At 39.5% G+C, this 144,179-nt stretch overlaps 3 protein-coding genes, 1 non-coding gene and 1 pseudogene across 7 annotated transcripts; 3 read left to right on the top strand and 2 right to left on the bottom strand.

Annotated features, from left to right (window-relative positions):
- Positions 1-220: 220 nt before the first annotated feature.
- GLIPR1L2 (GLIPR1 like 2) lies at positions 221-50,282 on the top strand. 3 transcript variants are annotated; one of them, XM_066257807.1, is made up of 6 exons: positions 221-454; positions 10,652-10,897; positions 13,082-13,185; positions 38,660-38,745; positions 46,597-46,623; positions 46,706-50,282. In XM_066257807.1, exons 1-6 carry the CDS (start codon positions 221-223, stop codon positions 47,068-47,070), a joined length of 1,062 nt encoding a protein of 353 aa, XP_066113904.1. In that variant the 3' UTR covers positions 47,071-50,282. The 3 variants fall into 3 exon arrangements, with proteins under 3 accessions (XP_066113904.1, XP_066113907.1, XP_066113905.1); XM_066257810.1 differs by having other exon boundaries at positions 38,660-38,790; positions 46,706-46,817; XM_066257808.1 differs by having other exon boundaries at positions 38,660-38,786; positions 46,706-46,772.
- Positions 50,283-79,283: 29,001 nt separating this feature from the next.
- GLIPR1 (GLI pathogenesis related 1) lies at positions 79,284-111,520 on the top strand. 2 transcript variants are annotated; one of them, XM_066257813.1, is made up of 8 exons: positions 79,527-79,553; positions 79,897-80,009; positions 80,635-80,738; positions 81,355-81,600; positions 91,288-91,403; positions 96,731-96,819; positions 110,292-110,318; positions 110,422-111,520. In XM_066257813.1, the coding sequence occupies exons 3-8, from the start codon at positions 80,661-80,663 to the stop codon at positions 110,550-110,552; spliced, it is 687 nt and encodes a 228-aa protein (XP_066113910.1). In that variant the 5' UTR covers positions 79,527-79,553; positions 79,897-80,009; positions 80,635-80,660; the 3' UTR covers positions 110,553-111,520. The 2 variants fall into 2 exon arrangements, with proteins under 2 accessions (XP_066113909.1, XP_066113910.1); XM_066257812.1 differs by lacking the exons at positions 79,897-80,009; positions 80,635-80,738 and having other exon boundaries at positions 79,284-79,553.
- Positions 85,186-85,289, bottom strand: LOC136327956 (U6 spliceosomal RNA). The gene has a single exon (XR_010730008.1). It is a non-coding gene; the product is annotated as a U6 spliceosomal RNA (small nuclear RNA).
- LOC136327790 (small nucleolar RNA U3) lies at positions 93,206-93,337 on the top strand (annotated as a pseudogene).
- A 153-nt stretch (positions 111,521-111,673) lies between the features above and the next one.
- Positions 111,674-131,734, bottom strand: KRR1 (KRR1 small subunit processome component homolog). The gene is made up of 10 exons (XM_066257811.1): positions 131,580-131,734; positions 126,400-126,572; positions 122,290-122,424; positions 121,959-122,084; positions 121,778-121,861; positions 120,713-120,769; positions 117,151-117,321; positions 114,844-114,921; positions 114,645-114,738; positions 111,674-112,201 (listed from the first exon to the last, which is right to left on the bottom strand). The coding sequence occupies exons 1-10, from the start codon at positions 131,662-131,664 to the stop codon at positions 112,041-112,043; spliced, it is 1,164 nt and encodes a 387-aa protein (XP_066113908.1). The 5' UTR covers positions 131,665-131,734; the 3' UTR covers positions 111,674-112,040.
- Positions 131,735-144,179: the final 12,445 nt, after the last annotated feature.

The raw sequence follows: 144,179 nt of genomic DNA on the forward strand, positions 1-144,179 counted from the left end.
CCAGCTACATTAATTAGCTTAGTGAAGAGCCTGCACCCATTCGCCTCAAGCTTCGCTGGAACTCTGAGGTCCTTCCGCGCACGGAACCCAGATTATCATTCACGCTTTTTTCTCGGCTTCTGGCGGGGCGGGGCACGGCATGTCGGCCCCGCCCCGTAGATTGGCAGGTCACCAGGGCGGGCTGGCGCGTGCGCACTGGCCTGTCTACGGGCGGTGGACTATGGAGGCTCTAAGGCTCTACGCCCTGGGCTGGTACATCCAATCGCTCCCTCTGACGCGAGGGGGCGTTTTGAAGCTGTGGTGCTGTGAGCTCTGGCTGCTGCTTCTGACTTCTGGCTTGAGCGCCGAATTGTTCCCTCACGAAGAGGACCCAACCTTTGTCAACGAGTACGTGAAACTCCACAATGAGCTCCGAGGCAACGTCTTGCCCGAGGCGGCTAACATGCGCGTCCTGGTGAGGCCCTGGGGAGGTTGCCTGAACCTCCGACATCCCTTGTCACCACGCACCGCACCCTGTAGGTCTCCAGGAGCCCGGGCCGCTGCTCTGAGGCTTCGGGGACGCGGGGAACTGCGCTGTTAGTTGGAATTTTAAAATAAGTACTCGTAAATGTATCCACGGAAGAACTAAAAACCAGTGCCTCTCCACACATTTATTACCGAGATTTTGCGCAGGACTGGGACGAGGCGAGGGCGAGCAGAGGCACTCACCTGAGGCGCAAATTTTAAGGAGGCTTCAATTGGAGAAAAAGATAGTTGAATGCACAATATATATGATTTTCATTTAAAAATCAATGCAAAATATCATTGATGAAGACAATATCAATTTAAACAACAGGATTCTTGGGTTTAAATTAGGGAGAGGCAAGTGAGGCACTCTCAGCATGGTGAAAGTGAAAAGTCAGATCTTGTTTTTATTTTAAAATTTGATTTTTTTTTTTACCATGGATGTTTTGACATTAATTTTGCCTTTAAAAAATATTACTTACCTTGTTTATTGACTTTTTTGGTATCCACCTTAAATTTTGCTCACCTTACAGCCCAACCCTGATTTTGCATTCCCCTAAATGTTTCTTCTTGCTTCTTTCCCACCCTCCCTCCCCATTTCTATTTTAACTTCTCATCAACTAGTCCCTTGTTGCCACAGTCTTCCTGATTGATTGTCATTAAAAATGACTGCAAAAATATATTGAAATAACTATTCTCTTATCAGGCAATTAGGAGCTTCCAGTTTACATCATGAATTATATTGCCAGGACTATCTCCCTGGACCTGAGTCTCTTCTTCCTTCTGGATTGGTTCCTTAGGACAAATTACAAAAATGGCATAAATAAAGGATGTGATATTTTAAATTTCTATGACCCATACCAATTGCTCTTCTAAGGGGTTGTGCCAAATTAAGCAAATACCAGCAGTGTATAAATGTTCCCTTTTCACCACATTAGCCCTGGCGTGGATGTTTTTAATCACTTGATAAACTGGTAAATTATAAAATGGTACTTTATTTTAATGTTAATTTTTAAATGCTGTTTTGATTGGCCATCTTTTAGTTCTTCCTTGTTCATTTTCTCTACTTTTATTATTGTAGGTGTTTCCTCTTCTGTTTATGTATTGTCTTACAGAAATATACTAGCATTTAGTACTGTTGCTGAAGGTAGTTATTTCCAAGCCAATTCCTAGGTTTTGAATTTAATCATAGAATTTGGGGATATTTGAGAATCTTATCTATAAACCCCCCCCTTTATGATTAATTCTGGGATTTTTTTTCAAGATTGAAGATCAGTCTTCCTTCTGATAATTAATAAACATACAATAGACCTGGCCAATGAGTGGCACAGTAGATAGATAGAGCATCATCCCAGAGTACCAAGGTCACTGATTCCAGCCCCAGTCAGGGCATGTATTAGAAGCAATCAATGGGTGCACAACTAAGTGGAACAAGGAGTCGGTGCTTCTCTCTGTCTCTCCCTCCCTGCCTCTCAAAAAAGAAGAATATTTTTTTCTATATTATATATATGTATAATCTATGAAATTAACTGAGAAAACCCTAAGGAAATCTTAATATTAGTTTCAGAAACTTTTTTTGGATATACTACAACATATGTACTTAGCATTTTGGTTTTACAACTATTTTGTTGATTTTCCTGTGTATGTTGTTTTTGTTCTTGTTCTTAACTAAACAATGGACTTAATGAGGCTTTAAATAATGACAAAATTAGTTATTTGTGGATATTTCTACATAGCTGTCCAGGAAACAGCATCTTGTGATATTTTCTCACATTTCTGGGAATATCATAAAACTTTATATGGGCCTCTTTACACTTACCAACTACCATTACTATGTGTTAAAATTGTGTGTGTGTGTGTGTGTGTGTGTATTATATATATAATATATATATATTTAAATAATAATATAATACATATAATATATATAATATTCTGGGTTGTTATCCTAACAGTAAGCAACTAGATGACAAAATTTATGCCTAACTTTATAGTTTAGTCTTTACAACACAATATTTTGCATACAATCAGTGCTCAACAAATAGTTCTTAGATGAATATTTTATATTATTGTATTACTATAAATAAAAGGCATGAGGGAGCCTGACCTGTGGTGGTGCAGTGAATAAAGTGTCAACCTGAAATGGTGACGTTTCTGGTTCGATACCCTGGGCTTCCCTGGTCAAGGCACATATGGGAGTTGATGCTTCCTGCTCCTCCCTCTCTTCTCTCTCTCTCTCTCTCTCTCTCCCTTCTGTAAAAATGAATAAAGTTTTAGGAAAACAAAAAGAAAAGCATGAGGGATTCTAAGATGGCTGCAGGGTATGTGAAAGCTACACTCACCTGCCCCTAGTCTCAAACAGGATTTATGGCTAAATTATAGAGCGAACAACCTGAATAACCAACTGAAGTCTAGCAAACTGAAATATTATAAGGATTTACAGAAAAAGCCACATAGAGACTGGTAAAGAGGATGGAGATTTCTAAAGTGCTGGCCCCTGCAGCCATGTACAGGAGCTGAGAAGCCAGAGGGATATATCAACTGCAAAACTACCCCCCCCCCACCTCAGGAACATGGGGTCTCAACCTCTTGCAGGGATCCCAACCCAGAGCAACAGAGATAGGAAGAGGAGCCCACATAGCACCTGAGACTGAAAAATCAGTGGGATTTAGTCCTCCTGGGAGAGAAAGGAGTCTGCTAGAGACCCAAACACCACCTTCCCAGGGTCAAGCATGCGCACCAGCCTGGGGAGTGCACTGCCCTGTCCTCCAGCTGCTGGCATCACCACTCTGCTGTGCTCAGGTCCTGCAAAGGGTTGTACTGGTTCAACCCCTCAGGGAACTATGGGAGCTCTTTTTCTGGAGAAGCTCTTGGCAGGTACTCAGACAGTGATTGAAGTGTGTGTCTTTGGAAAGGATCATTATTCCCACATAACAGGCAACCTCTCCTCCTGTTGAATCAGTTGGTCTACTCTGCCATTCTGTGGCTCTATTCTGCTGAGTTCAGTCGCACAGGAAGGGTCAAAGTACCATGCAGAGCTGGGACTTTAGGAGATCGATTCTCAGGGAGCCTTTTGTTCTGGAATCAGATGGGCAGGTGCTGGGTTGTGTGGCTACATTACTGGAAGGTCATTCATATCTTCCCTGTGAATCAGCCCATGCCATCCTGGGAAGGAGCCGAAGTGCTTGCCCCTGCCTCTACAGGCTTGCTGGCATCAGCCTCAAAGGGAAGTTGTTTGGATCTTCCCTTTCTGGTCCTGGATATCCCACACTGCTGAGCTCATTTTTGTTGGGGAGGTGGGCAAGTACTATTCATAACTGGGACAATCAGAGGGCATTCCCCTCAGAGGCTATTGTCTGGGACCAAGAAAAAGTGCTTGGTCCCCTACTGTGAATTCAGCTGGCACCACTCCCAATTATCTGTCTTCCCCAGCCCTAGTGGCTCTGACCTGAGCTTGCACCTACAGAGGATACAGATGGCTGCACCCAACCTGAACCTGCAACATGCTCTTCCTGGGGGAGCTAGAGTTGGAGACTCTGGTAGAGACTGAGTGGTTTAGCTCTGGGTTAGGGGCCACTTTCCCTTTATTGAGTGACTGATTGCACAGCCCCCAAATAGGAGACCCATCAGCCCTGTCCTCCCGACCCTGGTCCCCCTGTCCTACTGAGCTCATAACATGTGGAAGGGTCTGTGGTATGGCCAACCTGGGCCCACTCTATAGTCTTTCTTCAAAAGGCTCTGGAGGAAAACCAGGTAACCTCAGGGTTAAGGAGAGTAGCTAAGAGTACATAGAGGCAGACCTCAGGGAGCCTTGGACTTTTTATAGATCTGCCTCCAGCTATAAGCTGGAGGAAGTCAACCCTTATACACAGATTGGCCCCTCCCATGCACACCAAGGTCCAGTGGACACAGCAACAAACAATGAATAGCATGATAGTTCCAGATAGGTAACCCAAGGTTGGTTTCACACAATGTCTGACATTGACCTATACTACAATCCCAACCACGTGGACACAGAACTAACGCAAACATTGATGGGCTTCAGTCTGTACCAGAACTTGACCCAACTGGCCAGACAAGGAACACACCCAAAGGGGAATTCTGGCAGGCACCAGACTACTGACAACAACTTCTCCTCAGGAGCAGCACTTGCACAATGGCTCATACATGATGATTGAGGTTTATCCTTATGTTAGGCAGCCTGAAGGGTTAACCACCTGAGAAAGCCAACAGCATTCAAGACTCAACTACCACAGGAGGGTGCACATAACCTACAAGAGACATTCCTAGAGCACTGAGCTCATGTGCTCTGGAAGATTGTGCCACTGAACCCGACAAGACACTACATCCCAAAGTCACTATAACATGTTTTGGAGTCATAGCAGATCTACCTAATACACAGAGACAAAATTGGGAGACAATTTTGCCCCAAATGAAAGAACAAGAAAAATTGCCAAAAAAAGAATTAAATGAATGGAAGCAACTAACATGCCAGATGCAGTGTACAAAACAATGGTTATAAGGATGCTCAAGGACCATAGGGGAAGAGTGGATGATCTCTTTACAAAGGAACAGTAAACATTAAAAAGGACATTGAAACCATAAAAAGGAACCAGTCAGAAATGAAAAATATAATATCTGAAATTACAAATACAATTTCAGATATAATATATAAGAAGGAATCAACAGCAGGTTAGATGAAACAGAGGATCAAATCAGAGATTTAAAGGACATAGTAAGAGTAAGTACACAAGCAAAACATCAGAAAGAAAAGAAAATTTTAAAAATGAAGGAAGTCGGCCCTGGCTGGTTGGCTCAGTGGTAGAGCGTCGGCCTGCCGTGCGGAAGTCCCGGGTTCGATTCCCAGCCAGAGCACACAGGACAGGCGCCCATCTGCTTCTCCACCCCTGCCCCTCTCCTTCTTCTCTGTCTCTCTCTTCCCCTCCCGCAGCTGAGGCTCCATTGGAGCAAAAGATGGCGCCGAGGATGGCTCCTTGGTCTGTGCCTCAGGCGCTAGAGTGGCTCTGGTCGCGACAGAGCGACGCCCCTGATGGGCAGAGCATCGCCCCCTAGTGGGCGTGCAGGTGGATCCCGGTCGGGTGCACGTGGGAGTCTGTCTGACTGCCTCTCTGTTTCCAGCTTCAGAAAAATTCAAAAATAAATAAAATAAAATAAAATAAAATAAAATAAAATAAAATAAAAATGAAGGAAGTCTAAGGCACTTCTGGGACAAAATCAAGCATAACAACATCCACATCATAGGGGTACCAGAAGTGTTTCTCTTAAGATCAGGAACAAGACTGAGATATTCACATTCACTATTCTTACTCAATACAGTACTGGAAGTACTAGTCACAGCACTGAACAAGAAGAAGAAATAAAAACATCCAAATTGGAAAGGAAGAAGTAAAACTTTCATTATTCACAGATGACATTATATTATATATAGAAAACCCTAAAGACTCCACCAAAAAAAAACCTACTAGATTGAATAAATGTATTTGACAAAGTAATAGGATACAAAATTAATATCCAGAAATCAGTTCCATTTCTATACATCAATAATAAACTATCAGAAAGAGAAATTAAGGAAAAAAATCCCATTTACGATTGCAAGAAAAAAATATAAGGTATCTAAAAATAAATTTAACTGAGGAGATAAAAGACTTGTTCTTGAAAAATTATACTGAAGAAATAAATTAAGGAAAATACAAGTGGAAGCATATACTGTGTTCATGGATAGGAAAAATTAATGTCATTCACATGTCCATACTACTCAAAGCAATCGATAGATTCAACAATTGTTGAATTTAACAATTCCTGTTAAAATACTAATGGCATATCTCACAGACCTAGAACAAATATTCTAAAAATTTATACAGAACCACAAATACCCTCAGCAATCTTCTTTTTTTCTTTTTAGCAAGAGAGTGAGGGGGAAGGAGGGAAGGAGGGACAGACAGGAACAAACAGACAGGAAGGGAGAGAAATGAGAAGTATCAATTCTTTGTTGCAGCACCTTAGTTGTTCATTGATTGCTTTCTCATATGTGCCTTGATGGGGAGTGGGGGGCTCCAGCCGAGCCAGTGATCCCTTGCTCAAGCCAGTGACCTTGGGCTCAAGCCAGTGACCTTTGAGCTAAAACCAGTGACCATGGGGTCACATCTATGATCACATGCTCAAGCCAGCGACATCAGGATTTCAAACCTGGATCCTTAGCATCCCAGGCCGACACTCTATCCACTGCACCAACACCTGGTCAGGCACCCTCAGCAATCTTGAGAAAGAAAAACAAGTTGGAGGTATTATGCTAACTGATATCTAACTATACTACAAGGTCATGGTAATCAAAGCAGCGTGGTATTGGCACAAGAACAGGCATATAGATCAATGGAACAGAATAAAGATCACAGAAATAAATCCATGCCTTTGTGTTCTATTAATATTTGAAAAAGGCAAGAACATATAATAGGGTAAATACAGTCTCTTCAATAAATGGTGGTGGGAAAATTGGACAGATACAAGCAAAAAAAAAAAAAAAAAAAAAAGGAAACTATATTACCAGCTTACACCATACACAAGAATAAACTCAAAATGGATTAATGACTTAAATGTAAGCCGTGGCCACTTAGCTCAATGGATAGAGCATCGGCCTGGCATGTGGATATCCTGGGTTTGATCCCTGGTTAGGGCACACATGAGAAGCTACCATGTGCTTCTCTCCCCTCCTTCTCCCCTTTTCTCCCTCTTTCCCTCTCACAGCCAGTGGCTCAGTTGGTTCGAACAACCCGAGGCACTAAGGATACCAGTAGTTTGGTTGACCCAAGCCTCGGCCTTAGGAGCTGAGGATAGCTCGGTTGATTCAAGTATCGGCCTTAGATGGTGATTGCTGGGTGGATCCTGGTGGAGGCACATGTGGGAGTCTGTCTCACTATCCCCTCTCCTCTCACTTAATTTAAGGGAAAAAGACTTAAATGTAAGTCAGGAAACCATAAAAATACTGGAAGAACATTTTTTGTAGCAATATTTTTGCTGATATATATCTCCTTGGGCAAGGAAAACAAAGGAAAAAATAAACAAATGAGACCACATCAAACTAAAAAGCTTTTGTACAGCAAAAGAAACCATCAACAAAATGAAAAGACAACCCACTGAAAGTGACAACATATTTGCCACTGATACATCTAATAAGGGTTTAATTTCCAAAATATACGAAGAACTTATACTACTTATCTCCAGGAAGACAGACAATCCAGAAAAATAAATAAATAAATAAACAAACAAACAAAAAACAGCAAAGAATCTAAATAGACATTTTTCCAAAGAAGACATATAGATTGCCAACAAACATGAAAAGATGCTCAACATCACTAGTCAGTAGAGAAATACAAATTAAATCCACAATGAGATATCACCTCATACCTGTCAGAATGGCGCTCATCAATAAATCACAAACAGTGCTGGCAAGAATGTGGAGAAAGAGGAACTCTTGTGCACTACTGATGGGAATGCAGATTTGTGCAGTCACTGTGAGAAACAGTATGGAGATTCCTCAAAAAAATTAGAGATGGAACTGCCTTATGACCCAGGAATACCACTTCTGAGAATATATATATAAAAAAACTCTAAACTCTGATTTGAAGGAATATATACACCCCTATGTTCATTGCAGTGTTATTTATAATAGCCAATATCTGGAAGCAGCCTAAGCATTCATCAATAGATGTGTAGATAAAAAACTGTGGTACATTTACTCAATGGTATACTACTCAGCCATAAAGAAAAAAAAAAAGCAAATCTTACGGCATGGATGGGCCTGGAAATATTATGCTAAGTGAAATTAACCAGTCAACCTGACCTGTGGTGGCACAGTGGATAAAGCATCGACCTGGAATGCTGAGGTTGCCGGTTTGAAACCCTGGGCTTGCCTGGTCAAGGCACACATGGGAATTAATGCTTCCTGCTCCTCCTCTACTTCTCTCTCTCTCTCTCTCTCTTTCTCTCTCTCTCTTGCTCTCTCTCTCTTCTTTAAAATGAACTTTTTAAAAGGAGAGATTAACCAGTCAAAGAGAAATGCCATATGTGGAATCTAATGAGAAAATAAACTGAGGAACAAAATAGAAACAGGCATAGATACAAGGAACAGACTAACTGCTGTCAAAGGGAAGGGGGATTTGAAGGCTGGGTGAAAAAAGGTGAAGGGATTAAGCAAAAAAAAAAGACACACACACACACACACACACATATATATATATATATAACACATAGACACAGACAGCAGTGTGGTGTTAGAGGGAAAGGGGGTGGGGTAAGTGGAGGTGGACAAAGGGGGGAAATGTGGATGGAAGGAGACTGCTTGAGGTGACTGGTGCATGATGCAGTGTGCAGATGATGTTCTGTCGATCTGTCCACTTGAAACCTATATGGTTGGTTTATTTTGAGATTTTATTTATTGAAATTATAGAGAAAGGAGAGAGAGGGGTGGGGGAGCAAGAAGTATCAACTCATAGCTGCTTCACTTTAGTTTTTCATTGATTGCTTAACCAGGCAAGCCCAGGGCTTTGAACCAGAGACTTCAGCATTCCTGGTTGATGCTTTATTCACTGCACCACCATAGGCCAGGCAACCTGTATGGTTTTATGAACCAATGTCACCCCAATAAATTCAATTTTAAAAAGGCATGAGATTAAAAATATATATTCTGAAGAAACATAAGAATTATACAGTTCTGAACAGACTACATGTAAGAGTATCATAATCATTTGCATCATTTCAACAATTTAACTTTTTTTTAAGAAGAGATGATAGAGAGAGAGAAGGTGTTGGGGGGGGGGGGCTTCAACTTGTAGTTATTTCTTATATGTGCTTTGACCAGGCAAGCCCAGGGTTTTGAACCAGCAATCTCAGCATTCCTGGTAGACACTTTATCTACTGTGTTACTACAGATCAGGCAACAACCTGACATTTTAATAACAAATACATACATAGTACTTTGTCTCAGGAAATAGTTGTTTCATTTATGATTACCTTAAAGTATTTTCCCCATAGAAATTCCACAAATAAGACCCATAAGCAAAAACTGAACCCTCTATGGGCCTTTCAAGTCACAAACTAATATATAAATATTTTATTAATTTATTTAATTTTTTACCACAAGGTGGCATATACATCTTGTTATATAATGTCTTTTTAGTAACCAATAACATTCTTGGTAACAGTTATCAACTCTAACCTGAAATATCAAAGTAAATACTTTTGCAAGTTGTCTGCAGATAGAGGCCATGAGAACCATATTGTGCAATTGTCATTATTTTTTCTTCTATCAGTGTTTGGTAAACAAGAAAAAGCCTACACAGTTGCTATTGGTTTGTATATAAAAAATCTCATTTGTTTGCATTTCAACAATCACTTTGTAATTACTTTCATATAATACAGCTTTGTGACTTTCAAGTCACAATGAGCTATAGTGGTAAGGTTCAGTGTATTTGTGGTAACGCTTGTGTTTTCTTCGCTTTTTAGTTTTACATATCAGAGGCCTAAAATATGAATACAAAAGCATTTAGAAATAAAAGAGCAGTAAGAATAAGAAGTATTAGCAATAATCTAAAGATTCTTTATTAGAATCTGACTCAACTTCTGTAGATAAACAATTGGAAGAGAAGAAGGAGATCAAATGCAATTCTTCCAGTGAAAGATGTGAAAAGCACATTGGCCAATTATTTTGGATAAGAGAGTATGCTGCAAAAAACCGGGGTGCAAATGGGTTTGAAATGCAACTTATATCTATGTTTAATGCCAAGAACAAACTGTTTTAAGGAATTCCATACTTAAGCTTTTATACATACAAATGCAAATATTGTAAGCCATTGTTACTTCAAAGTTACCAAAACAGAATTGTTATACTAAAATCATTGAGACTGCTGAATTCATTGTTGATTTGTATTTATAGGTTGATATTTGTTGATTTCATGTTACATAAACTTTTTCTATAGTCATGAAAAAAATTTGGCCCATGGAGGGTTAATATTGTTTTTCTTAAATCTTACTGTGAGAACTCAATGAAAATAATTTAAAACACACACACACACACACACACACAAAAAAAAACTCATCATTATTTTATTTTCTTTGCTGTTTGCATTTTTTTCAGAGTTGGGATGTAGCTTTGTCGCGGACTGCTAGAGCATGGGGGAAAAAATGTGTGTTTGAACATAATACTCATTTAGAAGAACTAAAAATGGCCCATCCTAAATTTAATGGTATTGGTGAAAATATGTGGGTTGGACCTGAACATCAGTTTACTGCAACTATTGCTATCAGAAATTGGTATGCAGAGAAGAAAAAGTACTCTTTTGAAAATGACAGTTGCTTTAGTGACTGTTCTCATTATAAACAGGTATCTAATTTTTATATTTTTAATCCAGTAGACTCCTTAATTGCTTTACTATCAAGTTTTTGTTTCAATTTTATAAATAAACTTAAATGGTAAAATTATTACTTCTAATAGAATCAAAATTATTATCAGTCCTATATCTTCAAAATGTCTGTAATTCCATCTATCATGTGAACCATCAATTAAAACATTCTTTTAAATATAGAAAATCAATCTCTATTACCAAAGATAAAAGGAGCTTTTCTAAAAATAATGCACACTGGAAAAAGCAGTAAGAAACCAGAAAATAAAAATTATTTTTAAATTAGTAACTATAATCATAACTTTTTTGCACAGATTAGTACACATACTACTACATAACTGTTTGAGTAAAACATTTTCAATGCAAATTAATAGTATTCTTTCCCAACCTCATGTCTAACAATCTACCCTTACACTTTATACTTTACCCTTTCATAACTTTATTCTTACAAAATACTGAACCTTTTGTTATCATTTATACATACATTTATTATGTCACATATCATGTTGTTTAATAATCATCTACATATGATGCAACACTGAGGGAAGGGATCTTGTCTTACCTGTTTATTCTCAACCCAACAACATGACATTATTTAGGTCTCCAATAAATATTTGTATCAGGGATCAACAATTTATTAAAAGAAGTTTCAAGCTTATTTAAAATATGATTATTTTTCTATCAATACATTCTGATATGTTTTATGTACAACTTAAAATCTTTAAACTTTTTTCATGTTGAATTTATGTCTCTTTCATCAATTGAGGCATGTTTCAAAAACGATCTATTTATTCTTCATCTAGAAAGTTATAGTGATTCTCCACTGTCTTATTCATATCTAAGCTAGTCTCTTTAATATGACTTCATACTCTCAGTAAACTAACAAAGGCTACCTCCTGACCAACTCCTCTCTATATTTTGTACTCCTGAATTCCAGTATCTTAGACATTTTTGTCTCCTGCATTTGACCTAACTCTAATTTTAACTGTTACAGACTTTCTATTCTCTATTCTTATCATGCATCACTCATTTCTTTAAGAACCACTAAGGCTTGGGATAAAAAGAAAAATAAAACAGAAATAGTTCCCCTCTCTCACAGACAGTAACAAAACAAAACAAGTATTTTTTTTTTTTTGTATTTTTCCGAAGTTGGAAACGGGGAGGCAGTTAGACAGACTCCCGCATGCGCCAGACCAGGATCCACCCGGCATGCCCACCAGGGGGCGATGCTCTGCCCATCCAAGGCGTCGCTCTGTTGCAACCAGAGCTATTCTAGTGCCTGAGGCAGAGGCCACAGAGCCATCCTCAGCGCCCGGGAAAACTTTGCTCCAATGGAGCCTTGGCTGCGGGAGGGGAAGAAAGAAACAGAGAGGAAGGAGGGGGGGGGGGGCGGTGGAGAAGCAGATGGGCGCTTCTCCTATGTGCCCTGGCCGGGAATCAAACCCAGGACTCCTGCACACCAGACCGACGCTCTACATCTGAGCCAACCCAAGTACTTTTTAGTCACTTGAAAGTAGTAGAAATGTTAAAGCCATACCGAGAATTTCTGGAATATCTTTAGTTATTCTCATAGCTTTACTGCAATTTAAGACCTGCTTTTTCTTTTTATAAAAAAAAAAAAAGCTCCTTTATTCATTTTTTAAATGAAAGGCAAAGACTGTTGTATAATGGAATTTTTTCAACAAAAGAGAAGTATTACTCTCTACTCTTGTATTGCTTTTCCTTCCCTCCTATAATCTTAGTGTTTTCTCTTTTTCTCCCTTCTATTTACAACCTCCTTTCTTCTAAAATTTTTCTCCTCTCTTTCCCTCTTTCTCTCTTCCAATGAACTAGAAATCTCAGATTCAAGGAGGGGATAAAAATTGATTCAGCAGGTGGGCCTTTTTTTGGCTGTAAAGCATTATTCTGGGTCAGTATTTCTTAAACACTTTATCCTAAGAATACTAATTGGTAGAATATATTAAAGTGTTTCTCTCAATATAGTGTTGCAACTGCTTTCCTAGAAGCATTATAATTCTCTACCTGTACCCCAATGAAGAATAGTTCGTATTACTTCAATTGTTTAGTTAAAGATTCTATGTGAATTGAATATATTATTGTTTATAATATTGCACAGTAAATGTTTAGCATTAAATTTTATGTTTTCCTTGAAAATTTTATTTTAGCTTGTTTGGGACAAATCTTACAAAATTGGTTGTGCTGTTACTTCATGTCCAAGAATTGCACATATTAAATATGCAGCACTTTTCATATGCAACTATGCACCAGGGTAAGTTACTTCAAATATTAAAAAGAGTATAAAAATAAATAAATTGGAGATTTTTCATTTAAGTTTTTCTAACTTAATAATCAGTATATTTTTATAACTGCCTTTGTGATCTATAAAAGAATTAAATCTAAGATATTAATGACTTTATATTAAAATACTTCAATTTCATAAGGAAACAGTAAGTCATAATTTTGGCATATTAATATTATGTGTAAATTAGCCAAGTACTACCTCTAAATGAATCTTATCTCTGGTGTTATTTCACAATATCTAGCCTAATTCACATGGGATTTAAATTATTTTCCAAAATAGTTTATTCCCATATTATAATAAAGGTCCAAAGAAAATAAGATTAGATGTGTTGAAATGTATGCTGTATAAATTATTTTAGGAGTACATCAACTTTGTAACATTAAGATCACTTTTAATTGACTATTCTTTTGAGGTTGCATTATTAATTGGGGCTAATCTCATATATATAAGGAATTGTAATATCTCAGAGATGGAAGAGTACTTTGAAAGTCTCCTAGTCAAGCTATCCTTATAAAATTTGAATTCTTTCTTTCTTACCATGTATTTATCCTTAACCGCAATACCTTCCTGTGAGAGGAAATAACTACCTTCCAAAATAGCCTCCATCTCTGGAGAACTCTGTTGGAAAGTTTCAAGTTTTCTTAAGGTCAATATGATACTGTAAGTGGTATTATTAAAATGACCAAGTAAGTGAAAAAAATATTCTAATCTATATGTTAACTAAACAGTAGAAATTGATAACATTCTAGGATTGTGGAGGCATTCCTACTAAATAAAATGCTTCTGGGACTAAAACAAAAAGAAACAAGAAAAACACATTTATTTCTGATTACTGTATGTATTTCCCTAGATAGGGAAAAAAACAGAACCATGATGTAAGTCTAATTAGACTCAGAAAGCTCCTTCCTGATGGAAAGCTTTGCTGACTTTGAAATAGGCATATAAAACAAGTGTGGGATATAGAGGCACTATAAAACATTTGAGGCTTCCTTTTATTCTTACAGACCAGAAGCATTGATTGGGAGGATATCTATTACACGGAAAAACTTTTTTAACATCAGAAATTCAAACAGAGAACTGGGCACTGATTGGGGACAGAAAAGAGGTTCCTCTGGAGCACTAGTCTTCATTTATTCATTCAGCAAATATGTACAAAGCTCTGACCTATCTACTAACAAGACCAAAAAAGGTTGACCATGGTTAACTTATAGTCTTGGAAAGGAAACAATAAATAAGTGAACACATAAAAGTGTTTTTTTAGTAGGAGATGCTATAAAAATAAATCAAGAAATAAATAGGAAATAACTAATATAGAGTACAGATAGAGTACAGTGTAGTTGCAAAAGGAATTATCAGGCCCTGGCCGATTGGCTCAGTGGTAGAGTGTGGATGTCCTGGATTCGATTCCTGGTCAAGGCACACAGGAGAAGCGCCCATCTGCTTCTCCACCCTTCCCCTTCTCCTTTCTATCTATCTCTCCCTTCCCCTCCCACAGCCAAGGTGCTGGGCGCTGAGGCCTGGGCGCTGAGGATGGCTCCATAGCCACTGCCTCAGGCACTAGAATGGCTCTGGTTGCAATGGAGCAATGCCCTAGATGGGCAGGGCATTGCCCCCTAGTGGGCATGCTGGGTGGGTCCTGGTCAAGTGCATGCAAAAATCTGTTTCTCTGCCTGCCAGCTTCTCACTTCAGAAGAATACAAAAAAAAAAAAAAAAGTAGGTGTCATTTGAGCAGAAGAATACAAAAAAAAAAAAGTAGGTGTCATTTGAGCTGAAAGCTGAATAATAAGATAGCTAAAGAATATTTCAGGTAGAAGGAAGAACATGTATAAAATCTCTGAAGTTGGAATGAGTTAGCATGTTTGAGAAATGAATAACTGGTTAGAGGTAGGAGCTGTGGTAGAAAGTTAGGTGACAGCTATACCAAACAGGTAGAATACCATAGGCCATGTTAAGGATTTTGGAATTTATTCTAAGTAATGGCAAAGGCACTGGAAAGACCTAAGCAAGTGTGACATGATCTAGTCTATCTTTTGAAAGAAACACTTTAAAAGATTACTCTTGCTGTTGTGTCAAGAAATGGAGTATAAGGAAACAGGGTACAAAGGAAAGCAAGCACAATTAGGAGGATATTTCTGTTAATAGGCTATAGATGGTGCTATCTTGGGATTAGGGTTTTTTAGCATGTGGATCAGTTTTCTATTATTGAATAATAAATTATTCTAAGTGTAGTAACAGGAAACAGCACTCATTTATTATCAAACAGATGTAAGTTATAAGCCCAGGCACAGTGTGGCTGGATTCTCTGCTAAAGGTCTCAAATGTCAAATTCAAAGTGTTGACTGAGTTCTTATCTGGAAGTTCTCAGGAAATATCTGCTTCCAAGCTCATTCAAGTTGTTAGCATTCAACTCAAGTTGTTAGGATTTAATTCAATGTGGTTATAAGACTTAAGTTCCCATTTTCTTGCTGGTTCTTAGGCAGGGGTTGCTCTCAGCTTTTAGAGGTTGTCCATATTCTTCGACACATGGCTCCCATCATCTTCAAGTCAGCAAAGTTCTCATTGCTTCAAGCCTCTGACTTCTCTTCTGTGACCAGTCCAAGAAAACGATAATTTAATTTAAAAAGTTTCCCTATTAGTCAACTTAGACCAAGTTTTATTTGATATGTACTCAAAATAGGCAATCATATCTACTTTTCTGAAGAGTAGTTGGTAGAAAATAAAACCATTGTGGTATTATGAAATATTGGGTAGAAATGAAAATAACAGAGCCAAATCAAAAATTAGAATATATTGTGGGCTGAATGGTGACCCCAAAAGTTATATCCAGGTCCTAAAACACAGAACCTGTGAATATTAATTTATATGGCAAGAATGAATATTGATTTATATGGCAAAAGACTTGATTAAAATGAGGATCTTAAGAGGAGGATCTTATTCTGGATTATTTGGCTGGGCTCTAAATGCAATCACATATGTAAGAGAGAGGGGGAGGCAGCTTCATTACTAGATACAGAAGAGGAGGAGGCCATGTGACCACAGAGGAAGAGTTTGGAATGATATATCCACCGACCAAGAAACTCCTGAAGCCAGCAGAAGCTGGGAGAGTCAACGAATTGTCTCTGAGCCCTGGGAGAAAGCACAATCCTGGCAGCATCTTGATTTTGGACTTCAGGCCTCTAGAACTGAGAGAATAAATTTCTGTTGTTTTAAACCACACAGTTTGTTACTATAAATTGTTAAAGTAGCTACATCAAACTAATATAGAATGGAAGAATACACATTTATCCATAGAGAAACTATGAGTCCATGACAACCCTAAAAATATTGTCTCAAAACACAAGATGGAGAACAGAAATCAAAATATATATGAAAAAAGAAAATAAATATATAGGAAATATATCTATAAATTGGTGCTCTTAAAGAATAGAGAAGAATAAATGAAACAAAAATGATAATCAGAAAAGAAAATGTTTCTAGTGATTATTTTTTAATTTCAAAGATAAAAATGGTGGCACATATAGGGCAGCTTGGTTGCTCTTTATGTGGAATCAACCTCAAAGATGAAGACTCATACATTTCTAACCAAGATAAAACTAAGTAATGCAAAACAGTATTGATTAACTTAGCTTTGAACATAGATATTAGAGAGGATACAATGAAAGATGACCCCCAAAATTTAAGCTTAAGTGATAGGTAATTTCATTAACTGAGAGCTAGGAAAGATGTAGGGTAGAGGAAAAAAAATAATTGTTTATTTTTAGATGTTTCATCTGTAAGTGACAATAGGACCTTTTATGTAATTAAACATAGGTTTGTAGTGGGTGCACTGAACAATAACCAGGCAATAGAATTCCACATTTTTTTTACCTGTGTCTATTCTGAAAACATTTGTAATCTGTTAGGAAAGAAATGTGTTTTTTTAAAGCAACATTAACTGAACATACACACATGTCTATATTTTAAATAGAAAGAAGTTGTTGTAAAAGCAGGTATGAAATCATTGAAGCAATTATCCTGGATACAGATTCAGAAGTACTCAGCTCAGATACATACAAGATGTGTATTTGAGGGGAAAAGAGGCCAATGGGGACCTGGAATTGAAGACAATGAATTGAATCTAAGGCTGAACTCTTAAAAGAAGTAATTCTTAATGTCCAAATGCATTTAGTAAAGGAAACTTTTTTCATTTAATAATTAAGGAGCCTGACCAGGTGGTGGAGCAGTGGATAGAGCGTCAGCCTGGGATGCAGAGGACTCAGGTTCAAAACCCCAAGGTTGCCAGCTTGAGCACGGGCTCGTCCAGCTTGAGCATGAGGTCACTGGCTTGAGCCCAAAGGTTACTGGCTTAAAGCCCAAGGTCACTGGCTTGAGCCCAAGGTCACTGGCTTGAGGAAGGGGTCGCTAGCTTGGGTAGAGCTCCCCACTCCCCATCAAGGCACATATGAGAAAGCAATCAATGAATAACTAAGGTGCCGCAATGAAAAATTGATGCTTCTCATTTCTTTCCCTTCCTGTCTGTCTGTCCCTACCTGTCCCTTTCTCTGTCTCTCTGTCTTTGTCACACACACACACACACACACACACACACACACACACACACAAAACACATTTAATAGTTAAGGAAATACAGTCTGGCAGATAGTGCCATTTTATTTACTTCATGGAAAGACAGAAGAATATATTTCTCAGCCTCCCTGCTGGCTGGATACAGAGGACCTATATCTAGTGGAGGATTCAGGTGTCCTAGGGTGACAGAGCCACAAGGTGAAATGAGCCCGTGTCCCAAAATGACTGTGTGGAAGAAAGCTTTCCTCTACCACTGCCAACACCCATATAAAATGACATGAATTCTTCCTTCTATAGAGTAGAAATGGAGCTAATAATACCTGCTGATAGATTTAACTTTAGGGGTGAATGGAATAGATTAGTGAATAATTATGCCTATGTCTTTAGTCTGAACAACTAGATGAATGGTGATTCCATTTACTCAAATAAGGAAGACTTACAGATGGCAGAGCTTGAGGAAAAACCAAGTGTTCTGTTTTAGACACATTAGGTGGAGAAAAAAATGTAGAAATGTAAATGAATAATGAGAAAGAGCTAATATGATGAAATTCTAGGATAGGTTTCTACACAGTAGTGGGAAATGCAGGAATAAAGGCCCTGCGACAGAAATGAGTCCTGAATGAGATTACCTTGTAAGAAAGTAAGTACTAAAAACAAACTATGTAAGAACTAAGCCTAACATAACTAAAATATTTCAACTTCAGGCAAAGTAGCTGGCAAGGGAGTATAAAGAGAGGCTAGTGGCCCTGGCCGGTTGGCTCAGCGGTAGAGCGTCGGCCTAGCGTGCGGAGGACCCCGGTTCGATTCCCAGCCAGGGCACACAGGAGAAGCGCCCATTTGCTTCTCCACCCCTCCGCCGCGCTTTCCTCTCTGTCTCTCTTTTCCCCTCCCGCAGCCAAGGCTCCATTGGAGCAAAGATGGCCCGGGCGCTGGGGATGGCTCTGTGGCCTCTGCCTCAGGCGCTAGAGTGGCTCTGGTCGCAACATGGCGACGCCCAGGATGGGCAGAGCATCGCCCCCTGGTGGGCAGAGCGTCGCCCCAGGTGGGCGTGCTGGGTGGATCCTGGTCGGGCGCATGCGGGAGTCTGTCTGACTGTCTCTCCCTGTTTCCAGCTTCAGAAAAATGGAAAAAAAAAAAAAAGAGAGGCTAGTGAGATAAGAGAGATTAGCTTTGCTGCAGTTTGTAAAATAACACTTCAACTTACTTTCTCATCAGTCTCTTTTTATTATATATTAGGTTGCTCTCTCCATGCTTTTCTGCAAACATAATAACTTATGGCTCAAAGACATATCATATTGTAATCATTTAGACATTTTGAATAGCAATTTAAATATATAAAGTGCAAACAATACATGTAGCTCATTTGAAGTGATGACAATATGAAGAGCTATGACAAGTTCACAAATGCACAATGACACTGTATCACATTTATGGCCTGGCCAACTGTGATTTTTAAAATACCACCATCAATGTTAAGATGTATCTTGATTTCAGAGATGTTAAAATGTGAAAAGGCATGCATCTTAAAATTATAAAACATAGTATATAAGTGAAAGAAAAGATTTACAAAACAACATTCTTACTATGTACAATAAAATAAAAACATGTTATATGAAACAGTATTTTATTCATGCTTAAGTGCACCATTTTAATTTACCTCGTATTTTCAAATATTGGTTGAAAAAGCACTAAATCTGATTTCATGACCTATTCCAAGCTCATGACTTGCAGTTTGAAAAATAGTACCAGTTTAGAATACTCTACAGGTGTTTGGCAATGAAAAGAAGGAATAAAGTAGGTGTGTAGAGCTGACTAAAAGTAATTTTTTTAACTTTGGTTGCTAATGTATTTTAATAAGTTAAAGAAAGCCATCCATAAATAAGGAGTGATAAAATATATTAGAACATATAAAGGATGGGGAAGAATTGAGAGAGCAAGTTCAATCTAGAAAAAGCCAGAAAGATAGAATTATAAGAAGAGAACATATAGAGAAATATTTTTTAAAGATTTTATTCATGGATTTTACAGAGAGGGCAGGGGGGGGAAATGAGAAGGATCAACTCATAGTTGTTTCACCGTCATTGATTGCTTGTCATATGTGCCCTGACTGGGCAAGCCCAGGGTTTCGAACCAGCGACCACACTGTTCTAGGTTGATGCTCTATCCACTGCACCACCACAGGCAGGCAAGAAATATTTAATAGTGAGATTTTTCTTCCTTTCTTGTTTAATGAAGTTCATGAGAGTTTAATGTATTCTATTGATCTTTCAAAAATTTGTGGATTTATTTATCCTGTCTCATTCTTTTGTTTGTTTTCTGCTTTATTATTTTGAGACATTCAGTCTTTCAAATATTTTTAGAGGGAGGTGCTGTTATATGTTGCTGTTTCCGTTAAGATATACAACATTCTTTTACCTTTAATCCTACTTAATATTGAGGATATTTAGTATATATTTTCTCAGATTACAATTTTTGCTGGACCTTAGGCTCTCATATGGTACAGCCTTTCTTGTTAATTTCTGTGGGTTATATAATTTTAGTTCATTTTAGTAAAATATGTTTAATACTTGTTACATATTCATAATAGAAAATCCAAAGGTATTAAGAAGAAAGTAATGTTTTCATTCTTGTCTTCCAGTTACCCTCCCAATATTTTATCCTAAAAGATATATTCTGTAAATATATAATAGTATATTAATTTTTGTGCATATCTCTTGTTTTTATCTTCATCATTTAAATAAGAGCACACTATACTTCTTGTGGTGTTCATTAATTATTTCTACTTAATGATATGACTGAAAGTTTCTAGATTCTTTGCTGGAAACGGGGAGGCAGTCAGACAGACTCCCGCATGCGCCTGACCGGGAACCACCTGGCATGCCCACCAGAGGGCGATGCTTTGCCCATCTGGGGCATCGCTCTGTTGCAACCAGAGCCATTCTAGTGCCTGAGGCAGAGGCCATGGAGTCATTCTCAGCGCCTGGGCCAACTTTGCTCCAATGGAACCCTGGCTGCGGGAGGGGAAGAGAGAGACAGAGAGGAAGGAGAGGGGTAGGGGTGGAGAAGCAGATGGGCACTTCTCCTGTGTGCCCTGGCCGGGAATCAAATCCGGGACTCCTGCACACCAGGCCGATGCTCTACCACTGAGCCAACTGGCCAGGGCATCACAGTGTTGGTTTTTTTAATGGATATGGAAATATTTATTTAAGTAATGCTCTCTTTTTGATATGGGCATTTAGGCTATTATTATTAATTATTATTATTATTTCAGAGAGAGGAGAGAGAAGGGGATGGATGGGGAGGGGGAAGCATCAACTCGTAGCTTCTCAAATGTGCCTAGACCAGGCAAGCCCAGGGTTTCGAACTGGGACCTCAGCATTCCAGGTCGATGCTTCTTTATCCACTGTGCCACCACAGGTCAGGCTAGGCTATTATTTTTATTACAGCCATAATTATTCAGGTAGACATGTAATTCTCACATGAGTTAATGTCTGTAAGATGATTTTATAGTCATAGAATTACTAGGTCAAAGATTATGTGTACCTTTAATTTGGATAGATATTATTAAATATCTATTCATTATGGTCAGACCATTTTTTTTTTAGAAATAAAATTTAATGGGATGACAATGATCAGTAAGAGTACATAGGTTTCAGGTGAACGTCTCTATAACATCTGAACTGCTGATTACATTGTGTGCCCATCACCAAAGTCAAATCATTTTCCATCACTGTGTATTTGTCCCTCTTTACTCCCCTCCCCCACCCGCCTCCCTCAGTAACCACTTCACTTTTATATGTCCTTGAGTCTCAGTTTTATATTCCACCTATGTGGGAAGCACCATTTTTTACTACAAAATTAGTTCTACATCAAAATAAGAGAGAAACTTTTTACCAGTTCCCTTTCTAACATTTTCAAATATTTTGCTACTTATTCTTTCGAGTTCAATATATTTTTTATTTACATCTTCTATTTTAAATTAATTTAGGCATCCTTTTGTATGTTTCAGAATACAGGCAGTCCCTGGGTTATTAACAAGATAGGTTCTGTAGGTTTGAAAATATTTAAATATTAATATGCACAGAAGGGTAAAAATAAATACTATGTTAAGACAAACATCTGTAAGTTGCATTTAATGGGTAAATATACCTGTTCCAACTTACATACAAATTCAACTTCAGAACAAACCTACAGCCTGACCTGTGGTGGTACAGTGGATAAAGCATCAACTTGGAATGCTGAGGTCACCAGTTCGAAACCCTGGGCTTGCCTGGTCAAGGCACATACGTCAAGCAATTAATGAATAACTAAAGTGAAGCAAGTATATGAGTTGATACTTCTCAGTCCACCTCTGACCTGTCCTCTTTCTGTAAAATCAGTACATAACATCTTAAAAAAAAATAAAAGAAGAATAAGCCTGCAGAACCTATCTCGTTCATAACCTGGGAAGTGCCTTGTATTTGTATTTTATTTTCTGCAACTCAACTGCTTCTATACATTTATATTTACTAATTGTTAGACTTTTTTTCTTCTAGTGTTGGAGTATTTTATATAAACAAAAAAATTAGTGTTGTCATATTGTCATTTATAATCATTCTCCCATTTTTATGTTTAACTTTTCACTTTTTATATTGGAATTTATTTTTGCCAAATAAAATTTTTTATTATAGAAAAAAATGTATCAATACATTTCTCATGGGTTTTGAGATTTGTGTCATGCTATACAAGCCTCCCCCAAATATTATCCCACATTTTCTTCTAGCAATTCTTTATTTTTTAACTTTTAAATATTTGATATACTTTGCTTCTGGATGTTATGTTAGCTGTTATATGAAGTAGTCTCTTCTGACCTGTGGTGGCACAGTGGGTAAAGTGTGGGTAAAGCATTCTGACCTGGAATGCTGAGGTCGCCAGTTGAGCTGAACTTGCCCAGTCAAGGTACATATGACAAGCAACTACCTATGAGTGGATGATTCCTGCTCCTCCCCAATGCCTTTGTCTCTCCCCTCCCCTTTCTAAAATCAATAAATAAAATCTTTAAAAAAAAGAAAGGAAAGAAAAAAATTAGTCTCTTACTTAAAAGAACCACAAGGACTAGACCAAATATACAAGGATGAGCAAAAGTAGGTTTACAGTTGTGATTATGCAAAATAAAGAGTTTACTCTTGCATTAATATTTATTTATTAATTATTGTATTATTTATTTGTATTATTGTATTATTATTGTCTATATTCATTTATGATTTATCTTTTAGGTAATAATAGCTTGTGATTTCATCTACTTTTGCCCACCCCTATATATAAAATAACTGTTTTCAAGCATTAAAAAACAACCAATGCAATCTGACCAATGGTGGTACAGTGGGTTGAGTGTAGGCCCAGGTTGCTGAGCGCCCTGGTTCAAAACTCCGAGGTTGCCAGCTACAGTTCGGGATCATCAACATGATCCCAAGGTTTTTGGCTAGAGCTCAAAGGTTGCTGGCTAGAAGTCCAAGGTCTCTGGCTTGAGCCCAAGGTCATATTACTCAAAACAATATACAGATAATAATGTCACTCTGAATTAAACCCTAATGTCATTTTTTAAACAAATAGAACAAAAAATCATCAGAGTTGTATAGAACCACAAAAGACTCCAATTAACCAAAGCAATACTTAAAAAAAGAACAAAGCTGGAGGTATCACACTACTTGAGTTCAAATTATACTACAGAGATGTGATCATCAAAACAGCTTGGTATTGGCAGAACAACAGAACAGAATTGAGAGACTAGAAATAAAACCACATATATACAGGCAGGTAATTTTGGACAAAGAAGCCAAAAACACACAATGAGCAAAGAAAGCCTCTTCAATAAATGGTGCTGGAAAAATTGGAAAGTCATGTGTGAAAGGATGAAACTAGACTACAATTTGTTCCCATGCACAAAAATTAATTCAAAATGGATCAAAGATCTAAATTTGTGATCTGAAACAATAAATTACATAGAGGTAAACATAAGTATTAAACTAATAAATCTTGGCCCTAGAGAACATTTTATAAATTTGACCCCAAAAGCAAGGGAAGTAAAGGCAAAAATAAATGAATGAGACTATATCAAACTAAAAAAAAAAAGATGCCTGAATAAAAAGCCCTGTTAAATCTATAGGAGGAGTCAGTAAAAGCACCAAGAGGTTGGCTCATAAAGAAGAAAAACAGATTCTGTGTGGTGTCATAGAAGCAAAATAAGAAAATATTTTGATTACAGAGCATGATATCTTGTGCTAAAAGTTGTTGAGCAGCAGATGGGACTTTTGGAGCTTATTGGTGACCTTCACAGAAGCATTTGCACTGTCAGAGTGAGCTGAAGTCAGATTGGTGTGGGTTAGAACAATTATTATTACTTTACTTACTTCAGGAAAGAAATCTGAGAGAAAAAAGTCAATGTATTTTAGAATAATAAATTGTCAACAGAAATAGTAGATTCTAGAGAAATGCTTTTGTAATGGGATGATAGAAATGTGAAATCTGCACCAAATAAAAGGAAAAGCAGTTGAAGGAAACCGGCAGTTTGGTGGAGAAACCCTGTTCTGGTAGGCCATCAGTCAGTGACAAGTCTGTAGAGGCTATATGGGATAGCTACCTAAGGAGCCCTAAAAATCCGTGCGTGAGCCCACATCGAACTGCACTGATAGGTATGAAACTGGGAGAGTTTTTCTTTTATTTGGTGCAAATTTCACATTTCTGTTGTCTTTTGTTGCTTTCCTGTGACCGGTCAAAAGTGCACCATGACTTTACAGACACACTGTATACTTACAGCCTGGCCTGTGGTGGTGCAGTGGATAAAGCATCAACCTGGAATGAGGTCACTGATTTGAAACCCTGGCTAAGCACATACAGGAAGCAACTACCATGAGTTGATGCTTCCTGCTTCTCCCCCTTCTCTCTCTCTCTCTCTTTCTCTCTCTGTCTCTCCTCTCTCTAAAAATCAATAAATAAAATCTAAAAAATGAAGAAGAATTGACCATGAATGCATAAATATGTGCAACTATAGATAGATGTTTGCACTAGGAGGATAGCTCAGTTGGTTAAAGCATCCTCCCAAAGTGCAGAGGTTGTTGGTTCAGTCTTTGGTCAGGGTACAGGAACAGATTGATGTTCTTATTTTTCTCTCTCTCTCCCCTCTTTCACTAAAATCACTAAATAAAAATTTAAAAATAAAATAAAATATACTTACTTTTGATCTTGTAATCTCCTTATTAAGATGTTTTAATTAATTTAATGGGGTGACATTGGTTAATAAGATCATATAAGTTTCAGTTGTATATCTCTGTGATAGATCTGCACATTACCTTGTGTGCCCATCACCCAAAGTCAAACCATTTTCTGTCATTGTATATTTGGCTCCCTCTACCCCGTTACAACCCTTCTACCGCCTCCCCTCTGGTAATGACTCTTGTCTATATTTTTGAGTCTCCATTTTATCTCCCATATGAGTGAAATCATATAGTTCTTAGTTTTTCCTGACTGACTTATTTTGCTTTGCATAATATTTTCAAGATCTATCCACGTTGTCACAAATGGCAATATTTCATCTTTTCTTATGGCTGAGTAGTATTCCATTGTATATATGTACCACATCTTCTTTATCCAATCCTCTATTGAGGGACACTTGGTTGTTTCCATGTCTTGGCCACTGTGAGTAATACTGCAATGAACACAAGGATACATGTATCTTTGAGAATAAATGTTTTTGAGTTTTTCAGGTAGATACTCAGAAGAGGGATTGATGATTATTCTTAATTTTTTTAAGAACCTCCATACTCTTTTCCACAGTGGCTGTACCAGTTTACATTCCCACCAGCAGTGAATGAGTGTTCCTTTTCTTCCACAACCTCTCCAACACTTATTACCTGTCTTGTTGATAACAGCCATTCCAACAGGTGTGAGGTGGTATCTCATTGTAGTTTTTGTAGTTTTGGTTTCCATTTCCCTAATAGCAAGTGAGTTGAGCATTTTTCATAAATCTTTTGGTCATTTGTATGTCTTCATGGAAGAGATGTTTGTTCAGGTCCTCTGCCCATTTTTTAATTGGATTGTTTGTTTGTTTGGTGTTGAGTTATAGGAGTTAATTTATATTTTTTGAATATTAACCCCTTGTCAGAGCTGTTTGCAAATATCATCTCCCATTCGATTGGTTGCCTTTTTGTTTTATTGGTGGTTTCTTTTTTGTGCAGAAGCCTTTTAGTTTGATATAGTCTCATTCATTTATTTTTGCCTTTACTTCCCTTGCTTTTGGGGTCAAATTTACAAAATGTTCTCTAGGGCCAAGATTTATTAGTTTAATACTTATGTTTACCTCTATGTAATTTATTGTTTCAGATCACAAATTTAGGTCTTTGATCCATTTTGAATTAATTTTTGTGCATGGGAACAAATTTTAGTCTAGTTTCATCCTTTCACACATGACTTTCCAATTTTTCCAGCACCATTTATTGAAGAGGCTTTCTTTGCTCATTGTGTGTTTTTGGCTTCTTTGTCCAAAATTACCTGCCTGTATATATGTGGTTTTATTTCTAGTCTCTCAATTTTGTTCCATTGTTCTGTGTGTCTGTTTTCCTGCCAATACAATGCTGGGTTTTTTTTTGTTGTTTTGTTTTGTTTTTTTGTATTTTTCCGAATCTGGAAACGGGGAGAGACAGTCAGACAGACTCCCGCATGCGCCCGACCGGAATCCACCCAGCACGCCCACCATGGGGCGACGCTCTGCCCACCAGGGGGCGATGCTCTGCCTCCCCAGGGCGTCGCTCTGCCACGACCAGAGCCACTCTAGTGCCTGGGGCAGAGGCCAAGGAGCCATCCCCAGCGCCCGGGCCATCTTTGCTCCAATGGAACCTTGACTGCGGGAGGGGAAGAGAGAGACAGAGAGGAAGGAGGGGGGGTGGAGAAGCAGATGGGCGCTTCTCCTGTGTGCCCTGGCCGGGAATCGAACCCGGGTCCCCCCCGTACGCCAGGCCGACGCTCTACCGCTGAGCCAACCGGCCAGGGCCAATGCTGTTTTGATGATCACATCTCTGTAGTATAATTTGAACTCAAGTAGTGTGATACCTCCAGCTTTGTTCTTTTTTTAAGGATTGCTTTGGTTAATTGGAGTCCTTTGTGGTTCTATACATCTCTGATGATTTTTTGTTCTATTTGTTTAAAAAATGAAATTAGGGTTTAAATCAGTGACATTGTTATCTGTATATTGTTTTGAGTAATATGACTATTTTAACTATGTTGATTCTTCCAACCCATGAACACAAAATATCTTTTCATTTCATTGTGTCTTTTTCAATTTCTTTTAATAATGCTTTGTAGTTTTCAGTAAATAAGTTCTTCACATCCTTTGTTAAGTGTATTATTAGGTATTTTATTCTTTTGTTGCAATTTTAAAAGAAATTGTATTTCTCATTTCCTTCTCTGAAGTTTTGTTGTTAGCATATAGAAAAGGAGTAGATTTCTTTATTAAGAGAGAGATAGAGGCCCTGGCCGGTTCGCTCAGTGGTAGAGCGTCGGCCTGGCGTGCAGGAGTCCCACGTTCAATTCTCAGCCAGGGCACACAGGAGAGGCGCCCATCTGCTTCTCCACCCCTCCCCCTCTCCTTCCTCTCTGTCTCTCTCTTCCCCTCCTGCAGCCAGGGTTCCACTGGAGCAAAGTTGGCCCGGGTGCTGGGGATGGCTTTATGGCCTCTGCCTCAGGCTCTAGAATGGCTCTGGTTGCAACAGAGCAATGCCCCAGATGGGCAGAGCATCGCCCCCTGGTGGGCATGCAGGGTGGATCCCGGTCAGGCACATGCGGGAGTCTGTCTGACCGCCTCCCCGTTTCCAACTACAGAAAAATACAAAAAAGAGAGAGAGAGAGAGAGACAGAGAGACAGAGACAGAGACAGAGAAAGAGAAAGGGACAGATAGGGATAGACAGAAAGAAAGGGAGAGAGATGAGAAGCATCAATTCTTTGTGGTGGCACCTTAGTTGTTTATTGATTGCTTTCTCATATGTGCCTTGACTTGGAAGCTCCAGAAGAACCAGTGACCCCTTGCTCAAGCCAGCAATCTTGGGCTCAAGCCAGTGACCTTTGGGCTCAAGCTAGTGACCATGGGGCCATGTCCATGATCCCATGCTCAAGAGCCAGCAACCCCACACTCAAGCTGGTGAGCCCATACTCAGCCAGATGAGCCCACACTCAAGTCAGAGATCATAGGGTTTTGAACCTGGGTCCTCTGCATCCCAGGCTGATGTTTTATTTAAAGTACCACCAGCTGGTCAGATGGAAAGCAGTAGATTTTTGCATATCAATTTTTTTTATTCTTTTTTTTTTTTAGAGAGGAGAGGGAGAGACAGAGAGAGAGAAGGGGGGAGGAACTGGAAGCATCAACTCCCATATGTGCCTTGACCAGGCAAGCCCAGGGTTTTGAACCGGTGACCTCAGCATTTCCAGGTCAATGCTTTATCCACTGCGCCACCACAGGTCAGGCCTGTATATCAATTTTATATCCTGCAACTTCACTGTATTATTATATCTAATAGTTTTTTGGGAGGCTTTGTGGTTTTCTAGGTACAGAATCATGTTATCTGCAAGAAGGAATAGTTTTACTTCTTTCCAATTTGCATACTCTTTGTTTTTTTCTCTTCCCTGATTGCTCTGGCTAGGACTTCCAAAACTATGGTGAATAAGAGTGGTAAGAGTCTTTTCTTGATTCATAAGAAATGTCTTTTTCTTGATTCTAAAGGAAAAACTTTCAGTTTTTCACCATTGAGTATATTGGCTGACAGTTTGCTATATATGGCCTTTATTATGTTGAGATACTTTCCTTCTACACCTATTTTATTGAATTTTTTAATCATAAATCGATGTTGTATCTTAATGAATGCCTTTACTGCATCCATTTTTTTAAGAGAGAGGGAGAAGGACCAACAGAAACAGATAGACAGGAAGAAAGAGATGAAAAGCATCACCTCAGAGTTGCAGCACCTTAGTTGTTCATTGATTCCTTTCTCATATGTGCCTGAACTGGGGGGCTCCAGCTGAGCCAGTGACCCCTTGCTCAAGCCAGTGACCTTGGGCTCAATCCGGCGACCTTGGGCTTCCAGTCAGCAATGATGCATGGAGTCATATCTATGATCCCATGCTCAATTTGGTGACCCTATGCTCAAGCTGGTAAGTGGCACTGAAGTCGGAGGGCCCGCATTCAATCCAGTGACCTTGAGGTTTCAAATCTGGGTCTTCAGGATCCCAGGACAGCACTCTATCCACTGCGTCACCACCTGGTCAGGCTTCTACATCTATTGATAGGATCATATAATTTTTGTTCTTAGTTTTGTTAATTTGTGGTATATTATATTGATTGGTTTGCATATGTTGAACCATTTTTGTACCTCTGCAATAAACCTCACTTGATCATGATGTATTACTTTTTAATGTATTGTTCTACTCATTTTGCTAGTATTTTGTTTAGGATTTTTGCATCTCTGTTCATCAGAGATATTGGTCTGTAGTTTTGTGTGTGTGTGTTTTGTCTTTGCCAGGTTTTGGTATCAGGGTTATGTTGATCTCATAAAATGTGTTAGAAAGTATTGTCTATTCTTTAATTTTTTAAAAAAGTTTGAATATTTGGTAGAATTCACTAGTGAAGCCATCTGTTCTTGGACTTTTATTTTGTGGGGAAGGTTTTTTATGTTTTTTTTTAACTACCTCACTCTTTATTGGCCTATTTAGGTATTCCAAATCTTTATGATTTAGTTTGGGAAAGTTATACACAGAAATTCTTGGAAGTTATCCATTTCTTTCTAGGTTATTGAATTTGGTGGCATATAGTCTTCCATAGTATCCTAGTATGATACTTTCTATATCTATGAAGTCTATAGTAACTTTATTTCATTTCAGATTTTATTTATATGAGTCATTTCTCTTTTTTCCTTAGTAAATCTAGCCAGGGGGTTGTCCATTTTATTAATCTTTTCAAAGAACCAGTTCTTTGTTGTATTAATTTTTTGTATAGTTCTTTTGTTCTCTATTTCATTCGATTCTGTTCTAAGTGTTATTATTTTATTTCTTCCGCTGACTTTGGATTGTCTTTGTTATTTTTGCTAGTTCTTTAAGATGTAGTGTTAGGTTGTTTACTTGGAATTTCTCTTGTTTCTTGATATAGGCCTTAATGATATAAACTTCCTTCTTTTTACTGCTTTGCTACATCCCAGAAATTTTCTTGTGTCATGTTGTCATTCTCATTTGTCTCTATATATCTTTTGATCTCTCCTTTTATTTTGTCTTTGGCCCAGTCATTTTCTAGTAGAATGTTGTTTAATTTTCACATTTTTGTAGGTTTCTTTACTTTTTTTTCACATTTAAATTCTAATTTCAGAGCATTATGGTCAGAGAATATGCTTGGTATTATTCAATCTTCTTGAATTTGTTGAGGCTAGTTTTTTATCCAACATATAATCTATCCTGGAAAATGTTCCATGTGCACTGGAGAAGAATGTATAATCCTATGTTCTGGGATGAAAGGTTCTGTAAATATCAATTATGTTCACTAGTCTAATGTGTCATTTAAGGCCAATTTTCTTTATTGGTTTTCTGTTTGATTGCTCTATCTAGAGTGGTCAATGGAGTATTAAAATCCCCAACTATGATTGTGTTTTTATCTGTTTCTTCTTTTAGTTCTGTTAGTAGTTGCTTTATATACTTTGGTGCTCCATGATTCAGTGCATATATATTAAGAAATGTTAATTCTTCTGGATGTAGTGTTCCCTTTATCATTATGAAATGTTCATCTTTGTCTCTTGTTATCTTCAATTTAGTTTTGTCAGATATAAGTGTGGCTATTCCTGCTTTTCTTCATATGTTATTTGCTTGGAGAGTCACTTTCCATGCTTTCACTTCAAGTCTAACTTTGTTCATCATAGATGTGTCTCCTGAGGCAGTATGTGTTTGGGTCTTGTTTTTTAATTCAATCTGCTACTCTGTGCAGATTTATTGGTAAATTTAGTTAATTTACATTTAGAGTAATTATTAATGCATGAGGATTTCCTATAGCCTTTTTATCTTTTGTATTATGGTACCTCTGTGCCTCCACTGGTTTTTTTCCTTTGTGTTTCTATTGTTTTTATTTGGTGGTATTTCATACATCTCTTTTCTGTTTCTTCTTTTTCTAAGCTAGGTGTTTCGATTTTGAGGATTTTTTTGTTTTTTCTTTTTTCTGTTTGTGGGTGGTTACCATTAAGTTATTTATTAAAATGTTTCATATATACAGTAGTTTTTTGTCTTACAAATGCATCTATCCTCCATCCTCCTTTGCTAATTCAACCTTTACCTCCTCTCTTGCTGTTTTTGTTGTCTCAAATTATTCCTGATTATGCTGTAATTTTTTTTTTTTTGGAGATCTTACTTGTAGTTTTGTGAAGTTTTGTTCTTTGTTTTATGTATATAGTATAATGCCTTTGAATATATCCTACAATGGTAGTGTTCTTGTTCTAGTGATAAATTCCCTCAGCTTCTGTATGTCTGGAAAAGTCATTATTTCCCCTTCATATCTAAAGGATAACTTTGCTGAATATATTATTTTTGGCTGATAATTCCTCCCTTTTAGTACTTTAAATATTTAATTTAATTGTCTTCTGGATTGTAGTTTCTGCTGAGAAGTCCATTGATAACCCAAAGGGACTTTTTTTTTTCCAAGGGAGACACAGAGAAAAACAGAGAGAGGAACAGATAGGGACAGGCAGTCGGGAAGAGAGAAAGATAAGAAGCATCAATTCCTTGTTGCGGCTCCTTAGTTGTTCATTGATTTCTTTCTCATATGTGCCTTGACCAGGTGGCTACAGCCAAGCCAGTGACCTTTTGCTCAAGCCAGAAACCTTGGGCTCAAACCAGCAACCACAGGGTCAAGTCTATGATCCCATGCTCAAGCCAGCAACCCCGTTCTCAAGCTGATGAGCCATGCTCAAGCCAGATGAGCCTGCACTCAAGCCGGAGACCTCAAGGTTTTCAATCCCAGGTCCTCAGTGTCTCACATTGACACTTTATTCACTGTGCCACCTCATGCTCAGGCTTAATATACTTTTTTTTACATGTTGTCATCTTTTTCCTGACATGAAGATTCTTTCTTTGTCATTAATTTTTGACAGTTTTAATACAATGTGTCTTAGAGAAGGCCTCTTTAAATTAAGGTAACTAGGTGTTCTATTTGCTTCTTGGATTCAAGGATCTAGCTCTTTCCATAGGTTTGATAAGTTCTCATCAACTGTTTGAATAAGATCTCCATTTTCTTCTCCTTCTCTTCTTCTGGTGTGCCTATTATTCTTACATTGCTTTCTGATAGAATCAGATAGTTCTTGTGGAACTCTATTATTTTTTAAAGTCTCTCTTTTTCCCTCTATATTATTTCTAGATTTCTATATTCTATATTATTAATTCTTTTCTCCATCTGGTCAGATCTTTTTTTTTATGTTGGCTAGTACATTCTTGATCTCATTTATTGAGTTCTTCATCTCCAAAATTTCTGTTTGATTCTTTCTTAGAATTTCAATGTCTTTGATAAAATACTCATTTTTTCATTAATTTTTTTCTGAGTGCATTAAATTGTCTCTCTGTGTTTTGTCACATCTTACTGAGTATTTTAAGAACTTTAATCTTAAATTCTCTGTCATGTTTATCCTAAATTCCCATGTGTTTAAGTTGCTTTCAGGAAATTTTTTCTTTTCTTTTTAAATTGCATTGCTCCCTAAGTTATTTATGGTATTCAATGGACTCCACCTCTGTCTAGGCATTTGTGTGAATGGCTCTCTTTTTAGTAGATTACTTCTAAGTGGTTTTTCTATTATTTTCCAATAGGTGGCAATGAATCACTAGTCTTAGTTCTGTGAAATCCTGGTACTGACTCCCATCACAATGCTTGCTGTCCTCCTGTGTAGTCTGCAATGCTGGGGGTGGGGGAGACACTGCAGGGACATGGCCACTTTCTTTGTTTTCCCTCCCAGTAAATGCTATCTAATGCCCTGACTAGGGACCAAACACAGAGCACCCTTTTTGCTCAAGGGAAATAGTAGTTCTGTAGTGTCAATTCTCCAGTTGCCACCACCAAGGGAGAAAGGAGGTGAGTTCTGGGAGGCTGGGCATCTATGAAGCTTTGTGTCCTGGTTTCTCTGCCAAAATCACAAACCACAGGCAGACTGTAGGATAATTGGCAAGTTCCCAGAGCTGCGTTCCCTTCCCAGGGCCCTGTGCTCAGCTATTGCTCTAGTTGTTTACTCTTGCAAGAGTGCCAACAAAATCTCTCAGCCCTTCCTGGCAGAAGGAAACCCAGACATGACTGGATTTCTCCCCTCTCCAAGCTGAACCCCTCCATGAGCTCTCAGCTACAGGGTTGCATCCCCAGGCCCATTTTTATTTTTTGTTTCCCTGACCACTCCTGCTTTTCCACCTTTAGTTGCTTCAATGTGTGTATCTTTCAGATATGATTTCATGCTGAGCTGAAGTTCTTTCATTGAGTTATAGCTGTTCAATTGTTGAAATTTCAATGGGAGAGACCTAGGAGTTTCCTCACATTGCCATTCTTCTGACATCACCAGGATTTTATTTTATTAAAATCCATATGAAAGTTGGACAAGATATACTCATTGTAGCATGTTTTAATAGCATGAAACTAAAATAAAAAATACTAATGATTTCCATAATAAGGGATTGAGCAATTAATTTACTGTACATTATTATGTAATCATTAAAAACACTGGTGTCTTTGTCTTCTTCTATGTACCAATATGAAAATATCTCAATTGATAGATGAAAAATCAAGATGCAAAACAATAATAAATAAGATTGGGGTTTTTGTTACAGCAGATAACTTGATCAAAAAATGTAGTGATTCAATAAGATAGAAGTAAGAAATTTCTGTTTGATGGGCGGCTCTGTTCCATTAGTCACTTGAACACCCAAGTAGCTCCCATCTTGTTGCCTCATCATTCCCAGGTCACAAATATGAGCTAGTTCAAGCTTATACTAAGGGACAAGAAACATATTGGCAGCCTGACCAGCTCTTAAAGCACCTTGTGGGTAGGAGCAACACTGCTAATTCCACTCTATTGGATATAAAATTGATCATATGGCCACATCTAAGTTGCAAGGGAAGTTGGGAAATATAGTGTGAGAAATACAGCTTTCTATTAATATGCCAAGCTAACATACTTTTATTTCAGTATTTTAAAAGGTATTTAGATAGCAGTCTTTATCACAAATATAGATGTGCTAAGAATTTTTGTGAAAAACTTTTTTTCTGGAAATAATCATAGAAGCTGTAAATAGAAGTTATCTTTGTGGAGATAGTTTTCCTCTTTATGGTTGCCTTTTTCTGCTTCCTTCTTTCTACCATATACTTATAAATGTTATACATGTATTACTTTTATTTTTTATTTGCTTTTATGACAACAAAAGATATCTGGATTGATATTGGAGAAATATTTAAGACATTTTTAAGGTATAAATAACAGGATTTATAAGTCATTATATTAAGTAATGAGAGACAAGAAATAGTCAAGGAAGATTCTCAGAAGTAAATAGTATTGCCATTAACTGCAGCGAGGAACACTAAACTTTTTGGGAGGGAGGACGGTGAGTTCCATTTTGGACATAATGAATTTGAGTTGGCTATGAAATACTTACTTTGAGATGTTTAGTAAGCAAGTGGCTGTATGGATCAGAAGCTCATGAGTGAGGCATGGCATAGAACAAACATTTGGAGTACCAATGGTAATTGAAATCATGAGAGTAGATGAGATTCTGAGAGAAAACAGAATCAGAAGAGAAAAAGACCTCTAGAGCATCGTGCCAACATTTAGAGCAGTGGTCCCCAACCTTTTTTGGGCCACGGACTGGTTTAATGTCAGAAAATATTTTCACGGACCAGCCTTTAGGGTGGGATGGGTAAATGTATCATGTGACCGAGACAAGCATCAAGAATGAGTCTTAGATGGCTGTAACAGAGGGAATCTGGTCATTTTTTAAAAATAAAACATTGTTCAGACTTAAATATAAATAAAAGGGAAATAATGTAAGTTATTTATTCTTTTTCTGCGGACTGGTACCAAATGGTCCATGGACCAGTACCGGTTCGTGGTCCGGGGGTTGGGGACCACTGATTTAGAAGAAAATGAAATGGCAAGGGCTAATTAAAAAGAGTGGCCAGACAGAAGAAGAAGAATATGATATCATAGTAAGCATGGGGAAAAAGATGTTTTCAGAAAGAAGATGTAGTTCAAAATTTCATATTCTAAGAAATCAAGCAAAGTAAAGATTTACAAATATCAGCTATAAGAAGAGACAGTTCTGCCCTGGCCAGATGGCTCAGTTGGTTAGAACTTTGTCCCGAACCACAGAGGTTGCCAATTTGAACTCTAGTCAGGGCACATTTAGGAACAGACAATGTTCCTGCCTCTCTCTCTCTCTCTCTCTCTCACCTTTCTTCTCTCTAAAATCAATAAAAAAAAAAGAGAGAGAGGCATTTCTGTGGAGTAGAAGAAAGTGATGCTAGGTTAGAATGAATCGAGCACTACTTATTGTTTTTATTTTGTTTTTTAAATGGAAATAATATAAGTATGTTAAAATATTGGCATGGTGTATCTAATACAGAATAAAAGTAATTCTTTATAAAGAAAGAAGGTAGAAAAGAGATCTACCTTAGAAAGAAGGAGAAGCAGTTTTTCAGTTTTACTAGAAAAGAAGGGGTAGGTATATTTGTCATATACAATGACAAAAATTTCTCCAGTTCCAATCTTTTTAATTAATTTATTTGTTTTTTATAAGTGAGAGGAAGAGAGATAGAAAGATAAACTCCCACATGTGACCTGAACAGGATTCACCCAGCAACCCTGTCTGGGGCTGATACTCAAATCAACCCAGCTATCCTCAGTACCCGAGGCCAATGCTCAGACCAACCAAGCCACTGGCTGTGAGAGAAGAAGGGAAAGGAAAGGGGAAGAAGAAGAGGAAGAGAAGCAGATAGTTGCTTTGCATGTGTGCCCTGACTGAGGATCAAACCAGGGATGTCCGCGCACCTGGCTAACACTCTATCCACTGAGCCAACTGGCCAGGGCTCTAATTGCCTCTAGTTTCAATCTAAAGGCCAATATGCTTCTCTGTGAAGTAAGACAGATTATGTTCAGAGAATAAAGTGAAAGACAATGAAGCTGGAATCTTAAGGATTGGAAAGGTTTGAAATAGTTATTATGTAAATTGAGAAAAAACTCTCACTAGGGAACTACTGAGAGATTCTCTACCTAGTTTAATAGTATTTCTCCAGCAGTATCCAGTTTCCCTGAAGCAGATACGGAACATTCAGGCAATAAGATGCCTTCCTTTTTTTTTTTTTCTTTTTCGGACACTGGGGTTTAATCAGGTAGATGTAAAGGAAAATTGTTCCAAGAGAATTTCAGGTTTTTAGCTACATATACAAATATGCAAAGGCCTAAGCTATATATAGAAGAAACAACCGAGTAGAAAGGGAGAAAATAGACTTGTAATACCAGTGAAATTGATGGACAAGTAAATAAGTGAGCAACCTGGAAGGATAGGAGTCATCAGTGAGTGTAATGTGTGATTTTGTGAGTAAGGTGCCAAAATGAGGAAGGAGGCATGATCACAAGGAAGATAGTGTCTTGGGAAGGATTAGAGGATGGAACAGTGAAATCATATCAGTTTAAAAAGAGCTTTATTCGTGTTTAACTGTGGTTCCTAATCCTTTAGTTCTAAAATGTAGAGGTAAAGGGGATAGGACCAACTGAGTTTTATAGCAAGTGATACAGAGTAACATAGCTTTGTACATAAAGGGATAATTTGAAGCAGAAAACAATAGGATTCATGCTTTCCCTGACCTGGAATACATTTAAGTAGTCATAGAGGTTTTTTTGTTTGTTTGTATTTTTCTGAAGTTGGAAGCGGGGATGCAGTCAGACAGTCTCCTGCATTCGCCCAACCGGGCTCCACCTGGCATGCCCACCAGGGAGCAATGTTCCGCCCATCTGGGGCGTCGCTCTGCCTCAATCAGAGCCATTCTAGCTCCTGAGGCAGAGGCCACAGAGCCATCCTCAGCACCCGGGCCAACTTTGCTCCAATGGAGCCTTGGCTGCGGGAGGGGAAGAGAGAGACAGAGAGGAAGGAGAGGGGGAGGGGTGGAGAAGCAGATGGGCGCTTCTCCTGTGTGCCCTGGTCGGGAATCGAACCCGGGACTCCTGCATGCCAGGCCGATGCTCTAAGTAGTCATAGAGTTTTGCCAAAGACAAAATATATTAGATATATCAGAAAGAGAGCTGGATGGGATCTCTAAAAGATCATCTTCCTTGCTGCTTATTGCATTGTATTTTTCTCTAGCTTACTGGAATAGATTCTTTAAACCTTCTTGGGAAACCTATAGATGTCCAGCTGTGAACCAGAATATAACACTGTGGTATTTCTCAGTGCTCTATGGCAGTAGTGAAAGTGAAAGGGGTTTTTGTGTGTGGTGTGACTATTCTGGCTATATGAGATGGAAAGGCCAATATCTATTTGATCTTCTCCTACCATTGTTCTATGGGCAATGTACAGACTGTGTGAGCCTGTACCTAGAGAACTTTGAAGAGAAGAATCTGCTTATAAATTGTAATTGTTAGATTGTCAATCTATGGAGCTGAATTACCTCCTTCGTGAACAAAGTGCTGGCAAAAAGGGTCTAGTGTAAGCAATGAAAGTCTCATCACCACCAGAATTGTGTTCTCCTTCTGGAACAGTATAATTCTATTATAAAGTTTGAATAGTGGTCTTCTAATGGACTTTGGATTGGGTGTAGTTACTCATTAGGCCAGTTAGGCAACGTGTCCTTATCTAGGGCCTGGACAGAAGTCCTATAGGTGGCAATATACTGAAAGAAAAGCTTGATATGAGTCTAAAATAGGTTACAGGGACTTATATGCCTAATATTTGTTTTTGTAGCTTCCACTACACATTGAGTAAATAAGCAACCCTGTTTAAATGACCTACCTATCTCTTCTATCCTTATTCTAGGTCTTTTATATAAGCTTCCCAATCAGTATCTACTTTTGGGTCTCTTTTCCTTGCTTAAGTTTTGGGCAATTGATATAATAATTTTTCAGTTCTTCCCTCTTCTGTATACAATGGGTTGACCAAATTTGTAAAATTCCATTTAAATTTATTTGCTTGTTTATATACATATATTTTTTATATAGACCTCAAAGTAATCCATGCAGTTAGGTCTTTGGGACAATAAAAATTTAAGGATTTTTCAAACTCTTCAGAAAATTAATATATCATTTCTAAAGAACTTTTTATACATTTGTACCAACCAGAAAGAAATTATAAAACATTTCATAACATTAATTTTTAAAGGAAAACTCTGCTACAAACTAGGACAAAATAAGCTTTAAAACTCATATTTGCCCTGGTCATATTCGCCCTGACCAGGTAGCTCAGTCAGTGAGAACATCATCCAGCTACACCAAGGTTGCAGGTTCAATCCCCAGTCAGGGCACATAAAAGAATCAACGAATGAATGCATAAATAAGTGGAACAATAAATTGATGTTTCTCTCTCTCCTTCTCTCTGTCTCTCTCTAAAATCAATAAATTTTTAAAAACTTATATAAAAAGTAAAACTCATTTAAATTACAATATTTTCTTTCAAGAACATAAGAATTCATTTCAGAAGAGACTTTTCAGGTATGGAGGGGGGAGATTGCATCTGCAATTTAAGTACTTCCTTGAATTCTTTTTCTATATTACCTTTATAATTAATGATAAATCAGTAACCACAATTACATAAATACCTCAAAATGTGAGATTTCTTCTAACTAAATGTTTTTTGCTTTTTTGCAGAGCAACTCTGATGAGAAGGCCTTATAAACAGGGAGTAGTTTGTTCTCAATGTGGCAAACATGACGGTTGCACAGATTTTCTCTGCAGTAAGACCAAGAAAATAACTTTAACATGAAAAGCATCCATAGTGCGTAAGATGACAAGAAAAATGATGTGTTGAACATTAGTTTTTCATTGTCATGTTAATATTGTTACTTTGATCAGAATGGTATAGTATTGCCTGACCAGGCGATGGCGCAGTGGATAGAGCATCGGACTGGGATGTGGAGGACCCAGGTTCAAAACCCCAAGATCCCCAGCTTGAGTGCAGGCTCATCTGGTTTGAGCAAAGCTCACCAGCTTGAGCCCAAGGTCGCTGGCTCGAGCAAGGGGTCACTCGGTCTGCTGTAGCCCCCCGGTCAAGGCACATATGAGAAAGCAATCAATGAACAAGTAAGGTGCCACAATGAAGAACTGATGCTTTTCATCTCTTTCCCTTCCTGTCTGTCTATCCTTCTCTCTCTGTCTCTGCCACACACACACACAAAAGAATGGTATAGTTTTGAGAGAAAGCTGAAACAATGTCAGCTTTATATTTTTCTAAACTGCACAGCCTTTTCTGCCCTCTCTTACCTCAGTTCCTCCTCCTAACAACCTACCAGATTGTTTGAAAGAAGAAATGAGAACTTATAGCTATACCTGAAAGAGTTTCACTGTTAATTCCTTAAAACATATCCCATTTAAAAATGTAACATGTTAGAGCCGAAGCAGGACGACAAGGAATCTATGCACAGTGCAGTGGATGTGGGGAGACAGCCTAAGCAGAATGAGGCTGGTGTCCGCATGGGGATGTGGTCTTGTATGGGAAGTTAGGGCCCTCCTGAGTGAATCGGTGACCCTGCATAAGGCCAGGTTTCGTATATCAGAGACAGATCATGATGAAATGTCCATGCAGGGTGGCTCAGTGTGTGGTATTCTGAGCCCAGCAAGGTGAGGACAGCAGCAGCATGGGGTGGGAGGGAGAAGCCTGGCGTGGAGTAGCAGAGAATGAACAGGCAAGGAAGGCATCTGTGCAGGGACGGTCTGGGACTGCTGTTGGAGCCCAAGCAGAAGGAAAAGATTTACCAGGCATGGCCTGGCAAGAGGTATTAAAACCTAATCAGGTAAAAAAAAGGGCATCCATGTTTAGGAACAACTTCACTTGGGATGTCAGGGTCCTAACTAAGTGAGGAGGGCTTTAATATGGGGCAGGTGGCCTGGTATCAGATGGGTGGGAGCCCTAGTGGGATAAAAGGAGCAAACTCACATATTGGAGAGAGGTTCAAAGTTCAGTTTTGGAGTTTGAAGTCGGTAGGAGAAGACCCAAGCATAGGATCAGATTATAGGTTGCCAGATTAAATACAGGGTGCTCAGCTAAATTTGAATTTCAGATAAATTAAAAATACTTTTAGTATAAATTTATTCCTAAAATTGTTTTTTTGAAATTCAAATTTAGTTAGGCATCTGTATTTTTATTTGTTAAATCTGACAGCTCCTCCTGCTGATGTGGAGCGTCAACACCCCAGCAGGATAAGGAGGTCACACAGGTAGGGGAGAGAGCGCTAGAGGCAGTGATGGGAGATTGGAAGCCCTCTAGAGCAGTGGTCCCCAACCCCCAGGCCATGGACCAGTACCAGTCTGTGGGCCATTTGGTACTGGTCTGCAGAGAAAGAATAAATAACTTACATTATTTCCGTTTTATTTATATTTAAGTCTGAATGATGTTTTATTTTTTAAAAATGACCAGATTCCCTCTGTTACATCCGTCTAAGACTCACTCTTGACGCTTGTCTCAGTCACGTGATACATTTATTCGTCCCACCCTAAAGGCCGCTCTGTGAAAATACTTTCTGACATTAAACCAGTCCGTGGCCCAAAAAAGGTTGGGGACCACTGCCCTAGGGGATTAAGCAAGTAAGTAAATAGATTGAGGGTTATGGGAGCTGGTTTTCTCACTGTCAGATAATGAATTACAAATATTTTTTGTTTGATTTTTTGTTTTTTGTTTTTTAATTTAATGAGAGGGAGGGAGGTAGAGACAGACTCCCGCATGCGCCCCAACCGGGATCAACCTGGCAATGCGCTGCCCATCTGGGGCCCTTGCTCTGTTGCAACGGGGGCCTTTTTTTTTTTTTTAAGCACCTAAGGCAGAGGCCATGGGGCCATCCTCAGCACCCAGGGCCAACTTGCTCCAACCGAGCCATGGCTGCAAGATTAGAGGGGAACAGAGAGAGAAGCAAGATGGAGAGGGGTGGAGAAGCAGATGGGTGCTTCTCCTGTGTGCCCTGACCGGGAATCAAACCCCAGACATCCACAGTTGACACTCTACCACAAGACAACCAGCCAGGGCCTGAATTACAAATATGTAAAGGAAATTAGCATAAATCTTGTGATGAATTGGAATTAGAGGTATTGGAACTTAAGTGTTTCAATAAATATAAATAAACTAGATGTAAATATTTATATATGTACATACCTATATTCCTTTGCTCCAAAGTGGCCTTAAAGCAGTGACTGCCTCCACTCCCAAAAGCAATGAATACAACAACTAGCACACAGATGTTAGTTTCTAAATTACTGTCTGCAATCAAAGGAACCACAGCTCATTGGAGGAAGGTTAAATTCCAGGGCTAGGGGAGGAGAAATATCAGATAAACCTAGAATGTCTTTTTATACCTGAAAGCTACAAAGTGCTTCAATAGTGGTGGAGACAAGTAACAAAAAGGACACAGAAACCATCTTAAAGGGTTCTCCCTGGTCAAATAAAGGACAATTTAAGCATAGAAATAATAATAATAACTCAATTATAATAATCAATTATAAACAGGAAAAACTATGATTTATACTGATATAAATGAATAAATTAAAGTTTGGTGAGAAACAGTGTAATTACATAGTTCCAAAGTAAGTCTCCATAAACATACTTAATTACTAAGGCCCTGCCAGATAACTCATGTGGTTAGAGCATTGTCCCAGAGCATGGAGGTTGCCAGTTTGATCCCAATCAAGGCACAGACAGGAACAGCTTGAGTTCTTGTCTCTCTCTCTCTCTCCTCTCTCCCCCTTCCTATCTCACTGAAATCAATAAGTAGAAATTTAAAAAACAAACTTAATTACTAAGGGAACAGAGTAGCTCCACAAAGGAGAAGCCTGGCGGAAACCACCCTAATAAAGTGGTCAGAGTGAACATCGACATCATCAATAGAAAGAATATTTCAAAACTAGATGCCACCTGAGAGGGTGCAATGAGAAGAGCACAGCATCACTTCTGTGGTGTTCCTGCCAAACATGCATCACCTAATCTAATCACAAGGAAGCAATAAGTCTAAACTGCAAAAATTGAGGATTTGTACCCTGACCTGTGATGGCACAGTGGCTAAAGTATTGAACTAGAATGCTGAGGTCACTGGTTTGAGGCCTCAGGCTTGCCCAGCCGAGGTACATAGGAGAAGGAGCTATAAGGTGATGCTTCCTGCTCCTTTTTCTTTCTTTCTCTCTTCTTGATAAAATCAATAAATAAAAATCTTTAACAATAAATAAATAAAAAATAAATTGAGGATTTCTCTACAGAAAACTGGCTTATTACCCATAAAACTGTTAAGATTATGAATGTCAAATAAAGGATGAAGAATTGTCCCAGACTGAAGAGAATAAAAGACATGAAAACTAAATGCATAATTCTGAACATGATGCTTTTGCTATAAGGGACACTGTTAGCATAATTAAGAAGAAAATGAATGAGATCTAAACATTAAATGTCAGTAATGTAACTGTTAATTTTCTGATTTTGATAGCTGTATTATGGTTAGGTAGAGGAGTATCTTTACTTCTTTCTTTATTTTAGCAAGAGAGAAAGAGAAAGGTAGAAGCAGACAGAAAGAGAGAGAGATGAGAAACATCAACTCATAGTTGTGGCACCTTAGTTGTTCATTTATTGCTTTCTCATATGTGCCTTAACCGGGGGGCTCCAGCTAAATCAGTGACCCCTTGCTCAAGCCAGCAACTTTTGGGCTCAAGCCACTGACCATGGGATCATGTCTATGATCCCACGCTCAAGCCAGCGACCCTGTGCTCAAGCTGGTGAGCCCACGCTCAAGCGGGCGACCTCGGGGTTTTGAACCTGGATTCTCAGTGTTCCAGACTGATGCTTTATCCACTGCATCCACTGCATCACCATCTAGTCAGGCTCAATATTTTCTTTATATATGTATTTTTTCAGCACTACTGTCTCTTCTCTTTCTGAGACTCTGATGACATGAATGCTAGTCTTTTATGCAAGATTGCCAATTGCCAACACCATTACTACCAAACTAGTAGAAAGTTGATTCTATATTATAGAGCTGAAACCAGAAACTAAGTACTGTTCTATGAATAAAAGGGGGAAATTCAAGCTGGTTTCAGACTTCTCTACAATAACTGTCAATGCTAAAAGACAGTAGAATGATGCCTTTATTGTCCTTAATACAAGAAGTGTCAACCAAGAATTTATATACACCCAAAGCTACTATTTTTTTTAATTTAGAAATTAAGTTTAGCTTGACCAAGCAGTGGCACAGTGGATAAAGATTGGCCTGGTTGTTGAGGATCCAGGTTCGAAACCCTGAGGTCACCAGCTTGAGTGTGGGCTCATCCGGCTTCTGTATGGGGTCACTGGCTTGAGCATGGGATCATAGACATGACCCTATGGCCACTGACTTGAGCCCAAAGGTCACTGGCTTGAAACCCAAGGTCACTGGCTTGAGCAAGGTGTCATTGGCTCAGCTAGAGCCCCCCGATCAAGGCACATATGAGAAGAAAGCAATCAATGAACAACTAAGGTGCTGCAACTAGAAATTGATGCTTCTCATCTCTCTCCCTTCCTGTCTTTCCCTGTCTATCCCTCTCTCTCTCCTTTCTCTCTCTCTCTCTCTCACTTAAAATAATAATAATAATAAATAAAATAAAAAATAAATTATATTTAATGGGGTGACATTGATCAATAAAAGTTCATAGTACATAGTTTCAGATAAACATTTGAACTGTTGATTGCATTATGTGCCCATTGTCCAGTCAAATCATTTTCTATCACCTTATATTTGTCCCTTTTACTTCCCTCTGCCCCATGCCCCTCTTCCTGGTAATCACTTCACTTTTATCTATGTTCTATGAGTCTCATTTCTATATTCCACCTATGTGTGAAATCATACAGTTCTTAACTTTTTTTGATTTACTTATTTCACTTAGCATAATGATCTCAAGATCCCCCCATGTTGTCATAAGTGGCAGCATGTCATCATTTCTTATTTAAGTTTAAGCAAATAGACACATATGGGGATATGCAGTAACTTGTGGTATATAGTTCTCATGAATATTTCCTCATAAAATCCTAAAGAATGACCTTCACCAAAATGATAAATGGAAAAGCAAAAAACTGCACTGAAAGAACTGTCCATAAGCATTGAATCTTTATTAATAGAAGAAGATTAAGACAAATCTGAAGCTTATAATTCCAAAACAAAATATAATAAATTTTGGCAATATACAAGTGATGTAATTAATAAAACTTGGGAGAAGAAAGAGGTAAAATATTGAATTTCCTTATCTTTTAGAGCCTGAAGCTAAAAGATATTATTTAAAGCTGATAAAGTAAACAAGAGAGAAATGTTTAAATGGGTTTAAATATTTAATCAGTCTAACCTGTGGTGGCACAGTGGATAAAGCTTTGACCTGGAATGCTGACATCGCAAGTTCGAAATCCTGGGCTTTCCCAGTCAAGGCACATATGTCCCTACCTTCTCTCTCTCTCTCTCTCCAAGGCACATATGTCCCTACCTTCTCTCTCTCTCTCTCTCTCTCTCTCTCTCTCTCCTCTCTAAAATGAATAAATAAAATCTTTTAAAATATGTTTAATCAAGTGCAAAAGTAAAAGAAAGTAATCAATAATGAGAGCCTGGGCCCTGGCCGGTTGGCTCAGTGGTAGAGCGTCGGCCTGACGTGCAGGGGTCCCGGGTTTGATTCCTGGCCAGGGCACACAGGAGAAGCGCCCATCTGCTTCTCCACTCCTCCCCTTCTCCTTCCTCTCTGTCTCTCTCTTCCCCTCCCTCAGCCAAGGCTCCATTGGAGCAAAAGTTGGCCTGGGTGCTGAGGATGGTTCTGTGGCCTCTGCCTCAGGCACTAGAATGGCTCTGATTGTGGCAGAGCTACGCCCCAGAGGGGCAGAGCATCACCCCCTGGTGGGCATGCTGGGTGGATCCCGGTCGGGTGCATGCGGGAGTCTGTCTGACTGCCTCCCCGTTTCGAACTTCAGAAAAAGAAAATAATAATAATAATAATGAGAGCCTGACCTGTGGTGGTGCAGTGCATGGAGTGTCAGCCTGGAACACTGAGGTCATCAGTTCAAAATCCCAGGCTTGCCCTGGCCGGATAGCTTGGTTGGTTGGAGCATTGTCCCAAAGCATAGAGGTTGCTGGGTCGATTCCCAGTCAGGGCACATGCAAGAACAGATATTTCTGTCTATCTCTCTCTCCCTTCCTCCCTCTAAAATGAATAAAATAAATATTTAAAAAAAAAATTTTAAACTGAGCTTGCCTGTTTAAAGCACATATGGGTGGCAACTTTTCTGGCCTCCATCTTTCCTCGGGGCCAGGTAACCTCGTCGGGCGGGAAGTGCTCTGTACTCAATAAAGCCTTTTATTATTCCACAAAAATAAATAAATAAATAAATAGATAAATAAATAAATAAAGCACATATGTTACTTGATGCTTCCTGTTCCTTCATCCTTCTCTCTCTCCTCTCTAAAATGAATAAATAAAATATTTTTAAAAAATTAATGATAAATGAAGGAAGATGCAAAAAAAGAAGTGTACTAATTACATCATTGCTTATTCTGAGTCATCAATAGATATACAAACGGAATGAAGGAGAGAAAATATAGAGACTGTATGGCAAAGATTTTTTTAAAGGAGCTCTAAAAGAAAGATCATTACATAAAACATACAGTAACAAATATGACCAAGCACAAGAGACTAAAATAACTTCAAAGATTCAACAGAATATCAGTTCATCTCTAAGGTGCCCAAAGACTGATCTCTAAATTTTCCTCAAGGGTTTTATCACTGCAAGACCAAGCCCCGGGTTCCCACTGGGCTCTTCCTGTGTGAGGATTCATTTATCCTCCCACTCTCCTTCCAGGTGGATTCAGGAGAGGTTATCTGATCTCCTCTGTCCAGGTGTGAAGAGGAAAGAAAAATTATTTTCTAAAAAGTATTTTAATAGTGTTGGGCTGGATAGCAAAAATAATGAATACCAGGCCACATAGGAAATGAAGAGCAACTGAAAGTTCCTGAAAATAAGGGTTAAATGAGGAAAGTGAGTAGATTCAGAAGACTAATTTGGAATAATCAGGGGAGAAAAAAAGAGATAATAATATGAGTTGTCAGAGGAACAAATATATGGTGACAGAAAATGATTTGACTTTGGGTGATTGAGAATACAATACAATCAACGGTTCAAATGTTTATGTGAAACCTATATGCTCTTATTAACCAATGTCACCCCATTCATTTTAATTTTCTAAATTAACAAAAAAAGAAATAAGAGATGTTATAGAATCTTAGAGTGCTGAAACTGGAACAATCTTAGAAGGCAAATGTGAAGTGATTTATATAAGGTGGCATGATGATTTAGGGACAGAATTAGTACTAGAATTCACATCTCCTCAGGCCTGCACTTTCATGCTCTGTCTACCAACCAGACTCACTTTCACTAAAAGAGAGTATAATGGACTTTGTAACTGTCTGCGGGTTGGAGGGGAAAAAACAAAGATAATAGCTTGATGCCTAAAAGCCAGGAAAACGATGTCAATTTTGTTGGAAAAATTATCTTATATTCTAGAGGAAAAAAATTTATAATTCTTTATAGACTTTCTTTTCCTTTCTAGGTAATGCAGATCGTGACCAAATCACATGTATGTATTGTTGTCCTTTCTTTCTTGAACAATTTAACTGCTTTATGTGAAATCCAGTTTTCAATTCCTTCTTTATTTACAGATTATCGATTCTGGTATCCAAAATGGGAAGTGCCCCGGCCACTTGTATGTGATACTCTTTGCATATTTGTTTTCATTTTGAGAGCATTAACTTTAATACTATGTGCCACAATTGTTTTGATAATACAGTCTCATTTTCCAAATATATTACTGGAAGAAGAGATGATATTTACTCCTGAGGCAATAGAAGTGGAGGAGGAAGAAAAAGAGAAAGAAGAGGATGAGGATGAAAATGAGGATGAAGATAAGGATAAAGATGAGGATGAAGATAAGGATCAAGATGAGGATGAAGATGAAGAAAAAGATGAGGATGAGGATGAGGATGAGGATGAGGATGAAGATGAGGATGAGGATGATAAAGACTAAGGGTAAGATATACCACCACGACAGGACAAAAGTATGATACAAAAAAAAAGCAAATTAAAAAAAAAAAACAATATTGAGCTTTAACAAGAAAGAATATGTACAAACCACTATTGCAATACATTTATTCCCTTCTCTTCCACATTTATTCAACAAATTTAAATTTGAAAAACAAATAAGCAAAAAAGATGCATTTTATAGTAAATATTATAAGGCAAGCTCTTGAACACTAAGAACAGGTAAAGATGTGATAATAGAAATACAAAAAAGACTTAACAGTCTAATTAATCTTAAGATTTTGCTATGTTACCCTGATAAAGGAGAAAATTTCCATTTTCTAAATGTTTTTTTCTCTGTGTTTTAAATACTTTAAAAGTAGGTTAATAAATTTCTCGAGCATTAAAATAACACCTCACAGTGCTTAGAACCATTCGAAGTTCAGGACAACCATTTAATAACTTGGTTTTGTTGTTTTTATCATTACTATCACAGTTGTTATTAGTAATGGTGATCGTAATAGTGGTTATATTTTCCATGTGATATCAAGGCACCAAATATCCTTATGTATTTGTGTATTGGTATATGTTTAGAATAGTTTAAGTGGTACTTGTATATGCCATTAAGAGACAAATTTGTTATTTCTACTTTATGTTCAATATTTCATCAAAGCCATGTTGTAATTTTTTACCAGGCTATATAATTTGTTGCCACCAAAGGCTAATAAATGTCAAGTGTTTACTTAGTTGTGATTGAGCAATCTGACTACTTTTGAATTTAGGTGATAAACTTTAAAAAATAATTATTTACTTGTAATTATTCAAAAAGTATAGTTAACATGCATAAATAAATAATATAAACTAACTACTTACCAGTGTAATACTAATAAACAAACAGAGTAAAATACCTAACCTAGAAAAATACATCAAATGATATAAACTCTATGTTTATTAACTTTATATATTAAAAGCCTGTGGCCCTGTCCGGTGGCTCAGTGGATAGAACCTGGGCCCAGCATATGGACATCCGGGTTTGATTCCCAGTCAGGGCACACAGGAGAAGTGTTCATCTGCTTCTCCCCCTTTCCACTTCTCTCTCACTTCCCTTACCACAGCCAGTGGCTCGAATAGTTTGAGCATAGCCCTGGGAGCTGAGGATAATTAGGTTGGTCCTATCACTTCAGTCTCTGGTGCTAAAAATAGCTTGGTAGTCAAGCATCGGCCCTAGATGGTGTTGCAAGATAGATCCTGATCAGGGTGCATGCAGGAATTTGCCTCCTCTCACCTAAAAAATAATAATAATTTTTTAAAAGCCTGTACTTAAATGGGGTAAGATAAGAATTGTGGAGGTGGGGAGAACCTTGAACTATTTATTCTTTCAGACTTGTTAGTTTCTGGGTTTTTTAAATTTTTATTTATTGATTTTAGTGAGAGAAGACAGGAAATAGAAAAACGAGGTCATCTATCTGTTCCTGTATGTGCCCTGACCCTTCTCTTCCACATTTATTCAACAAATTTAAATTTGAAAAACAAATAAGCAAAATATATATATATTTCTATGAAGTCAGCCTCTTTTTTTCCCAGACTCCTAAGAAATATAATATAGAGAAAAGGGCTGGTTATCCACAATGATATTTTATTATTTTACATTTGTATAATATTTTATAGCTTCTAAAAGGCTTTCACAAAATTATTTCATACTCAAAAACTACTTTGTGCAGTTGATATTGCACCCATTTTTAAAATGAGAAAACTGACTCTGGATTTGTGACATGGTTCAACTTAGGACAGAAAACAAATTAATTTCTAAACATTCTGATACAGTAGAAATTCTTCATGATACTATATTCAATTCCAAGTGTGACTAACTTGTTATGTATCTGTATATCTAACTTACTCTTCTACATCCACTCTTCAACATATTCTCCAGGTAACTTCATGGATTATGATTGCTATAAACCAGGCCGGTGGCTCTTAACTGTGAGCAATTTTGCTACCCAGTTCACCCTACCCTAGAACATTTGGCAATACCTGTTAACAGTTTTGATGGTCATGACCAGAAAGGTGATGCTGGTACCTAGAGGGCAGAGATCAGGAATGCTGCTAAACATTCTACAATGCACAGGATAGCCGCCACCCACACAAGAATTATCCAGAGCAAAATGTCAATAGTGCTGAAGTTGAGAAATTCTGCTGTAGGCTTATTTCCACCCTATATGATGTAAATTATGGATGCATAATATGTTATTATATTTCCTTAAACTCTCATTTATCTAAAAATTGTTCTCCCAGGCCCTGTCTGGTTGGCTTAGTGAATAGAACATTAGCCTGGTGTGTGGACATCCCAGGTTCAATCTCCGGCGAAGGCACACATGAGAAGTGACCATCTGCTTCTCCTTTCCTCTCTCTCCCCCTTCTCTGTCTCTTCCTGCCAGTGGCTCAATTGGTTCGAGTATCTGCCCCAGTGCCCCAGGCACTGAAGATAGCTCGGTTGTTTCAAGCATCAGCCTCAGGTGCTGAGGATAACTTGGTTAATTCAAGCATCGGCCTCAAACACAGTTGCCAGGTGGATCCTGGTCAGGGCACATGCAGGAGTTTGTCTCTCTGTTTTTCTTCCTCTCACTTAAAAAAAAAAAGTTCTTCCATTCTCTTTTGTATCCACCTTTGCTCACTTTTCCATATTCACAGGTTACCATGGGAGCTGTCATTTTTAAAACTTTGATTCTCTCTCCCTAGTTTGGGGATGGTTCATTCACCATAGCTGGGCCCAATCATAGTCTTAGGTTTAGAGTTACAGACAGACATTCAAGCAAAGTTTTACTTGGTAGCTAATGTTTTAATATGCAAAGCTCTGAGGTTATTTATCAGGACTACCCGGAAAAAAAGAATAAACTACAGAGAAAAGCAGTAAAAGACTGCTGTCTCTGATCCTTAGTCTTAGTTTTTTTCCTACTTTTCATTTAACTTTTTTTCCAAATTCTGTTTTATTTTCATCGAATAATTTTTTATTTTTTAGGTTATTTTGAGTTGGATTTCTTAACTGGCTCAATTGACAGGATATTCTCAATATAGACTTATCTTAATTAAAATTTTTATTATTATAAAACAGCATGAATAATAACGGCATTAAAACTCAATCTATGGATGTTCTTCATAGCATCATGTGGTCAAAAGAATATAATGTCTGCTTAATTTTATTTTCCAATAAAATTTGTTCTCGATATAATCTCCAGCTGTCCCAGAGCCACACACCCTATGTGCTTAGAAATCTTATTTTTATCTTTACTACACAAGTGGCAAGTTGACTCTTTCAACTAGCATAATGGATGATTAGCATGAATCCCAAAGTTGTCAGGGAAAATTACTCCAATTCTGTTTCCATGGCACTGACTTCAGGAATGTGCTTTGATGAGGACACTGTGGCCTCAACAGTCACAAGTGACAGATAAGCATTTGGTTCATTTCTTGAAGTGCTGTGTATTCTATTTTGCATTGTAAGACTTTGAGACTGTTGAAGATGCTCCTGGTTCTGGTAAGGCAATCTCTAGCACATATCTGTTCTACATCATGTGCAGAAATGCTTCAGCATGTGATTGGTCCAGAGAAAGAAAGATAAGTTTCTAGTTCTTCATTCATTTATACTGTAACCTCTGCAACTATACATCTGTAATGAGGTTTAGTTCTAGGAAGTTTGCACCATCTTGGTCCTGGAGAATGTTGCTGATCTCACTGCCTTCATCCTGACATTCTTTTGTGTTCTTTATGTGAATAAAACTTGTCTGATGTTTTCAAGTGTTTGTGCTTTGTCTGCCCAACAGTCCATTTACATTGCCAATATAGCAGTTGTGCAGAGCGGCAGCCAATGGAATGACACAAAGGCTCCTTATCCAACATGGATAAGTCTCTGTGGGGAAAACTCTGGGATAATAAAGGGGACAGGAATGATAATGCAATGATGTCACGTTGGTTTTCTACTTGCCCTTGATTTAGCTAAGAGTTCGAGAAAATATGAAAGAACCAGTATATTTAGTCAATAAATAATGGCAAAATTTTAGTGATCTTATACTATTTTTAGTCCTTCATTCAAATGGTCAAGGATCAAGTATGTTAGTCCCTGAAATCAGATAAATGTGATGATTACTGAGTCTGCTTTAGGTTCTTCAATTCCCCATAGCAATGAGCTGCAGTGCTGTGTGGTAATAGACACTACATTAAGGGAGGCTGGGAAAAGCAGGAATAACACATAGTAGTATGGGAGGAACTAGAGACATAAATACTTGATGACTCTAGAGGTGGTAGGAACTGTGATTATTTAACATAGCCATGAACCTCTTCCACATCATTCAACATAATGTTGCTGGGAAGCCACCTTAAGCAGCAATGGTGGGCTGAGGTGGGGTACAGAGCATGGTGACAGTACCTTTCCTGCCCTTTCCTAGCAGAAACTCAACATTCTTATTCTGAAAGCAGATATTGCCCAAATCACAGGTGCACTCAAATTCAAGGCACTATCGCAGTGTGAGAAATGTGATTATGGGCAGTATTAGACAAGATTTCTAAAAATATGATATGTATAATCTGAGAAGTATTAATGATATGCCCCTTAATAAACAGACTAAACAGACCTCATCATGAGAGAAAACCATAATCACTAACCTTCTGACTCATTCCAGTCAGGACGGTGCAGCATTGGTGACAAGTCTGTCCCACATAGCACCAACCAATGCAGAAAATAAAATCACACAGCTATAACTTTTGGTCAAAAGAACCCTTGTTACATGTCATGGTAAGAATGTGCCATGACAGGACCACAAAGTTTGCAGAGCACGAAGTTACACAATGGGTCATTGGAAATGATAGTATTTAAGCCACTCCAGCTTCTACCCCTTGGTTCCTGGTCCCATGTAACCTTCTTATTGATGACATACCTTACAACATATTGCCTCTAACTTGTCATGTTAGTTGTGCCTTTGAGGACCGTCCCAAAGCTTTATCAGGCCAGAAGTTTCTACACTGTATAATGTGTATAATACAACTGGTGGATTCCATAGTCAAGGCTCCCCTTCTGAGAATCCTTCATTATGAAGTAAGACCTCTGATGGGATGTTAGCTTGTGTGGTAATTTATCCCTGTGGACCAGGTGCTCAGGAAACCCATACATGGTGGGGTTGGCTTAGACTTTGATGGCACAAAAGTCAAATCTATACCCAGGGAAGATACTAGAATAGGTGTATATTCCAAAGAAAATGAACCACTGGCTTTCCCAGGATGGTAGGAGCCCAGTGTTGTCAACTTACCTATTTGTCTCCAAAAAATAGTGCCATATCAGGGACTCAACATTCATCTATACTGTGGTAGATTGTACATACAGAGGGGCCTAGATCAGCACTGATAAGTTCAAGTCCATGCAAATGGACCTATGTGTGACGTTCATGAATTCCGTTTACTTACCATGTTAATTCCAAGTGGACAAAGGCTGGCTAATGTCAACTGATTGAGTCATTATGTCCACCTGGTCTGGTTGTTCAGAGCCTTGGATGCACATTAACCTGTGAAAAATCTTCATACACCATTTCTATTCCCTTATTTCCATTCACCTGCCTCTGCCCCAGACCCTCCTATTTCTCGTCTTTCAATCCTTTTCTTTCTAAAGTCTTCATTTTGGCAAGATATTTGCTACTGTCCATATGTCTATATGTCCATTTTCATTCTCATCTCAGGCCACTTATGCTTCCAAATGAAGTGGAGGACCAGATGTACCACTCAAGACTCCACACTAAAGATTTTCCCTTCTTGCTGTCTTTCAAGGCCACCCCTGAATATATCTGCAATACAGCCATTCTCTTTCCAGCTTGCGCCACGTATCAAACCAACCTATTTATAAACTATGACTTGGCTCTTTTCCATTGCTTGTCTCTAGAGGTACAGGATCATTCAACATAGTCACAGGTGTGAACTGTATAGGGATGCTGGTCTAACTGTGGTGGGTGCAGTGGAGGCCTAGGTTGTCTGCTCATGTCTCTTACTCGTGCCCTCTGATCCTGCTTGGATTTAATCCTGTGATGATGTCGGCTCAGATCCTTTGTCCCAAAGTTCCCCCGTTGTATGGATAGTCCTATTTTCAAGTATATATTCACTAAAGTAAATGTCCACAGGTCCCTTCTGCAAAGTCCTAGGGAAATCTTTAAAGTACATACTTGTGGCTTTCCCCTGGGAGATCAGCCACCTCTTCAGCCAGTGCTTTCCAGGTGTGAAACCAGCTCAGCTTTCAGCAACTAAGCTAGGGACCGTGATTTCTTTCCAGCTGCTTTCGTGGACGTCTACTAAAATCAACTGTGCCAGTTCCAATCCTCCTGATGGCAATGTCAAGACAATTAGAAGTACAAAAGATTTATTAGTTGATGTTCATAATAATTGAGGTGTCAAAGAATACAGTATGGGAAGGGGGAAAGAAAGATTAGCCTTACCATGGAGAAACCTGACAAATGCTACATCAGACAAATGATCAAAGTCAATATTAATAATGGCAAGTCATGGTTAATAGCATTTATCTTTGATACAATATAATGAAGATGGCATTTTACCTCTGTGGTCTTCTTCTCCATAATATATAATTCCAGTCCAGTTTAATCATGAGGAAAACATAAGACAAATCCCAGTTAGGAGACATGTTATAAGATACTGACCAGGCCTGACCTGTAGTGGTGCAGTGGATAAAGCATCGACCTGGAATGCTAAGGTCGCTGGTTCGAAACCCTGGGCTTGCCTGGTCAAGGCACATCTGGCAGTTAATGCTTCCTGTTCCCCCAGTAGACTAACATAGCTATTTTATTTTCTTTTTAATTAAAAAAATATTTTTAGACTCAATTTATTCACTTTAGAGAGGAGAGAGAAAGAGAGAGAAGGGGGAGGAGCAATAGATTTAACAAGGTAAATAGAATGAGAAAACTCTTAAATGAGTCTACTTCAAAAACCAATGTGGGAATAAAAAAAAATCTGAATAGCCTCATGTCAAAAGTTATGAAGGGTCTCAGACTATACCCTGCTCATAAACTAATAACTTAATCACAGATGCCAAGATAATGAAAGAAAATATGAGACTTCAGTGTCAGAGACAAAGGACAGTATTATACTCACAGCAACAGTCATGAGTTAAAGCTGTTGGAAATATTTTTGTTTTGTAAATTTTATTCATATTAAATATATCAATATGCTTCATTTAAGAAATCAAATAATCATCTAAGGCCTACAGTAAATACAACGTTGCCTCTGTAACTGTTGGCAGTAGAAAAACCGGCACTAGGCATTAGAAAGTTAGCTTGGACCTCAGTTCAGCGACCCCAGTACATTGTACTTGAGTTTGGCTTGAAAGAATTCAAAGCCAAGGAACTCAAATTATAAGGGAAAATTTATTTAAAAAGACACAGAGGCAGAAGTGAAATATAGAAGAAATGGGCTCAGGAAACAAGCTACAGAGGCAAAGGAAGGACCCTTGGCGTTTAGGAGAAAGAGAGAAGCAAGGAAAACTTGCCTAGGGACCGGGAGTGAGGAAAGGTGTGGACGTGCTCCACAGACCAGAGCTGGGTCCTCCATCCTGAGGGCTTTGGTCTGAGGTCTCAGGCAAGGCACTCAATAGATCATTCATCAGCTTTCCAGATGTGTCTCTTCAGGATTGTGGTCCTTAGGTCAGCCATGGCATGGCTCCGCCTGGTTTTGCTCCTTTTCTGGGCCTGGAGCTGAAACACAGCTGAGGCCTAGATGTCATCTTCAGGAGTCAATGCTTGAAGGAGTTGTCGTGAAAGGATTTATAGTTTTACCCATTGCTAGGCACCTGGGCTCTCCACCCGATGACCCTAGCCCATTGTCCCTGCTTTGCTCATGCCTATCTAGCTGCCTACTATAGAACCACAGCTGACAGAACATGCTTTAGAAGATGCTTTATCTGACCTGTGGTGGTGCAGTGGCTAAAGCATCAACCTGGAATGCTGAGGTTGCCAGTTCAAAACCCTGGGCTTGCCAGGTCAGGGTACATCATTCCTCCCTGGCCCCTGCCTTTCTAAAGTCAATAAATAAAATCTTTTTTTAAAAAAAAAAGGAAAGAAAAAAGAAGATGCTTTAGCAAAGAAACTGCAAAAACAAATCAGAAAAATAAAAAGCTTAGAGACCTCAAATGTTCAAAGGAAATAGCAAAATTCTTGTTGAAACCACAATTTCCTTTAGTGAGCAAGTTCATAAGAATTTCCTTCTTAGAAATGAGACATGAACTATGCTTAAAATGTGTAGCTACCTGAATAGGGTAAACATTGATTGGGTAATTCTCAATGTTATAAGATTATATTGGATTGGTACATATACACTATGGAATACTCAGCCATAAGAAATGACATCGGATCATTTACAACAACATGGATGGAGCTTGATAACATTATACTGAGCGAAATAAGTAAATCTGAAAAACATAAAAACTGTCCTGACCTGTGGTGGCGCAGTGGAGAAAGCGTCGACCTGGAAATGCTGAGGTTGCCGGTTCGAAACCCTGGGCTTGCTTGGTCAAGGCACATATGGGAGTTGATGCTTCCTGCTCCTCCCCCCTTCTCTCTCTCTCTCTCTCTCTCTCTCTCTCTCTTCTCTAAAATGAATAAATAAATAAAAATAATTTTAAAAAAAAGAAAGATCACTTAAACAACCAAAAAAAAAAAAACCCTAAAAACTATATGATTCCATACATAGATAGGACATAAAAATGAGACTCAGAGACATGGACAAGAGTGTGGTGGTTATGGGGGGGGGGAGAAGAAGAAGGGAGTTGGGGGAGGGGAGGGGAGGGGCATGGAAAAAAACAGTTAGAAGGTGACGGAAGACAATTGGACTTTGGGTGATGGGAATGCAGCATAGTCGAGTGTCAGAATAACCTAGAGATGTTTTCTCTGAACATATGTACCCTGATTTATCAATGTCACCCCATTAAAATTAATTTTTTTAAAAAAGATTATATTGGGTACATTATCTCTTTGCTCATTTATATCGTGTTTCCACCTATAAACACCTGAGTTATGTTCAGATGCTGAACAAGTTTCACCCATGAATAATATTCAATATGATATAAACACTTTATACAGATAAACACTAACCTATTAATACTTATTCATTTTTAAATTTTGTTTGATTTAGATAGTACATTTGTCTTGTTTGAATTTTTTATTTTTTTTATTTTTTATTTTTTAAATAAATTTTTATTAATGGTAATGGGATGACATTAATAAATCAGGGTACATATACTCAAAGAAAACATGTCTAGGTTATTTTGTCATCAAATTATGTTGCAAACCCCTCGCCCAAAGTCAGATTGTCCTCCGTCACCCTCTATCTAGTTCTCTGTGCCCCTCCCCCTCCCCCTAACTCTCTCCCTCCCTCCCTCCCATGTCCTCCCTCCCCCCCCACCCTTGGTAACCACCACACTCTTGTCCATGTCTCTTAGTCTCATTTTTATGTTCCACCAATGTATGGAATCATGTAGTTCTTGTTTTTTTCTGATTTGCTTATTTCACTCCTTATAATGTTATCAAGATCCCACCCTTTTGCTGTAAATGATCTGATGTCATCATTTCTTATGGCTGAGTAGTATTCCATAGTGTATATGTGCCACATCTTCTTTATCCAGTCTTCTATTGAAGGGCTTTTTGGTTGTTTCCATGTCTTGGCCACTGTGAACAGTGCTGCAATGAACATGGGGCTACATGTGTCTTCACGTATCAATGTTTCTGAGGTTTTGGGGTATATACCCAGTAGAGGGATTGCTGGGTCATAAGGTAGTTCTATTTGCAGTTTTTTGAGGAACCACCATACTTTCCTCCATAATGGTTGTACTACTTTACATTCCCACCAACAGTGAATGAGGGTTCCTTTTTCTCCACAGCCTCTCCAACATTTGCTATTACCCGTCTTGTTGATAATAGCTAATCTAACAGGGGTGAGGTGGTATCTCATTGTAGTTTTGATTTGCATTTCTCTAATAACTAATGAAGCTGAGCATCTTTTCATATATCTGTTGGCCATTTGTATCTCTTCCTGGAGAAGTGTCTGTTCATGTCCTCTTCCCATTTTTTTATTGGATTGTTTGTTTGTTTGTTGTTGAGTTTTATGAGTTCTTTGTAAATTTTGGATATTAGGCCCTTATCTGAGCTGTCGTTTGAAAATATCAGTTCCCATATAGTTGGCTGTCTGTTTATTTTGATATCAGTTTCTCTTGCTGAGCAAAAACTTTTAATTCTGATGTAGTCCCATTCATTTATCTTTGCCTTCACTTCTCTTGCCATTGGAGTCAAGTTCATAAAATGTTCTTTAAAACCCAGGTCCATGATTTTAGTACCTATGTCTTCTTCTATGTACTTTATTGTTTCAGGTCTTATATTTAGGTCTTTGATCCATTTTGAATTAATTTTAGTACACGGGGACAGGCTGTAGTCGAGTTTCATTCTTTTGCATGTGGCTTTCCAGTTTTCCCAACACCATTTGTTGAAGAGGCTTTCTTTTCTCCATTGTGTGTTGGTGGCCCCTTTATCAAAGATTATTTGACCATATATATGTGGTTTTATTTCTGGGCTTTCTATTCTGTTCCATTGGTCTGAGTGTCTATTTTTCTGCCAATACCATGCTGTTTTGATTATCGTGGCCCTATAATATAGTTTAAAGTCAGGTATTGTAATGCCCCCAGCTTCATTCTTTTTCCTTAGGATTGTTTTGGCTATTCGGGGTTTTTTATAGTTCCATATAAATCTGATGATTTTTTGTTCCATTTCTTTAAAAAATCTCATAGGGATTTTGATGGGAATTGCATTAAATTTGTATATTGCTTTGGGTAATATGGCCATTTTGATTATATTTATTCTTCCTATCCAAGAACAAGGAATATTTTTCCATCTCATTGTATCTTTTTCGATTTCCCTTAACAATGCTTTGTAATTTTCATTATATAGGTCCTTTACGTTCTTTGTTATGTTTATTCCTAGGTATTTTATTTTTTTTGTTGCAATCGTGAAGGGGATTATTTTTTTGAGTTCGTTTTCTAATATTTCATTGTTGGCATAGAGAAAGGCTATGGACTTTTGTATGTTAATTTTGTATCCTGCGACCTTACTGTATTGGTTTATTGTTTCTAATAATCTTTTTGTGGAGTCCTTCGGGTTTTCGATGTATAGGATCATATCATCAGCAAAAAGTGATAGCTTTACTTCTTCTTTTCCGATATGGATGCCTTTTATTTCTTTGTCTTGTCTGATTGCTCTGGCCAGAACTTCTAGCACCACGTTGAATAAGAGTGGAGAGAGTGGACAACCCTGTCTTGTTCCTGATTTAAGGTAGAAAGTCCTCAGTTTTATGCCGTTTAATAGGATGTTGGCTGTTGGTTTATCATATATGGCCTTTATCATGTTGAGATATTTTCCTTCTATACCCATTTTGTTGAGAGTCTTAAACATAAAATTGTGTTGTATTTTATCAAAAGCCTTTTCTGCATCTATTGATAAGATCATGTGGTTTTTGTTCTTTGTTTTGTTGATATGGTGTACTACGTTAACCGTTTTGCGTATGTTGAACCATCCTTGAGATTCTGGGATGAATCCCACTTGATCATGATGTATTATTTTTTTAATATGTTGTTGTATTCGGTTTGCCAGTATTTTGTTTAGTATTTTAGCATCTGTATTCATTAGAGATATTGGTCTGTAGTTTTCTTTCTTTGTGCCATCCTTGGCAGGTTTTGGTATGAGGGTTATGTTGGCCTCATAAAATGTGTTTGGAAGTATTGCTTCTTCTTCAATTTTTTGGAAGACTTTGAGTAGAATAGGAACCAAGTCTTCTTTGAATGTTTGATAGAATTCACTAGTATAACCGTCTGGGCCTGGACTTTTATTTTTGGGGAGATTTTTAATAGTTTTTTCTATTTCCTCCCTGCTGATTGGTCTGTTTAGGCTTTCTGCTTCTTCATGACTCAGTCTAGGAAGGTTGTATTGTTCTAGGAATTTATCCATTTCTTCTAGGTTGTTGTATTTGGTGGCATATAATTTTTCATAGTATTCTACAATAATTCTTTGTATTTCTATGATGTCTGTGGTGATCTCTCCTCTTTCATTTTGGATTTTATTTATTTGAGTCCTGTGTCTTTTTTCCTTGGTAAGTCTTGCCAAGGGTTTGTCAATTTTGTTGATCTTTTCAAAGAACCAGCTCCTTGTCTTATTGATTTTTTCTATAGTTTTTCTGTTCTCTATTTCATTTATTTCTGCTCTGATTTTTATTATCTCCTTTCTTCGGCTGGTTTTGGGTTGTCTTTGTTCTTCTTTTTCTAGTTCCTTAAGGTGTGAAGTTAAGTGGTTTACTTCGGCTCTCTCTTGTTTGTTCATATAGGCCTGAAGTGATATGAACTTTCCTCTTATCACTGCTTTTGCTGCATCCCATAGATTCTGATATGTCGTATTTTCATTTTCATTTGTCTGTATATATCTTTTGATTTCTGCACTTATTTCTTCTTTGACCCATTCATTTTTTAGAAGTATGTTGTTTAGTTTCCACATTTTTGTGGGTTTTTCCCCCTCTTTTTTGCAGTTGAATTCTAGTTTCAAGGCTTTATGATCAGAAAATATGCTTGGTACAATTTCAATTTTTCTAAATTTGTTGATATTGTCTTTGTGGCCCAACATATGGTCAATTCTGGAGAATGTTCCATGTACACTAGAGAAAAATGTATACTCTGTCGCTTTGGGATGAAGTGTCCTGTAGATGTCTATCATATCCAGGTGTTCTAGTATTTCGTTTAAGGCCACTATATCTTTATTGATTCTCTGTTTGGATGACAGATCTAGAGCCGTCAGCGGTGTGTTGAGGTCTCCAAGTATGATTGTATTTTTGTTAGTTTTTGTTTTAAGGTCAATAAGTAGCTGTCTTATATATTTTGGTGCTCCTTGGTTTGGTGCATATATATTAAGGATTGTTATGTCTTCTTGATTCAACTTCCCCTTAATCATTATGAAATGACCATTTTTGTCTCTGAGTACTTTTTCTGTCTTGTAGTCAGCATTATTAGATATGAGTATTGCTACACCTGCTTTTTTTTGGGTGTTGTTTGCTTGGAGTATTGTTTTCCAGCCTTTCACTTTGAATTTGTTTTTATCCTTGTTGCTTAGATGTGTTTCTTGTAGGCAGCATATAGTTGGATTTTCTTTTTTAATCCATTCTGCTACTCTGTGTCTTTTTATTGGTAAGTTTAATCCATTTACATTTAGTGTAATTATTGACACTTGTGGGTTCCCTACTGCCATTTTATAAATTGCTTTCTGTTAGTTTTGTATCTAGTTTGATTCTTCTCTTTTATTTTTCTATCATTTGTTTTTGTTTGTTTGTGTTCCATACTTCTTTCCTCTGTTGCTACCTTTTTTAAGTCAAGTGTTTTTGTGGTGGTTTTTTTAAGGGTGGTTACCATTAAGTAATGAAAAGGGTACCTACCATATTCATTGTAGTACCCTATCTTATAAGTATTTCTGCACTTCATCATCCTTTGCTACTGTTAATCTCCATCCTCTCCCCCCTTTTTTTCCTTTGTTGTCACAGTTTAAGTTTGGTTTTATTGTGTTCTTGGTGGAGCTGTTACTTGTGGTGTTGTTTTCTTTTGTTCTTTGAATCTGGTTGGAAAACCCCCCTTAGTATTTCCTGGAGTGGGGGTTTTCTGTTGATAAATTCTCTCATCTTTTCTGTATTTGTGAATGTTTTTATATCTCCTTCATACTTGAAGGATAGCTTTGATGGGTATAGTATTCTTGGCTGAAAGTTCCTCTCTTTCAGGGCTTTAAATATTGGGGTCCACTCTCTTCTAGCTTGTAGAGTTTCTGCTGAGAAATCTGATGATAATCTAATAGGCCTTCCTTTATATGTTGTACTCTTCTTTTCCCTGGCTGCCTTGAGAATTTTTTCTTTGTCATTGGTTTGTGTCATCTTTATTATGATGTGCCTTGGAGTGGGTTTGTTGGGGTTAAGAAAACTTGGTGTTCTGTTTGCTTCTTGAATTTGAGGCTTTAGTTCCTTCCACAGGCTTGGGAAGTTCTCGTCTATTATTTGTTTGAGTATATTCTCCATTCCATTTTCTTTCTCTTCTCCCTCTGATATACCTATTATTCTTATGTTATTCTTTCTGATGGAGTCAGACAATTCCTGTAGGGCTTTCTCATTTTTTATTATTCTTGAGTCTCTTTCTTCTTCTCTCTGTTGTGCCTCAAGTTGTTTGTCTTCTATTTCACTAATCCTATCTTCAATCTGGGCTGTTCTGTTAGCTAAGCTTGTTACCTCGTTTTTCAGCTCGTGAATTGAGTTTTTCATTTCTGTTTGATTTGTTTTTATAGTTTCAATTTCCTTGGTAATATATTCTTTGTGTTCATTGAGTTGTTTTCTGATCTCCCTATATTGCCTTTCTGTGTTTTCTTGTATATCTCTGAGTATTTTTAAGATTTCTAGTTTAAATTCTCTGTCATTTAGCTCCAAGGCTTCCAATATGTTAAGTCTTTTCTCCATAGATTTTTCCACATCTATTTGTGTTACCTCTCTTTCTTTTGTATCCATAATATTCGATTTCCTCTTTCTTATCGGCATCTGAGGGTGGTCTTATTGATAGCACGCGGGCGCACTCCCTGGCGGCTTGAATGAGCGTCGCTGCGGTAGCTTCCTCCACACCCTCGTCTCTCAGATTCAAGTGATAACAGTCCTTTTGCTTTCAGTTTGTGTGGAACTCCGGAATGCTCCGAGGATAAATTTTTCTGTTTCTAGTTGATAAATTTGTTGTGATTTAGGGGAGAGCTGTCGGACGCGCTTCTCACGGCGCCATTTCCGTGACGTCACTCCCTTGTTTGAATTTTTTAAATTTAGCCATCACAATTATTTTAGGATAATTGGTATCAGAAAAGAACTGTTTAAAGCAAATATAATTTTTTAATATTTATTTTATTGATTTTAGAGCGAGGAAGGGAGAGCGAGAAAGAGACAGGAACATAGATCTGCTCCTGTATGTGCCCTGACCAGGGATTGAACACACAACCTCTGCATCTCAGGACGATACTCTAACTAACCAAGCTATCTGGCCAAAGCGTAAAGCAAATATACTTCAAATGAGGACCAAAAATACAAATTAAAATGTGAAAAAAAAATTAATAGTATTTTCTTTTGAAAAATCAAAGTAAAAATTGGGAAATTGAGTTCTTTCTCATATATAGCAAATGTTTAACTAGATGTGCAGCTATGGACTAATTCCTAGAAACAGAAAAGGATAAAATAAGTGTTGATTGAGGAGATTGGCATAATTTTTTAAAGTTATGTAGTAACACAAAACAGTGTATGTCACTATTTGACTTTCAAAATAAAGAGGAATATATATATATACACATGTGTGTGTGTGTGTGTCTGTGTGTGTGTGTGTATGTAAGAATGTGTGTCTGGCTTATGGTAATGATGGTCAGTCTCCTTCTTGGATTCATGGCAACCATTCAAGTCTGTTGGTTCCAGAAGATCCCGTCAGTGAGCTGCTATGAACACACCATGGGCACAGGACAGGGCTCCCTGCTGTTCTGTGACATCGGAGCTCAGAGGTTCCTGGACGAGAGGCTTGTTATGAGTCCAAGCACAGACCAGCAGGGGAGAATGTGGACTGAACCACTGGCAAAGACTGGCTGAACCCTGATCAAACCTGGAGGAATTACTTTTCAGACATTGGTTTCTTTACCAATACCATTTACACCCAGGGCTACAACTCATCCAGAGCAAAACTCTTTGTTGGCAAGGGCCCCTCCCCTTCAGGGCTCCATGGAAACACTGTTGGGCTCTGGGGTTAATGACGACTAACTCCCGAAATGCAGATTTATACTTTCATCCTTTGTTTCCTTGTTTCTTCTTTTGATTTTTTTTCCAATTGTGTGAGGCCTTCATATCTTAGTGGGAACACTAGTTTTCCTATGGTATAGGCTCTTGACAAAAATAAAGCTCTATATCAAAATCTTAAAAAACAGCCCTGGCCAATTGGCTCAGTGGTAGAGCATCGGCCTGGTGTGCAGGAGTCCTGGGTTCGATTCCCGGCCAGGGCACACAGGAGAAGCACCCATCTGCTTCTCCACCCCTCCCCCTCTCCTTCCTCTCTGTCTCTCCCTTCCCCTTCTGCAGCCGAGGCTCCATTGGAGCAAAGTTGGCCCGGGCGCTGAGGGTGGCTCTATGGCCTCTGCCTCAGGTGCTAGAATAGCTCTGGTTGCAACAGAGCAATGCCCCAGATGGGCAGAGCATCACCCCCTGGTGGGCGTGCCGGGTGGATCCCAGTCGGGCGCAGGCGGGAGTCTGTCTCTCTGCCTCCCCATTTCCAACTTTAGAAAAATACAAAAAAAAAATCTTAAAAAACACTATCTAATAGAAATACAGTATTATGAAAGCCATGGATGGTATTTTAAAATTTGTCATAACTACATTAAAAAAGTAAAAAGTATTGATCTTTAGAGAGCTAGAACAAGGAAGGAAAAAAGAGGGGGGGAAGGGAAGCATTTGTTGTTCTGCTCAGTCGTGCATTTTTGTTATTGTTGTTGTTCCTTCCCATGTGTAACCTGATCAGAGGTTGAACCTGCAACCTTGTTTCAGGACGACATTCTTCACTGACTGAGTTAACTGGCCAGGTCTGTAATAAATCTTATTTAATCTAACATATCCAAAATATTATCATCTCAACATGTAATCATATTAAAAATATTGAGGAGATATTTTACCTCCTTTGTTTTATATCAAGCCTAAAATCCAGGGTATATTTTACATTTAGAACACATTCAAATTTAGACTACTCACATTTCTTTTTTTTTAACCAAGAGAGACAGAGAGAGGGACAGACAGGAAGGGAGAGAGATAAGAAGCATCAATTCGTTGTGGCATTAGTTGTTCATTAATTGCTTTCTCATATGTGCCTTGGCCTGGAGGTTAGGGGGAAGCTCCAACTGAGCCAGTGACCCCTTGCTCAAGCTGGCAACCTTGGGCTTCAAGCCAGCAACCCCACGCTCAAGCTGGTAAGCCTGTGCTCAAGCCGGTAATCTTGAGGTTTTGAACCTGTGTCCTCTGAGTCCCAGGCCGACACTCTATCTACTGTGCCACTGCATGGTCAGGCACTACCCACATTTCAAGTGCTCAGTAGCCCCAGGTGACTAGTGGCTATGATACTGGACAGCACAGGTTTAAAGACTAAGTTCTTTTTTAAAAAAAGATATTTTATTTATTGATTTTACAGAGAGAAAAGGGCAAGTGGGGAGCGAGAAATATCAACTCATAGTTGTTTCACTTTAGTTGCTCATTACTTGCTTGTTGTACGTGTCTTGATCAGGCAAGCCCAGGGTTTCCAACTGGAGACCTCAGCATTCCAGGCTGACACTCTATCCACTGCACCACCACAGGTCAAAGGTTAAAGATAAAGCTTCTGCAAGTGCCTTGGCTCTACAGGACATCTTATACAAATAGGCTTATGTTTACTTAATATGATTTGAGGTGGGGATTCTGAATTAGATGGTATATAATTGAATGTTTGTGTCCTTTCTGTAACTGGAAAACAAAGCCAGAATCAGGGTTACTTGCCACCCTTAATGCAATAAAGAGAGATGAGGACTGAGTAGGTATAAGGGGTGTCATCAAATTGCAGCAACTTGAGAAGGCAGATGACTCCTGTCCAAAAGAACTGCCTTCACACTCTCCTGGTCCTGGTGGGTTTTATAGGGTTCAGGAGCAAAAGGAAAAAGTCTATACAGTTAGTCCTGTAACAATATGCAAGAGGTGGGGGATTCAGATGCAGAAACTTCTCCTCTGCAAGTTCTTCTGATGTAACACAGGCCCAATCAGCAGGGTCCTGTCTGGTGTCCTTGGTAAATCTTCAAGACAGCTGGGGTCAGGTGTCTCCCAGGAACAGCCGGGACCTGGCACCTCTGAGACCATCTGCCTCTGGGGGTTATCTGTGAAAATACTCCCTCTTTCTTAGGATGCAAAGTCAAGATTTAAGATTGGTGAACTAAGTTTCTAATTAATTTATAGGCTTTAACTTTTTACAGTAAATCCTGTGGCTAGGCTTTTATAAATAACTATTGTGATTTTCAGGTCCCTCCCGATGTAAGCTTTTCCTGACATTCCTACAAAGGTAGACTTTTGCTACATTTCAAAGTAAAGACCAGGGAGCCATTAAGAGAGAATAGCAAGCAGATTAACTATTTTTTAACCTTACATATCTCTTATTTATTACAACTAAAAAGCTACTAATAGTGAAGCCAAATTTCTAAATTTTAGCTCCCCTATCATTTCCAAATTTATATGTTGAAGCTGTATCACCCAGTGTGATGATGTTAGGAGGCAGGGTCTTTGAGAAGTAATTAGATTCACATGAGGTCATGAGTAGGTGGGGTCTCCAAGATGGGATTAGTCTCCTTATAAGAAGAGGAAGGGACCAGAGTTCTCTCTTTACCATGTGATGACAAAGAGAGAGGTGGCCCTTGCAAATGATGAAGAAAGCCTCACCAGGAATCAAATCAACCAGCACCCTGAAGAAAGGATGTCTTTCTCTCCAGAAACTGGGAAATAAAGCTGTGTTGTTATTGCACCAAATCTATGATATGTTGTTACTGAGCTGACTAAGACAGAAGAAGGACAGTAAGAGGTAATGTAATGAAAACAAGCAGAAGCCTCAGAAAATATGGCAGCACAGAGAAAAGAAGATGCTTAGGGGTGTCAGAATATGCAATCTAGAAAAGGCAACATTTCAATTGGATCTTATATGATGAGTAGGAGTTCAACAGAGAAGCGGGTCAAGGAAACAAAAATACTAAGTTGGAGAAACACCCGTCATTTGATGCCTGCTTAGAAGCTTATAGGAGACCAGATCCCAGGGTGGGTAGATACAGTGGTGAAATTCAAATAATTTAGCAACCATTTCTCCACCCTAATGACCATTTTAAGTATAAATATAAAAAAAAGATATACCGAAAGGTAGTTTATTATTTCATGCATTTAATACTTAAATACAAATAATAAAAGAGGTACACAGAACTAGATTATGTTATAAGAATTTGAAAATACTAATGAAAACATATTAAATAATGCCTGACAAAAAAACAATAAAACTGTTATTTAAGATATTTCCATATTGCTTCTTGATTGGCATCCTCACTTCCTACCGAAGTAATGAACACAGGGAATTAAAATGTAGTGTTTCATCAAAAGTATAAAGAGTTTTATTAAATAAATAAATAAATAAATAAATATTACAATAGTTTCATCAAATTTTTTCACCTATGGGTGGAATGAATAATACTACGGGCTCTTACAGTACTCTGTTGCGCAGATGAATGTTAAAAAAAGTAAGAAATGTAAATTTAATTTCCACATTGGGTGGCTGCCCAGGCGCTCACCTTAGAGAGAACTCTGATTACAAGTGCCATTTTAACAACCTGTTCACCAAACTCAACAAAAAATTAGGTATCGGTTCTGCTTAACCAGTGCGAACCGGCTGAATCCCACCCCTGGGTAGATGGGCTTGAGAATTGCAAAAAGTTTGCAGTAGAACCACAGATAAACCACTGCTCAAAATAAAGAGTGGATCTGATTTAAAATATCACTGAGGAACAGCAAACTGTGATGCCCACCAGCATAGTTTTTCTATTTTCTGTAGTTCTACTTAATAGAAACTAGAACAACAAACCTTTTTTGACTAAGGATAGGCTGAACTCACAGGATCATCTCAAGAGCAAAGGCAGATTAAGGTCGATTGAGGCCCCAGGCGCAGAAGAAAATATTGAGCCCCTTAAAAAGAGAGAGAGAATAAAAATACATGTTAGTCATACTTTTCAATAAATAAAAAATATTATGTACAACTAATGTTAAAATTGCACATATGAAACCAAACTTGGTGTCATTAGAAAAAAGTATAAAGTTGAGGTTTTGCAGGGCCCTTCAGAAGTTAGGGCCCAGGGCACACGCCCAGTGTGCTGCTGCTAAATCCACCTCTGCTCAAGAGTGAGAATATTGAAGAAATGGGTATCAATATGCTTATACTCCTTGATTCTTAAAAAGGAATGGGCCCTGGCAGGTTGGCTCAGTGGTAGAATGTTGACCCAGCATGTGGATGTCCCAGGTTCATTTCCCAGTCAGGGTACCCAGGAGAAGCGACCATCTGCTTCTCCACCCCTCCCTCTCCTGCTTCTCTCTCTCTCTCTCTCTCTCTCTCTCTCTCTTTACCCCCCCCCACACACACACACACAGCCATGGCTCAATTGATTCATGTTGGACAGATAAAATATATTATGCTCACTTTGTTAAAGATGGTGCTGCCCACATAGAAGCCCATCTCCCAGGTGATGATATTAGTTGCCCTTATGCCTAGGATAGCTGTGATTATATAAATATTAATGTGTGTTAGGGGCAGGCTGTGGACAGGCAGGATCCTTGTAGCCTGGGGCTTGGTTTTAGGACTAAGCTTTTCCTACCCTTTTTGATGTGGGGTGGACTTTGTATCAGAGATTTCACTATTTTATATATTGGATTAAAGGGGTTTTGATTTCTGCACTATAAAGTGGGGCAGACTGGGACCTTGCTCTCTCAGTTCCTGAGATTAGCATTGGAGAGGAGAGAAGAGAGAAGAAAGCAGTGAAAGGCCACATGGAGGAGGCCAGGAGAGGCAGCCAAGAGGCGGAGTGCTGAGAGAGAAGCCAGTTTGTGCAGTTTGTGTAGAGCAGGGGTCGGGAACACTTTTGGCTAAAAGAGCCATGAATGTCACATATTTTAAAATGTAATTCCCTGAGAGCCGTACAATATGTTTAACACTAAATACAAGTAAATATGTGCATTTTTGTAAGACCAACACTTTTAAAGTACAATAAGTCTCTGAACTCTTTTTAATAACATTGTTATGCTGTTGCTAACTAGTGATAACTAAAGTACTTCTTGCCCTTAATGCGACTTCTGGTGCTGCATGGTTTTGCTGATGGCTTTGTAGTCTGGTTAATACATGGTGAAGTTATGCTTCATGCAGGAGTTGAGACTTCCATCCATTAACCATGATCGTAGGTTGGTCTTAACGTTCTTTAGATGTGAGAAAGACTGCTCACATGCATTCGTAGAGCCAAACATTGTCAGTACAGCAATACTCACACGCTGCAGTGTGTGGTACATGATGGGAAGTGCGTTCCAAGTTTTGACAATCAGCTGGTCTACGGGTTGAAGTTTTTTATTTCCCCCCACTTGTGTTTGCTCACCAACTCTGCTTGCTGTTGTGCAAGTCTTTCCAAATCTTTATTTGGTGACTTGAACTTATTTACCCACATGTCTGAGACCTTCAGGTCAACAGCTTGGAGACACCGGGATGTAACTCAGGTCAGCACTGTCCACTGCATACTCATGTGGATGGGTGATGAACTTAAAAAGACAAGTGCGCTCACAAAATTCTCCAAAGCACGCTTTGAATGACTGCAGGAGATTAGATGTGAAGCCCACTGGCTGCTGGAGATCAAGATGTTGAGCAGGGTCACATGCTGTGCATGCATCTTCAAACTCTCTCACTTTTTCAAAGTGTAGTAAACGACCTGTTTCAATGTCGGTGATGAAAATTTCCAGCTTGTTTTCAAATGCAAACACTGCTTGTCGAAGGGATAATACTGTATTTCCAACGCCCTGCTTTTTCACATTGAGCTGGTTCTGATGTTCAGTCATGTCCACGAGATAGTAGAACTTCAGGAGCCACTCAGTGTTAGCTAACTCAGGATGCTCGATGTTTTTCATTTCAAGAAAAGTCTGCATTTCGCTCAGACAAGCCGCAAAACAGCTGAGCACCTTCCTTCTTGACAACCAACGCACATTGCTGTGCAGAAGCAGACCAGGATAATTATTCCCAACTTCATCCAGCAGTGTTTTAAACTGGCGATCATTTAAAGCTCGGACAACAATAAAGTTGACCACCCGAATGACCAGTGACATCACCTCACCAAGCTGCTCACCACACATCTGAGCACAAAGCACCTCCTGATGTAGGATGCAGTGAAAACTTAGGATGGGTCTCTTCTCATGTTTGCCAAGAAGCGCTACGAATCCTCTGTTTTTCCCCACCATGCATGAGTACCATCAGTACACACCAAAAAAGTTTATCCATCAGTAAATTTTTTTCTTTAGCAAACTCAGTGAAAGACTTGAATAAATCCTTTCCTCTTGTTTCCTCTTTTATAGGCAAAACAGCAAGACTTTCCTCACGTAGTGTGTCGCCAACAGCATACCTTGCAATCACGCTGAACTGGGATAAATGGCTTACATCTGTTGACTCATCCAAAGTGAGAGAAAAGAATGGTGCTGCATTGATGTCCTTCACTTGTGTTGCCTCAATTTGATTTGCCATCATGATGGTGCATCGTGAACAGTTATTGCCGACAGAGGCATGTCTTTTATTCATTTGATTATCTTGTCTTTATCTGAAAAGTCATCAAAAAGTTCATTGGCAACACAAAGCATGAATGTTTTGGCATACTCCCCATCTGTGAATGGCTTTCTGTTTCTCACAATTGCTAAAGCACCAGCAAAGCTAGCCGAATTCCAGTCACCTTGTTGGGTCCAAGCACAGAGTTGCTGCTGACTAGCTTGCACTCTGTACAGTAGCTCTTGACATGCTTTCTTCCTGCTGTCCCTCACTGGATATTTCGATGCAAATGTAGTACGGTGCTTTATATTTGACCATTTATTTCATCGATGCAATTTTATCACTGCATATTAGACACACTGCAGAACCTGCTCTCTCCACAAAGGTGAATTCCTCTGTTCATTCCTGCTGAAAAGTACGATACTCCTCATCATTTTTTCATTTAGCCATCTTCTTTGTCAAAAGGGTTTCTGCAATTAGCCAGCTGACTACTTAAAAAAAAGAGGGAAGTTTACTCTTGACCTTACAACGACCCATGTACGTTATGGATTATCCAATAAAAATTTGGTGTTGTCCTGTAGGACAGCTGTGTTTGGCTCCAGCCACCCACAACCATGAACATGAGCCGCAGGAAATTAACGGATTGTAATATATGGTCTACTGGAAAGTTCTGTCCGTTTCTATCACAAGTTTCGACACATAAGCACATGTTTATTTGGCGCATGTGTGCCTCTCTATTTTTATCACTTAATGTATACATACTAACGTAGCAAATTAAAACAAAGTTGATTCACGTTAGTCTTATGTGTGAAGCGATAGTGTACCCATGGCTACTGATAAAGTTCATTTACGCCACCGTAATTTTTACGAATTTCAACAAGGAAGAAATACTACAGAAGCATGTCTGTCACATCCTCCATATTCCCCAGACTTAGCATTCTCCGACTATCACTTGTTTCTGTCCTTACAAAATTTTTTGAAGGGTAAAAAATTCAAAAGTGAAGAAGATATCAAACAAGCACTGGTTCAATTTTTCGCATCAAAAGATAAAACATTTTTCAAAAATGGGATATACAAATTACCCTCACACTGGCAAGAAATCATTAATAATAATGGCAATTATATTATTTAATAAGGGTAAGAAAAATTTGTATTTTGTTTTATTCCAAAAATGGACAGAACTTTCCGGTAGACCTTATACAAGAGAATGTTTTATATTTTTAACATTATTATTATTTTTATTAAAGATATGTCTGTGAGCCACATACAGCCATCAAAAGAGCCACATCTGGCTCATGAGCCACAGGTTCCCGACCCTTGGTGTAGAGAGAAGGAGATGGGGAACAAAGGAGAATGAGGCTAGTTAGCTAGAAACCTTTGATTCTAGGAAACTCAGACTAAGTCAGTAGCTTTGTGAGCACTGAATGAGTGGGTTTTGGAACCCAGTTTGTGTTTTTACTTGCCTGCCGGGTGCAAGCTAGGATTAAAAATAATGACCCACCAGTTTGTGGCTCTTTTGTTTCATTAACATCTGTCCAAATCTAATGCGAACCTGCATGGGCCAGGCAGCTGTGATGGTGGCCATGGATACTGGCTTCCTGGACTATGACGGGAGTGGGCACTGGCTCCTTTGTTGGATGGACTTAGGGATTTTGGACAATGTGAAATACCCTGATAGGGGTGGGGGGTGGTTTTGCTGGAGGCCCTTCCCCTGCCCGAAGAAGCTTTTCAAACTACTAGTGTAAGGCCAGGAGCCGCCATCGTGGGCATTCACATGCAGGTTCTCACTGGATTCAGGTAGATGGTAAAGAAATTGCGGAGTCGGAGGACAGTGGGTCACCCTGTTTACTAGTGTCTCACCAAGACAGGCAAACCACAAAAGAAGACAAGGGAAAAGCAGAAAAACAGCTTTCCCCCATAAAGGTCAAGGGATCAAGGAGGGCCCTGCAATGGTGATAGCAGGAACCGGGAGAGCAAGCTCCTGGTCTGCCCCACTTTATAGTGTAGAAACCAAAACCTTTAATCCAATATACAAATAAGGAAGTCTCTGATACAAAGTCACTTATCTGAGGCAAAACTGGATTCCTCATGAGAGTGCACGACCCATATCATGCAATCAGTCAAGGGTGTAGGGAAAAGCTTAGTCTTAAAACTAAGCCTTAGGCTATAATGACCTGGCCTGTTTACAGCCTGTCTCCCACACTCAGTACAAACTATAAGCAAGCAAACATATATATCATATTTAAAAACTTATTTGACCAACAGCTAGAAAGAAGGCCGAGAACATTTTGTGATTTTGGCAAAGTGCTCAGAGAATGGTGAAATGTACCTTTGTAATTGTTGAAATTGTATGATTTGTCATCTTGTTGTAATTTGTGTAATGTGCCTAATTTCCTTGCACAGGGATGCCGGTGGTGTAGATTGTGGGTAGTAAAGTGAGCATAAGAGTGGATTGTTGGGCAGATAAAATATATTATGCTCACTTTGTTAAAGATGGCATTGCCCATGTGGAAGCCCATCTCCCAGGTGATGATATTAGTTGCCCTTATGCTTGGGATAGGTGTAATTATATAAATATTAATGTGTGTTGGGGGTGGGCTGTGGGCAGGCAGGATCCTTGTAACCTAGGACTAAGCCTTTCCCACCCTTTTTGATGTGGGGTGGACTTTGTATCAGAGACTTCCCTATTTTGTATATTGGATTAAAGGGGTTTTGATTTCTGCATTATAAAGTGGGGCAGACCGGGAGCTTGTGCTCTCAGTTCCTGAGATTATCATTAGAGAAGAGAGCAGAGAGCAGAGAAAGGCCACGTGGAGGAGGGGAGAGGCAGCCAAGATGGCAGAGTGCTGAGAGAGAAGCCAGTTTGTGCAGAGTTTGTGTAGAGAGAAGGAGATGGGGAACAGAGGAGAATGAGGCTAGTGAGCTAGAAACCTTTGATTCTAGGAAACTCGAATAAGTCAGTAGCTTTGTGTAAAGCCAGTAGCCAAGGCCACCATCACAGCCACCTGGCCCATACAGGTTCGCATTGGATTCGGACAGTCGGTAAAGAAACAACGGAGCCAAAGACTGGTGGGCTATCTTCTTTAATTCTAGCTTGCACCCAGCGGGCAAGTAAAAACACACACTGGGCTCCAAAACCCACTCACATTCAGTGCTCACAAAGCTACTGACTTATCCGAGTTTCCTAGAATCAAAGGTTTCTAGCTCACCAGACCTATTCACCTCTGTTCCCCATCTCCTTCCTTCACTCTGCACAAACTCTGCACAAACTGGCTTCTCACTCAACACTCCGCCATCTTGGCTGCTTCTCCTGGCCTCCTCCACGTGGCCTCTCTCCCCTCTTCTCTCTGCTCTCTCCTCTAATGATAATCTCAGGAACCGAGAGAGCAAGCTCCCGTTCTGCCCCTATTTTATAGTGTAGAAATCCAAACCCTTAACCCAATATACAAAATAGGGAAGTCTCTAATACAAAGTCACTTATCTGGGGCATGATGGGATTGCACCATCCCACATCAAAAAGGGTGGGAAAGGCTTAATCCCAAAACCAAGCCCAGGCTACAAGGATTCTGCCTGCCCACAGCCCGCCCCCAACACACATTAATATCACCTGGGTGACGGCCTCCACTTGGGCAGCGCCATCTTTAACAAAGTGAACATAATATATTTTATCTGCCCAACACTTTGTGAGCACTGAATGAGTGGGTTTTGGAGCCAAGTGTGTGTTTTTACTTGCCCGTCGGGTGCAAGCTAGGATTAAAGATAATGGCCCATCAGTTTTTGGCTCCGTTGTTTCTTTACCGACGGTCCGAATCCAATGCGAACCTGCATGGGCCAGTGTAAAGCCAGGAGCCATGGCCAGGGCCACCATCACAGCAGCCCGGCTCATGCAGGTTCGCATTGGATTCAGTCAAGGGTGTGGGGGACAGGCTATAAGCAGGCCAGGTCGTTGTAGCCTAAGGTTTGGTTTTGGGACTAAGCTTTTCCCCACACCCTTGACTGATTGTATGATCTGGGTGGTGCACTCTCATGAGGAATCCAATTATGCCTTGGATAAGTGACTTTGTATCAGAGACTTCCTTGTTTGTATATTGGATTAAGGAATTTTGGTTTTCTACACTATAAAGTGGGACAGACCAGGAGCTTGGACACACAGTTCCTGCTATCACAATTGCAGGGGCTTCCCTGATCCCTTGCCCTTCATGGGAAGAGCTGGTTTTCTGCTTTTCCCTTGTCTTCTTTTGTGGTTTGCCTGTCTTGGTGAGACACCAATAAATAGGATGGCCCCCCATCCTCTGACTCCGCCATTTCTTTATCGTCTGCCCAAATCCAATGGGAACCTGCATGTGAATGGCCACGATGGCGGCTCCTGGCCTTACAGAGAACGAGAGAAAAGCAGGGGGAGGAGCGGAAAGCACCAACTTGCAGTAGTAGTTACTTCTCGTATGTGCCTTGACTGGGCAAGGCTGGGGTTTTGAACCAGTAACCTCAGCATTCCAAGTCAACGATTTATCCACTGTGCCACCACAGGTCAGGCAGATTGCCGTAATATGAACTGGCAGAAGATAGCTGCCCTCTTTGAGTCAGTGGAATAACCCAACATATTACTAGACTTCCCCAGTCCTGGGCAATCAAAAAGGCAGAAGGTGAAGGCATGTTGCTATTGGTAACTGCACACCAGCTCTTTCAGCCTCTCTACACAGGAGTTGTTTTTCCTGCACACAGTTTGCAGTTTGAACAAAGATCTTTGCTCGGCTACTGAGTGGCTGCTAGTGTAACTGCCGAGGCCTATGAGTCATTCTCTAACCTCACCCAGCCGAGAGGCCCAGAGGAACTTGATAGAGTACAGAGGAAGACCTTCTCTGCTGCCTGACTCAAATCAGAGCAGCATTACTCCAGAGAGAAGCAGAAAAGGGAACACGGACAGATTTTATGCTGAAATTGAGCTAATTCATATTTGGGCCCTTATCAAATTAAAAATTGCAACAAGAGCATGTGAACCTTCAATAAATATTTTCCTCTGAAACATATCTATGCCAAGAAGTGATTTTAGAATTTATTTCTAGAGGAAGTATAGCAATGTTGAAGAGTTTAGAGACGTGTTACTCAATCTCGTTGTAACATTAACTTTGAGTTCATATTTTAATAAGCACCTACTCGGTTTGAGAAAAAGCAGAATTGACCCCAGTGTTTGCAAATTGGGTTTGGGTGCTGTCTCCCTTGTTATATAGCACACAACAAACCACAGGGAAATGTTAGAAGTTCCACGGTGGCTTCTTCTTTGGACAAATTATGCCTTGAAGTTAGTTAGCTTAAGTTAAGAAGTAATAAACTAGAATGCAAAGGGAGAGAAAAGAGGAAGTACTTAAATGCACGTATAAACAAAACCCTCCCTTTGACCAAACTTTAGTCATATTTCTCCAAGCCCTGTTCTGGACTAAGCCTTAATCTTGCCTCCTCCCCCATCCTTGCCAAACCTGCATAGACCACTGTTGGCAGGAATCCTACCAAATCAGTTTAGAGAAAATCTCTCCCACCCTCCATAACTGATTACTCTAAATACCTAACCAAATTCCTCAGTCCCCACCCTTGACATCTGCTCACTCTGATCTCCTTATAGTCATTTCCCATCCACCCTTTGCCTGCATTCCAACTCTACTCCTTGGCTGTAAATCCCCAGCTGTCTTTATTGTGTTTGGAATCAAGTACAATTTATACTGAGGTCTCTTTTCTCCTACTGCAGTAGTTTCTGAATAAAATCTTTTCACTGCGTAATTCATGTCTGGCTCTGGTTCTCTGATAATATGCACAACCTGATTCATATATACACAAAGTTCTGATGTTTAAAATACTATATGGTCTCTGCCTGACCTGTAGTGGAACCCTGAGGTTGCTAGTTCGAAACCCCGGGCTTGCCTGATTGACGCATATATGGGAGTTGATACTTCCTGCTCTTCCACCCTTCTCTCTCTCTCTTTCTCTCTCCTCTCTGAAATGAATAAATAAAATCTTTTAAAAAATTTAAATACTATATGGTCTCAATATCCTTACAATAATGATAGAATAGAAATTAGTGCAAGTTTTAAGACGGTAATTGTACACTCTAGATTTGAAATCTTGAAAACATTCATACCTTATTACCCAGTAATTCTCTTTCTAGGAATCAATCCCACTAAATATGAAATATGTTTTAGTATAAAGATATCCACAGGAGCATTATTTATAATAAATAAAAACTGAATATACAATAATAATTTGTTATGTAAATAATCATGCATTAATTTGGGGAAGCATTGTGTGACCCTCAAAATGGTTATGAGCCCTGGCTGGATACATTGGTTAGTTAGAGCATCATCCAAATACACAAAAGTTGTGGGTTTGATACCCAGTCAGGACACATACAGGAACAGGTTGGTATTTCTGTCTTTCTCTCTCTCCCTTCCTCCCTCTCTAAAAATCAATCAATAAATAAATTTTTAATAGTTATGAAGTGTCCAAAAACATACTTATAAAATGGTGATAAGTAAAGAAAAAAATCAGGATACAAAATCTCATAAAATTATGCCCTCGTTTAACAAACAAATCTTGCATGTGTGAAATAATTTGCATCAAAGTCCATTGTGAATCTAGAGCAATAATTTTTATGGTGACAAGATCTATTTTTTCTAAGAATTAGCTTATCTAAATGTAATGCCATAATATATGAACATTTTCTAAGTTAAATGTAGTCTCAGTTGTACCTGTAAAATGTGCATATGGGGGGTTGGCTCACGACAGTCTCGACATACGACACTTCGATTTTATGACGCTCACTTTCATAAAAACTTTAAAAAATTCTTGAAGAAGGTAGAGAAGCCTGCAACAGATCCTATACTACATCAACTGCTTCTCAAGATGAAACACCTGTGGTATAGGTAGAATCATCTCCAGCGTCTCCTGCATGTTCCTTAGGAATCCTGATTCACCTGACCCAGTATCTCCAGCACCTTCTGCAGGTTCTCCTGCCTCTCCAGCTTCCTCCTCCAAATAGGTCACTCTCTCCCAGTTTGCAATGCCCCTTCCAGTGTGCAAGCCAACCACAGGAATAAAGGTTAGGGATTTTATTCACATTCATTTTTTTGTCATTTTTTTCTGTTACTACAATACATCATACAGTACAGTACAGTATATTTTTGTCCTTTTTCTGTGGCTTAGTTGTGTTTTTATGTTCTAGATTAAGATTTTACAACAGTGTTAGGATAGGTAAGTGACTTAGGCTAGGGTGTATTTTTACTTACACCAAAATTCAGGTAAATGTCACTGTCGTAAGAACAGAACTGTATTGTAACCGGAGGACTGCCTGTATTTACAACTAGGGTGATTACAAGGAAACAATAATAATAATAGTTACAATGTATAGTAATTCCTGTGTTAAGGCTCTTTCTAAGATTTTTCTTACAAGTAGTTTATCTGTCCGATGAGGAGGTACTATCATTATCCCAGTTTTACAGCTAAGGAAGCATAGCCCAGAGAAGTAAAGAGCCCAAAGTCATACAGCCACTATGTAGGACTTGATTTGAATCCAGACAACTTAAAGAACTTGTGCTCTTCATGATGAGAAACCAGATTTGCAATCAGAAAGACCCTATGTTGCCTCCCAGGTGGTGGTGCAGTGCATAGAGCGTCAGCCTGGGATGCTGAGGAACCAGGTTCAAAATCTCAAGGTCGCCATCTTGAGCACAGGCTCACTAGTTTACATATGGGATCACCAGCTTAAGTGTGGGGTCGCTGGCTTGAGCATGGGATCATAGACATGACCCCATGGTCACTGGATTGAACAAGGGCTCACTGGCTAGGCTTAGCCACCACCACCACCCCGCCCCCATTCAAGGCACACATGAGAAAGCAATCAATGAACATCTAAGGTGCCTCAACAAAGAATTGATGTTTCTCATCTCTCTCTCTCTCTCTCTCTCTCGTTCAAAAAAAAAGAAAAAGAAAGACATTATGTTCACATCTTACTCGTGTCATGCTCTTGGCCAAATTCTTTATATCCTTCTCTTGTCTTAGTATTGTCTTCTATAGAGATAATAAAAAAAATCTCACACAGCTATGGTGAGAGCATAGTGAGATAATAAACATGAAAAAAAAAAATCCTAGCTTGGTGCTTGTCATCGCTGCTGCCAACTAACCTAAACTAACATGTCCGCCAGAGTCAGGTTCCTTTCATAAAATGGGTAGCCTTATGCAGGAGGAGCTCCTTAGTCAAAGGCTGTTTTCCTCTCCCCCAAAACCTCAACACTTGATGGTATGCTACTCTGAAAGAAAGTCTGGGACAAATGTTGCTGATTGTCTAAACATTCATTAGCAAATAGTTACAAGAACAGTCCTGCTCTCCTTCCATACTCTGACCACACAACTGCACAAAAGCTCACTTGAAATGCATTCTGAAGTTAGGACTGGCCAGGTCTGAAGTCAGGTCAAGGTCAAGGTAGAGGACAGGGGCCTCTGTGACAGGCCACTTCATTCCACATTAATGCAGTGGCAGGAGGGCGTGGTCAATCTTCCTACAAACTATTCATCTTGAATACTGCTCAATTTGCCAGGAAGTTATTCTTGAACATTTTCTAATCTGATTAACAAACTCCCTGGTGTCAATTTCCATAGCCTTACCCAGAGTGCTAAAATCATCTTTGGAGTGTGGATTTCTGATTAGAGTACTTTAGAGCTAACTAACTGTTCATAGGCTATGAATTAGAGTTAACTGATATACACTGGCATACATAAAACTGGCTTATCTCAAGTTATTGTGTGAAGTATTATCACACAGACAATATAAGAGTGATATGTTTGTGTTTGGTTGACAAATATATTGATATATTATAGTCTTTCTCCCTTTTTGGATTCTTTATCTTTGCCCATTCCCACCCATTCATCTTCATACTCAATGTTGTAGGTAACTAGAGCCTATTTGAAACCTAAATATTTATAGAGTCTAATCAGAGAGGGATATGTAGGGGTATAAAGAATTATACATCAACTCACCCCCCAAGAAATAAGAAAACTCATCATGTATTTAAAAAGACATATCTAGGTTAAGTTATGATGTTAACTAGATATCCCAACCACTGTATGCTGATATGAGTAAAAAAAAAATTTTTTTTAACCATTTTGCAAGAGCCTGACCAGGCGGTGGCGCAGTGGATAGAGCGTCGGATTGGGATGTGGAGGACCTAGGTTCAAGACCTCGAGGTCGCCAGCTTGAGCGCAGGCTCATCTGGCTTGAGCAAAAAGCTCACCAGCTTGGACCCAAGGTTGCTGGCTCGAGCAAAGGATTGCTCAGTCTGCTGAAGGCCCGTGGTCAAGACACATATGAGAAAGCAATCAATGAACAACTAAGGTGTCGCAACAAAAAACTGATGATTGATGCTTCTCATCTCTCTATGTTCCTGTCTGTCTGTCCCTATTTATCCCTCTCTCTGACTCTCTCTCTCTGTCCTTGTAAAAAAAAGAAAAGAAAAGAAAAAGCATTTTGCAAGACATTTCTGGAAGTAAGAGATATGTTTTTATTTAACCAGCAGAATTTCTGTAAAAATTGAAACTGTTATTTCTGGCAATTTCCTAGAATATCCCCCAACTCAAATGCACATCTGACTCAGCCTCATAAGTATCTGTGTAGTAATAGGTGCTGTGTCACTGAGAACCACTGAAAACAAAAGGGTAAAAGGAACAAACCATATATGGAGAAATCCAGATCTTCAAACCCGTTGTCACTCCTGTTCTACTTTCTGATTTCTCCGAGTTGAAGTGGGCTGTGCTTTGTAAAACGGAGGAGCACACTCTCAGAATCTGCCGCGGCTCTGCCTCCCAGCCTCCCGGGATCCCTGCCAGACAGACCAAGCATGCCAGGGATCACACTTGCTGTAACAGCCTGGATGCTTTCTGTAGCCTCCAGTTATACACATTCAGTAAATAGTTTGCCAGATATCGACAATGAAGCATTTATCAAAGACTGTGTTCACTTTCATAACAAGTTCCGATCAGAGGTGAAGCCGGCAGCCAGTGATATGCTATACATGGTAAGGAAAACATCCGTGTTTGTGGCATGTCTGTCAAAATCAACTGTGTACCGATTTTGGAGGCAAATGGTTGGGAACCCTGAATGTTTGTTTCTTTTAATTTTTTTATTTTTTTCATTGTGATTAATATACTCAGTAAATTTGCCATCTGTGATCAAAGCTCAGCCTAGCTTTATCAACAACTCAGCAAATATATTTCATTTCTCATTTTGGACTCTTCTATGGTTACAAATAGATTTCACTTCTCTTTTTTGTCGTTTACTTCTCATTTAATTTTTTGTGGGTGTTTTCTTTGTGGTTGTCCGTTTTGTCTCTGAGTTCACTTTTTTGTTGCTGCCAGCAGAGTCCTGCCTTCCTCAGGAAGATGGGGTTTTGATTCACTCAGGCTTGGGCTTGAACCCCAGCTCTGCGGCTCTCAGTGGGTTTTTAACCTTTCTGAGCTTCTTGGGATATAAGGTATTGTAGTCATTGAATTTTATAAAACACGTGAAACAGCACATCCAGGTTATTCCTCACTTTTCAATAGTTCTCTTCATGTCACTCTGCGTTTATGAAAGACCTACATTCCTACCTGTTTTCTCCAACTGAAAGAAACCTGAAAAGAATCCTCGCTTTTATGGGAGAAAAGATGAAAAGGAAACATAGCGTTCAGTGTTTGTTTTGCAGCCCTTAAAGTAAAGTGACCAATCGTCCTCCTTTAGGGAGGACAGTCCTTCTTTTGGAAGTTCCATCCTCCCTGAAAAGTGTCCTCCTACATGTCCTCCTTTTTGATATTAGAAGACTAATCTGTGCATGTCCCTATTTGATCGATGCAGAGTCGATCCACTGCGTGTGAGGTGCCATATTTGTATTTGACATGACGATTCGTCAAGGATCAGTATCTAAATGAGTACTTTTTTCTTACAAATATTATTAAAAATTAATAGGCATGTAAGTTTAATTACAATATAAAATATTAAAAATGTTTTATTATGCATTTATCATATTATAGTGTATTATAGTTATTGCAATGAAAAAATATTTTTTTATTTACGATATTTTTTTCTTCAATATATTTTTGTCCTTTTCTTTGTAAAAAAAGTTGGTCACTTTACTTAAAGAGGCAGCATGTGCCCTGAGCACCGGAGCGCCCCGCGTGACTCCTCCGAGGAACTGCACTCCCCATCTCAGCATCCAGCCGCCATGGTAGGACCTGTGTATCTGAGCATCTGGGCCTTATTTTGATTTATTTTCTGCTTCTGTTAGCAAGATGTGTCCTCAGGTAATAGCTTTTCCTATTTACACTATTTTGGCTTACTGAAGGTTTTATAGGTTGGCTCTACTTTCTGAGAGCGAGGGAAACCTGTAATGGATTTTCAGTGAAATGTTGGTCTGTGTCAATCACTTAGATACTAAATCTTGACACTACATGATCATGTTTCCTACTAGCCCTAGAAGACCATACTTATCTAGAAACCCATGGTTCCTTCTCTATTCTTGTCATCACACCTCATTCCCCATTCAAATTCCCAATTTGGACACTCCAATTTATTGTTGAATTACCGGGTCCTGTTTTTTTGGTTTGGGTTTTGTTTTTTAAGATTTTAGTTATTAATTTTAGAAAGAGGAGAGAGAAGGGAGGGAGGAGCGATAAGCATTGACTCGTAGTACTTGCTTCTCGAATGTGCCTTCACCCAAAAAGCCTGTGGGTTTTGAACCAGCAATCTCAGCATTCCAAGTAGAGTCTTTATCCACTGCGACACCATAGGTCAAGCCAGTTCCATTCTTCACCCTCTTATTGTTTAATGTTTATTTTTTTCAGACTTGGGACCCAGTACTAGCCCAAACTGCAAAAACATGGGCTAGAAATTGTTGGTTTGAACATAACAAAGAGCTTCATCACCCCCACAAGTTGCACCCAAATTTCACCTCGCTGGGAGAAAACATCTGGACTGGGTCTCTCCCCATATTTTCTGTGTCTTCAGCCATCACAAATTGGTACAGTGAAATTCAATACTATGACTTCAAGACTCGGAATTGCAACAATGTCTGTGGCCATTACACTCAGGTAAGGATCTACTTTATATTTTCTGGAAACCACCTTTTCATGGGTGAGGAGTGTAGGGGCCCTGAATAGGAACATAGAACAGGGGCAGAGTTCAGTGCCCTGAGGCAAAGGCCACAGTGGCTTTACTGACAAAAGTACTGAACGCACTACTGTGCTGAATGCAGCACGATAGGGAGAGAATTAGCAATTCTTTTTTTTTAAGATTTTATTTATTCATTATAGAGAGGGGAGAGAGAGGGGGGCGGAGGAGAAGAAAGCATCAACTCCCATATGTGCCTTGACCAGGCAAGCCCAGGGTTTTGAACCGGCAACCTCGGTGTTTCCAGGTTGATGCTTTTATCCTCTGCACCACCACAGGTCAGGCCAAGAATTAGCAATTCTGATTAATCAGTATGTGGGGACATTTGAGCTACTTCACTTGCCCTTCAACCTGCTCTAAGGAAGTTTCCCTTCCTGACATCCACATTCTCTTCTCCTCATTTTTGTTCCTGCTTCTATTTTTTATGTATCAATAAACACCCATAAGGACTGGGGGTCAAGGCTGTCTCATAAAACTTATATAAGGAATTGTAAAGCAGTCTACCTTAGATCCATCCATGCATGCCATGTGGTCTCTGAGTAGTCATTGTCTCCAAAACAGAGGAGAATACTGGGAACCTAGTGTTAAGAAAATATACGGAAAGCTAGTACATCTATAAATATGAGAGTTGGGGTTATAGGTTTTCTCTTAAAAATAAATAAATGGAGCCTGACTGGTGATGGTGCAGTGGATAGAGTGTCTACTAGAGACACTGAGGTCCCATGTTTGAAACCCCGACATCACCAGCTTGAGCACAGGCTTGCCTGTTTGAATGTGAGATCATCAGAATGATCCCATGGTTGCTGGCTTGAGCCCAAAGGTCGCTCACGTGAGCAAGAGATCACTGGCTCAGCCAGAGCCTCCCGGGTCAAGGCACATATGAGAAACAACCAATGAACAACTAAAGTGACACATCTACAAGTTGATGCATCTCACCTCTCTCCCTTCCTGTTTCTCACACACACACTCAAAAATAATGATAATAAGCCTGACCAGGTAGTGGCGCAGTAGAAGGAGCATCAGACTGGAATGTGCAAGACTCAGGTTCAAAACCTCAAGGTTGCCGGCTTGAGCACAGGCTCACCAGCTTGAGTGCGAGGGTTGCTGGCTTGAGCAAGGGATCATAGACATGACCCAATGGTCACTGGCTTGAGCCCAAAGGTCCCTGGCTTGAAGCCCAGGGTCTCTGGTTTAAGCCCATGGTTGTTGGCTTGAGCAAGGGGTCACTCTTTCTGTTGTAACCTCCCAGTCAAGGCACATATGAGAAAGCAATCAATGAACAACTAAGGTGTCGCAACGAAGAATTGATACTTCTCATCTCTCTCCCTTCCTGTCTGTCTGTCCCATCTGTCCCTCTCTGACTCTCTCTCTCTCTCTGTCTCTGTCAAAATAATAATAATAATAATAATAGTAATAAAATAAATAAATAGAACAGACTCCAATACAAGAGGGGATAGTGTTTGAAAAGTTTAGTTAAGTGGACAAAGGTAACAAGGCTTTGAATAATTTTGATAACAGCTCTCTTCCCATGGGGCTTTATTCCACTTGTGAGCAAAGGACCTTATGAATAGACTTTTAAGTATCAGTGCTCTACAAAATTAGAGGCAGATGTTTTGGAACTATAACATTGGGAGAAATAAACCTCTCAGACAGAATTATTTATAATAATTGATGCTTTCATATCTTCTTTCAAACATGGATCAAGAACTTATCAAGTGCCACAAAAGGCAAAACAAAACAAACAAAATAGCCACACCCTCTATGGAGAGGTCAACGTGCAAACTTGTATAAACCACGCTGTGGCTTTTCTGCCCCCAAATCTATAGTATTAGTCCCAAAGCCACATTCAGAGCCTCTCACTGAGATATTTTTTACTCAAGCTGGTTTTGGCTTCCTAACCCTAACTCCTGTTGGCAACATTATATTTAGAAAGAAATCCCTGGGCAGCATCTTCTGAGTCTTCTTGATAGCCTACTTTCCTATCCTGGACATATTATTTGCTTTATTTCCTGGCAGTCCTGGTTAAACAAAGAACTTTTATTATTATTATTATTATTATTAAACAAGAACATCAGAAAAGCAAACAACAAGTCAAAGAAAGTTGTTCGATTTTGCAAATGAAATGCAAAACCAACTTTTATTTCATTGGTGAAAATACACTGTACAAAAGGCTGAAAGTACTGGACTATCTGCACATTAAAGCCTATGAGCTTGCTGGTATTGTTACAGGCAAAACGAGTCTGGCACAGTTACAGGGGCTTATTGTGATAAGAAGGACAGAACCGATTTCAGTGACATTTTCATCTCAAAATTTTTGTAAGCAAGGAGGGGCTATGAAATCATTGGTAGTATTAGTCCATTTTTTGGAAATATAAATAAGGTTCCCCTAGGCTAACCCCACAAATCATCAATTTTGGTTTATGTTTACAGATAAAACTAACCAGAAAATAACTTTGGGGTGTTTTCCACAAGTCCTAGAGGACAAGAAAGCTAAATCTAGATGACCTACAAGTGGCCTAACATCATGCACTCTGGTGTTTAAATCTCCAGGCATAATTGTCAGTTTGAGGATGCCAACCCTTCTTCAAGGAGCGTTTAAGCTCTGCCCTATGCCAGGCACTTTATAAGGCAATGGTCACCGGTCTTAGTCCAGATTCTTAAAAAACAGAAAGCAAGGCCATAATTTGTGTGCTGGCACTTCACTGTCACAGAGAAGTAGAAGTGGAGAGAACTGGGGAGGGAGCCAGGGAGTAAGGGACACAGCTGGAAAGGCTCTGACCCTCGGGAGTTCACCTTTTGGAAGAGACACATGTGTAAATGGACTTGATAGTGCATTGCCAGTGCAATTTGCAGAACCTGACAAAGTACCATGTGAACGAAGAGGATAGAGCAACTCACCTAGCCAAAGGGAGGTATGAAGACAAAGGAGTTCTTCACACAGCAGAAATCATGAGTTGGTTCTTGAAAACTAAGTGAGAGTTTGTCAAATGAAAAGAGAACACCATGCAAAATTAACAAGGTGTAGAAGGTGTACAATGCATACCAGTGATCCCAGTACTGCAGAGGAAGGGCTAGTAGTTTAGGCAAAGGCTGTTAAATTGACAGACTCTTAAACCGTGCAAGTTAAGACGCTACATGCCTATCATTCCAGGAAGCCAAAACTTGATTTTTATGTCATAATGGCCTGATTTTAGAGATAGCCTTCCCCAAATTAACTGAGCACACTTGTAGGTCTCCCCCTTACATCTAGGGGGAGAAAGGAGGGCTAATATTTGGACCTGAGAAAACTCATTTCCTAAAATCCACTTAGGCATCAGAGCCCAAGATGAGTGATCCTAACCTGTTCTCCTTAAGAGACAGTCTACCCCCACTTCAAAGAGGGACCTCCATTGTGGGGACAGTCTACCCCCACTTCAAAGAGGGACCTCCATGGTGGAGAACATGTCCAGGCACCCCCAGGTCCGGGAAGAAGCACCACTAGCAGTCAGTTGCTTTATTATTATTTTTAATACGGAAAACACTTCATGAATTTGCACATCACCCTTGCACAGGGGGCCATGCTCATCTTCTCTGTATCATTCCAGTTTTAATATATGTGCTGCAGAAGCAAGCAACATAAATACTGTTTAAGTGAGCATGGTGCTTAGCTTTCTCTGTTCAAGATCTCATTTAATTCTCACTGCAAACCTGTAAGAGAGTCACTAGTCTCCATATATGAATGAACATCCTCAGAAAAGTTAAGAAATTCTCCTCCCAATGCCATTTAGTCAGTAAGAAGGAGAGCTAGCATTTAGATACCAGGTATGGTGTAAAGATGAAATAATACAATGTATGTGAATTATCTAGTAAGTACTAGTATTTAGTATGCACTGAACAAAGATTACATTTTCCCCTGAACTGGTTTACCACCAGTTATATTGAAAGAAGGCTCTACTTGCACAAAACCTTGCTGGGAGATTCAAGACTAATCAGTTACCATTTAAAATTCATGATGGGTTTGACCTGTGGTGTCGCAGTAGGTAGAGCATTCAACCTGGAACACTGAGGTCACCAGTTTGAAACCCCAGGCTTGCTGGGTCAAGGCACATATGGGAAGCAACCACTATGATTTGATGTTTCCTGCTCCCCCACCCCCACCCCTTTCTCTCTGTCTCTCTCCTCTCTAAAATCAATAAATAAAATCTTTAAAAAACAATTCATGATGGAAACCACCTCAAGTACGTATTATAACCTCTTACTTATTATCATCTTCTATGAATAAAAAGTAAGGTATTTTCAGACTTTCCCCATAAGGGGTAGTTGTATGAAGACAATAAATTCAGATCTATCACAAAGGTATGATACATTTGATACTTCTTAAATGTTAACACTTTTTAGCTCTGTCTTCACTAGAGGTGATCTATATTGTGAAAGAATTTTGGCATATTAATATGAAAGAGTATTTAAATTACATATTTTGTTGCCAACACTTCAGCTTTGTCAAGTTTGGGGTTCGTTGTTTTACTTCTATAACTGGGTGGGGCCGCAGCTTAGGTTTGGCAGTGTTTAGGATGCCCACTAGATGGCACTCACTGTTGGTTTCAGTTTTGTGTTTATATCCACCCTACCCCACCCCAACCCTCTTGAAATTTTTGGGTTTTTTACACTCTCACAGACACAAAGGACGTGTGACACATTTCACAGTTTTTCTAGCTATCTTTTTATATGTTGCACATTTAACATATTCCCAATAATGAGCCAGATGGACTCATAATTGAAGGGAAAAGATGGTGGGAGGGGTTGTTAGCTAGAAGGGAGAGACATGCCTGCCTCCTCTGAGATTCCCAAATGCAGTGCTTTGGTTAGAAAGGTAGGTAGTTGTTCCTGGCTCTGCTAAAAGGCGAAGCACGCTGAAGGCATCCTGCTTGGGCCGTGGGCTGTCCCCACAGGACTTCCTGGTCACGTAGATTAAGTCCCAACGCTCATCTATAAAAATCAGGGCACACCTCATTATTAACTTGTTATGAGGTTAAACATGGATGTCTCATGTAAAGTGCTTAACATTGCCCTGGCACTGGGTAAAATCTCAATCAGTAGCTTTTATTTTTTTATACTTATGTTTTTTGTTTACCATATTAAAAAAAAATTTAAAACACATATAACAGGAATCTGACTGATAAAAAAGTTTTTTAAAAAAGGTTTTTTAAAAAAATATATAAGCTTTTTTCTTTTTTAGATTTTATTTATTCATTTTAGGGAGAAGAGAGAGTAAATGAGAGAGAAAGCGAGGGAGAGAAGGGGGAAGGAGCAGGAAGCATCAGCTTCCATATATGCCTTGACCAGGCAAGCCCAGGGTTTTGAACCTGGGTCCTCAGCATTCCAGGTTGTCACTTTATCCACTGTGCCACCACAGGTCACACTAGTTATAAGGAGTTAAACATGAACATTTACTGAGTGCTTTCTGTGTTTCAGAAGCTGTTCCAAGCATTTTCATATTAGCCCATTTAAAATGTCAAAATAAGCCTGTGGAGTTGGTGTTATCCTCATTTAATAGCTGAGGAATCTGAGGCCAAAGTCACACAGTGAGTGGCTGAGCTGGAATATGAATTCAGACTTTGTCTCTCCAAAGCCCAAAAATTTAACCCAGACACTGAAAGACCCACGAAGCTTTTATAAAGAAACCAACTTGAATGGGTTACATTAACTGTGGTATATCCATACAATATTATTCAGCAGTGAAAAGAAGTAGCTACTAATAGATTCAACAGCATGAATGAATCTCAAAATGCATATGCCAAATGAAAGAAGCCAGATTCAAAAACTACATTTAAACTGATCCCATTTGTATAATATTCTGGAAAAGGTACAACTACAGAGACAAACAAATCAGGGCTTGCCAGGGGCTGGGGGTGGGGCAGTGGCTGACTACACGGGGGTCACAGGGAATTTGGGGGGTGATGGAAGTGACCCAAATCTTGAATATGAATAAGGCTACACAACTATATACTTTTGGCAAAATTCATTGAACTGTACACCTAAAAGGATGGATTTTACTCTATGTGAATCACAACTTAAAAAAAGAGACCAACTAAAACACAAAATGAAAACTAATGAATATTAGCACACTCTTGGGAAAAAGAGGCCAGAAATAAAAAGAAAGTGGATAAAGAAAAATAGCATAAAGCTTTAAAAGTGGTGGTGGTGGTGAGGCGGGTGGGCAATGAACACTGAAGATACGACACACTGAAAGGAAGTTCGCAAAGACCACAGGATAAAAAATAAATAAATAAAGGGAAGTGATAGGAAAAGGACTAAGATAATAGTGAACCCAGTCAGCACAAATCAGAATCACCAGAGTTGAAATAGAGATTTCAAGGGCAATTCCAGTAACCGTCAGTGGGTCAGTCAGTCAGTTTGAGAGGTGTCCAGAAACCTGCGTTTTAAATACAGAACTCCAGCCCTGGCCGGTTTGCTCAGTGGTAGAGCATCAGCCTGGTGTGCAGGAGTCCCGGGTTCAATTCCCGGTCAGGGCACACAGGAGAAGCGCCCATCGCTTCTCCACCCCTCCCCCTCTCCTTCCTCTCTGTCTCTCTCTTCCCCTCCCGCAGCCAAGGCTCCATTGGAGCAAAGTTGGCCCGGGTGCTGAGGATGGCTCTGTGGCCTCTCCCTCAGGCGCTAGAATGGCTCTGGTTGCAACAGAGCAATGCCCCAGATGGGCAGAGCATCGCCCCCTGGTGGGCATGCCGGGTGGATCCCGGTCGGGCACATGTGGGAGTCTGTCTGACTGCCTCCCCGTTTCCAACTTCAGAAAAATACAAAAAAAAAAAAAAAAAAAAAAAAAAACAGAACTCCAGGTGAAATCACTTTGAAAGGCAGTGAGTAAAACTTAAGAAAAATTTAAAAATAAATGCAAAAAGATTGGAAAGTGAAAGTACAAAGAGCAAACCTGAGAATTAATGGCCATGAAGCCAGGCTCTCTCAAAGAGAGAGAGGCCTAAGCCGCTTGGGTACTTGGAGCCTCTGCCAGGGGCTCCTGTGCGTGAGACAGGGAGCAGGGCGGGGCTGTCGCCAAGCGGAGCGCCCCTCTGTGGGAGACCCTAGCTGCCTGCCCGGACCCTCCCCAGCTGTCAAACTGAGGATGAGGACACAGAATGAAGAGCACCAGCCTCCTAGTCTTTGCCAGCCACCTGCTGGCCTCTCCCTCACCCAGGACCCAGCTTTGGGGAAGCTCAGACTCCATCCTCAGTTCCCCTCTAACCTCACTGTGTGCTCTCTCCCCAGGGAGTGGTTTTTATTATTGATTTTTTTTTTCAAGTAAACTTGTCCTGTAGCCATAATGGCCTTGTCTCAGTCCTGAGTCTTTCTCACTGTGGGTCCTGGAGAGGTTGTGGTCTGCTGGAAGACTTTTCCTGGCTCTCAGACAGTTCTCTCCGGTTTCAGCTCCCTCACTACCTGGGGCGGGTCCTCTGCCATAGAGCCCCTTACACCCCCTGCTCCCCGGCACAGCTTCAGACCTGCGTAATGGTCAGACCCCCCTCATAGTCAGACAGCCTAAGGACAGCTGTTCTCTGCATCCTGTGACGGCACCACTGGCTCCGGCCCAGTCACCTCTCATCCTCCATGTCTGCACAGTCCTGATCACAAAGATGTGAAAAAATTTATGAGTAAAAATAATTTAAATTGCAATTTGGTATCACTGTAAAAAGGAGTGCTTTTCATCACTGGCTTAGCTCCATATACAGTGTGTCCGTAAAGTCATGGTGCACTATTGACCGGTCACAGGAAACCAACAAAAGACAATAGGAATGTGAAATCTGCACCAAATGAAAGGAAAACCCTCCCAGTTTCTGTAGGATGATGTGGCAGCATGTGCGCATGCACAGATGATGACATAACACTGTATACAGCAGAGCAGCCCACGGCCATGCCAGTTGACATGTGGACGGTACAGAGGAAAGTTCAGTGTGTTCTGTGGCTCGCTAAATTCGAATCTGTGACCAAAGTGCAACGTGAATATCGGCGCGTTTATAACGAAGCGACACCACATAGGAATAACATTACTCGGTGGGATAAGCAGTTGAAGGAAACCAGCAGTTTGGTGGAGAAACTCCATTCTGGTAGGCCATCAGTGATGAATCTGTAGAGGCTATACGGGATAGCTACCTAAGGAGCCCTATAAAATCTGTGCATGAGCCTACATCGAACTGCACTGAATAGATATGAAACTGGGAGAGTTTTCCTTTTATTTGGTGCAGATTTCACATTTCTATCATCTTTTGTTGCTTTCTTGTGACTGGTCAAAAGTGCACCATGACTTTATGGACACACTATACAGACTAGCTCTTTAAAAGTACTTTTTTTCTTTAGGTTCTGTGACACCAGACACTACAAGATGAGCTATATAATTTGAGGGGCCCGTGCAAAATGAAAAGGTGGAGTCCCTTGTTCAAAGAGAAGGGGGAAAGTGCCAGTCGGGGTGCTGAAATGTGCGACAGCAGCACTGGCTTATACCCACTGCGCAGGGCTTCTGCTCACAGGGTCCCTGTCCCCGCGGCTGGCTGTGCCCGCTGCCCTCCTGCGTCACTGACCACTCCACTCCCTCTCCCCTTCTGCCTGTCGTTCTTTACCCCATGCTCTCACTTGCTTTTTCCTCTATGACCTTTGCTTGTGTGGTCTAATCTAGTCCCACGTCTTCCAGATTCATGTCCCTGAACTGCATGCAGATGGCTCCGTCCTGCAGCCACGTCAGTGCCCCTGGACACGTGACAGGCATCTCGAAGTAACAGGACCTGAACAGAACCTTGTCCTGCTCCCACCCGTCCTCCTCCTTCCGCGATTTCCCCACCTCAGTTAATGCTGTTGGGTCTAAACATGAACATGATTTTTCTCTCTCCCTCTCAACCTCACACTCAGAGGAAAAGGAAATCCTCTCAGCTTTACGTGTATGCTGAACCCTGAACCTGATCAGTTCTCAGGAACTCCACGCCGTCATCCATTCTCTTTCTTGTACCAGAGACAGCCTCCCAACCCTTCCCCTTCTTCCTTTCCTCTTCTCAGTCCATTTACTTCATAACAACCAAAGGGCTCTTTCCAAGACAGGAAAGAAGAGCCCACGACTCACACACACACAGGGTTCCCCGTGACCTGCTCCTCTGCCTCTGACCTCATTGCCTCCGAACCTCCCTGGCTCACTGGATCCCAGCTCTGCTCTCCTCCTCGCCGCAGGCCACAGCCCGGGCCTGACCCTGCGGGCTCCCTCTGCACAGTGCCCTTCCTCCCTCAGGACACAGCTCAGGTCTCGGCCTAAATGCCCCCTTCCCAGAGCTATTTCCCTGAACACCCAAGTTAAAGCTGCCTTCTCCACCCCATCAGTCACTCCCTACCCTGTTACCGTTTTATTTATTCATTGCACTGTCAAAAATGATCTTATTCTGTATATGTTTACTTCACACACAGACACACACTCACCAATAATAATAATTTACAAGTCTTGATTCCACCTGCATTCTGAGCACCTAAAACTTCCCTGATGGCGTGAATGCACTACCTAACTAGAGTGCCCATACCTCACCATGTTTATGAAGGCCCACTCATGATCAAATGTTCATATCTCTCTCTTATTTTTTCAGGTTGTTTGGGCAGATACTTACAAAGTTGGCTGCGCAGTGCAATACTGTTCTGCGGTCGTCACAGGTGCTAACACTATTACCAATGCAGCACATTTTATATGCAACTATGGACCAGCGTAAGTGCCCAAATCAACCTCTTTCTATACATTTTTTTAAATTCTATTTTACAAGTATTTATCTTCATTACAGAAAATCTAAAATAAAGTGTAAAAAAGAAAACTAAGATTAGCCTTAATTCCTCTTCCTCGAAACCTACCTAGCCATTAACATCCTGGTACATTGTCCTGTGTGTGTGTGCGTGTGTGTATCCACTCTTTATAAAAACTACATAAATACAGACACACATTTTTAACAGTAACAAGACTAAAATATCTTCAGAGACATAGATTAGTTGAATATGATAGAAACACCACAAAATGGGAGATTGGTGTTACTTTATAGTTATTGGTTTATTACAAACTTGACCATTTTTGCACAATTGACAAAACAGAAATGACTCTGACTTGAATTTCTCAATTTACTGAATTGAATTGTTCTATTTATGTAACCTATTTCATTCACTTTTGACAGTTTTGCTTTTGAATGGATATAATTCTAAATGACCAGGATAACAATACCACTTAATACTTATCAAGTAGCTATGGAAATTACATGAGAGCCCTTGCCGGATAGCTCGGTTGGTTAGAGCATCATCCTGAAGCGTAAAGGTTGCTGGGTTCGATCCCCAGTCAGGGCACATACAGGAACAGCTTGATGTTCCTGTGTCTCCCCACCCCCACTTCCTCTCTCGCTGAAATCCATAAATAAAAATCTAAAAATAAATAAATAAAAAGAAAATTACCTGAGAAAGCTTTGTAAAACACCAGCTATATGCAATGCCTGGCTGTGGTGTTTGAGAAGTATTCATAATTACAGTGGTCCCTCATCTATCGTGGGGGTCAGGTTCCAGAACCCCCCGCGATAGGAGAAAATCCACGAGGTAGCAACCTTATATTTATTTTATTATTCATATATATTTTAAGGCTTTATAAACCCTCCCCACACTCTTATAAATCTTTCCCACACTTATTTTGCTTATTTTACTGCAAAAATAAAATAATAAGTATATAAAAATACCTATGTACTATAAAATCCCATGATATAGCAAAAAAATCTGCAATACAAAATTAGATATATACAATTTAAAAATCGGCAATGCAGTGAGATCATGAAAAGTGAACCACGATATGGCAAAGGACGACTGTATTATTATTATAATAATGAGGCAGAAATGTGAGTTCTCCTGGCTCAGGCTCACTTTACTTGCCTTCAGAGTTATAAACAATATTAGGTTGTGAAACATATAATTAGCTATAATGTTTCTATCAAGACTAATATTCACTTAATCATACAAAGGTATGCATACGTACATTCAGTTATTCAGCAAATCTATTTATTTACTGAGCTTCAAAGGAGAACAAGCCAAACACAGTGCCTGCCCTTATGAAATTTATATTTATGGGCCAGATAAACCATTAAAATACAAAGATAACTGCATTATGATAGGAGTAATGAAGAAAATGTAAGTAATACTATAATCAATACTATCAATAGGCAGGGCCCTTATTTAAGCTAACATGATCAGAAAAGAGTTTTGTGATATATTTAGGCTTAGGAGTAAAGAATGAGAAGGAAACCTGGCCTGTGGTGGCACAGTGGATAGAGCCTCGACCTGGAGTGCTGAGTCACTGGTTTCAAAGCCCAGGACCAAAGACAGAGAGTGCTTGGACCGCTGAATAAGATGACACTGGGAAGAGGCAGCTCAGATCTTGCAGGGCCAGGTAGGTCGTGGCAAATTTAACTCCATGCACATCACAAGAGGAAGCCACACAAATATTTTAAGCAAGGGAGTGCAAGGCTTGGTTTAAATGTGGAGTTCAAGACTATACTTTCAGGGATCATTTCTATAGTTTGTTAAATGTGGAGTTCATTCTGCATGAGTGGTGGAGGATGAATTGGAGGGCATGGGGGAAATTGGGAAGCTCAGTTCTCATTCCCTCTTACTTTCTGAGCGGGGTCTTCTTTTCTTCTATAAACAAAATGTCATGGGCCCGCATTCCACATAATTGAAAGAGGTCCAGCATCCCCCCCCAGTACTTTTGAGGTTCCCTCAGAATGTGTGATGTGTTTAATTCTCCAGTCACCTGTACTCTGGCTCTGGAGTCCAGCCCTCAGCTCATTTCCATTGCTCAGGACAGTTTTGACCCTTCTCCTGCCTGCTTCAGGTCTCTCTGATCTGTATTTATCCCAAATACAAACACAACTCTCCCCTTCATCCCCTGGGCCCTACTGAGCAAGTGTTGCTGTGGAACAGACCTTCACTCAGTGGACGAGTGGGAGAGAGGATTATAATACAGAAGAGGAAATGACAATGTTGACTATCAAATAGTATCTAGTCTACCTTGGCCACCACAGCCTTAGGAACTCCCACTCCTATTCATCTTTTTCTTTCTTTTTTTTTTTTCTTCAGAGACAGAGAGAGAGAGGGATAGACAGGAACGGAGAAATGAGAAGCATCAATAATTAGTTTTTTGTGGCGCATTGTGACACCTTAATTGTTCATTGATTGCTTTCTCATATGTACCTTGACTGCGGGCCTTCAGCAGACGGAGTAACCCCTTGCTCAAGCCAGCGACCTTGGGTCCAAGCTGGTGAGCTTTTGCTCAAACCAGATGAGCCCGTGCTCAAACTGGCGACCTCGGGGTCTCAAACCTGGATCCTCGGCATCCCAGTCCGACGCTCTATCCACTGCGCCACAGCCTGGTCAGGCTCATCTTTTCCTTTAAAGATCTGTCTTTTCCGCAGAGTCCCAGGGCCCCAACCCTTTCTCTCTCTCCAGTTACCAGAAGAAAAACTAAAACTATCTGCCTCTTTCTTGGACAGAATACTTTAGGCCCCTTTGTCTTAATCATTCCCATCTGGATAAATCAGGTCTTTCCAGTAACATGGTTCTCCCAAGATGAGTTCTGCCAGTTCCCTAGGAGTCACAACTGCTTCATTTTTAGCTTGTTTTTGAAGTAGCAATTTTCCCCTCTTCTTTATAATTTGGAATACACAAGTAGACAAAGAGTAAAATGGCATAAAGGATTTCATTAACAACATTCTAGAATTTAACCACTCAATGGGTATTGTCCTTTTTAACAATGAAAGCTATTCTGATGATTAATGTCCACTTTGGACAACTTTTATTGTTATCAGAATCTCTACTACATTCCTTGACTATTTTCCATGCTCTAGAGTAAGCACAAAGGTAAATTTAATATCCAAAACAATTTAACTTGGAGCCAAATGAGATTAGAACATATATTTTGGATTGGAAATGAGATGTTAATATGATTCTAAAGGGGGGGCTAATTTTGGAGGTAAATGTATATAGTATTAGGCGAGGGGAGTCCATGAACTTGGATTAGAAAAAAAAATAACATCTTTATTTTCACTAACCTCTACTGAAAATAACATTTCATTATAAATGAAAGTAGCACTCCAGTCTCATCAGCAACACCTGTGACTTTTGTATTAGCAATTATATCTTTGTAAATATCACAGATATTTTCATATCACATTCCAGTTGCTACAGATTCTCAAAATAGTTTTTATCATTACTTTGAAATTAAACTAATTAGTAGACTCCCTGCCTGATCTTATCTGTTATTTCATAGAGAAGTACATATTACTATATTGAATATTTTTACCATTTTGACAACTTTAATTGGTTTTCTTTATAATCCTCTGAATTTTGTTTTGTGTATTAAAAACAAACTATTTTCAGAAAGAGTACATAGGCCCCACCAGGCTGCTTAAAGGTACCATGGCAAAGTTAAGATCTTTTCAAAAACAAACTTTCAAAAACGTTTAGTGAAATTACAAGTTCACTGAAATGCATGCAATGCTCTTCACTACTACTCTGAAATATTCATGGGGATATGAAATGTTTGGATATTATTTCACTTTCTTTTTTGTTGCTGTTTTTAGAGAGGAGAGATAGAGAAGGGGGCGGGGAGCGGGACCTTGTAGTAGTTGCTTCTCCTGTGCCTTGACTGGGGAAGTCCGAGGTTTTGAACCGGCAACCTCATTATTCCAGGTTGACACTCCATCCACCACACCACCTCAGGGCAGGCATTTCACTTTCTACTTCCGCTCTATGTCTCAGCCTCTCGCTATATAATGGGGATAAATAATTGTATCTTCCTCTTAGAGATAATGTGACAATTCATTCACTAAGGCTTAGAATAGTGCCTAGCACATAAGGAATACTCAATAATTATTATCTATTATATCACATCTCATCTCTGTGAAAACAAACTGCACTTTAGAAATTCCCCCATATCTCTAATTTTCTTGTGTTAAGCACTTATCCAACCAACTAGTTCCCATGCAATAAAAACGATGGAGGCCAGTAGGTAGACCGAGGAGAGTAAATGTGGGTCACAATACCCTTTCTAAGGTGGACAGTGTTTTGGATGGCCTAATCACACAGGCCCAGCAGCAAGTACAGAGAGCATTGCCCTGGAGCCAGACAAATCGAGGTTTCATCAGACTGACATATATTGTAATATATACTGTGATTTTTAGCAAGTTACTTAATCTTTAGCAGGCATCCCCAAACTACAGCCCGAGGGCCACATGCAGCCCCCTGAGGCCATTTATCCAGCCCTTGCGGCACTTCCAAAAGGGGCACCTCTTTCATTGGTGGTCAGTGTACTGGAGTATACTGTATGTGGCGGCCCTCCCATGGTCTGAGGGACAGTGAACTGGCCCCCTGTGTAAAAAGTTTGGGAACCCCTGCTGAGCTTTAGTTTCCTTATCTATAAAATAAAAACAAAAATATCTTCCTCCCAGAATTGTCTTAATTAAATGTGGCCTGACCAAGCAGTGGCGCAGTAGATAGAGCGTCGAACTAGGATGCAGAAGACCCAGGTTCGAGACCCCGAGGTCGCCAGCTTGAGCGAGGGCTCATCTGGTTTGTGCACAGCTCACCAGCTTGAGCCCAAGGTTGCTGGCTTGAGCAAGGGGTCACTCGGTCTGCTGAAAGCCCGCAGTCAAGGCACATATGAGAAAGCAATCAATGAACAACTAAGGTGTCGCAACGAAAAACTGATGATTGATGCTTCTCATCTCTCTCCGTTCCTGTCTGTCTGTTCCTACCTATCCCTCTCTCTCACTCTGTAAAAAAATAAATAAAAATCTTAAAAAAAAAAGAATTAAATGTGATGAAGTAGATTAAGATACAGGTTCTCAAGACACAGAAAGTATTAACAGGCTTCCATTTCTGCTTCCCTCCCCCCACTTCTCTTACCAGCCCTCTGAATCTGTGGGCTTCCATCCTATGGATTTAGTCAAGAATTCATAGTAAATTGCAATAAAAAACATCTATCCTAATGGACAGTTTTCTTCTACTTTATAGAGGAAATTATCGTGGTTCTTGGCCATACAACAAAGGATCCACCTGCACTGCTTGCTCCCCAAATGACAAATGTTTGGACAATCTGTGTGGTGAGTAAAAGAAACAATCTAACTATAACAGGCCTGACCTGTGGTGGTGCAGTGGATAAAGTGTCATCCTGGAACTCTGAGGTCGCTGGTTTGAAACCCTGGGCTTGCCTGGTCAAGGCACATATGGGAGTTGATGCTTCCTGCTCCTCCCCCCTTCTCTCTCTCATTCCCCTCTCTAAAATGAATAAATAAAAAAATCTAAAAAAAAACACAAAACTAACAATAATACAATGATTTGAAAGTACTGTATTGTACCTTTCTACAGTTAAGAATGCAAACATTTGTTTTATCCTAATAGCTATTTACAGGGAAGCTTATATCCGGTCACAATCAAACCAATGGCTTATTGTTCTACGAATGAATCGAATGAATGTATGTTTAGAATAATTTTTTTTAAGGGAGAGGAAGGGACAAACAGAAACAGAAAGAGATGAGAAGCATCAATTCTTCATTGTAGCACCTTAGCTGTTCACTGCTTGCTTTCTCATATGTGACTTGGGGGGGGGGGGGGGCTCCAGCAGAGCAAATGAGCCCTTGCTCAAGTAAGCACCCATGTAGTCATGTCTATGATCCTATGCTCAAGCCAGCAACCTTAAGCTCAAGTCAGCAACCTTAGGCTCAAGCCAGCAACCTTAGGCTCAAGTCAGCAACCTTAGGCTCAAGTCAGCAACCTTAGGCTCAAGCCAGCAACCTTGGGCTCAAGCCAGCAACCTTTGGGCTCAAGCCAGCGACCATGGGGTCATGTCTACAATCCCATGCTCAAGCCAGCGACCCTAAACTCAAGCTGGTGAACCCGTGCTCAAGCCGGATGAGCCCACACTCAAGCCAGATGAGCCTGTGCTCAAGTTGGTGACCTCAGGGTTTTGAACCTGGGTCCCCTACATTCAGGCAGACACTCTATCCACTGAGCCACCACCTGGTCAGGTTGTTTAGATTATTATTATTTTTTTTACAGAGACAGAGAGAGAATCAGAGAGAGGGATAGATAGGGACAGACAGACAGGAACAGAAAGAGATAAGAAGCATCAACCATCAGTTTTTCGTTGCAGCACCTTAGTTGTTCATTGATTGCCTTCTCATATGTGCCTTGACTGCGGGCCTTCAGCAGACCGAGTAATCCATTGCTCAAGCCAGCGACCATGGGTCCAAGCTGGTGAGCCTTGCCCAAACCAGATGAGCCCATGCTCAAGCGGGCAACCTCGGGGTCTCAAACCTGGGTCCTCCGCATCCCAGTCCGATGCTGTATCCACTACGCCACCGCCTGGTCAGGCTAGAATATATTTAAGGATGAAAATAATATCCATTTTATTCAGCTCTGGTCAGTCCAACAAAAAAATGACTATGGTGTTGGAAACTATAGACTCAAGATTTGCTAATTTCAGTAAGATCAAAAATTTGTATAATGAGGATATCCAAAGTAACAGAATTCTGAATTTTGTTATACTACTTGTCCAAGGCACTCAAGGCTTGCATTTTCATCTGTAGAACTAAATATATAAAGCTGTAATGTGACACTTTTTAGCAAAACATTTAATGAAAAACTGTGTAGAAATAGAAAGCCAATGAAGGTAACTTCAAGGATATTTTACTAAACATCCTAACAAAATTATGCTTTGTAATTTTGAAAGAATAATCCATAATTGACCAAGAGTTTATTTATGGGTCCTCTTCCAGACACATTCCTTTTCTTTGAAGTGTTTTTAAGTTTTCCCCCATGATGTGAAGAAAGGAAACCTAGATTAATCTATTAGAGTTGTACAAATCCTGTAGTACTTTTTAATTTTTTCCTTTTTGAGAAAGAGAGTGACAAACAGGGACAGGCAGGAAGGGAGAGAGATGAGAAGCATCAACTCATAGTTGCAGCACCTTAGTTGTTTATTGATTGCTTTCTCATATGTGCCTTGACCAGGGGGTTCCAGCCGAGCCAGTGACCCCTTGCTCAAGCTAGTGACCTTTGGTCTCAAGCCAGCGACCTTTGGGCTCAAGCCAGCGACCATGGGGTCATGTCTATGATCCCATGTTCAAACAGGTGACTCCACACGCAAGCCAGATGAGCCCACACTCAAGCCAGCAACCTCGGGGTTTCAAACCTGGGTCCTCAGCATCCCAGACCAATGCTCTATCCACTATGCCACCAACTGGTCAGGCAATACTTTTTAATTTTTAAAAAATGTTTCATTGATTTTTTTTCCCGATTGATTTTTAGAGAGAAAAAGAGAGGAAGGGGGGAAGAGAGAGAGAGACAAGTATTCATTTGTTGTTGCATTTAGTTGGGTATTCACTGGCTGCTCCCAGTATGTGTTCCGCCCAGGGATAGAACCGACACCTTGTCATTTCAGGACGATACACTGACTGAGCTATCTGACTGAGCTAACTGGCCAGGGCTCTTACAGTACTATTTGTGTCCACATCTGTAACCAGCTGAACTCTTTGGAACTCTAGGGCCAGGGTGGGGTTCTTAAAGTAGAGGCAGGATAGAGTGGACCAAGTTGAACTGCATAAATTTTGTTTCCAAAAGTGTCGCACAGCTTACATGTATTTAAGTCTCTTCTAGGTATAAAAATTATAGAATTCTTTCAAACTGTTCATTCTCTTTCTCCTGATATAGTAATCACTTAAGTTCATCTTTACTCCAAGAACAGCCAACACTAGTGATCAGCTTTCTGAGCTAGTCATTTCACCCCAGTTCAACCATTCTTTTTTTTTTAACCATTCTTTTTTTTGAGAGAGAGAGAGATGAGAAGCATCAACTCATAGTTGCTTCACTTTGGTTGTTTTTGGGGGGTTTCTTTGTATTTTTCCTAAGTGAGAAGTGGGGAGAGGCAGACAGACTCCCACATGCACCCAACTGGAATCCACCCAGCATGCCCACCAGGGGGCAATGTTCGGCCCATCTGGGGTGTTGCTCTGTTGCAACCAGAGGCGCCTGAGGTGGAGGCCATGGAGTCGCCCTCAGCGCCCTGTCCAACTTTGCTCCAGTGGAGCCTTGGCTGAGGGAGGGGAAGAGAGAAGAAGAAGAGGGGTATGGGTGGAGAAGTAAATGGGTGCATCTCCTGTGTGCCATGGCTGGGAATCGATGAGAGTTTTTTTATTGCTTCTCATGTGTCTTGACCAGGGGGTTCAAGCTGAGCCAGTGACACCTTGCTCAAGCCAATGACCTTGGGCTCAAGCCAGCAACCTTTGGGCTCAAACTAGCAACCATGAAATCATGTCGATGATCCCATGTTCAAGCTGGTGAGCCGTGCTCCAAGCCAGCGACCCTGGGGTTTCAAATCTGGGTCCTTTGCATCCCAGGCCAACACTCTATCCACTGCGCCACTGCCTGGTCAGGTTTTTAGGTGATGTTTTTATGCGCAAGAAGAATCCCTTTATTTTATTTTTTTTTTCTTTCTTTTTTTTTTTTTTTTTTAATAAATTTTTATTGATGGTAATGGGATGACATTAATAAATCAGGGTACATATATTCAAAGAAAACATGTCTAGGTTATTTTGTCATTAAATTATGTTGCGTACCCCTCGCCCAAAGTCAGATTGTCCTCCGCCACCCTCTATCTAGTTCTCTGTGCCCCTCCCCCTCCCCCTAACTCTCTCCCTCCCTCCCTCCCATGTCCTCCCTCCCCCCACCCCTGGTAACCACCACACTCTTGTCCATGTCTCTTAGTCTCATTTTTATGTTCCACCGATGTATGGAATCATGTAGTTCTTGTTTTTTTCTGATTTACTTATTTCACTCCTTATAATGTTATCAAGATCCCACCATTTTGCTGTAAATGATCTGATGTCATCATTTCTTATGGCTGAGTAGTATTCCATAGTGTATATGTGCCACATCTTCTTTATCCAGTCTTCTATTGAAGGGCTTTTTGGTTGTTTCCATGTCTTGGCCACTGTGAACAGTGCTGCAATGAACATGGGGCTACATGTGTCTTCACGTATCAATGTTTCTGAGGTTTTGGGGTATATACCCAGTAGAGGGATTGCTGGGTCATAAGGTAGTTCTATTTGCAGTTTTTTAAGGAACCACCATACTTTCCTCCATAATGGTTGTACTACTTTACAGTCCCACCAACAGTGAATGAGGGTTCCTTTTTCTCCACAGCCTCTCCAACATTTGCTATTACCCGTCTTGTTGATAATAGCTAATCTAACAGGGGTGAGGTGGTATCTCATTGTAGTTTTGATTTGCATTTCTCTAATAACTAATGAAGCTGAGCATCTTTTCATATATCTGTTGGCCATTTGTATCTCTTCCTGGGAGAAGTGTCTGTTCATGTCCTCTTCCCATTTTTTTATGGGATTGTTTGTTTGTTTCTTGTTGAGTTTTATGAGTTCTTTGTAAATTTTGGATATTAGGCCCTTATCTGAGCTGTTGTTTGAAAATATTTCCCATTTAGTTGGCTGTCTGTTTATTTTTATATCAGTTTCTCTTGCTGAGCAAAAACTTTTTATTCTGATGTAGTCCCATTCATTTATCTTTGCCTTCACTTCTCTTGCCATTGGAGTCAAGTTCATAAAATGTTCTTTAAAACCCAGGTCCATGATTTTAGTACCTATGTCTTCTTCTATGTACTTTATTGTTTCAGGTCTTATATTTAGGTCTTTGATCCATTTTGAATTAATTTTAGTACATGGGGACAGGCTGTACTCTAGTTTCATTCTTCTGCATGTGGCTTTCCAGTTTTCCCAACACCATTTGTTGAAGAGGCTTTCTTTTCTCCATTGTATGTTGTTGGCCCCTTTATCAAAGATTATTTGACCATATATATGTGGTTTTATTTCTGGGCTTTCTATTCTGTTCCATTGGTCTGAGTGTCTATTTTTCTGCCAATACCATGCTGTTTTGATTATCGTGGCCCTATAATATAGTTTAAAGTCAGGTATTGTAATGCCCCCAGCTTCATTCTTTTTCCTTAGGATTGTTTTGGCTATTCGGGGTTTTTTATAGTTCCATATAAATCTGATGATTTTTTGTTCCATTTCTTTAAAAAATCTCATAGGGATTTTGATGGGAATTGCATTAAATTTGTATATTGCTTTGGGTAATATGGCCATTTTGATTATATTTATTCTTCCTATCCAAGAACAAGGAATATTTTTCCATCTCATTGTATCTTTTTCGATTTCCCTTAACAATGCTTTGTAATTTTCATTATATAGGTCCTTTACATTCTTTGTTATGTTTATTCCTAGGTATTTTATTTTTTTTGTTGCAATCGTGAAGGGGATTATTTTTTTTAGTTCGTTTTGTAATATTTCATTGTTGGCATATAGAAAGGCTATGGACTTTTGTATGTTAATTTTGTATCCTGCGACCTTACTGTATTGGTTTATTGTTTCTAATAATCATTTTGTGGAGTCCTTCGGGTTTTCGATGTATAGGATCATATCATCTGCAAAAAGTGATACCTTAACTTCTTCTTTTCCGATATGGATGCCTTTTATTTCTTTGTCTTGTCTGATTGCTCTGGCCAGAACTTCTAGCACCACGTTAAATAAGAGTGGAGAGAGTGGACAACCCTGTCTTGTTCCTGATTTAAGGTAGAAAGTCCTCAGTTTTATGCCGTTTAATATGATGTTGGCTGATGGTTTATCATATATGGCCTTTATCATGTAGAGATATTTTCCTTCTATACCCATTTTGTTGAGAGTCTTAAACATAAAATTGTGTTGTATTTTATCAAAAGCCTTTTCTGCATCTATTGATAAGATCATGTGGTTTTTGTTCTTTGTTTTGTTGATATGGTATATTACGTTAACCGTTTTGCGTATGTTGAACCATCCTTGAGATTCTGGGATGAATCCCACTTGATCATGATGTATTATTTTTTTAATATGTTGTTGTATTCGGTTTGCCAGTATTTTGTTTAGTATTTTAGCATCTGTATTCATTAGAGATATTGGTTTGTAGTTTTCTTTCTTTGTGCCATCCTTGCCAGGTTTTGGTATGAGGGTTATGTTGGCCTCATAAAATGTGTTTGGAAGTATTGCTTCTTCTTCAATTTTTTGGAAGACTTTCAGTAGAATAGGAACCAAGTCTTCTTTGAATGTTTGATAGAATTCACTAGTATAACCGTCTGGGCCTGGACTTTTATTTTTGGGGAGGTTTTTAATAGTTTTTTCTATTTCCTCCCTGCTGATTGGTCTGTTTAGGCTTTCTGCTTCTTCATGACTCAGTCTAGGAAGGTTGTATTGTTCTAGGAATTTATCCATTTCTTCTAGATTGTTGTATTTGGTGGCATATAGTTTTTCATAGTATTCTACAATAATTCTTTGTATATCTATGATGTCTGTGGTGATCTCTCCTCTTTCATTTTGGATTTTATTTATTTGAGTCCTGTGCCTTTTTTCCTTGGTGAGTCTTGCCAAGGGTTTGTCAATTTTGTTGATCTTTTCAAAGAACCAGCTCCTTGTTTTATTGATTTTTTCTATAGTTTTTCTGTTCTCTATTTCATTTATTTCTGCTCTGATTTTTATTATCTCCTTTCTTTGGCTGGTTTTGGGTTGTCTTTGTTCTTCTTTTTCTAGTTCCTTAAGGTGTGAAGTTAAGTGGTTTACTTCGGCTCTCTCTTGTTTGTTCATATAGGCCTGAAGTGATATGAACTTTCCTTTTATTACTGCTTTTGCTGCATCCCAGAGATTCTGATATGTCGTATTTTCATTTTCATTTGTCTGTATACATCTTTTGATCTCTGCGCTTATTTCTTCTTTGACCCATTCATTTTTTAGAAGTATGTTGTTTAGTTTCCACATTTTTGTGGGTTTTTCCCCCTCTTTTTTGCAGTTGAATTCTAGTTTCAAGGCTTTATGATCAGAAAATATGCTTGGTACAATTTCAATTTTTCTAAATTTGCTGATATTGTCTTTGTGGCCCAACATATGGTCAATTCTTGAGAATGTTCCATGTACACTAGAGAAAAATGTATACTCTGTCGCTTTGGCATGAAGTGTCCTGTAGATGTCTATCATATCCAGGTGTTCTAGTATTTCGTTTAAGGCCACTATATCTTTATTGATTCTCTGTTTGGATGACCGATCTAGAGCCGTCAGCGGTGTATTGAGGTCTCCAAGTATGATTGTATTTTTGTTAGTTTTTGTTTTAAGATCAATAAGTAGCTGTCTTATATATTTTGGTGCTCCTTGGTTTGGTGCATATATATTAAGGATTGTTATGTCTTCTTGATTCAACTTCCCCTTAATCATTATGAAATGACCATTTTTGTCTCTGAGTACTTTTTCTGTCTTGTAGTCAGCATTATTAGATATGAGTATTGCTACGCCTGCTTTTTTTGGGGGGTTGTTTGCTTGGAGTATTGTTTTCCAGCCTTTCACTTTGAATTTGTTTTTATCCTTGTTGCTTAGATGTGTTTCTTGTAGGCAGCATATAGTTGGATTTTCTTTTTTAATCCATTCTGCTACTCTGTGTCTTTTTATTGGTAAGTTTAATCCATTTACATTTAGTGTAATTATTGACACTTGTGGGTTCCCTACTGCCATTTTATAAATTGCTTTCTGTTAGTTTTGTATCTAGTTTGATTCTTCTCTTTTGTTTTTCTATCATTTGTTTTTGTTTGTTTGTATTCCATACTTCTTTCCTCTGTTGCTACCTTTTTTAAGTCAAGTGTTTTTGTGGTGGTTTTTTCAAGGGTGGTTACCATTAAGTAATGAAAAGGGTACCTACCATATTCATTGTAGTACCCTATCTTATAAGTATTTCTGCACTTCATCGTCCTTTGCTACTGTTAATCTCCATCCTCTCCCCCCTTTTTTTCCTTTGTTGTCACAGTTTAAGTTTGGTTTTATTGTGTTCTTGGTGGAGCTGTTGTGGTGTTGTTTTCTTTTGTTCTTTGAATCTGGTTGGAAAACCCCCTTTAGTATTTCCAGGAGTGGGGGCTTTCTGTTGATAAATTCTCTCATCTTTTCTGTATTTGTGAATGTTTTTATATCTCCTTCATACTTGAAGGATAGCTTTGATGGGTATAGTATTCTTGACTGAAAGTTCCTCTCTTTCAGGGCTTTAAATATTGGGGTCCACTCTCTTCTAGTTTGTAGAGTTTCTGCTGAGAAATCTGATGATAATCTAATAGGCCTTCCTTTATATGTTGTACTCTTCTTTTCCCTGGCTGCCTTGAGAATTTTTTCTTTGTCATTGGTTTGTGTCATCTTTATTATGATGTGCCTTGGAGTCGGTTTGTTGGGGTTAAGAAAACTCGGTGTTCTGTTTGCTTCTTGAATTTGAGGCTTTAGTTCTTTCCACAGGCTTGGGAAGTTCTCGTCTATTATTTGTTTGAGTATATTCTCCATTCCATTTTCTTTCTCTTCTCCCTCTGATATACCTATTATTCTTATATTATTCTTTCTGATGGAGTCAGACAATTCCTGTAGGGCTTTCTCATTTTTTATTATTTTTGAGTCTCTTTCTTCTTCTCTCTGTTGTGCCTCAAGTTGTTTGTCTTCTATTTCACTAATCCTATCTTCAATCTGGGCTGTTCTGTTAGCTAAGCTTGTTACCTCGTTTTTCAGCTCGTGAATTGAGTTTTTCATTTCTGTTTGATTTGTTTTAATAGTTTCAATTTCCTTGGTAATATATTCTTTGTGTTCATTGAGTTGTTTTCTGATCTCCCTATATTGCCTTTCTGTGTTTTCTTGTATATCTCTGAGTATTTTTAAGATTTCTATTTTAAATTCTCTGTCATTTAGCTCCAAGGCTTCCAATATGTTAAGTCTTTTCTCCATAGATTTTTCCACATCTATTTGTGTTACCTCTCTTTCTTTTGTATCCATAATATTCGATTTCCTCTTTCTTATTGGCATCTGATGGTGGTCTTGTTGATAGCACTAATTAGAATTAATAAAGAGTAAAAAGTAAAAAAAAAAAAATGGTAAAACACCCCACAAAAAAAAACAGTAATAATTTATTATGTCCCCCTTTTTTCTTTCTTCTCTTTCCCTCCTCTCCCCTCCTCAGGGAAATATCGTGCCTATAATGGAGGGCCTGATTTGGGGTGAAGAGTTCAAGGGGCAAAAAAAGGGAGTAGGGACCTACTAAATGCAAAAAAAAAAAAAGGAAAAAAATTTTAGACAAGCATAAGATGATTTGCTTGTAAGTGATGGTCAACTAAGAGATATAATGTGAGGGATAAGAGGGAACCAGAAAAAAGGACCAAAAAAAGAATAATAAAGAAGAAAAAAATAAAAATAATAAGTAAAAATCTGTTGTATTAAGTGGAGCGAAGACTAAATACAATGGAGACCTTGGGTTGGGAGGACCCAAAATGCCACAAAAATAAACAAACAAGAAAAAAACAACAACAAAAGCAAAAAAGAAAAATAAAGCCAAAAAAAGCCTTGAGTCCCAAATTAACTAATTTGTTCGTGATTGAGGATTAAATGGGAGGAAAGTAAAACGAGAAAAGAAAAAATGAATAGAAAGGAAAAAATAAGAAAAAGAGAAAAACGAAGGAAGAAATAAAAAAGGAAGAGAAAAAAACAAAATAAAGCAAATCAAAAAAAAAATAAAAGAGGAGAGAGTGAGAGTTAAGTGTTTTGGAGTATAACCTTAAAGGAGGGTGAGGATGAAGAAGAGAAATAAAATGTAACACTCATGGGTAGTGTAGTTCAAGAAAAGGGAAGCATAAGATGGGCAGAGAATAGAAGGACCGAGGTGGAGGAAATAAAGGCAAAAAGATAGAAGAAACAAACAACAACAAAAAAATTAGTGGAACAAGTTGTAAAGTGTGTGGATTTTTCTTGATTTTGAGAGGTTAACTTCTTCCTTTTTCTTTTCTCTCCCTCTTCCTGGTCGGTGACTCTGTACCCCAGGCTCTGCCCCTGTGTCACACTTAGGTAGGGATTTGCAGTTGATGGGATTCTATGGCAATGTCATATAATTGGCTTTAGTCTTGCTGGTAGTCAAGGCTTGTTGGCGTTTGCTGGGTCCAATTATGAGAGAGTTTGCTTTCCTGGATTCTCTCTCCTAGTCCCCCCTTCCTGAATTAGCAGCCTGGTGATCCAGCTATAAGGCTGCAACTGCTTCTGCCTGGGGAGTAAGAGGCTCAAAGAGCTGGGAAATCCCCACTCTATCCCCACTCAGTGCAAGGCTTTGGGAAAGGCTCTGGCAGTCAGGGCCTCCAGTGTAATCAGGCGGGGGTGGGAGTCAATTGTTGTCAAGGTGACTGTTCAGCGCCTAGCATTCAGTTGGACCTCTCAACCCAGGCTTTCCACACTTTGTAGCCTGTTTTGGCTGGGAAGAAGAGGCACTAGTCTCTGCTTGGGACTAGTGTAGTATAGATCTTATTATCTGCCAAGTCCCTCTTGTTAGTGTTTATCCCTGAATATGGAGGCTCTATCAATCAGAAGTTGCCCCCGCCCCTTTAGCGAGAGGCACTAAAAAATATCACGCCTCTTGTCTTGGGTCGCTGAACTGAGAGAGGTCTTATCAATTAGAACCGAGGGTGTGCAGATTTCATGGGTTAAGCTAATTTCAGTGATTGGGTCGCAGCTGTGCTCCCGAAGGTATTTTAGGCTGCCTGCACACGCCCCTCCCCCAACGCTTGATTGTTAGCTTGAATGGCTGGGTGAGGTGCCCTGCCCATGGAGAGAATCTCCCAAATAGAAGACCACCCTGGTGCCTCTCCCTCTCGCCCTGCCGCTGGCGGCTGGATCGCACCAGGCGCAGGATAATGGGGCACCCTGGGTGTGTGGGCCAGTAGGGCGCTCTGGGCGTGTGGAATGCCCAGGGCACGCGCGCGAATGGGGTGCTCCGGGCACCGGTGGCTGGCGACTCTCACTCGCTGTGCGTGGGCCGCTGGTAACGTTAGCGGTGCTCGCTCTGCAATCGGACCGGGCGCGCGCCGGTGGCTGCTCGCTGCTCCCGAGTGTGGGCGGTGCTCGCTCTGCACCCGGACCGGGCGCGCGCCCGCGGCTGCTCGCGGCTCCCGAGTGTGGGCGGTGCTCGCTCTGCAACTGGACCGGGCACGCCGGGCTGCTCACCGCTCCGGAGTGTGGGCGGTGCTCGCTCTGCAACCCTACGGACGCGCGCCCGCGGCTGCTCTCGGCTCCCGAGTGTGGGCTGACTCACCACAGGCGCACTCCCTCCCGGCTTGAATGAACATCCCTGCGGTAGCTTCCTCCACACCCTCGTCTCTCAGATTCAAGTGATAACAGTCCTTTCGCTTTCAGTTTGTGTGGAACTCCAGAATGCTCCGAGGATAAATTTTTCTGTTTCTAGTTGATAAATTTGTTGTGATTTAGGGGAGATCTGTAGGACGCGCTGCTCACGGCGCCATTTCCGGGACGTCACTCAAGAATCCCTTTAAAAATCAGTGATTCAAGCCTGACCAGGCGATGGCGCAGCAGATAGAGCATCAGACTGGGATGCGGAGGACTCAGGTTCGAGACCCAAGGTCACCAGCTTGAGCGTGGGCTCATCTGGCTTGAGCAAAAAGCTCACCAGCTTGGACCCAAGGTCGCTGGCTCGAGCAAGGGGTTACTCGGTCTACTGAAGGCCCCTGGTCAAGATACATATGAGAAACCAATCAATGAACTAAGGTGTCGCAACGAAAAACTGATGATTGATGCTTCTCATCTCTCCGTTCCTGTCTGTTCCTGTCTATCCCTCTCTCTCTGACTCTCTCTCTGTCTCTGTTAAGAAAAAAAATTTTTTTTACAAATTTTAAAAAAATGTAACTAGTCACCACACAATAACAAGAAAATTACTGGAGTTTTACATTTTGCTATAGAGATCCAGTTTAACATGGTCTCTAATCTTATGGAATAAAAGTCAGAAAACTAAGGCTACAGTCCAATAATAGAAAGACTCAAGACTCTTAAGAAAGATAAAGGGGCCTGATGGGTGTTGGCGCAGTGGGGAGAGTGTCTACCTGGGACACTGAGGACCCAAGTTCGAAACCCAAGGTCACCAGGCTCATCCAGCTTGAGCACAAGGTTGCTAGCTTGAGCAAGGGGGTCACTGGCTGGTTGAAGCCCCCCCACTTCAAGGCGTGTATGAGAAGCGATCAGTAAAGTGCCACAACTACGAGTTGATGCTTCTCATCTCTACTTTAATGACTCTCCCTCGCAAAAACACAAAGATAAAGGGAAAATATATGCTAACTTTCATAAGGGGTAAGGGTTAGAGGATAAAAGATTATATTCAACAACAGATCCCGTCTCTGACAAATTAAACTATGGCAATTACTAACGGAAAATTTCCTGTGTGGTCTTCTAGATACTGTTGGTAGGTTCAATGAATACCATGGAGGCCAAATCAGGACGGCTTTGAAAACTGTGCTGGGCATACTGGATGGTGCATAAGATGACTTTAGTTAGTGCATGGATACATTTGTCTCAGTGTTCAAGTTGAATATTTAAGATTTGAAATATATATATGGGCTGTGGCAGGACAGCTCGGTTGGTTAGAGTGCCCTCCCATGACACAGAGGTTATGGGTTCAATCCCCAGTCAGGGCAACTACAGGAACAGGTCGATGTTTCTATCAGTCTCTCTGCCTGCCTCTCTCTAAACTAATCAATAAATAAATTTAAAATAAAAAGTACGTATGTAAGAAAAATAAAATTAGCACACATTATTGAGTTCGTGAATATATTTGTCAAGAAAAGTCAAAGGAGCAGTAGCTTCATAGTAATTGGCCACAGCAAAAGCCCATTGACAGGCATAATGATTAGGGATGCTCACAAGTACCTAGAGGGTCACAGGGACCCACCTGCAGCGGGAGTGGGACTGGTGTGCAGGTGTCTAACTCACACACAAAATTATCAAAAAGGCTAAGGCAGATGAGGAGGAGTTTTCTTCCTAGTGCTCTGAATGTCAAATTCTGAATAAAGCTTAATGAAAGAAGTAATTATGGCTTTATGATTGCCAAATGCCCTATTTATAAATTAATAACAGTGAAACAAATAAAAACTTATTTTTAGGAAAATATTTTAATAAATTGGTCACACTGAGCATTACAATATTTAATTATTTTATTTTAAAATTTTAATGTTTTAATTTTTATTTGAATTGTATTCATTATCTGCTAGATTGCTACACAAAATGGTTTCCATTTATAGTAGTGGTATATAAAAAAGTTTAAAGTTTATATAAAAACTTGCTTTAAAAATTATCAAGTTACTACAATAAAATCTTTAGAAATTAACCTTTGAAAATCACTGCAGGCCTGACCTGTGGTTGTGCAGTAAATAAAGCATCACGGAGGTTGCTGGTTTGAAATCCCGGGCTTGCCTGGTCAAGGCACATATGGGAGTTGATGCTTCCTGCCCCTCACCTTTTCTGTTTCTCTCTCTAAAAATAAAATCTAAAAATAACCAAAAACAACAACAACAAAAAAAGGAAAATCACTGAAGTAAAGCCAAAGCAACAGTTACTGGTTATAATTAGAAACTTGGCTTTTTAAAATGAAAAGTCTCATTAGTATCTACTCTTTAATTTTTTTCTCCTCTCTGATTTTATAGCTAACCCACAGCGAGACCAAACCACACGTATGTATATAAATCTTAATTGTTCCATTAAGATCTTTGTGAATTATGTCACTGCATTATGAGACACAACATTTAAGAGCATTCTTGTCTGTTTGTTTCACAGGTTACTACTCTATTGTGTATCCAGACTGGCCGATATATTCACGTAATATATATTTATCTCGCTTTCTCATTGTTAGTCCACCAGTAATAATACTGATTGCTCTTATTACCATTTTGGTCAAGCACAGATAGCCTCATTTAGTTCTTTTGGACTAACACAACGCATAAAAATGTTTACAATCTCATTTCTATGACTTCTGGAAAATAACAATCAATCCTTGACCAGGTGGCTCAATTAGTTAGAGCATTGTCTTGATATGCCAAGGTTGCTGGTTCGATCCCCAGTCAGGGCACGTACAAAATCAACCAATAAATGCACAACTAAATGGAACAAGTCACTGTTTCTTTCTCTTTCCTCTCTCTAAAATCAATAATTTAAAAAAAAATTTTAAAAATACATTGCTCCAGTAAAGCCATAGCCAAAAGATGAAACTGTTCAATGTTCTAACTACAGTAATAACCTAAATGAGTAAGCTAGATTTTGGTGAGTTGTTTTCTGTTTTGTTTTTTTTAAGTGAGAGGAGGGGAGACAGAGAGACAGACTCCCGCATGTATCTGACTAGATCCATCCACCAGCCTTCATCTGGAGTTGATACCTGAATCAACTGAGGTATCCTCAGTGCCTGAGGCTGACGCTCAGACCAACCAAGCCACTGGCTGCAGGAGGGGAAGAGAGAAAGAAGGGAGAGAGGGAGGGGAAGAGAAGCAGATGGTCACTTCTCCTGTGTGCCCTCACCGGAAATTGAACCTGGGATGTCCATATACATCAGGACCACGCTCTATCTACTCAGCCAGCCAGCCAGGGCACAGATTTGGGTGATCCTAAATAACTCCACTGGCCTTCCTTAGTAAAAACATTTCTATACAGCTTGTTGATTCAACACTAAACATCCAATTTTACCCATTTGCAATTTAATGTCTTTCTGATTCCCCAGACTCAGAATAGTAATTAAGAAATTTGACTTAATAAGCCTTGCGTTTTTTGCGTATATGTTTTTAAATCTTGGAACAAACCATAAAGTAAGATTACAGAAAGGAATAAGTCTAAATAATTGTTACCAGTAGAGAGGAGCACTGAATAAATTGCATTTATTTTCTTCAAAACCAAATGCTGGGACATAGTTATCTAGAGTGGGGCAAAAGTAAATTTGCAGTTGTTCTTATGGAAAAGAACACAATAATTAATAAATAATAATAGAATAAACTCTACGTTTCACATACTCACAATTATAAACCTATTTTTGTCCCCCTCCCCCGTATTTAAAGACTAACCAGTTTCATCAGACATTCAACTTGATAATTACAATAGCCACATTTTAAAAATCTTTACATAAATGACCTAAAGAATTACTACTAAAATCATGCTAGACCAAGCCTGCCTAGAACAGATTAGGTGCCATGTATACAAAAAGACATATATACCGCTCTCTTGTATAAAATTTTTCAAAAAACATAGTAAGAATATTATAATTTATAAAGAACAGCTGTATATATAAACACCATCATAAAGAAGAAAACAAACTCAGAAAAAAGTAATCGGAGTATTATTCTTACACGAGGTGACTAATGCCCTAGTATCTCAAAGTCCTTTACAAAGGAGCTAGCTGAAGAAGCTCTAGTTCAGGCTTTTTTGTGTATTACTTTTTTCTTCTTCTTTTTCTTTTCATCTGCATCCATTTTAAGTTTGACTTCTTCTGCTGTAAGAGCTCCCAGTTTCTTATTCTTTGCTTTCTTAACCTTTTCCTTGATGGCAGCCACATCAATTTTGGTTTCAGTAGAAGCTAGACAAATTAAAAACACAATATATGTAACTGTAGATTTTACTAAATAAAACACGTAAAATATGTACTCAGGAAAATAATTTTAGAATACTGATATAATTTGAAGATCATTTTATAAAATACAAAACAATTACAATCTGACTAAAAAAAACCTAGAAATTTCTTTGAGAAAAAAAATCATAAAATACTCTAAAAATACATTAAAGTATAAATGAAAATAGCTTTATTGTTTAGCTATGTGAACTAATTACTTGATTCAACTATACTACATTTCCTACACTTACATCATACTTGAATTTAGATATTTTTACCTGTATTTTTCATATTTTAGAACTTTTAAGTACCATTAATAGGCCAGTTTTCCATTTCCACATTAAAATAATTTAAAGTCACATTTTATGAAGAATATTACATGTAGTCAGTCCTTACAGCTTCAATAATTTTAATTAACTAAGCTTAATCTAATACCACATAGAAACTTAGTTTTCCAAATGTTAGTTCAAAAAATGACTAGTAAAAATTAGTAAAATTTTATTGAACAAGATTTTGGTAATAAAAGTAATTATCTGAAAGTATTTAGAGGCCCTTTTAAGAGAACTCAACCATCTAATCAATGCCAAAATCTTAAAATAAAGAAAGCAGCAAAAAACTGCAACTTTATCTTACCATTTAAAGAACAGTATTCAGAGCACAAAAACTTCACAAGAAAATATCATGCACACTACCCAGCAACTTGAGGAACAGAGATTTAAAACCTCCACTACAGTTAAACAGCTACATTTTTTATCCTAATAAACTGAAATTTAACTATTGAACTACCCTCAAAGTACAAAACTCACATGTTGTTGTACAAACTGGAAATACAATGCTGACATTTTTAACTTTCACATAACCAATGAGCTCCATAGAATACAGTATTTTTACAGCAGTCCACACGTAATATAAAATAGTAAAATAATTTATATCTAGTTTTGACCAAGAGATTGTGTGCAATGCTGCCAGTGACACCCTTCCCCTCACCATACCACTGGCCACTTTGTGAAGTTACTTGAGGAACAGTACAAATGTTACTAGTGGGAAAGGAAATGCAAAAGAGGAGGGATGATTCAAAATGAGGCCAGGAATGGAGAAGAAAAGGTGCCAGTGTTTCCGCTGAGCATCTATTTAAGAGCCCCTGAATAAAACCTTTCTATTATTCTGTTAGTGTCATTTAGCCCAAAGAGATGGGAAACCACGTTAACAATATAGAAATAAAATCCCTGACCTGTGGTGGCACAGTGGATAGAACATCGACCTAGAATGCTGAGGTCACCGGTTCAAAACCCTGGGCTTGCCTGGTCAGGGCACATACAGCAAGCAATGAATAACTAAAGTGAAGCAACTTTGAGCTGTATTTCTCGCTCCCTGCTCTCTCTCTGTAAAATCAATAAAGAAAATCTTAAATAATAATAATATAGGATCAAACTTTAAGCCACAGATCACATAAGAGAAGAAAAGCACAACTTATGATAAGCTCTTTCTGAGAGTTTTGGTAGTACAGCTCAGGAATCTCAAGGTTTTATTCTCACAGGAGTCACTGCTCTGGTTTATATCTTTTCTTTTTTTTAAGTGAGAGGAGGGGAGATAGTGAGACAGACTCCTGCATGCACCCTGACTGTGATCTAGTTGGCAACCCCTGTCTTGGGCCAATGCTCAAGTCAACCAAGCTATTTTTAGCACCTGAGGCTGATGTTTGGACCAACCAAGCTTCCTCAGGACCAGGGGGCCCACGATCAAACCAACTAAGCCACTGGCTGCAGGAGGGGAAGAGGGATAGAAGAGGGAGAGGGAGGGGAAGAGAAGCAGATGGTGGCTTCTCCTGTGTGCCCTGACCAGGAATCAAACCTGGGCCATCCCTATGCTGGGCCAACACTATACACTGAGCAAACCAGTCAGGGCTGGTTTATACCTTACAAACCCAAAGGTCCTTCCCAGGCATACCCAGAGGTTAGGAGAGGGCTGTCTGTCTGTGACACTTACATAGGCATTAGCTGCTACTCAATTATAAATTACTTCAGTGTCTTGTCCCTAGGACAGTGGTTGGCAAACTCATTAGTCAACAGAGCCAAGTATCAACAGTACAACGATTGAAATTTCTTTTGAGAGCCAAATTTTTTAAACTTAAACTATACAGGTAAGTACACTATTTTTAACTTAATTAGGGTACTCCTAAGCTGGCCAAAGAGCCACACTCAAGGGGCCAAAGAGCGCATGTGGTTCACGAGCCACGGTTTGCCAACCACTGCCCTAGGAGTAGTGATTAATGAAATGCTAAGCAAATTAATGGAAAATACTGGTTATTTCTTTACCTAACACTCTAAGAGATTTAGGTAAATTCACTAAGGGTTTAGTTTTCATATAACAGACTTCTACATCACACCAAGAGTTAGGAAACAAGTTTTACCTTCCTTCGGTTTCACAATGGGTTTTTCTTTAGGTGGAATAAAAGCTTTGTTTCTTTCCTCTTGTCTCTTACTGAGAGCTTCTGCTTGCTTAGCCTATATTATTAATAAAAAATACAACAGTAAAACACCGTTTATAGTTTAATAAGAGTTCAAGTTTCTATGAATTTTGCTATTAATGTGTGCTAGACACAGTCTTACCTTTATTGCTTCCATTTTCTGTCGCTTCTTTTGACTTGCCTTCAAAAAGTATTCACCACTAGCCAATTCTTTATCAGTCTGTTGAAATCAGTATTACAATTACATCAGAAATAATGTAGATGGCGGTCATTTCCTAAGAAAGGAATGTCCATGAGGTAAAGACAGAGGGGTCAAAAATCTATGATTAGTTCACAAAGGGAGTAAGGGAGCGAGAAAAAGGAGGAAATGTACTCTAAGCTGAAGGGAACACGAGCACAAAAGCAGGGAGGGAGGAGAGCAGGGGATATGCTCACTGAATATAATACAGACTGCTTTATGTAGAGGGAAGGTCACCGATTTAGAAAAGTGTAACAGGAAACTGGAAAGATAGCTTTGAGGAAGCCTGAAGAAGCTTGAACATCAGGCAAAGGAGGTGGGACATGATTTTGAAATGACTGAAGTTTCTAAGAGTGAAGTGACCAAAGCAGCACTGTATAAGGTACAGAAGATTGGAAGAGAGAAAAGCCTGGAATAAAGGCAGTGTCATGCAAAATGAAAAGCAAGACTGGTCAGGATTTGGTGACTAATGAAACACTAGTTACAAAGCTACAGCTCATTCATTCACTATATAGTTGACACTGAAATTGATCTATCTTGCACATGCATAGCAATATTGTATCTAAGGCAATGTTCTAGACTCGTCACGGTTGTAAGCACTTTACAATTACTAATCCATTTAATCCTCATTAACAACTCCTTGAGATACCCATACCCATTTTATGTATGGGTAACCTGTGGCATGCATAGGTTAAATAAATTATCAGTAAATAAGTGGCAGAATAAATCAACTGAGACATTACAGTTGCAAGGGAAAAAGATAAGACAACCTCTACCTACAGGACGGACCAGTAAGAAGGCAGGTAAAACGGAAGTATGGGTAAATCACTAGGTTACTCCGCTTTCCCTCGACCAATTTCTTTCTGGCTTCACTGTCTTCCCTGTCCCTACGATACCTCTGATCCAACACTTTCATTGTTTTTTCACCATGACGATCATCATTCTTTTCCCTTTGACCTCTCATCAAACTTTCCCTGGAAAACTCCAAACACAGGACTGTGGAGACAGACATGACCCAGAAAGGGATGGGTTCACATGTTGAGCACAAGTAACAAGGGGAAAGGGAAGAATTTCTAATGGAAGAAGCAAGATCCCCAGGAGATAGGTCAAGGCAGAATTAAAAGAGCAGAAGGCATTGATACAGATAAAAAAAATATAGATGAAAGAAGAGGAAGTTCCATCTAATGGTCTCAGATATTTCAGTGAAATAAAAATCAGTGTCATCTGCAGGAGTGGGAGGGCGCCCAGGGGACGAAGAGGATGCACAGAACCGCCAGCCAGCACAGGCCTGTCTCAGGCTGGAAGCGTGAACTGCCAGTGGGTGTTAACCACAGGCACGCTGTTCTCCACCTCTACTCTGGAGCCACATTATGGAAAAGAAGCCAAGTTTTAGACTGATCCAAGTTTAAGTTTTCCTGGGCAGATGTGACAGAAGGAAAAGAGAGCATACAAGAAAACAATGATGAGCAAGATAAAAAAGGAAATATTGGAGCCTGACCAGGTGGTGGCGCAGTGGATAGAGCATCGGACTGGGATGTGGAGGACCCAGGTTCGAGACCCCGAGGTCGCCAGCTTGAGCTAGGGCTCATCTGGCTTGAGCAAAGCTCACCAGCTTGGACCCAAGGCCGCTGGTTTGAGCAAGGGGTTACTCAGTCTGCTGAAGGCCCACAGTCAAGGCACATATGAGAAAGCAATCAATGAACAACTAAGGTGCTGCAACAAAAAACTGATGATTGATGCTTCTCATCTCTCTCCATTCTTGTCTGTCTGTCCTATCTATCCCTCTCTCTGTCTCAGAAAAAAAAAAAAGGAAATATTGGAAAGGAAATGAAGCCAGAGTTGACAAAATGAGTGGTATTCTAATTTAGAAAAAGGATAGCTATTAGAATTTAAGATTTCAAAACTGGGACATATAGCTAATGGTCATAGGAATTATGCTAAAGTACAGAGCATTTTGGGCTAAATTGTTGAATTTTTTAGAGTGGCTACAGAGACATGAGTGATACCAACCACCTGATATAGTCTGCACTCACCATGTGAAGTCCCCCACCCCATGCACTTCCCTTCAGTTTCCTGTATGTCTACACACAGAGCAATTCCACCTGAAATACCCTCAAAAAAGTTTTTGACAAAATTGATCATAACAGTTTCTCTCTCATATATAGTGAAATTCAACACTGCATACTGACCTGACTTACACTGAATACTGACCTGACTTTCTGGCTGTGGTGGTGGGAATGGTGTATATTCTTTCTTAACAGTCTTCTTCTTGGGCTCCTTGCGTTTGTTCACATTTTTGTGCTTGAACTGTGGCAAAAATCTTTCCCAACTTTGTGATTTTAATTCAGCATCTTTTGCTAACTCTCGTTTAATCATTAGGGTCTTTAGTCATGCAAAATACAAACAACATAAAAATTTTAATTTCAAGTAATACATTTGTAAAACTAAGATATTATAAACATTTTTTTTTTGTTTAAATTTATTTATTGATCTTAGAAAGAGAGGAAAGGAGAAAAAGAGACAGAAACATTGATCTGTTCCTGTATGTGCCCTGACTGAGGGCTAAACATTGTTTTTATAAATAGTTCTTAGGCTCTGGCCTGTAGGTTCAGTGGACAGAGCATCAGTCGACCCAGCATATGGACATCCGGATTTAATTCCAGGTCAGGGCACATCATTTGCTTCTCCCCGCTCCCTCTTCCCCTCTTGCAGCCAGTGGCTCCACTGGTTGGAGCATCGGCCCAGGCCATGGGCCTAGCTGATTTGAGCTTCAACCCCAGACGGGGGTTGCCCAGTGGATCTCAGTAGGAGCGCATGTAGGAGTCTATCTCCCTCTCCTCACTTAAAAAAAAAGTTGTTAGGCCCTGGCCGGTTGGCTCAGTGGTAGAGCGTCAGCCTGGCGTGCAGAAGTCCTGGGTTCGATTCCTGGCCAGGGCACACAGGAGAAGCGCCCATCTGCTTCACCCCTCCCCCTCTCCTTCCTCTCTGTGTCTCTCTTCCCCTCCCACAGCCAAGGCTCCATTGGAGCAAAGTTGGCCCGGGCGCTGAGGTTGGCTCTATGGCCTCTGCCTCAGGCGCTAGAATGGCTCCGGATGCAACAAAGGCCCAGATGGGTGGAGCATCGCCCCCTGGTGGGCATGCTGGGTGGATCCCGGGCGGGCGCATGCAGGAGTCTGTCTGACTGCCTCCCTGTTTCCAACTTCAGAAAAATACAAAAAAAAAAAAAAAAAAAGTTGTTAGTCTCTTAGGTATAATTAAACCAATTCCATAAATAAAATAATATTTAACATCAATTTTTAATTAGGCATCAGAAAACCATTAAAAATTTAGATTAAGAAATTCAGAATTGGGCCCTGGCCGGTCGGCTTAGCAGTAGAGCATCAGTCTGGTGTGTGGATGTCCCAGGTTCAATTCTCGGTCAGGGCACACAGGAGAAACAACCATCTGCCTCTCCACCCCTCCCCTTCTCTCTCTCTCTCTGTCTTTCTCTCCCTTTGCCACAGCCATGGCTCAAATGGTTTAAGCAAGTTGGCCCCGGGCACTAAGGATGACTTGGTGACCTCACTTCAGGCACTAAAATAGCTCGGTTGCCAAGCAATGGAACAGCAGCTCCAGATGGGCAGAGCATCGCCCAGTAGGGGGCTTGCCTGTTGGATCACGGTCAAGGCACATGCAGGAGTCTGTCTCTGCCTCCCTGCCTCTTATTTAATTTAAAAAAAAATTAAATAAAAAATTTAAAAAAGAAATTCAGAATTTTTAAAATAAATTAAGAAGAAAAAAACTAATTCAGCTTTTCATCATTATTTCGTTCATCCTTAAAATTCAACTTAACAGCAGGGAGAGTTCTTAATAGTGTTCCCTGCAAGCAGGAAGCTTTCAGTAGCATCTGAAATACCACAGGGGGAAAAAAGAAAACTTCCTCATGATCAGACAAAACCAATATCCTCACATTTTTCTGACTCCATTTGAATTTTATAAATATTGGAACATCAAAGGATGCAAACCACGAATCAGCTGCATGACTAGCTCTCTTTATCTTTATTGTCCCAATGTAACTTAAAACTATTCCTCCACCCCAATCTATGAGAAACTTTTTAACTGAACTCAAATGTACTGCTCAACAACAGCTTCTTATAGCACAGTTACATTTTCAAGTTCAGTCAGGATCTTTGTGCAGGGGATATAACAGATCTCTCAAAAGGCTAATAATAAAACAAAGCAAAGCTATAAATATTCTGGGTAAACTAAATTGAGTGTTAGAGAAAAAAAAAGGTTTTAATGCAACCTGAAATATTCTAGGCTTTATTTAATTGTAAAGGGCAAAATTCTGAAAGATCACATCTTTAAATATAGTACATGGGCTCACAATTTAAGAAAATAGGATTAACCCTGACCAGATACCTAAGTTGATCAGAACATCTTAAATTTAAGGCTGCAGGTTTGATCCCTGGTCAGGGCACATACAAGAATCAACCAATGAATGTATAAATCAGTGGAACAAATCAGTGTTTCTCTATACCCCACTCTCTCTAAAGTCAATAAATAAAAAGACTTTTAAAAAGAAAATAAAAACAAGAGTGATAGTACCTACGAAAAATTCTATGAATCCTTTCTCCTTTTTTTTTTTTTTAGATTTTATTAATTTTTAGAGAGAGAGAGATGGGGGACGGGGGAGCAGGAAGCATCAACTCCCACAACTCCCACATGTGCCTTGACCAGGCAAGCCCAGGGTTTTGAACCAGCAACCTCAGTGTTCCAGGTCGATGCTTTGTGCACCTCCACAGGTCAGGCAAGATTTTCTTTGTATTAGCACTAAATAATAATTACAATGTCCCTGTCAATACTGGGCTCCACAGAGATCTAAATTTCCAAGGAAGTAACTATAGGACTGGGGTAGAGTTGAGTGGGCTGAATTCTACCTCTAATTTACCCAAAATAGTTGCCCTGGCAAGTGGCTCAGCAGATAGAGCGATGGCCCAGCATATGGACATCCGGAGCTCGATTCCCAGTGAGGGCACACAGAAGTAACCATCTGCTACTCCCCCGATCCCTCAGTCAGTGGCTCAACTGGTTTGAGAGTGGCCCTGGGTACTGAAGATAGCTCTGTTGAAGCACATCAGCCTCAGGTGCTAATTGGCCTGGTACTCAAACACTGGCCCCAGATGGGGTGGCCAGGTAGATTCTGGTTGGGGGGCATGAGTGAGTCTGCCTGTCTTTCCTCCTCTTACCTAAAAAGAAAAAAAAAAGGGGGGGGGGGGGAAATAGCTCACTCTTTCTGTTTTGTATATTGGACTTCTATAAAAATTTAATTTTAAGAAAGGTTTCTGGCCTGACCAGGCAGTGGTGCAATGAATAGAGTATCAGCCTGGTACACTGAGGACCCAGGTTCAAAAACCTGAGGTCGCTGGATTGAGCATGGGAGTCACCAACTTAACACGAGGTAGACAGCTTAAGTGTGGGATCATAGATATGACCCTCATGCTCACTGGCTCGAGCCCAAAGGTTGCTGGCTTGAAGCCCAAGTTCTCTGGCTTGAACCCAAGGTACTGGCTTGGGCAAGAGGTCACTGGCTCAGCTGGAGCCCTGCAGTAAAGGCACGTATGAGCAAGATCAATGAACAACTAAAGTGGCACAAATACAAGTTGATGCTTCTCCTCTCTCTCTTCCTGTCTGTTCTTCTCTCTCTCTCTCTCTCTACTTTGCTTTAAAAAAAAAGAAAGGTTTCTAAAAGAAGTCTGACAACCACTGTTATAGCAACATGTAATTAACTCACTTTAATATTATAAATTGGATGAATATTCTTCATAGTATCTAGGACTACTTTTCGAACCTGAAATTTGCAAAGAAAAATGAATTAGTCACTTTAACAAATGAGGTAGAAGGCCAAAGGGGATTATCATATTGCAAAAAATCCTACAAACTAGGCAATGGCTACCAAATTGAATATAATAGTTCCTTCAACTGCTCTTAGCGGCCGCTAGATGTTTCGTAACAGTCAACCTCCCGTGGGTACAATAGTGATACTCAATTGTACTGCTAAAATATGACATATAGAACTAGTACAACACTCTGGAACTGTGATGTAGGGGAAAGAGAGCGGGATTTAGTCAGAAAATTAGGGCTTAAGTAATAGGATTGCCACTTCATATGGGAAAGTCACTTAAATTTTCCTGTTCCGGCTTCCTCATTTGTAATTCAAAAATTAAAAGACCTCAAGGGTCTTTTGTAAGAGGTGAACAATATATTTAGACTTTATAGTATTCAGTGTATTTAAGTTACTATTGGCCCATGAGGAAAGAGCAGATAATTTACAAGAATGAGGTCCAACAGAGTTCTTTTAAAGACCCTGGAAAGGAACAAACAAGGCCTCACAGATTCAGACAACAGTATCTACTCCATAGATTTTCTCATAACAAGTTAAAACAAATGTTGATGGAAACATTACAAAATAAACATTACAATAAATTCAAACAAAAGAAAATGTATCTTAAAGGAAAAGAAATTATGTAGCACATAACTCATATGTGCTACAGACTAACAGCTTAAATACCAATTTAAAATTGGAGTGGAAGGAATGATGGTGTGCAGACCTTCTAATCAAGAAATGGATGTCTCTATAATTGTCAAAGGTTGGCCATAATATGTTGGGTACAGGAGCAATGGAATCCCTCATACTCCAGGAAGTACAAAGTATTAATTAAAGGTAAATACTAAAAAATATAGTAATCATAAAAGCACACTCTAAAAAAATATAGTAATCATAAAACAATATATTATAACCAAATTATTTAATCTGTTCTCTGCTGAAAATTAACTAAAGATATTAAGTAATTCTCACCTCTTTTAAACCACTGAAAGGTCCAATGGCTGAAACGGTGTTTCCCTGTACCATAATGTAACAGTTTGTTAAGAGTTCCAACGCCTATATCAAAGGAACAATAAGTTGAAGTTCAGTTGAAATACACTGAAAAAACCAATGACGAAGGCAGATACTCAAGTTTTCTACTGATAAAAAGTACCTTCAGTGTAGATCCTTTGGGACCAATAAGCCGTTGTCTTCTTTTTACAAATCTTTCTTTATTTCTTACTAAAGAACCTATTTTAATGATGTCGCATGCAATATCATCCTGAAGAATTCGTACTGCCTTTTGAAAAAATAAAGAAAATATTCCACCAATACTCTTTACAAATACATTTCTTTTCGAAGTCTACCTGATATCTAAGCAGAATAATGAAAACCATGGCGGGAGGGTGGGAGGAAGAGGGGTGGGGGAATGGAGAGATGCAGTATTCTCTAATACTCTCTAATGTTGGCACAAATAAGCAAAACCTCTGTAACTGTAAATTTACCTGTTCAAACGAAACACTCCTTGCTAACAGTTTTATTAGGTCTCTGGCCCTAATGATGATATATGGATCAAACGTCTTCTTTGTTGTACACACAGTCATGCTGCCCTCGATCAGGTCCAGGGTTGCAGTAATGTGCTGCAAGAAGGAAAGAGCAAACAGCTGTCTAAAATGAATTCAATTTTAAATAACTACAGAGCCTGTTCTAATCTAACAATTACTTTCTATGAATTAATCTCTTTCTAAAATTCTACCTACTGCAGTGCCCTGGCCAGACAGCTCAGTTGGTTAGAGTATCATCCCAAAGCACATAAAATGCTGGTTGAATCTCAATCAGGGCATATACAGGAATAGAGTGATGTTCCTGTCTCTTTCTCTCTCTCCTTCCTTCTCTCTCTAAAACTCAATAAATTTAAATTTTTAAAAATTTTACCTACTCCCTCCTTGAAGAGGCTGGGGAGTCAATATAAACAATGCTTGATTACTTTCATACTTCAAAGAATATAGAAGCTCAGGCCATTGAAACCATTTATACTTACTTGGTTTTAGAATACTTTGTATTTGCTGAACTAAAGATTAATTAGCTCTAGTTTAGAAACTATGTATCAATCTAGCCCTGGGCAGACAGCTCAGTTGGTTAAAGCACCATCCCAATAAGCTAAGATTGCAGGTTCAATCCCCAATCAGGGCACATACAAGAATCAACTGGTAAACACATAGATAGGTGGAACAATAAATCAATGTTTCTCTGTCTCTTTCTCTTCCTTCCTCTCTTCTTAAAATCAATCAATAAATTAAAAAAAATTTTTCCACCTGACCGATGGTGACACAGTGGATTGAGCATCAGCCAGGGACGTTAAGGGCCCTTATTCAAAACCCCAAAGATGCCAGCTAGAGCCCAGGGTCACTGTCCTGAGCACAAGCTCATCAACCTGATTCTGAACATCACTGGCTTGAAGCCCCAGGTTGCTGGCTTAAGCAAGGAGTCACTGGCTTAGCTTGAGCTGCCCTCCCCGCCCTCTCCACCCACCAACCCCCCACTGCACACCCCCATCAAGACACTTAAGAGAAGCAATCAGTGAACAACTAAAATGAAGCAACTACAAGTTGATGATTCCCATCTCTCTCTCAAAATAAAATTTTTTAAAGAACCCCTAAAATGCAAATACACACACACACACACACACTTTATATATGTATGTATGTATGTATGCATCTCAACCAATCCAAATGAGGCCATACTTAAGACCTAAGGTAAAAATGTAAAGCTATATGGCTTCCCTATCCTGGACCTCAGCCTAATCCGCCATTTGCTCCTTTGGGTGAAGATGGACTTCCCTTTCAAACATGTTTTCAACCTGGTTTGAATTAGCCAAATATAAAGTAAAAACAAATTTTCGCAGGTCCAGAAAAAAACCAGTAACTGGGAAATTGTGCATCAACTCTCAGGGAAAAGAACAAGAAATCTACAAAACAAATAAAATGCTATTTTATGACATGTGAGAATATTCTGAAGGCTATTTTAACATAGTAATGAACTATTCAACACGAGGCTGGGTCTCTATAAATTGGGGGGAGGGGAGCGAGTCCAATCCCAGATGTAGACAGCTATAAAACACAGCTTACAGTTTGCCAAGCCACCCCCATACCCAGTGGGCGTGGACGACCTGAGAGCAGTTCCTCAGTTTGGAAAATAATTTTTTTTTTTTTTTTTACAGAAACAGAGAGAGAGAGTAAGAGAGAGGGATAGATAGGGACAGACAGACGGGAACAGAGAGATGAGAAGCATCAATCATCAGTTTTTCGTTGCAACACCTTAGTTGTTCATTGATTGCTTTCTCATATGTGCCTTGACCGTGGGCCTTCAGCAGACTGAGTAACTTCCTGCTCGAGCCAGCGACCTTGGGTCCAAGCTGGTGAGCTTTTGCTCAAACCCGATGAGCCCGCACTCAAGCTAGCAACCTCGGGGTCTCGAACCTGGGTCCTTGGCATCCCAGTCCAATGCTCTATCTACTGCATCACTGCCAGGTCAGGCAAGAAATAATTTTATATCACAACCTAGTACACATATACATATATACACATAGAAATGATCAAAATTAGAGGATTAGAGTGAGGTCCAAAAGCTTCAAAAAAATGATCCTTGCCCCATGTGACATTCATTTTTTAAAAAGACTAGTTATGGCCTGACCTGTGGTGGCGCAGTGGATAAAGAGTCAACCTGGAATGCTGAGGTCGCTGGTTCGAAACCCTGGGCTTGCCTGGTCAAGGCACATATGGGAGTTGATGCTTCCAGCTCCTCCCCCTGTTCTCTCTCTCTCTCTCTCTCTCTCCCTCCTCTCTCTCTAATAAAAATGAATAAATAAAATCTAAAAAAAAAAGAAAAAAAATGCTCCCTAAATAAATAAGTAATAAAAAGACTGGTTATGTTCACTAAAATGACTTTTGGATCCAGTAATGGACTGCAACTCACAGTATGAAAAACAAAAACAAATACTACTGTACACCACTCTAAGGCATGGCAGCAGCAACATCTTTCATTTAAAATGAAAATTAAGCAATTAAACAGAAACATGCCTCAATTCAAACTGAACAGGTACATGGCCACGACCATAGCATAGAGTAGGCCAGTGATGGGCAATCTTTTGAGCTTGGTGTGTCAAAATTCGCCAAAAAACCGAGCATAACTCGGGTGGTATGTCACTTCGAGGAAAAAAACCATAATTTCGCAATTATTTATAGTTTAAATAACAAAAATGTATAATTGTAATATATAATTGTATTTAATAAACCAAAAACTAATTATTTAACTTACCTGCTTAGTGACTTCTTTGTTCATCTGTCAGTCGGTTTCTTTTGTTGGTCTTGATATTATTTAACTTTTGTGGGTGCTGTGAACTAAGATAAGTGAGGGGGAGGGGGAATTCTTTAACTAACCTGCCTATTAGTGACTTTTTTGTTGCTGAATTTCATTGGCTAAATCTTCAATTGAAGGTTGGCATTTTGTACACTTCAAGCCCAAGCAAGCGCTACGAACTTCATCTGTCAATATTTCTTTTGTTGGTTTTGATATTATTTAACACTGAGAATAAGGTCTCACAAAAGTACATAGAGGGAAAAATTGTGAGTAAAGCCATTGCTATATTTTTCAGGGTGCTAAAAGTGTCTGGTAATTGGTTCCAGGCACTCCAAATTTTCTGTTCATAGTGGCACTCCTTTTGATTCTCCAAGCGGCACCTTTCCAGATTCTCAAGCTCTAACCTCAAGTCAATAAACACCTGAGCCCAGATGTTGTCTTGAAATTCTGCAAGTTGCATCTTATGTAAATTAAGGTGGCTGCCGCTATTTCTAATGGCAGGAAATGGCACCCATAGCACAGGCCCTCGCCTCTCCCAGCCTCCCCCTCACTTATCTCAGTAATGATGGTCAATTAGAAATCCACGACACCCCAGAACAGTAGATTGGATGATGGGTGCTGTGATTATGTGGTTGCTGGTAATGGTGACCACAGGGCCCCCAGAGATGCATCCTGCCCCCCCCACCCATTTCAGTTGCTCCCTGCTCCGCAGGCCAGAAGTGAGGTCAAAGATCCCCTAACGGCCTAACCAGAAATCCCAGAACTAGACACTCTGTGCCAGAGTTCTGTTGTTTTGGCCTACAAACCTCCGGCATAGAGTGTCTACACTACAGCAAATGTTTTATCCTCGGCTAAACCAAGGATGAAACGTCCTTCTCGGCATGCGGCCCCTTACTTCTCTGGTATGCAGCCGCGTGTCATCAAAAATGGCTACGCGTGTCAGTGTTGACACACGTGTCATTGGTTTGCCATCATGGGAGTCGGCATTGTGAGACTTGTAGTTCCTAGATGAATTTCAGACAATCCCTGAAATCCCTACAATTTTAAAGGTATATAAATTTTTCAAAGTGCCATACTCTATTAAACAAATAGATTACCAAAATAAAGCTTATCTAGGCTGTTTAAAGTATCAAAGGAAACAAATTAACCAATTATGCTAGCACCTTAAAAGAAATACACCAGCACACACACATATACTTAAAGTAAAGGTATAAGCAGGAGCAAAATCTCAAAAAATATATATAAAATATGCATACATGTTCATTCAACGCTTTCTGTACCAATGGCCAGCATTCTTTCAGGTAAGCCTCTCTGTATTTTGGGAACAGAGTGGCAAAACTGCTCTCCTCCAAGAGTCCTCTGGGGTTGTCCTCTTTGGAAAAAGCCGGCTCTTTCCAACCATCAGGAACAGTTAGGAGTTCTGATTCATCTACAGGAAATAATTTGCATATCAGATTTTAACCTACTTTTGGACATTCACATGCATACATTTTTTTACAAGCTATCAGTACTCTCATTGCATTTTCTCTTCCTATGCTTTTTAGATTATTCAACAAAGAACAGGCTTCTATCATTATCATCAACACACTGTATTAAAATTAATTGTACACATTACAGTTGCCTCATGAAGCAAAGTTCTTTAAGAGGAGAGACTCCCCCCCATGAGTCCACACTAATTACCATATGCCTGACAGTAGGTACTCAAGTAATTTCCATTGTACTACACTGTGTTAGAGTTGAAGATTCAAATACCATTTTGCTTATAAAACTATTTTAAATATATATAAGTAACTTTTCAATTTTTAGTGAAGTGAAGCATGAGTATGTGTATGTATATATGTATACATATTTCCATGTGTGTACATGTGCATAAAACTTTTTTAAAAGATAATACTCTGGTGTACACTTTCAGTTAATAATCATTGGTCAGAGTTTTAGGTTTTCCAAAGAGTTTTCATGTGCCTTATTTCTATACACCTTTCGTGATAACTATGAAAAACAGGAAGAACCAGTGTTATTTTTCCCATTTTATAAAAGACATTCAGTCCAAAATGATTAGTGAGTTGTCTAAGTGTAGGGAATCATCCATCTAACCTTGAACCCTCTATAACTTGGATTGGGGAACTTTAGTTAAAAGCCCTGAGTGAAAGTCTATTGATGCAAACACCAAGAAAGTAGAGTGGGTGACCTTTGAGTGCAGACACAAAGGAATGTATGTGAGGGCTTTAGAAAATTGTCCCTTCCTTTGTGCTTGTTAATTAGCAAAAGAAAAAGAATGTTCTAACCAAATGAGCCCTTTCTCCAAGTCACCAAAACGGCCATTAGTCATTCTCTCCACTTGTCACCTGGTCTCCCTCCCCTGTAATCCTGTGACCTCTGTTCTGCTTCTAATCGATAAAAGCTGAGGGAGAAGGAGATTCAGGTCTCTCTTGCCTCCCTTGGCAGGCCTCCCTCTCTCTTCCTCTTGACATAGTTTGTGTCTTGAGTAGGTTTTTTCCATGCGACACTGGTAGTTCCCAGCGGGCTGGAGGACTACATCTAAGGGGATATAAAGGTCCTTCATTAAAACAAAATGCCCCTGAAAGGCCATAATTTATCTGCCACATCATTTATTAAAACTAGGACTCTCTTAAATCCAACAGCTCGAACTTAAATCAATACTACTCAAAGGTATGACCCACAGGCCTGAAGCATGAGCATAAACTGCGAGTGTCTTAAAAAAGAAATTCTTGGCCTCCATCCCAGACCTACTGAATCTGAATCCCTGGTATGAGGCCTGTAAAGCTGGTAGCCGCAGCCACCATCACAGCTGCATGGCCCATGCAGGATCGCATTTGATTCAGACAGCCCTTAATGAAACTGATAGATACATGAATTCCAAACTGCCCTCTTGATGTTCCGCTTATCTGTCAGACCTCACTCTACTGGACTATCACCCCTGAGACAGAGGAATTCCAAGAAGCTGGCAAGCGCCCCAAGAAGGAGCATTCCAGAAAGCTGAAATCCTAAAGCCGTAAAAGGGAACATACCAGGACTTTTGCCTCAGTATCCCCTCAGGCTCTCCTAAACACTTATAACTCACCCTTAGTCTGTAACCGGTACTCTTCTCCCCGGGAGAAGTGACCGGCAGGGTTCCTTTCTTCCTTTTAATAAAGCCTGTTATTCTGGTCTTTCGGACTCCCATGGATTCCAACAGAAACAATGGAGCCAAGAACTAACTGGTGGGCCATTATCTTTAATTCTAGCTTGCACCCAGTGGACAAGTAAAAATACACACTGAGCTCCAAAACCCACTCATTCAGTGCTCACAAAGCTACTGACTTATCCGAGTTTCCTAGAATCAAAGGTTTCTAGCTCACCAGACTTATTCACCTCTGTTTCCCATCTCCTTTTCTCTGCACAAACTCTATACAAACTGGTTCTCCTTCAGCATCCACCATCTTGGCTGCCTCTCCTCTCCTCCACGTGGCCTTTCTCTGCTCTCCTCTCTAATGCTAATCTCAGGAACTCAGAGAGAGTAAGCTCCTAGTCTGCCCCACGTTATAGTGTAGAAATCAAAACCTTTAATCCAATATACAAACAAGGAAGTCTCTGATACAAAGTCACTTATCGGAGGCACAAAGGGCTTCCTCATGAGAGTGCACCACCTATATCATGCAATCAGTCAAGGGTGTAGGGAAAAGCTTAGTCTTAAAACTGAGCCTTAGGCTATAACCACCCTGCCAGCTTACAGCCTGTCCCCCACACCCAATGCAAACTATAAGCGAGCAAACATATATCATATTTACAAACTTATTTGACCAACAAGGCCCAAGAATCTCTTTCTAAACAATCTCATCAGGAGATTCTTATGAACACTGAAGTCTGGGAAATGGGTCTTTGTTATCCACCCCAGTCAGGTAAACCTGTTTTCTGTTTCTTTTTATCTTCTTTTTCTTTTTTAATAAAGAACAACTTTTAAAAGGTCTCAACTATGCCTCAAATTTTAATAAGATGCCCTATACACATATTGCCACTAAAAATTGAAATAGCACATCAAAAATTTATTTGCAATTCAAATTTTTGAAAACTAGAATCTAGTTAATGAACCCTGCACTATGCAATATTTTCTTTTCATATTCCTCCTACACAAGTTACTTGCTTCTAATTCCTTTTTTTTTTTGTTTCCTTTTTAATTCTTGATGTTGGATTTCATCTCACTGACTTCAGGCTTCTAAAACACAACACTCAAGATGTATTAGTGCCTCTTTGGGTCAAACAGAAAAGGAACTGGAGTCATTCAAATGCAAACTACACAGATTTCTTATAAGTTAATGGAATCAAGGTAGACAAGAAAAAGATGCAAGAAAAAGACTTCACAGAACTTCTATCATAGGTTATCAAAATATTGGTATACAGTCTATTCTAGCACAGAGTAGCTTTCCTAAGCTGTTGCATAACAACAAAGTACAAAAATAAAGTTTATGGCTAAATCGACTCCATATCAAAATTATTCTCCATGCTAATATTATCAGAAGATTTTTCATGATATAAGCCCGTGATGGCGAACCTTTTTATAAAAACAGCCCACTTTTGCAGTGCTGGTCAACCTGGACCCTCCCGCCCACTAGTGGGCGTTCCAGCTTTCATGGAGGGTACTGGGAAATACAGATAACCCAAAAACATTGGCAATAATGTGCAACCTCACTAGTAATAAAAAAGTTCAGTTTGACTAGGCGGTCAAGCAGTAGATAGAGCGTCAGCCTGAGATGCTGAGGACCCAGGTTTAAAACCCCGAGGTCGCCATCTGGCTTGAGCAAGGGCTCATCAGCTTGAGCACCGGATCACTAGCTTGAGCCCAAGATCGCTGGCTTGTGCAAGAGGTCATTGGCTCAGCTGGAGCCCCTCAGTCAAGGCACATATGAAAAAGAAATCAGTGAACTAAGGTGCTGCAATGAAGAAATGATGCTTCTCATCTCCCTCCCTTCCTGTCTGGCCTTGTCTGTCCCTCCTGCCCCCTCGCTAAAAAAGAAAAAAAAAATTCAAATAAAAATCCCATCTAGATACCACTTCATGCTTACCAAAATACAAAAGTTCATAATTCAGATAATACCAAGTATTAATGTGGATGTAGAACAATGAGAACTGTTATCTACTGCTGGTGAGAGTATAAACAGGCACAAACTCCTTGGGAAAGATTTAGAATCACCTGCACATACCCTACACTAAAAGGATTCCAATCCCATGTACATAACCTACAGAAACTCTTGTATATATAAACCAAGAGACATGTACAAAGATGTTTACAGTAGCATTGTTTATAATAACAAACAATGCAAGCAATGCAAATGTCCACCAGTGGTAGAATGAAAATATAAATTAGCATATATTCATAAAGGAAATGTCATATAGCAGTTTAAGAATAAATTAGTTTCAAGTATTGTCCTGATTAAATAACAAAGTTTAGCCTAAAAAGCAAGACATAGAACCTTGCCTATAATCTTCTCTCATTCATATGAAATTCAAAAACAGGCATAATTAAACTGCTCTGTGCATAGGTGGTAAAGATTATGCAGAAAAAAGAACAGAATAATTAACATGATTTAGAACAGTTACTTCACGTCTCAAAAAGAAAAAGTATGTTTTGAGAGGTGCTTATAGGGGGCTTTTGGAGTATAGTAATGCTTTCTTGTGCTCAATGGTCTGAGCCGAATGGTTTTATTCTTTAAGCTGTATATACTGTATACTGTACTCTGTTGTGTACATTCATAATTAAAAACAACACCTTTAATACCTTCCAAAAATAATGGTTGCTGAGGCCCGGGGTTATTTCTCTAGGCTCTCTTCCTATCATTCATAACGAAGAAAATGGATAAAAATAAAACAAGACAGTAATTTAAAAGCAGGGCAGTCTCAAGAGTAGAAGTCGTGCTGTCTAGTTTTAACACCCTGACAGAAGTCGTGTTGTCTAGTTTTAACACCGTGACAAACAATAATAATGATAAATGTGCCAAAATTTCTTCAGGAAATCACAAACTAGAGTTCAGGACACACCAGATATCTCCTCCTCATCACTACATCTGTCTCACTCCTCATTATCCGCCTTTCAAACAAATAACGACCTCCTACTCCTACCGCCTCCCTCAAGTTATCAAGGACTTGCCGCCGTGGCCGCAACACCCTCCGCAATTCCTGAACCCTCATCCTACAGAAGACGAATTCCGCAACAACTGCACTCTGGGGCCTTTCACAACAGCGATTGGTTAAGCGCACGTGACTGACAGTCTCCGCCGGAGGGTTCTGCAGGCCCGGCCCAATGGACACCCTAAAACCCAGCAGTGATAGGTCCTCAACTTGAGAGAACAGACTCCAGGCGGCGTTGCACGTTCCCCACAAGCGAAGAAAGCAATCTAATCTGGACACCGAAACTCAGGCTTCGGTTCCCACACAGCCTTACCTCGGTTCTCTGGCTTTGGCTTCTGGTTACGAAATTCACTTTTTCTAGCCCCTGTAGCTGTCCCGTTCAGTTTGGAGGACGCCATTTTCAAGTCGGTGCCGTTGTTACCGGAAGTGGGCCGGTCCCCAAATCTCTCCGGCTAAACACCCTGTACCCAAAATATCAGTTCGGCAGAACGCAAACGAGGAGATCTACGCAGCCTCTGTGCGTGCGTACGCTAGAGCCCGCGGATTTGTCCAAACTACATCGCTTCTCCTCTGTGGCCAATGGAGAGCCAGAGACTTCTTTTCCAGGATGCACTGCAACCACGGAGTTTGGCTGCATGCTGGGAATTGTAGTTGAGCATTGTTAGCGAGTTGGAGATGGATTTTTGTCTGTAATCTTACCCTCGACTCCAAGTCTAAATTTAGAGGAGGAACACCAGCGTTTGGCCCTAGAGTGCAACCTAATTACCCTTGATGTCTCTAGTTTGATAAATACTTAAATGGTAGTCAAGTACAAGGGGTCTTCGGGTTACAGTCTCGACATACCTTTGGAGTTTACAATGCTCACGCCCCTAAAACTAAAAAATTGAGACGTGGCTGTCTCAGCTTAAGCTGTTAGCATTGTTCTTACGGACAACGTAGGTGAACTAGTTTGGTTGCGTGTGGTGGAAGAATGTACAGTAATGTGGCAGATGAGTGAGGGAGTTAGCATCCCCCAGTACGTACAGCATTTTGGACTGGTAAAAGCGCTATTGTTCTGTTTGTGTTAGGCGAGGCTGTGTTTCTACTTACACCAAAATTCAGGTTACATCACTGTCCGAGGAGCAGAACTGTCGTAACCCGAGGACCCCCTGGTAGGCATTGGGGGAAGGTACTAGTATGAGAATGTGTAGTTCTCAATGGCAGGAAATGCAGTAATTAGCTACCATTTACTGAGAGATTATTTTGTGCAAGGTATTTTATGTGCATTATTTCTAATCATTAAAACAAAACCAAATTTATGAAGTGGGAAAACCAAAGTTAAAACAAAAATAATTTTTGCAAGGTAGGTTTTGGAAGTCCTTCTGGTGTTAATATTCTAGGGTCTTGGTATTTGTCTTTCTAAGCTAGAGGGATAGTAATTAAGCAACTCTTCTGAAGTAATTCACCTACAGTAAGATTTTCTAAAATGGCTGTTCCAGGCTACCCCAATACTGCGTATCATCTGACTGATTCAAGATGTGACCTTCATCACTACTACAAATCTTTACACTTCTGGAAATCTAAAAGTTTTTAAACTTGCTAAAGATAACACTTCTTTTAATGATTGGTTTTATTGCTTGCCTGCCGTTTAGAAAATTTTCTGCAACCCAAATAGTAAAAGGTTTTGAGCCTGACCAGGCGGGTGGTGCAGTGGGTAGAGCGTCCACCTGGGACACTGAGAACCCAGGTTAGAAACTCCAGGGTCCCCACCTTGAGTGCAGACTCACTCAGCTTGAGCACAGGGTCACTGGCTGGAGCATGGGATCATAGACAGGACCCCATGGTCGCTGGCTTGAGCCCAAAGGCCACTGGCTTGAAGAGCAAGGTCATTGGCTTGAGCCCAAGGTCGCTGGCTTGAGCAAGGGGTCATTGGCTCGGCTAGAGCCCCCAGTCAAGGCACATATGAGAAAGTAATCAATGAATAATGAAGGTGCTGCAACGAAGAACTAATGCTTCTTATCTCTCTCCCTTCCTGTCTCTCTCTCTCTCTCTCTCTCTCTCTCTCTCTCTCTCTTTCTCTTTCGCGTGCACATATGCGTGTGCAAAGAAAGAAAGGTTTTGATGGGTTGAATTTCTCAAATCAGTGAAATGGGAAACAGCTATCTGAAATCCATCTTTGTGTATCTTCTATAAAAGATTCTTATGAGGTACATGTAGAAAACAGATTGTTGGTTAGAAACAAAAGATTCCAAGACTCATGATTATGTTAAGTTTTTTGCTTTTATTCTATGTGTCTTACAAATGACAGGTAGTAATTTCATTTCTATATTCTTGCAATTTGCTAACAAACAAAAAATAATGGCAAATTCCCGTAATAGAACACATAACAGGTGAAAGTTATAAAGTGAGAAGCAATTCCTCTAATGTTCCCAGAAATCTTATGAAGCAGGTTTTTATTTTCCTAATTTCAGGAACTCAGTCACTAATAAGTAATGAATTAGACTTCAAGTCCAGGCAGTCTGACCATTAGTAGCTCTGTGGGAAGGAGGGCTGAGTTTTCTTGTAGCTTTTGGACTTGAGCTGCACCAGCAATCCTTCTCTGGGTTTCCAACCTGCTGGTCCACCCTGAAGATTTTGGACTTTCCAGGCAAACACAATCACATGATTATGCTCTCTGTATAGTGTTTCTCTGGAGAACCCTGACCAATGCGACAGTTTACAGCAGAGCCAATCCAATTGCTGATAAACATATACTGAACCGCATTACTGTCAGAAAAGCATACAGATATAATACCACTTTTCACCCAACAGATTGGCAAAAAAGAAATAATAAAAATATTTTAATGATAATATGCTGGAAGAAAGAACAATGTCACACAGGCTAGTGGAATTTCTAAGTATAAATCATTAGCAAATAATCATGATAAAAAATAATACCTTCATTTAATTTTTTGCCAGCTGAGGCCAGGCAGAGTAGAAGCATGCTGAACTCAAGGGTGTGTAATTTTAGAATTGAGCAATTAAACTCTGGGAAGATGGGAGAAAAGTTACTGTGGCAACCTGACCTCAGGACCTTGTGTGCAGCCATATTTCTTCAGTGTTGAGTCACAGAGGCTGTTTATTATGATTTACAATCCAGGCAATTTGGGGGTACAAATAGGGAGTTTCCCTCATGCAAGTTTAGAAAGGACAAGTACTTTGGAATCCACTGTATGTGATCTTCAGTGAAGTGATACCAAATTAATGAAAATAATTAGTAGTAGCTAATAACATTTAGCTTAAAACTATGTCATAGAGCCTGACCTGTAGTGGTGCAGTGGATAAGGCATCGACCTGGAATGCTAAGGTTGCTGGTTCAAAACCCTGGGTTTACTTGGTCGAGGCACATATGGGAGTTGATGCTTCCTGCTCCTCCCCTCCTTCTCTCTCCCCCCCCCCAATGAATAAATAAAATCTTTTTTTAAAAAAACTACCAGTATGTCTAGAAATAATGGTATGGGCTCTGTAAAAATAATTACATTGAGCCTGACCAGGTGGTGACACAGTGGATAGAGCAACAGACTGGTATGCAGAGGATCCAGGTTTGAAATCCTGAGGTTGCTGGCTTGAGTGCAGCTCATCAGCTTGAGTGCCGGGTCACCGGTTTGAGCATAGGCTGATAGACATGACCCCAATGTCGCTGGCTTGAGCAAGGGGTCACTCGCTCTCTGTAGCCCCCTGCTCAAGGCACATATGGGAAAGCAATCAATGAACAACTAAGGTGCCACACAAAGACCTGATGCTTCTCATCCCTCCCCCTTCCTGTCTGTCTGTTCCTATCTGTTCATCTCTCTGACTCTCTCTCTGTGTGTCTGTAGGAAAAGAAAGAAAGAAAGAAAGAAAGAAAGAAAGAAAGAAAGAAAGAAAGAAAGAAAAATTTCATTGAAATTTAATAGTTAAGTGTAACTTTATAACTCATCTTTATTCATCCAAAATAGTGATTAAACCCTAGTATGCCGCCACTAAAAGATTTCAAGCTGAGGAATGAAATGACCAATTAGAAGTCAACAGCAGCTTGACCAGGTGGTGGCGCAGTGGATAGAGCATCGGACGGGGACATGGAGGGCCCAACTTTGAAACCCCAAGCTTTCTGGCTTGAGTAAGGGCTCACCAACTGGAGTGCAGGGTCCGCTGGCTTGAGCATGGGATCATAGACATGACCCCATGGTCGCCAGCTTGAGCAAGGAGTCACTCACGCTGCTCTAGCCCCCAGTCAAGGCACATATGAGAAAGCAATCAATGAACAACTAAGGAGCTGCAATGAAGAATGGTTGCTTCTCATCTCTCTCCTCTCCTGTCTGTTTGTCCCTATCTGTTCCTCTCTCTGATTCTCTCTCTGTCTCTGTCACACACAAAAAAAAAAAAAAAAAGAAGAAGAAGAAGGAGTCAACAACAGCAACTAAGTGGGTAAATTATGGTCACCAGGGGTTTAAAATAAAAGCGAGAAGAAGTAGTCAGGTTCTGTGTATATTTTGAAAGTAGATACAATAGGATTTCCAGATAGATTTGATACGGGGCATGAGAGAAAAAGGAGAGTCAAAGTGATGACAAGATTTGGGGCCTAAGCACCTGGCATAGTGGAATTTCCATCATGTGAGATGGAGGAGACTATGATGAAGTGGGTTTGGCGGTGATGGATGGAGTGCGAGAGCAGAATAAAGTTCGAGATATCAATGAGACATACAAGTAGAGAAAGAGAAAGCAGTCAGGTATACAAATACAGAGCTTAGGGGAGAAGTCCAAGCTGGAGCTATAAAGTTGGGAGTCATAGGGCAAATAAAGACACAGGACTAGGTGATGCAACCATGGGACAAACAAGGGGCCAGATTGAGCCCCCAGGCTCTGTAACAGTAGGATGCTGAGAAGAAAGGATAAACCCAGCAAAGGCCTAAGCAGCAGTTAAAGAGATAAAAGCAAAACCAAGAGGGCATAGAGTCCTAGAACCCAATGAGAAAAGCATTTCCAGAAAGCGGGAATGAGCAGAGGTTTTAAAGGCTGCTGACATGGTAAATACCACTAATCTCAGGCATGTGAAAGTCACTGGTGCCCTTAACCTATCCACGTGATAAGGTTGAGGCCTGACTCAAGTGGATGCAAGAGAATGTCAAGTGAGTAATTGGAGACAGCCTGCAGACAGACACCTATTTTGATGAGTATTCTTTTGGGTTATTATCTAGATGGAAAGTGGGATCATGAGGTTTCTGTTTTGGGTTTTTTTTAAAATAGAAGAAATTAAAGATGGATAAAAACAGCATGTTTTTATGCTATATGTGTATAAAAACACTACTTTCTTTTGTGTGTGTAACAGAGACAGAGAGAGGGACAGAAAGGGACAGACAGGAAGAGAGAGAGATGAGAAGCATCAATTCTTTGTTGCAGTTCCTTAGTCTCCTTAGTTGTTCACTGATTGCTTTCTCATATATGCCTTGACAGGGCGAGGGGGCACTACAGCAGAGTGAGTGACCCCTTGCTCAAGCCAGTGACCTTGGGCTCAAACCAGCAACCGTGAGGTCTTGTCTATGACCCCACACTCAAACCAGCAACCCCGCGCTCAAGCTGGATGAACCTGCATTCAAGCCAGAGACCTTGGGGTTTCGAACTTGGGTCCTCCATGTTCCAGTCTGATGCTCTATCCACTGCGCCACAGCCTGCTCAGGCTAAAAACACTACTTTTTATTTCTGGTTATTTTATATTAAAATTTATCTTTCAGATATATCCCTTATCCTTAGGACTTATAATCAGTGAAACCTTTGTCCTTCACTTGGGATGTTGATGCTTTGGTGGCTACCTGGGTGTCTTTATTCTGCCTGGGTAACATACTCAGTCTCTCATTCTGAAACTTCTTACCAACAGGGACTTTAAATGCCTTTGCCTTTCCAACATGCCCAATGAGCCACTCCAACCATACATTCTCAGCCTCTATTCCTAGTCTCAGGTTCCACAGTGATGCTGGAGGAAGATGCAGAACATGCAGATGTGATCTGCCACTCACCCGCCATATTCAGCACCATCCAGGCCCTGGGCATCATGCTCTATTTCCTAACTATCTCTTGTTAGTTACCTATCTAATGTATGCCAGTTACTGTTGTAGCCTAAGCTAATGGGAGCATTTTCAGGTCATATGTTGCCTAGACGTTTTACCTTCCTAGCCAAAGGACAGGATGGCTGTAAAACCCAGCAGCATTACTGCAACCCAACAGAGGCAGAGTTCATAGGCAAGCAAGAGAGGGTGAAAGGCAGAAACTGTGGGATGAACCAGAAACACAAGGCTAGTGTGTTTTAAAAGGAAAGTTTATTTTAAAAGCACCTGGATGCAAGTGGGCTGAGACCAGCAAAGAGTGTCAGCACTGAGCTGTAGGAGAGAGCAGTAGATACAGGGGTTGCTGCAGGCATTTGCTGGCCTCAGGTTGCCTGCACCTGGACATGTTTAGATTAGTATATTTTGGTTTGTTGCCTTAGTCTTTGGTCACAGACTGTCTCCCTTTCCCAACCATCAGGTCCCTCATGATGGCCTTGTCCCAAGGACATTTCTCAGAACCTCCCCAGGGTTGGGAGTTGCTTAAGGGGAGAGGGGTTGGAGGAGGGGGAGGTTGGGTGAGGGGAATCTGCGTTTTAAAGGGACTCTGGATTTAAAGGAGCACTGGACCTAACCCTAACAGAGGGGTGTGCCTTTCACACCACAGCAGCTGGCATTTGCAGGAAGACTCACAGGAACAGTGCATATCTATTTAGAAAGACAGTGTGATGGTGCTCTTGGAGGAGGGTGAGCTCTGAGTAATCACCAGCAGAAACTGAGAATCCCCTTCTTTGTGAACAAAGACCCTATTGCTGGAGATGGCCATTCAGAAGCTGACAGGGAGTGAGCCCCAGGGTGGGAGCAGATACTTCCCAACCTGTCCGAAGAGAGAAGAGCAGCCACACTGCACCAGGACTGAGAAGTTTCTTTTGCTGCCCATGGGCCCTAGCTGTAGAGTTGAGTTAATAATCATATGCTTCTTGGCTTGCTTGATACCTCCCTACCAAGCCCACCTAACAGACTTGAGATAGGGTATGTGGCAAAAAGAGCAGCAATCAATAAAACTACAAGAACTATCTAGAAGATAGTAAAACCACCCCCACTGGATTTATGGCTTAAAACCAGCAGAGACCAGCTTGATCCAACATGGTGACTAATTTCACATAAGAGCCTTATTATATGCTCATTGTTAAGGTGACCAACGTTTTTTCAATGAAAAGGAAAACAAAAATAAATTTAAGAAAACAGTATCACAAATAAAAGAAACATTTTATTCATTGCAACAATAATACACTATAATATGATATATGCATAATAAAACATTTGTAATATTTTATATTGTAATTATGCTTGCATGCCTATTAATTTTTAATAATATATAATTGTAAGAAAAAGTACTCATTTAAATATTATCTAAATGAACACTTTTTCACTGAATGAATATTTTTTGTCAATGTATCATCTTGTAACAATATATTGGAAATATCTAAGCAAGAAATATCCTTCATATTGAATTTTATGGCAAGTGCTGCACTTAGAGTATCAACATTCGATCTCGATTTCTCACTTGTCCAAAAATCATTAGCAATTCAAAAAACTCTTTCAACTCCTGCATTAGTTCCAGGGCAGCACAATGTAAATTGAACAAGAATAAATAAATTTTCAGATGAAGTATGTTCATTTTTGAAATGGCTGAATATTTCCACCCATCTTTTATCAATTTCAATGTGTTCATTTTCCCGTTGTATTAATTTTTCAGAATTTAAATATATATTCAGTCTTCTAATTTCTTCAGAGACAATTGTCATCTGTTTTGATGTTTGGCATTTCTTTAGATAAACACTCAAGACAAGATTCACTATCTGTCCAATATATTTGTGATGAAGTCAAAAAACACCATTGAAAACTGTTATTTTCCATGATGTTTGCTTCAAACTATTCTTCGATATACTAAACAGATGTCTGGTAAAAATTGTGCACTTCTTTGATAAACTTTTCTCTTGTGCCGGATTGGATTCCTTTAAGTCTGGCAATTTTCTTTTTATAATTAAAGGAAAAAATTTTTCTACAAAACAAGATTTATATTGAAGGATAAAGTCATTCAAAATAAGACTAACTTCAGTAGCTGAAATGTGTTCATCTTCAATCTTTTGAACCATTTTGTGAAAAACAGATGCTGGTATATGTACAAAATACATTAATATCTCAGATATTTTATTATTGAAAAATGATTCCAAGATTTTAGGACATTTGTCAAAATTTTAAAAATATGAACGGAGAGGCTCAAATAATTGTAGAACACGCTGTATAGCAGGTGTTAGAGCAAGCCATCTAACTTCTCAATATCCAAAAAGCTTTTTGTACTCAACATTTGCTTCTTCATAAAATTGTTTTAAAGTAGTAACATGAACAGTAAAATGACTAAAATGAAAATACATTGTAGTTATTATTACTTCTACATCAATTGGCATGGCACATGATACTATGTTAGCATTTGACAAAATATGTGCATTACAACCTATTCCTAGTATTTTCTTTTGAAGTAACTTGTAATTTTACATACACATTATTCACCCTTTTGCATCTTCACCCACCAGAATTTGTATTTGTATTATCAGCCGTTAGTGCAACAACTTTGGATTTTAAGTTGTTTTCATTTATTACTCTGTATAGATGGTTTAACAAAAGTTCAGAAGTTTCACCCTCAATGGATTCTAAATTTAAAATTTTAAGTGAATGCCCTTGGTAACATTAAAATATCCTATTATTATTGGATACAATTTAATATCATTATGATTTGATGCATCAGATAAAATCATAACAAATGCTGCAGTTTCCAAGTCCTCTGTAATTATTTTGTCACAGTAATTTTTAAATATTGATTTCAAAATAGCCTCACATTTTGTCCTGGCACATGAAAATTTTGCATTGTGAAACTTTTTCAATAATTTAGTTGTACAATCCATACTACAAAAACTTTGATTGTGAATTATAGTATAAAATGCAACTGTTCCCTCCATTGCAGCCAACTGTTTTTCATCTTCAAAATAATTTGAAGTTTTAAAAAAACTTGTTACTTTACAACTGGAAGCTGATGCATCTAATGATTGCTTATGTTTGTTGGTGGTCAAGTTTTTAATTATCGCTGCTCTGCCCTCAACTGCAATACAAAATTCTCTACTGCAAATATTGCAGAAAACAATGGTATCTTTCTTTGATATGAGGAATGGAAATTCTTTTTTCAATTTATCATTGAAATGGCATTTTTTTCTTTTTTGATTTTTCCATCTCTTAAATAAAATTTAAAATTAAAAATAAAATATAGAGCTACACAAATGATGCGAGCACATTAGGAACTGAAAACGTTACATCATGGCAGACAAATTTTCCGGAAGCTAAATTAACAAAGCTAAATATCAAACAAAACCACTAATTTGGAGTGATATTCAGGTGTATTTATCATTTTCTAATTTAAAAACATCTGTTTTGTGCAACTATTTAATCAAAATGCATTATTAATAGATATGGTTTGAGGTTAGATTTCCTCTTTAACACTCGAATTTCGGGAAAATACTTGTAAATAGAATTATACGTATTGGAAAATGATTAAATAGATAATGAATTAATAAAACGTGAATTGTGCTTACCTACCTATGATTGAATATTCACTGAGAAAGAAACAATCGTGACTCTACAATATTGTGTGTGCCATGTAGTGTTTCAGTAAGAAGTACACAAAGCCATTTGTGCGCTTGGTATATCGCGTGCTCTCTCAAGGTCTCCTGTGGGGAGTGCATGCGTCTCATAATCGTGTCTCACTGCACTGTACTGATTCTTGATGACTCATCATGTCAAATACGAATACATCACATCACACACAATGGATCAACTCTGCATCCATCAAATATGGACATTTACAAATTAGTCTTCCAATATCAAAAAGGAGGACATGTAGGAGGACACTTTTCGAGGGAGGATGGAACTTACAAAAGAAGGACTGTCCTCCCTAAAGGAGGATGATTGTTCACCTTATCATTCAGTGGTGGGATTCAGCTGGTTCATGCCGGTTCAGCAGAACTAATACCTAATTTTTTGTTAAGTTCAGCAAATCAGTTGTTAAAATGGCACTTGTAATCAGGGTTCTCTCTAAGGTGGGCACCTGGGAAGCCACCCAATGTGGAAATTACAAGTTTACATTCCTTACTCTTTTTTAACGTTCATCTGTGCAATAGCATATTCTAAGCACCTATAGTAATGTTCATTCCGTCCATAGATGAAAAAAATTGCAAGTGAGGACACCAATAAAGAAGCAATATGAAAATATCTTAAATAAGTTTTATTGTTTTTGTCAGGTATTATTTAATATTTTTATTAATATTTTAAAACTCTTATAACATAATCTAGTTTTGTGAACCCTTTTTACTGTTCTTTTTAAGTATTAAATGCATGAAATAAGCCTGACCTGTGGTGGTACAGTGGGTAAAGAATCTGGAACGCTGAGGTCACCAGTTCAAAACCCTGGGCTTGCCTGGTCAAGGCACATATGGGAGTTGATGCTTCCTACTCCTCCCCCTTTCTCTTTCTCTTTCTCTCTCTCCCCTCTCTAAAGTGAATAAATAAAATCTAGAAAAAAGAAGCAAAAAATACATGAAATAATAAACTACCTTTCAGTATATCAATGTTTTATACTTTAAACGGTCATTAGGGTAGAGAACCAGTTTTTAAATTATTTGAATACCACCACTGAATACATTTAGCATGGTAAACAACACACTACATACCACTATGACTGGAGTTGAGCAAATAAGTTTGTAAAATTTGTGTTATTTGGTTTTGCTCACTTTTATTGTTAAAGATGGCCACTGCCCACGTGGGGCGGCTGATTACCTTCTACTTGGGAAGGGTTTTGGTTATGCTAATGTGTGCTGGAGGAGGGCTTTAGCACAAAAAAGTTTTGAAAGGAGGAGCCAGGGGGCCATTTTGGCAGAGAGGAAGGAAGCAAGAGAGAAGGAGACCACATTGTTGCAGGAGGGAGAGGCCACGTGGTTGCAGAGGAGGCAGGGAGCAAGAGGCGGGGAGCTGAAGGGGAACAGAGGTGAAGTGAAGCCTTTGATTCTACGAAAAACCGGAGAAAGTCAGTGACTTTGGGAGCCCTGAATGGAAAGGGAACTATTTTCCCGCTGTCAGTCAAATAAGTTTGTAAAGATGATATATATCAGGGGTAGTCAACCTTTTTATACCTACTGCCCACTCCTGTATCTCTGTTAGTAGTAAAATTTTCTAACTGCCCACTGGTTCCACAGTAATGGTGATTTATAAAGTAGGGAAGTAATTTTACATTATAAAATTTATAAAGCAGAGTTACAGCAAGTTAAAACATATAATAATAATTACTTACCAAGTACTTATATTGGATTTTCACTAAGTTTGGCAGAATAAATCTTTATAAAGCAACTTACTATAGTTAAACCTACCTTTTTATTTATACTTTGGTTGCTCCACTACAGCCCACCATGAAAGCTGGAATGCCCAGTAGTTGGTGGTAGGGACCAGGTTGACTACCACTGATATATATATTTGCTCGCTTATAGTTTGCATGAGGTGTGGGAGACAGGCTGTAAGCTGGCAAAGTCCTTATAATAGTGGTTCTCAAAATGTACACCAGGGTGTACTGGTGCACCCTAGAAGATTTCCAGCTGCACCCTATGGAATTCCAGAGAAATATGTGCCTGTTGGGGACCAAAAACCCAACAGGGTTTTTGGAGTTTAGATTTTTGAGGGACAGAGGTGTGAGGAATTGGCTGTAAGCTGACAGTCTGCCCAAACCCCCACCTCACTTGCCTGATTAGGTTGCAAAAGGCTGTTAAGCTGTAGTACTGGATTGTTTACACTACCCACCATGTTCCCCAGAAAGACTGGAGGCAAGTTTCTTCTATCCTTTGTTTGGTGTAAAGTTAAGATGATATGTATGGTGGGGGTTTTCTGTACTCAACACAATTAAAAAGAGAGAAATTCTTCAATGTATTTACAAGGAAATGAAAGTTTGCCTTTCAAATATATGCCCAAACATTGAAGAAATTGCTAGTACACATCAGGCTCATGTTTCTCATAAACACAAGAATGAAAAAACTTAACACATTTGCACCAGGACCTGCCGAATTTACTAAATCTTACTAAGAATGTATCTATATATATAAAAGATAACTTTTTTGTCATTTTTTAACTCCTCTTTTTTAAGAATTCTAAAAAGCAAAACTCAAAAAATGTAACATAAAAATGTTTTTAATGTCAGAATAAATTTAATTTTGTCATACTTATTTCATTTAATTACCATAAAAGCATGCTTTATATTTTTCTTTAATATTTGACTTAATTATTATAACATATTTCTCAGAAATTTGTATATAGTGTACCTCCAATTAATTATCTGTAGGATTTTAAATGCACCCGACTTCAAAATGTTTGAGAACCACTGCCTTATAGCCTAAGATTTAGTTTTAAGACTAAGCCTTTCCCACTCTTTTAATACTAAGATCTTTTCAATATCCTTCTAATACTAAGATCTTCTCAAAACTAAGCTTTTCCTCACACCCTTGACTGTTGCATGATGTGGGGTGGTGCAGTCTTATGAGGAATCCCATTTATGCCTCAGATAAATGCTTTTGTATCAAAACTGCCTTATTTGTATATTGGCTTAAAGGCTTTAATTTCTACACTATAAAATAAGGCAGACTGGGGGCTCTCTCTCAGATCCTGCCATCAGCATTGCATAGGAGAGGTAGCCAAGATGTCAGAGTGCTGAAGGAAAAGCCAGTTTGTGCAGAATTTGTGCAAAGAGAAGGAGATGAGGAACAGAGGTAAATAAGGCTGGTGGGGCC

This window comes from Saccopteryx bilineata, chromosome 2, assembly GCF_036850765.1.
Source record: "Saccopteryx bilineata isolate mSacBil1 chromosome 2, mSacBil1_pri_phased_curated, whole genome shotgun sequence".
NCBI classification, from domain to species: Eukaryota; Metazoa; Chordata; class Mammalia; order Chiroptera; family Emballonuridae; genus Saccopteryx; species Saccopteryx bilineata.

What these genes read in the sequence shown, in the direction of transcription:
- GLIPR1L2 (XM_066257807.1), top strand. Translation starts at nt 221, where the DNA reads ATGGAGGCTCTAAGGCTCTACGCCCTGGGCTGGTACATCCAATCGCTC. An exon ending in ATATGCAACTATGCACCAGG is followed by an intron (nt 13,186 to 38,659) that starts GTAAGTTACTTC and finishes GCTTTTTTGCAG; the next exon opens with AGCAACTCTGATGAGAAGGC. An exon ending in AGATCGTGACCAAATCACAT is followed by an intron (nt 46,624 to 46,705) that starts GTATGTATTGTT and finishes CTTTATTTACAG; the next exon opens with ATTATCGATTCTGGTATCCA.
- GLIPR1 (XM_066257812.1), top strand. Translation starts at nt 79,377, where the DNA reads ATGCCAGGGATCACACTTGCTGTAACAGCCTGGATGCTTTCTGTAGCC. An exon ending in CCAGTGATATGCTATACATG is followed by an intron (nt 79,554 to 81,354) that starts GTAAGGAAAACA and finishes TATTTTTTTCAG; the next exon opens with ACTTGGGACCCAGTACTAGC. An exon ending in ATATGCAACTATGGACCAGC is followed by an intron (nt 91,404 to 96,730) that starts GTAAGTGCCCAA and finishes TCTACTTTATAG; the next exon opens with AGGAAATTATCGTGGTTCTT.
- KRR1 (XM_066257811.1), bottom strand. Translation starts at nt 131,664, where the DNA reads ATGGCGTCCTCCAAACTGAACGGGACAGCTACAGGGGCTAGAAAAAGT. An exon ending in ATCCAATTTATAATATTAAA is followed by an intron (nt 117,322 to 120,712) that starts GTGAGTTAATTA and finishes GCATGACTAAAG; the next exon opens with ACCCTAATGATTAAACGAGA. An exon ending in CACCACAGCCAGAAAGTCAG is followed by an intron (nt 114,922 to 117,150) that starts GTCAGTATTCAG and finishes TGATTTCAACAG; the next exon opens with ACTGATAAAGAATTGGCTAG.